General features: G+C 31.6%; 10 protein-coding genes across 19 annotated transcripts; 3 read left to right on the plus strand and 7 right to left on the minus strand.

Annotated features, from left to right (window-relative positions):
• Positions 1 to 14,776: 14,776 nt before the first annotated feature.
• On the minus strand, positions 14,777 to 21,176 carry LOC114406079 (protein trichome birefringence-like 35). 2 transcript variants are annotated; one of them, XM_028368654.1, is made up of 7 exons: positions 20,956 to 21,174; positions 20,577 to 20,863; positions 20,150 to 20,429; positions 19,346 to 19,517; positions 18,951 to 19,147; positions 18,709 to 18,861; positions 14,777 to 15,367 (listed from the first exon to the last, which is right to left on the minus strand). In XM_028368654.1, exons 2-7 carry the CDS (start codon positions 20,785 to 20,787, stop codon positions 15,037 to 15,039), a joined length of 1,344 nt encoding a protein of 447 aa, XP_028224455.1. In that variant the 5' UTR covers positions 20,788 to 20,863; positions 20,956 to 21,174; the 3' UTR covers positions 14,777 to 15,036. The 2 variants fall into 2 exon arrangements, with proteins under 2 accessions (XP_028224455.1, XP_028224454.1); XM_028368653.1 differs by having other exon boundaries at positions 15,037 to 15,367; positions 20,983 to 21,176.
• Positions 21,177 to 25,415: 4,239 nt separating this feature from the next.
• Positions 25,416 to 28,800, plus strand: LOC114406080 (proteasome subunit alpha type-4). 2 transcript variants are annotated; one of them, XM_028368656.1, is made up of 2 exons: positions 25,416 to 25,570; positions 27,818 to 28,800. In XM_028368656.1, exon 2 carries the CDS (start codon positions 27,833 to 27,835, stop codon positions 28,583 to 28,585), a length of 753 nt encoding a protein of 250 aa, XP_028224457.1. In that variant the 5' UTR covers positions 25,416 to 25,570; positions 27,818 to 27,832; the 3' UTR covers positions 28,586 to 28,800. The 2 variants fall into 2 exon arrangements, with proteins under 2 accessions (XP_028224457.1, XP_028224456.1); XM_028368655.1 differs by having other exon boundaries at positions 25,417 to 25,570; positions 27,813 to 28,800.
• Positions 28,801 to 30,236: 1,436 nt separating this feature from the next.
• LOC114406081 (protein trichome birefringence-like 34) lies at positions 30,237 to 33,939 on the minus strand. The gene is made up of 5 exons (XM_028368657.1): positions 33,563 to 33,939; positions 32,825 to 33,002; positions 31,915 to 32,111; positions 31,092 to 31,250; positions 30,237 to 30,857 (listed from the first exon to the last, which is right to left on the minus strand). Exons 1-5 carry the CDS (start codon positions 33,895 to 33,897, stop codon positions 30,509 to 30,511), a joined length of 1,218 nt encoding a protein of 405 aa, XP_028224458.1. The 5' UTR covers positions 33,898 to 33,939; the 3' UTR covers positions 30,237 to 30,508.
• Positions 33,940 to 54,382: 20,443 nt separating this feature from the next.
• LOC114406082 (probable 60S ribosomal protein L14) lies at positions 54,383 to 57,665 on the minus strand. Of its 7 annotated transcripts, none has more exons than XR_003665367.1 (5): positions 56,988 to 57,661; positions 56,541 to 56,653; positions 56,319 to 56,398; positions 56,143 to 56,234; positions 54,383 to 54,721 (listed from the first exon to the last, which is right to left on the minus strand). XR_003665367.1 is itself a non-coding variant. In XM_028368659.1 (3 exons), the coding sequence occupies exons 1-3, from the start codon at positions 57,222 to 57,224 to the stop codon at positions 56,687 to 56,689; spliced, it is 297 nt and encodes a 98-aa protein (XP_028224460.1). In that variant the 5' UTR covers positions 57,225 to 57,663; the 3' UTR covers positions 56,660 to 56,686. The 7 variants fall into 7 exon arrangements, 2 of the variants coding, with proteins under 2 accessions (XP_028224460.1, XP_028224459.1); XR_003665366.1 differs by having other exon boundaries at positions 56,143 to 56,398; positions 56,988 to 57,089; positions 57,219 to 57,660; XR_003665368.1 differs by lacking the exon at positions 56,319 to 56,398 and having other exon boundaries at positions 56,143 to 56,269; positions 56,988 to 57,662.
• A 4,586-nt stretch (positions 57,666 to 62,251) lies between these two features.
• LOC114406083 (uncharacterized protein At5g01610-like) lies at positions 62,252 to 65,151 on the plus strand. The gene is made up of 3 exons (XM_028368660.1): positions 62,252 to 62,465; positions 63,477 to 63,531; positions 64,518 to 65,151. The coding sequence occupies exons 1-3, from the start codon at positions 62,379 to 62,381 to the stop codon at positions 64,886 to 64,888; spliced, it is 513 nt and encodes a 170-aa protein (XP_028224461.1). The 5' UTR covers positions 62,252 to 62,378; the 3' UTR covers positions 64,889 to 65,151.
• Positions 65,152 to 67,095: 1,944 nt separating this feature from the next.
• LOC114404890 lies at positions 67,096 to 72,120 on the minus strand. Its single transcript, XM_028367624.1, has 4 exons — positions 72,050 to 72,120; positions 71,757 to 71,959; positions 71,293 to 71,448; positions 67,096 to 67,213 (listed from the first exon to the last, which is right to left on the minus strand). The coding sequence occupies exons 1-4, from the start codon at positions 72,116 to 72,118 to the stop codon at positions 67,096 to 67,098; spliced, it is 546 nt and encodes a 181-aa protein (XP_028223425.1). The 5' UTR covers positions 72,119 to 72,120.
• An 891-nt stretch (positions 72,121 to 73,011) lies between these two features.
• LOC114404891 (uncharacterized protein At2g29880-like) lies at positions 73,012 to 74,201 on the minus strand. Its single transcript, XM_028367625.1, has 2 exons — positions 73,663 to 74,201; positions 73,012 to 73,569 (listed from the first exon to the last, which is right to left on the minus strand). Exons 1-2 carry the CDS (start codon positions 74,017 to 74,019, stop codon positions 73,012 to 73,014), a joined length of 915 nt encoding a protein of 304 aa, XP_028223426.1. The 5' UTR covers positions 74,020 to 74,201.
• A 4,203-nt stretch (positions 74,202 to 78,404) lies between these two features.
• LOC114406084 (ferritin-2, chloroplastic-like) lies at positions 78,405 to 81,880 on the plus strand. The gene is made up of 8 exons (XM_028368661.1): positions 78,405 to 78,805; positions 79,398 to 79,481; positions 79,578 to 79,638; positions 80,291 to 80,378; positions 80,565 to 80,626; positions 80,793 to 80,858; positions 81,388 to 81,451; positions 81,545 to 81,880. The coding sequence occupies exons 1-8, from the start codon at positions 78,498 to 78,500 to the stop codon at positions 81,589 to 81,591; spliced, it is 780 nt and encodes a 259-aa protein (XP_028224462.1). The 5' UTR covers positions 78,405 to 78,497; the 3' UTR covers positions 81,592 to 81,880.
• A 20,145-nt stretch (positions 81,881 to 102,025) lies between these two features.
• On the minus strand, positions 102,026 to 104,525 carry LOC114406085 (40S ribosomal protein S4-like). 2 transcript variants are annotated; one of them, XM_028368663.1, is made up of 5 exons: positions 104,283 to 104,525; positions 103,461 to 103,527; positions 103,181 to 103,361; positions 102,940 to 103,037; positions 102,026 to 102,689 (listed from the first exon to the last, which is right to left on the minus strand). In XM_028368663.1, the coding sequence occupies exons 2-5, from the start codon at positions 103,491 to 103,493 to the stop codon at positions 102,255 to 102,257; spliced, it is 747 nt and encodes a 248-aa protein (XP_028224464.1). In that variant the 5' UTR covers positions 103,494 to 103,527; positions 104,283 to 104,525; the 3' UTR covers positions 102,026 to 102,254. The 2 variants fall into 2 exon arrangements, with proteins under 2 accessions (XP_028224464.1, XP_028224463.1); XM_028368662.1 differs by having other exon boundaries at positions 103,450 to 103,527.
• Positions 104,526 to 105,592: 1,067 nt separating this feature from the next.
• Positions 105,593 to 112,856, minus strand: LOC114406086 (protein TIC 56, chloroplastic-like). The gene is made up of 6 exons (XM_028368664.1): positions 112,018 to 112,856; positions 108,839 to 109,036; positions 107,753 to 108,035; positions 107,450 to 107,612; positions 106,597 to 106,846; positions 105,593 to 105,921 (listed from the first exon to the last, which is right to left on the minus strand). The coding sequence occupies exons 1-5, from the start codon at positions 112,745 to 112,747 to the stop codon at positions 106,631 to 106,633; spliced, it is 1,590 nt and encodes a 529-aa protein (XP_028224465.1). The 5' UTR covers positions 112,748 to 112,856; the 3' UTR covers positions 105,593 to 105,921; positions 106,597 to 106,630.
• Between the last annotated feature and the right edge of the window lie 14,591 nt (positions 112,857 to 127,447).

Here is a 127,447-nt window from a genome sequence, read left to right on the forward strand (position 1 = left end):
CTATATATCCTCAAATTATCGCTTTTTTTAAATCGTTTTAAATCTTCCTGACTAGTATTCCTTTTTAAATTCTCTTATTGAATTATGTAAAGTTAGTATACTTTAGACCGGTGTAAATTTGAGTGGTAATTATTTAAAAAAAAAAACTATGAGAACTGTAAATGTAAGTCATCATACAATCATATTAGGAATGATTATGATTACAATTGGTTAATTAGGTCACAACTATTTTAAAAAGTTACGAATTTTTTCTTTAATATTGATCATTCAGATCAGTGAGATATATATATATATATATATATATATATATATATTGAGAGAGAGAGAGAGAGAGAGTAAAATTCATGTTAATTACTGCTATTATTCTTCATTAAAGCTAGGGCAATATCGAGGTTTAGTATATATCCTCGTTTCTCCCTTGATTTTATCATACAAAACATAAGTGTATGAATGATATAAACCTAAAATTATAATAACTGTTGAAATATAAAAATAAATTAAACCATTTTAAAAGATTGGACACTAGTAGCAGTACACATGAGTTGATGGTTTCCTGCGATCCAGAAAATTGTAAACACGGAACTTGTCTTAAGAGCAAAGTTTATGATGGGACATAACGTTTGCATATCCTTGGACACAGGCATATCTAGTAACCTCAAAGAGTGGAATCAGTTTATTCTTCATTTTACCTTTTTTGGTTGAAAATAATTATACGGTCGTATGAGATACGAGGTTAACATATTTCTAGTGCATAAGGTAAAAGATTTTTTTTTTTTTCAAAAAAGAAAGATTAAGGATTTTTATGCACCATAACTTTTTTTTGGGGTCTTATGCACCTTAACTTAATCATAAATTAACTAGCAATAATAATTTATTTTTATATTACTCGATAATAATCTGGACATGGAATGTTGTTTTTCTGTGGCCTGGGTTTTCGGGGTTTTGCTTAATGATATTGGTGTTTATTATATATACTTTAGATTTCTCTTAAGAAAAAGTTCATCTTGTTTTGTATTTGTTGGCATTATGTGATATGTTGTATTTAAATAACATGTAACAATTTTATGTTTCATGATTCTTGAAATTTTTCAATGACATGTACATTTTCGACTTGATAAAAGTTAGATTGTAGATATGATTTAAGGTAATAGGTATAGATAGGCAATGGATTATTCTTTTTTGGACTTGTGTATTAATCCTATAATAGCTTGTTTTTATTTATCTTTTATTTATCACATAATGCCAGAAAAGAAGACTTGTTTTTATTTATCTCTTTAAAGTGACTTCATTGTAGATTAATGTATCCGGGTTAGCGTGCCCTTATATTCTCTTTTAATAAAGTTTTGCTTATTGAAAAAAGTGATGATAAGTTTTATTTATTTTGAATAAATTTTTGACATGTTCCTTTTAAAAAGATTTTATATTTGAGTTTTTAGATAAATAAAACATTAAAATTGTTATCTTTTTAGGTGAGTGCATAAAACTCAACTTCAGTGACACATAATTGAAATATTATTAAACAGTGTGATTCTACAAATAGTGTAATAATAAATAGGATCAATTAATTTTATTTTTTTTTGCTCCCAAAGTATTATAATGTCGCTGATTTTGTCCTCAATTTTTCTTAATAAATCCACTATCTAAAACATAAAAAGAAAGTTGTCCTTATGTAAGAAAATTATCACAATTAAGGCAATTTTGTGATAATTTTTCATCTGTTGTGGAGATCGATTTTCTTATTTGGGGATAAAGTTTGTAAAATTTTATAAGTTGAGGGACAAAATTCACAAAAAAAATTAAAGGAAAAAATTTGCAACATTATGAAATTTTAGGGGAGGAAAAAAATATAATTGAGTCTAATAAATATTATACAATAAATACGTCCCTAAGGCATATTTAAAAGTTAGAAAGACGAGAACAAAAATCATCAAAAAGTAAAAATAGAACAGGAAATCAAAGAGAATAAGGATGTTTACTTGTGTTTTTATTATCTATTTTAATTTTCCATTTTTAATTTTAAATACAAAATTATCACATTGTATTTAATTTGTTTCCTGTTTTCAAATATTTATATAGGAAACAGAGAAAAAAAATTATTTCTTGTATAAATCTTTGAATGTAGCTAGGAAATAGATCGAAAGCTATGTTTTGTAATTAAATAAAGAAAATATAAAATGAAAATAAGAAATAAAATCACAAGTAAACATCCCAAAGCGATTAATGATTATATGTCAAACTTTTAATTCCCCACATATTTTAAAACTCACATAAATGTCAATTAAAAAATATAGATAATTGCATAAATTAAATATCAGTTTTCTATAAAGTTTTATCACACTATGCACACATAGAGAACAATATTTAATTTATTCGTTGTGATATTTTATATCTATAAAACTAGCTACATACCGTTAGCTTATAGGTTGTATTCTCTTTTAGTTGCAGCAAGCATAACTATAGAAACTACGAGTACTCAATTATATTCTCTCTAATTTGTTACGCACCAAACAATTATTATATGAACTAAACCTATAGCTTACATTTTTGTCTTGGTTACAGTTGCAGCAAATAGGCTCTGGGTCTGCACAAAAACTATTAAATAGTAATCAATCTAACTTAATAATAACACTGATGAAAAATGAGCTTGTATAGTAGGTCATCAAAACTGAAATATTGATGAGATTTAATTATTTTAAGGGAGATCATAACTGTATCTAAAATTTTCTTGAATTAGACAGTTATATTTTACAAGTGAGATTATTTTTTGATCTAGGAGATTAAGGGATATACTCGTGAATCTTTGATTCAGGAAAACAAGATTTCTTTTTTATTTTTATTTAAAAACTTCATGTATTTAAGAAAAAGAAACACCTCCAATAAATCCACAAAGATTTTCAAATTATTGCAAAACAATCTCTGCATATAAACGACATAATCGTTTATTGGAGACATGAACAAATCAAAGTGTCGACGTGGGGTATGTTCTAAGTTCTATTCTGTAGCAAACTGTATGAAGAAGGGAGAGTCATGATCAAAGTGATAAAGTCAAGTCAAGGATCTGATATCAGTCACCTTATCCGTATAATTGTGATAATCAGTAACTTAGGGAATAGGGCTCCACATAGTGCCCCTCATATCTTTGGTGGGAGTTTTTCACTTCGATATTGCCTTGATCTGAATAATGCAGCCAACGTGAGACCCGGATCAAGCACCCTAGCTACTCTCACACTCGTAACAATTCTAAGGATAAAACATTTCCAATATAGTACTGTTTTTTACTATGAATAGTTAATTCAGTCTCTGAATTTATGTCTTATTATCATTTATATATGTTCCTGAAATTATAAAAAAAAATCAAATAAATTCCTATTTTTTTAAAGTTTTATTTAAGTCCTTGAAATTTATATCTTTTCTCATTTTATTCTTTAGTCCAAGAAGTTAAATAATAATAATAATAATAACATTAAGTTTAGGGACTAAGATGTGAAAAAATAGTTAATTGAGAGTTAAAATGAAATCCTAAAAATTTCAGAGACTTATTTAAATTTTTCTTATTTTTAAGGATTATTTTTAAGGACTAAAATGATAGTTAGATATAAATTTAGGTACTCAACCGGTCATTTACTTTTTTCTGTTGGTCCTTTATCATGACATGAACTGAATTTTGTGACTAAAAAATAAAAAAATTTATTATTAAAGGTTTTTCTTTATTATAGCAAAAGTCAATAGTCTTGTCCTCTCCTTGCGTATTTAGAAATTGCAAGAAGAGAGTAATGTTATATTTTTTATAATTTTTCTTATAAAACTTTTAATATTTTAAGAAAGAAGTATTTAATAGAAAATAAATATATTTAATATTTTAAAAACTTGAAAACCATTTTAAGTGCAATATTATTTATTTAATAAGACAATAAGCGGTAAATTTTAGTATTATTTTTTGTGTATTCTTTTGTTTTTCCTGATTGTCTTCTTCTCTTGGTCCGTGTTGTTTGTAGGATCCCACGTTCATTTAGTAGCAGCCACAATCTTTGTCTATGTATGATTCTTGCTTCTTTTTTTAAAACTATAATTTTAGTACACACAAAATAAATATTTATTTTATATAATTAAAATTTATAATGAATAAATATTTTTATTGAAAATAATAAATTTTAAAATGTAAGAAGTTAAAAAAAATACCTAAAAACATTAACGTTAAAGAAGATTTCCCAAAAAAAAAACGTTTTTATTGAAGAATGACATGTAAAAGTTCTCTGGTAGCTATTCACCTATTCTCATTTATATATTGAGAGGGTTTTAGATTTAGGATAAATATTTTATATTATAATACACTGTTATTTTTAATTCTAGTTAAAACTACGAATATTGAATATGATAAATTAAAAGAGATAAAAACTTAAGAATTTTATTTTAAAAACATTCTCGTTGTTGAAGAATGACAACTAAAGACATTTTTTGTTCAAGATAATTATTCTCATCATTTATACAGAGAGAGGGATTAATCTCATATAATTAGTCATTTTAAAATTATTAGTTAGTATTCAAAGGTTTAAATATGTTTAAGTATATTATAAATATATATATATATATATATATATATATATATATATATTGATTATTCTTTTAATATTATTCTTTCAAATTTGATACGAAATTACTAGAAATACATGATTTAAGTATTTTATTTTGAATGGGGCCCAAGGAAAAGGCCTAAACGTTGCAATATGCATGGTCCTGCCACTTGTATATATATGCAAAATAAACCATCTCAACATAGGAATAAAAATTAATCAAATATTAGGGATATATCGATGTAGTTCACTTTTTTTTCTGTGGGGCAAAGGAAACTAATTTTTTTTCATTCTGTCACTTCTCATATCAAATGCATTTGCATGTTGGATAATTATAAAACATGAAATAAGCAAACTACATATAAGCAAACATATTGTAACACCAAGTTATTCCACACACATTGAACAAATTAGAATATTTTCATTGACATGATTAAAGGAACTCTTGCAACACACATAAGTTGCTCCATATTCCTGAAAAACACAATACATATAAAATGAGTTTGAAAGTATGGGGGAAAATTATTTTGATGATTGATATTTTTATACTCATTGATTTTAGTTACACAGAAAGAATGTAACTAAATATTACAACTTTTATACTTATTATTGTATGATCAAGTATACACTTAACATTTAATAAGGTGAATGACAAGTGATAGTATAATATTATTTTTTTCATAGATTGTAATAAAATTTTTGTTTCAAGTATTTAATATAATTGCATACTTAAAATTCGAATCAAGAGATCTTAGATTCGAATTCTCAATTTAACCAGAGATCACATATTCGAGTCCTAACTTATTATCTGAATTAAAATTTCATGTTATTATTAATTTTAAAACTCATTGATTTTTTCTATATATATATATATATATATGCAAAAAAGGAATATAGAGTAGTTCTCTTAGTTTACTATGTAATAATTTTATATATATTTTAAAATTTTAAGGAATTTGAATTTGAATTCCCAAAAATGATACAAAAGGTGGGAGAAGAAGAGCAAACTTTGATCTCATCAAACCTAGTGAATCTTATCACTCATTTTAATATTCCTTTGTAGTTTGGAACACGTAAATAATGAAACAACATAATTCTTAAATGATTGAAAATAGGTTATAAACCATTGGTATTCCCCCTAAAAAATATTCATTTAATTGAGTGATTGAAGCACCGTAACGAAAGAAATATAGTGGGCAACATATTAAGATAAAAGATAAAAAAATTTGGTAAAGAAAAGACATAAAAAAAATTATTGAATGGGGTTTAGCTAAACTCTTACCTAAAGAGGGAAGTGAAAGATTGAAAAAAATATGACACGTGATAAAATGTTGATGTGGCAAGATCTATGTTAATTAAGCAAGTTCTTTAAAAAAATGTTAATAAAGTAAGTGAAATATCAACACCATAATTTTTTGCCTCAAATCTTTTATATATTATAAACAACCTAATAGATAAATATTTATTTTTCAAGATCATTTAACAAGTACATCCAAAACTAATAGTTAATTTAATAATATATATTGAATAAGTTTTCTTTGCTTATATAAAAAAATAACATCAATTTAATAGATGTCTTTTATGAATAGACAAAAATACTTTATCAAATAGTACTCATTAAAATATAATATAACATATTTGTAAAGTTCTAATTCCTATGTCTTGCGATATTTTTAAGTTTTTATTAAAATCAAAACAACTATTAAATTTAGAAAAGGGAACATGAAGAAAGATGATTGCACCATGACTTCTTTTACTTGAGCATTCATTGATAATCACTAATGTCACCACCTTAAAGTTGTGTATGTTTGTCCTCTTTGAGTTACATATTCAAGATATATATGAGGGAAAATCCAACAAAGAATCTTGTGCATAAATAGCCAATACCATATTCTCCATTTCTTCCCAATCAAGAGTGGACCAAAAACAATTCCATGGCCAAAAACCAATCCCAATTCAACACTAATAAAATTCCAATCAACTGTACAAGCTAACATTTCACATTCTTGTTGTGGCAGCACCCCCGACTCTTTCCCATCTATTTTTTCAATCAATGGAAGATCATATAGCTTGTCGTTGCCTTCAAATGAAGAAGCTAGAAACGACTGAATTTGGGTACCTATTGGGATCTTTCCCACCAAATGATTGAAGGAGAGGTTTAAATATGAAAGGAATGACAAACTTGCAAGTGACATAGGAATTTCTCCACTCAAAGAGTTTTGTGAAAGGTCTAAGGACTCCAATTGATTTAGGTTACCTATCGATGATGGGATTTCACCAGACAAAGCATTGTTTGACAAATTGAGGACATGTAGTGTTTTGAAATCCATTAAATCCTCTGGTATAGGTCCTTCAAAATGGTTAGATGAGAAATCAATAGATGTAAAGATTGTCAAAATTTTAACCTTCTCCGTCTCTAGACCTTTGCTGATAATTGTCACACTATCTTGATAATATACATCTGTGTATACTACAAATTTCTTCTCTATGAACTTTGATCCAACTTCATCTTTGTTAAGTGTTAATTTTTTTTTTCAAGTTGCGAAATATTTTTCTGGCAGTTTACCCCTAAAATTGTTGAAAGCGATGTCCACAATGTGAAGCATTTCCCAAGAATTATGGGCTTTCGAGCATCTTAGGGAGCCTTGAAATTTGTTGTTCCACAAAACCAGGATTCAAAGTGTGCATATTTCCTTCAAAAAGCATGGAAAATCACCAACGATTTGATTTGATCTAAGGTCCAAAACCCTAACTTCGAGCAATGGGCAAGAGATTTTGGAATAGGCCCAAAAGAAATAGCAATACACCACTGAATTGCTATCATTCCTTGCCACTTGCAAAAACACCTTGTCCTCAAGGTGATAGTTAGAACGAAGCTGGTCCCAGTCCTCCCAGGATGTGTCGTCTGGGGACAACCCAGCCCATTAGACCAGAACCTCCCATTTGGATGGAAGGGAGTCCATCACACGTCGTGAATCCAATATGGTCAGTGGCGTCACCAGGGGTTGATTGTCTATGGCGGTCTCGGGCAGAGGCAGTTGTGCCTCACTGGTCGGAGCTCTGTGAAATGGTATCAGTAAAGAACAGTGAAAGATGGGATGAATTCTTGCCCCCGCAGGTAATTTGAGCCTATATGCTACCGACCCAATCTTTTCCACAATTGGAAATGGACCATAAAACTTGGTTAATTTATAATGCGTCCCCTTCATCCCCGAGACCGTGGCCTGATGAGCGGGACGAAGTCGCACCATGACTTGACCCCCCACGTTGAACAAGACATCAGCTTCGAAAAGTAACTGCCACCACCCAACTCGTCCAGTAGCTCATCTATTGTGGGTATCGGAAAATGATCCTTGATCGTTATGGAGTTTAAGGCGTGATAATCTACGCAGAAATGCCAAAAGCCATCATGCTTCCGTACTAGAAGGACTAGAGACGAAAACGGGCTTGTATTGGGTCGAATGATTATGTTCTGTAACATAGAGGCCACCTGCAATTCAATTTCCTGCTTCTGATAGTGTGGATATTGATAGGGTCGGACATTAATAGGGCTTGAGTTGGGGTGGAGATGAATATGGTGATCAGTTGGTCAAGAGGGGAGCAGGGAGTGTGGTTCCTCAAAGAGGGTGGCGAATTGGGTCGGGAGGTGTTGAACTTGGGGCGGGAAGGAAGGTTCCTCATAATCATTTGAAGGTAACTTCAAAAGGGTGATGGCAAGGTGAAAACACACACTCGCTCCCTATTTTCGAGTCAAACGCCGAAGCTGGGGAGGGGTGAGGATAACAGAAGCAGGATCAGTCGTTCCTTGAAACTCAACCAGGTGCCCTTCATGAAAGAATGTCATGCTCAAGTTGCTATAGTCTGTCATGATGGGACCTAGGGTCTTCAGCCATTGCATACCCAGGACAATGTTGACACCGTACAAAGGTAGAACATGGAGGTCCACCCAAAAGGGAATGTGCTGGATGGTGATGGTAACAGCCTAACAAAGGAGGTCGCACTGAAGGTGTTTGCCATTTCCGAGCATGACACGCAACGGGGAAGTGGTACGAGTTGTGAGGACCAATTCACGCACCAATGGTTCCTGGATAAAGTTATGGGTGCTTCCCCCATCAACCAGGATTACCAGTTGGTGATTCTTAATTTGGCCTAACAGACGCAAGGTCTCAGGAGCCAAATGACCCTAGAGTTGTGGAAGCAATGTCTTCCAAGGTTATTTTAATGATGCCAAAGAATCAAGAGTTAAGCAAATTCCAAAGATTCAAGAATGAAGTTTTCAAGAATCAAGTTTCAAGGATCAAGATTCAAGAATAATCAAGATCAAGATTCAAGAATCAAGAGAAGAATCAATCAAAATAAGTATTAAAAAAGTTTTTCAAAACATTGAGTAGCACAAGAAGTTTTCACAAAATCATTACCAAAGAGTTTTATTCTCTGGTAATCGATTACCAGATTGTAGTAATCGATTACCAGCGTTTTTTTTCAAAAAACGTTAAGATTTTCAAAATTCAAAATGAAGAGTCACATCTGTTGATGTGTAATCGATTACACCTTAATAGTAATCGATTACCAGTGATTGTTTTCGAAAAATACATTTCCAAAAGTCATAATTCTTCAAGTGACTTGTTTTTGAAGATTCTTTCAAAAGTCACAACTTTTCTAAGTGACTAGTTTTAAAATAAATTGCCAAGAGTCATAAACTTTGACTTGAGTCATCAAGAAATTATAAATATGTGACCATGGCATGTATTATGAACAATCAAGAAATCTATCTTTCAATCTTCTCTCTTAACATCATTCAACTCTTTCAAACAGATTTTTTTTATCTTCTCTTCATCTTTCTAAAAGTTTTTGTTCAAAACTTTTTCTTTCAAGAAAAGTTCTTTGATAAAAAAACTTGTGCTATTCATCTTTTTCATTCTCTTCTCCCTTTGTCAAAAAGAATTCAACAAGGACTAATCGCCTGAATTCTTTTTGTGTCTCTTTTCTCCCTTTTCCAAAAGAACAAAGGACTAATCGTCTGAATTCTTTTGTGTCTCCCTTCTCCCTTTTCAAAGAATTCAAAAGGACACAGTCTGAGAATTCTTTTGATTCTTCCCTTTCCCTTAAACAAAAGATTTCAAAGGACTAACCGCCTGAGATATCTTTTGTTTCCCCTTTACAAAGATTCAAAGGACTAACTGCTTGAGAACTTTGTCTTAACACATTGGAGGGTACATCCACTTGGTTGTTCAAAGAGAACAAGAGAGGGTACATCCCTTGTGGATCTTTGCTTGTAAAGGTTTTTACAAGGTTGAAAGAAATCTCAAGGATCGCAGGTTGCTTGGAGACTGGATGTAGGCACGGGTTGTTATCGAACCAGTATAAAATTCTTGTGTTTGTCTTCTTCTTCCCTACACTCTTTAATTTTCCGCTGTGCACTTTAATTATCGCTTTTACTTTTGGTTAAGTTTCTATTTCTGTTCTTTACTTTCTTAACATTATAGTAAAAGCCTAATTGAATCTAGTAACATTAAGAAGGATAGATCTTTAATTAGTAAAAGTTCATTAATAATTAATTCAACCCTCATTTCTTAATTATTCCGAGGCCACTTGATCCAACAAGAGCGAGTGTAGTGTGACTTGCGCCAGTGCCGGGCTAGCTGTGTCAAGCGGGTCAGTCGGGCCCTCCAATTGTATAGGGTCATCCTCATCAACTATTAAGAGGAACATTCGAGAGGCACATTAGTGCCCTCGATGGAAGCGTTCATCACAGGTGAAACATAATCCCCATTCCCATCGTGACGCTAACTCTTCTGGGGATAATCGCTTCAGAGTTGCTAGTGGAAGAGTCTGCACTGGGGCTACGAGGAGTGGCGGTGTGACTGCCAACAAGGGCTGCGGGGGGGGGGGGGGGGGGGGGGGTCGTGACAAAAGGGGGGGGGCACGGGCGCAGCTCCCGAAACGGGCCTCCAGCAGCTTCTCCTCCTGCAGCTTCGCCTAGCCCACCGCCTGCACCAACATAAGGGGCTGGTGGGCTTGGACCTCCCTGCGTATCTCCAGCGTCAACCCCGAGATAAAACAGCTCAAGAGGAACAATGGTGGTAGACCAACAATACGATTCGCAAGATCTTCGAACTCGGAAAGGTATGTAGTGACTGTTGAACAATGTGTAAGTTTACAGAGGGCACCGGTGGGATCCTCGTACTGAGACGGGGCGAACCGAGTATGCAACGCCTAAAGGAAGACTGGCCAGGAGGTGAAATGACCATTACTGGTCATCCACTGGAACCCGGCCAGGGCGTGCCCATTCATGTAAAAAGAGGTGATCGGCAGGCGGTCCTTCTCGGGTGTGGCATTGTAATCAAAGAACTAGTTGATCTTGAAGATCCAACTAGTGGGTTCGGTTCCATCAAACGAGGAACATCGAGTTTCAAGCAGTACGGGTTGGAGGTAGGGATAGGAGAAAGGGTGTTGGAATTGGACGGAAATGGTGACGAGGTCTCATGTGGGGCTAATTTATGGATTAATTCATCGAGTTTCAGGGTCATGGTTTGGACTATTTCGGTGAGGGAGAAATGATGGGTAGTGAACTTGGCTAAGGCGTCTTCGAGTCGATCAGAAGAAGTTTTGGATCTTGTGGATTCAGCCATCGGAAAGAAAACAAGAGCACCAAAATGATAGCACAGCCTGGTTTAGAGGACCAGTGACCTCCCGAGAAGAAGAGATAAATAAGAAATAGAGGAAGAAAACTCAGAGTAATTTTCATTGCCCAGCCTTATTACACGGCTTGATTATTTATAATGCCTAAAAGACAACTAACTTTGTCTTTTTGTGCTAGCATAATCCTAACAGAATTACATCATCAAGGCAAAAAGGGAGACAGGCTAAAGCACTGTAGATTCTGGTGCTGGGAAGGAAGATTCGAATGCATACTCAGCAAAATCCTTCAGGTAAGCTGGTGTATTGTTGTTTCTTTTGGGCTTGCTTCTTACTATATGCACCTCCTGTTGGTTGACTTCTGACCGCACCCCTGAATTGCTATCAAATGTTAGGTGCTTCGTGCCAAGGATATCTGGTTTTTGAGGAATCAGTGCCTCCAAAGGTATAAGAGAGATCAGACCTGAAGAAGAAGAAGAACGAGGAAGGGAAGGCTTCAATATTTTTCATTGATTCTTTGCTGAATGATTACATGGTTATTTATAGTGCAAATCCTTTCTAACAGAATTTGATAATCTTGCTAGGGAATATTACAAATAACAAATTTAGTTATGCTTGCCCCCTAACAGTCGACAAGATCACTCAACAACATTCCTTCTGCCAGCTCAGCATATCCACAGCCTCAAATGTAATCACGCAAGTAAGCAGGTTTTGTGATTTTCCTTTTTCCTTCTTCTGCTATTTGCACCTCCTACTTGCACCTTTGCTTCCCTTGACTCTGTCGTCTTTTGCTGCATATGGCTCCTTATCAGATACCTTCTACCTATCACTCCCAGCCCCATCAAAAACACCTTGTCCTCAAGGTGTTGGGCTTCAACGCATGGCTTCAAAAAGTGATACCGGGATCCCAAGGTCTATTCCGGCTAATTGCACCTGGTTTAGCAATTGTGCATAATGCAAAGGCAACTAGTTGGAGCTTTTATGCAGCCATGGCAGTTCCATAAAGAGGAACAATGCTGAAGAACTTGTTGAAGGAAATGGTGGTGTGAACAAGACCAAGATTGGGCAGATGAAGAACAATTATATGAAGTGGACCCGACAATGGTGGAAGGAATGGTTGCACGGGTGCAGGACACGAAGGCGCAGTTGGCATGGGAAGCGGAGGCGGCATGGACGGCGGAGGTGGCATGGGCGGCGGAGTCGGCATGGGTGACGGAGTCAGCATGGGCGATGGAGGTAGCATGGGCGGCTAAGTCAGCATGAACCGCGGAGTTGACATGAGCGAAGTCGATATGATGGCGGCTGGTGCCTACATAGGGACGGAAGATGAAAATTATGGAGTGGGGTTACGAGGGTTCAGTCGCTGAAGAAAGTTGTCAATGGTGGTGGCCAATGTGTCGACGGCAGTGGCAAGGTTGAGTTGACTGAGGGTAATTTTTGCCATGGCAGTCCTCGCTAGCGGGAGAAAGTTCAAGGTGGTTTGGCGGGTGTTGTGGATTGCGGTGGTTTGGGTTGGAATGGCAGCCATGGAAGGCAACCACGGGAGCTCTGTTTAACAGGTGGTGTAGGTTGTGGTGAAAGCTGGTATGGCAGCCATGGAAGGCAACCATGGGCTCTCAATGAAAGCACCAAATGTTAGGTGTTGCGTGCCAAGGATATCTGGTTTTTGAGGAACCAGTGCCTCCAGAGGTATAAGAGAGAAGAGACTTGAAGAAAAGGAAGAATGAGGAAGGGAAGGCTTTAATATTTTTCATTGATTCTTTGCTGAATGATTACATGGTTATTTATAGTGCAAATCCTTTCTAACAGAATTGCATAATCTTGCTAGGGAATATTACAAATAACAAATTTAGTTATGCTTGCCCCCTAGCAGCCGACAAGATCACTCAACAACATTGCTTCTGCCAGCTCAGCATATCCACAGCCTCAAATGTAATCACGCAGGTAAGCAGGTTTTGTGATTTTCCTTTTTCCTCCTTCTGCTATTTGCACCTCCTACTTGCACCTCTGGTTCCCTTGACTTTGTCTTCTACTGCTGTATATGGTTCCTTATCAGATACCTTATACCTATCACTCGCTTTTCTTTTGTCAGGTTTAAATAGTCCCAGACTGTGGAACAAAAGAGTAACTCGAACCAACACGGAGGTATTGACAATGATTCTCAAATATCGCAAAACAGAATGAGATACGATGAGATAGAATGCAATAGAAGCAAAGACAAGGAAAATCGAGTTATCTACTCTTCTTAAAGGTTAAAACTTCTCTAAAGAAACGCTTTGCCCCGAGAATGGGATAGAAAAAAAAAGAAACAGAAAGAGAGTGTGTGAACGTAAATAAAATAATACGGTGGTAATTGAGATCTTTCCACTTTTGACAAGTATTCATATGATTTTCCAAGAGCCTTTCACACGTCCAAGAGGTAACGAGTGGAAAAGAAACTTTAGACATTTGGAATGATTTTCTTCTGTCAGGTTTAGAAATTTTTGAAGTTACAATTTTCAAAGGTTTGTCCAGGGAATGAGATGGAGAAGAAATCACAAGTCACCACACTTATACTTAGGGGTATTCGCATATTGGATTGGATCGATTTTGAAAATAAAAAAATTTAATTTAATCATTTCAGTTTTATTAATTTATCATCCAATCGGTTTAGTTTAAACTTTTAATCCAATATGATTCAATCCAATTTAAAGCAGTTTGGATTGAATCAATTTTAAAGAGAAAAATTATTTGATTCAACCATTTCGATTTTGTTTTGTTAATTTGTCATCGAATTGGTTTAATTTAAACTTTTAATCCTATCTTATCCATAATTTATGTTTATTTACTTTTGACTAAGCCTTTCTTTTGCAGGTTTAGAACTTCTCAAAGACTTTCCCTCCTTACAAGAGACAGAGAGAACTAAAGTCTTGGAATCATACCAACCCCATAAAGATATATATTGTTACTCAGTATTCGGGGCATAAAAATGTTACTAATCCACAGTCAAACTAAAGAAAAAAGAAAAAGGAAACTAAAATACCTCTTATGTTAATTGGCGTTACTTTCTGTACTTTATGTTTGGTTTACATTAAACAGTTCATTATCCTGAATACAAGTTCTAATTCCAAAATTATGACCAAGATTAATTTAAACACACATCTTAATCGCATTCAATCCTTCGAAAAACAATTCTGTCAAAATCAATTTTACTATAATTTAAATCCAATGATGAATGACTTCTGTAACCTCTTTAAAAAGGTGAAGGATCGTATAAACATTACCTGGTCCGTAGAATTTACTTAGAATATAATCTATTATTTGAGTTTCGTTTGGTGTTTTAATTTTTTCACTTCAGAAATGCCGTTAGATACATTCATCAATTATAAGGCCAATTGGCCACATATCTATAGCTTCTTTCACCTAAAAAATGTCGTTTAACTTATTGATTAGTTGGCGTGATGTGAAACTAATATATTAAGACCCAGCTAGATATGCCGGAACCCTGATGTTTTTATGTAAGCATGCTAGAATAACACAAGTATAATAGAGTTTAGTCAAACACTGAAAAAAGCATTTCATAGGTATGTGCAGAATGAGAGAATAGAATAAATCACATTTATAAGAAATCCAACAAATAACTACCTCAGTTTTTTTGTTCCTTTTCTGAGTGAAGCCAAGTTTTAAAGTGGCACATGAACGTTGAGATCTCTAAATTTTCAGCATTCACTTGTCAAAAACAGTCCACCCTTGCGTGCAAACAACTAATGTAAGCAGCTTTTGCCACTCTTTAAAAAATGCAGACATTGGCTGCTATATTCAATCAAGAAAATTGAATAAACAACTTCTACAAAAAATGGAATAGTAACTCATTCCACACATCAGGTACCCCAGGCAAGCACCAATGTATGCAATCAGAGTAAGATGGGGGATTTGACAATTGTTCCGGGCGAAGGGGCTCCCAAAATTTGCGAAAAATGGAAGGATGACCATCCTTTCTATACTCTGATAGTTGAGTAATGTTGATGACAGAAACTTTTGAGCTCAAATTGCTTAGGATCTTCTCCACAGTGCTCATTGTGGGCAAATCTGAGCCACTTCCCCAGTAGCCCTCATTGTCAATGGGGTCCTTCTCCCCATAACAGTTTCCCTCGCTTCCTGGTTTCCACTCTCGACTCCTGAATGAGAATAGTGTTCAATAAAGTGAGAAAATATAGAGCATGAGATGTTTGAATTTCATATATTAATGTTATGAGGGTATAAAAAGGTGCGTCAATCATATGAGAAGATTTCTAATCATTTGGATGAGTTGTATTTGGGAACTATATTGTATAACAACATTATACACCATTAGTAACAAATGAAATTATTTTTTTCCATATAATTTGTTTTCTTCAACACTCGTAGTGTATCAATAACAAGTTTTCTTGTCACATGCATTATACCTCTCAAGTTTTCTTAGTTAGATGGAATTCTAACTTCATATATTCAAAGCTATAGGAGAGTTCAAGATAAATAGTTATTTTCGTCCCTGAATGTGTAAAGTGTCGATAAATTTGTTTCCAAAAGATGAAAATTAAAATTTTAGTCTTCAAAAGTGAAAAAAGTGACAAATTCATCTATCCGTTAACTTCTGTCAATTACCGTTAATGAAAGAGACTACATGACATATTCAAGAACGAATTTGTCAGTGCTTTAGACATTTAGAGACAAAAATGATTATTAACCAAAAATATAATTTAATCTTCATCTTCCCTTTTTTAATTGTTGCAAATATAACATTACAATAAGCACTTACAAAAATAGGAAAGTAAGCATAAGTTAGAACAAATATAATAATAAGCATAATATTGATTAATAAACATAATATATTTGTTGCTTTGAAATTTTTATTGTGACAGTGATAAAATCAAATTGGGTCTCATTTTTTTTGTAAGGATTAACTTAATGGCTGTGCATTTTTGTTTGAATCTTTGTGTAAGGTGTTGTCACATTAGAAATTTCAGAACAATAAACATATTATGTTTATTAATCAATATTATGTTTATTATTTATTATGTTTGTTTCAACTTATGCTTATTTTTTTATTTTTTTAAGTGTTTATTATAATATTATGCTTCAACGATTAAAAAAAGGGAGAAGATAAAGATTAAATTATATTTTGGATAAATAATCATTTTCGTCCCTAAATGTGTAGGGCACTGACAAATTCGTCCTTGAATATGTCACACAAGCTCTTTCATTAACGATAACTGATAGAAGTTAACGGATGAATAGATTTGTCACATTTTTTTTACTTTCAAAGACTAAAGTTTGAATTATTATCTTTCACGGACGAATCTATCAACGCTCTATATGTTCAGGGACGAAAATGACTATTTATCCAAAGTTCAGCTACAAATGGTAAAAAAACAATCATAACAACTTGGCAATTTTTATTTATATTTTTTATGTTGAAATACTACTTTCAATGGCAAATATCATAAACTGAATTGTGTGATGCAGGCTCTGGTCTCAAAGTATTGCACTCACGACATCATTCACAAAGAATTGAAACCAGAGGTAGGAGTATTTTATATGTTTTTTTGGACAGAATTGAGGTTAGTACACTTTTAATAGTATTTTGTTTTCTAGTGTTCTCTTTGTAACATCTTTTAATTCTTTGAAGTTCAAATTAAATTAAGTCTACTTCAATTTGTAGGATGGAATTGAACGCAAACTATGTGATGGCCATTGTTACCTTTGTAGCATTTTATTTGTTGTGGCCATGGATACCTTTGTAGCATTTCATTTTTGGAGGTCATGGATATCTTTGTAAAGTTGGAACTCCTGATTCTAAGAAGCGAAAAGAAAAAATCCTGGTTTGCATCCTAAAAGAACTTGATGGACTGTTACATGCATAGCAAGACTAATTTTGGCAAATAATAAGCAATATGGGAATGACATTATGCCATATGCTCATTGGATATGAAGTGGCAATACCAATGGTAGTATTTCGGAACTACTATATTGTATAACAATATTATACACCATTAATAACAACTGAAAATATTTTTGTTCAAATAATGTATTGTTTTCTTCAACACTCGTAGAGTATCAATGACAAGTTTTCTTGTCACATGCATTATACCTCTCATGTACTTGGAATGTAGATTTGGCACCATTGGTATTGCCACATCAAATCCAACTTTAATACACAACTTCAGCAAAAATCGAAAACTTTATTTTCTTTTTTGGGGTTTGTGGAAGCCGCCCATATTGGAACCTAGAGAAAAGGGAAATGGTGAACAGAATCATATCATTTGTCCATTCTTACCCATTCCTTTTCTTTTCCCTCTAACTAAAAAGAGACACCTCAACAAAAAAGAAATTTAACAATTCAGAGAAAATGTTGCCATTTAAAACAGATTCTGTTTTTTTGCTGAGGTGTCATTTTTCAATTGGAGGGAGGAAGAAGGGGCCAGGCAAGGAGTGCAATGAATCAATGTTGAACCTGTATCATACCAGCAGGGGGCACTTGGTACACAACATTCAATCACTGGGTCAATGGCCAAGTGGCATCTAAAATTCCTTTTAGAGAGATTTCACTTCTGAGAGGGAGCTAATACAATTTTTCTTTTTGATGGATTGTAGTTAAAAGTTTAAGGGAGGCTACCCCATTGGCTAGGATAAGCCAAAGGTGACTAGTGACAAGTGACAAACCTCAGAAAATACGTACAGCGGTGGTACTTAACATAGTTACATATCACCTACCAAGGGAAATTGCTAACAAAGAGAATCAAATCAAGCCTTCCAAGCTCAGTGCCTTTGATTCATACCAACTGAACCAATCCAAGCTAATATATTTTAATTTTTAACACAGCAGAATCAGATGAAATGTTATCAAAAGAAAATCAAAATTCAAACCAGAAATAGTAATTCCTTTTACAGTGCCAAATTTGACAGAAGAGGATGTTTTCATGGAAGTGTGGGAAGCAGGAGCCAGGGAATCAATACTCGGGTTAAAACAGGCAAATGGCAGAGTTTCCATTGGATTATCCAAATAAAAACACAGTTAAGATGAATGATAATCCTTAACACAAGTATGCCGCAAGTCCTAAGAATGCACAACAAAATTAATCTAGACTAACCACCAATAAATGTTTTCCCCTCTAGCTATTACTCCCTCTGGTCTCAATTATAAGCAAAAGAAAATTGATTTCACACTTACTAAGGAAGTTAGTTAACTTCATTAAATTGTGTTAATTCACATTAAAAAAATGTTTTTTCCTAAACTACCCTTCATTGGAACTTGATATCAAGCATAAAAAAAGTCTGACCCTATTAAATGAAGGGTATTTTGAAGATAATCTCATTAAATAAGACAACGTTGTTAAATTTTGCTTTTATTTGAGACCATAAAACAAAGAAATTTTGTTGCTTATAATCGAGACTAGAGGGAGTATATCATAGCTTAGCCTGGGCATATCAGCAATATTTCATCCTAGCATATCATACAAAACTTTGATTGGGTGCTCACCAGAGATGAGTAGGTGACATGGTCACAAAAAAGACACGCTTCTTAAGGGGATCGACTTTAGAAGATACCCAATCTGCCCAGGCTCCCATGGCTAACTCCATGGCTCCATGCCCATCCAATTCTTCACAAGCTCCATTTTCTTCATGAGTCCATCTGCAAAATTACAAAATACAAGATCCATCACAATAGAGAAGACAATTTTCCTAAAGAAACCACGTGTACATTGATGAACTGATACAAACAATAGCTTGACTGGGCCTTGTCTCCACCACAAGTATGTATTAAAAACTAGTATATCAGCATTTTCCCACAGTGATGCATGTCTAAGAACCGTATCAGGACGAATTATCCGTTCATCTAGTCTGTGATTTACTGGATCATCAGAATTAGATTCAGCAAGAAGAGGAGCCCAGAGAAATTCCACAGTCGCATTGTACTCCTGAAAATTGGCACAAAAATAGCAGTGTGCAGGAAATGAGACTTTAAGACGATGATACTCGTGAACCAAACCCCATCAACACAATGTCTTAGAACATCCAATGTGTATAAAGAAGTTCAGTGGAATAATGGAAGAAGGCACATATAGTATAGGGGACTACCTAACATCATAAAATTGTTTTTGGTATAGGCTACTTACCTCTGCTCTGAAAATGGTGAGATGGGCATTTGGTGACATTGATCTCTTATCAGCAGGAATTACTGATTGTAACAAACATACCATAGATATCCATTGCCCTCTATTTAGTGAATCTCCAACAAACATTAGCCTTTTACCTCTCAACTTCTCCCACATTTCTTTCACGTTCCACCTGTTGTATACGAGAAATCAGTGAAGCTTAGCAGAAAGAACCTACTCTTTCACAGAAATAAAGAGTTAAATATTTTTTAGTCCCTATAAATAGAGAAATGTTAACTTGTAGACCCTAAAAATACCATCTTTCAGTTCCCCATTTATGAAGAAGTGTTGAGTGTGGTGTGGTTCGGTTCATGTCCTTTCCTTCCACTCCAGTCAATAGTATTAGTAATAGGGACTGCACTTGACATATTTTCATAAATTGGGGATCCAAAAGGAAATGATTTGTTTAGGGACTAAATACAAACATTTTCTAATTTATAGGGATTAAAAACATATTTAATCCATTAGTTTTTTTAGAAGGTATTTAATCCATTAGTTAACTACCACTTATACAATCCATATCTGATGCTACTTTTAGAAACAAGAAAAGATTAAATTTTTTTCAACTCTAACTCCCAAAGGAACAACTGAACAAATGTATTCTACTTGGACCTTTACAAAACTCAATCTTGATCGTACATAAACTTACAAAACAATAATAACCTTAAAACCATTGAATTGAATCATTCCAATTTATGCCACCACTAAAACCATAACCTGACAATGTTCACAGGGATAAGAAACAAAGCTCAGAGAGAGAACCACCTCTTCAAATTGCAGTTATGTGGCTGCCATCTCCAATACTGGTACCCCAAATCAGACCTCCCATGCTTGTGACAGGCCAATTGGTCAGACATGTAAGGGCAATCTGACTCATTGTAAAGTGGATGTGAAACATTATCAAACACCCATTTGCCTGAAAAAACATCACAACTCTCCGGCCTCGCACTCCAGTGACCGGAATGCCGAGAATCGCCGAGCCAAGCAATTTTCCGGCCACTATACTCCACAGTGGAGTTGCATCTACTGAATCTATCCAAAACCTCTAAAATCCAACAACCCCATTTCAGCAAGTCAGACAAAACACAAACTAAACACACAAAACATAAAAAGTTGTCCAAAAAACACATCAAGTTTTCAGTTTTCAGTCTCCAATGAAGCACAAAGCAAGCTATGAAGAGAAAGTCCATACCTGGTGCTTGCTTTAGGTGACCAGAGAGGTTTGGTTTGACAAAGGTGGCTGAAGAAACTTCTTGGTGGTTGTGAACATGATCTGGATTTTCATGGATTCGTTGTATGGTGTGTTCACTCTGGAGGGTTGAGAAGGCTATGAAAAACAATAAAATAAGCACAAGCAAAGGGAAAATGGGGGGTTTCTTTCTGTTCCACTTCCACCTCTGCATGGTGGTGTTGGTGGGTTGTAGTTGATTATGATTTTGACTTTTGATCCTCTATAAGGAAACCAAATCAAGGGTGAGCCTGAAATTTGAAAAAGCAAATACATCACTTAAAAGTTAAAACAAGAAGGGAAACAAAAAATAAATAAAAAAATCAGCTTCAGATTCATTAACTGGTATGTAATAAAGACTAGTCAGTACTCGGAAATAGACAGAATCAGAAACTTCGATTTCGAAGTTTGAAGTTTGAAGTTTGAACAATAATCAGTCGGTGCTGCATTTGCAAGTTGCAACCTCTCTCTGAGCCAAGATTGATGTTGTAAAATTAGAGAAGCAGTTGATTACTTATTTTCCCGTCAACATTAACTGTAGAATGATTGTTGGTAAATGTAGAATCATCCTTTGACCATTTTAACTCCACTGGTCACGCTATTATTACGCTATGTCCTCGAAGTGAATCTTCTAGAGTTTAGAATTGAATTGCACATTCAGAAAGTTATGATCCGATGGTACACAAATTTTGAAAAAGCGTTCATGTTTTGTTTGGGACTAAAAACAGAATTTTTTTTTATTAAGATGTAGAAAATTACGTTGATGAATTTTTTTTTATAATTTTTATAATAAATATTTTTTCTTGTTAATTTCTTAATTAATGTGCTTAAAATACCGATTAGAAAGATTTTTTGTTTTAAAAGTAAATTAAACTGTTTAATATTATTGACACAAGTGGTTTAACACTTGAGTTTTTTAATTAAGGCATGAGATTCGATCTCTAATTTGAAAATAAGATTGTAATTGTAGTTATCCTAAAATGAATAGACTCGATGAAAAGAATGTCAAACAAGAAATTTTATATCTCTTGATTTTAAAAAATAAAAAATCACATATTGTAAAAATCTGTTGATTGATTAGCTGTCATGTCAGCTTATTCCCAACGAGTGATTCCTTTTAGCCAACTGACTCAAGGAGGAAATTGTGTTCCTTGTTTGGGTTTTTAGTCTCCTCCAACGAGCTTTCTAGTAGTTGTTGCACTAAAGTCTCTATCTATGTCACACTACTCCTATGGAAATGGGGTAAATGAACGCGGTAAACGACCCGAAACAGTAAAGAAAAACATAAAGAAAGTTATAAACAAAGTGATAAATAAAGGATAAACAACTTGAAAAGATAATCTAGTTGATTTTTGGTCGAGGACCTATTTTACATCTTACTTTCTTCTATTTATAATGATAATAGCAAGCATTCGTACTAAACACGTTAATTGTTTTCTAATAACTATCCACAATCCTAGATTTTAGGGAGATCATGGGTTACATGATCTTAACTTCTTGCATTATTGACTTGTGTTGATGAGTGGTCTCAAGTTTCATAAAACTATTGCAAAGAAACAACTATTATTTTTTCGCTAACCATTTCTCCTACCTTTTAGAAAATCATAGATCAATATGCATTTAGCCTTGGAAAAATTGTTTGCAAGTGTCTTCCACATTCAAATATTCCTTCAAACTTGGTCTTTCCCAAAATAGGTCTGATTCAACTTTGTTGTGCTAGACGACAAAAATTAGTCATTAATAGTCAATCAACATAGATAGTTGTTAGCAATCAGAAAATGTTTCTTTTAGGTGTTAGCCAATATAAACAATTATTTTAGTTATCAATCATCTTTAGCAGTGGGCAAACTATAATCCATTAAGATTGGGCCGCATTAGTCCACAATCGTAGACTGAATTAGCCACCTAAATTATTCTTTAGCCAATGATAAACAACTAGCCTTAATAGCAAATATGTTTTGCGCCAACAACTCCTTACAATTTTTTAGATTATATATGATATTTCTATTTTTTTTAATACTTATAATAACATTTTATTTTATAGGGATACACTATAGTATTTTTCAAATAATTAAAAGAAGTTTGTATGATGTAAAAAGTTTGTGATGTAATATTTTCAAATAATTAAGTTAGTTTGTGGGGAGAAAACAAATAGTGTACAATTTGGAAAAAAAATGTTAGGAATATTAGTATAATTCACACTTTATTTTAATGGGAAAGAGTGATATTTTAACTGGCTCGAATCTTTTCAATTAAAAGTTAGTTGTAAATGTGGTTTTGGTGGGTTGATGTGGTTTCGATGGATAGGGTGCAAGTTGACCTTGGTAGGAACTAGGAACCAAAATTAGGATATGCTTAATGTTTACATTTCAAAAGATGATTATGACAATAATGGTCTGTTTGATTGGATGGAAGAAAAATAAGAAAGGAAACAAAAGTTTAAACTTTGAATTGGAAAGAAAATGAAAGGAAGAAAAAAAATTAATTTTTGTCTTTAGAGGTTAACTTTTCCTTCCATTTTCTCTCTAACCAAGTAGAAAAAATATTATATAAATTGTGTTTTTTTTCTTTTCTATTGTCTTTCCTCTCACTTTCTCTTCTACCAAATGGATCATAAATTCCAAATGTACCGTTGGTCTTCATGGCTATGATGTTCATTGTATTCTTTCAAAAACAAATAATTCTAATTCTTGTTTATAAAACTTCTTAAGAAAAAAACAAGAAGTGTAGTAAATTTTGCGTAAATCAAAAACCCTTTTTATGTACATCTCAAATCCCATTCTCCTCTTCAAAATATAAATAACATATTCGTGGCAAAACATTTTGTAATTAAAACCACGAGTCGGTGTATGAAAGTGAATAAACTACAAAATAATTAAACCAAACATTCATGCGAGATAAAATATAGATAAACGAGTGAGCCTTTGTAGTCACCAATATACATAAATAAGTATCAAAGTCATAAAAGTGTCAAGGTGGAACATGAATAAATAAGTACAAACCCAAAGCATCCAAAGACAAGTGGTGAAAGTAGATGACTGAATAAATACATAGTAATCCAAAATCCTAGGTTGGCCCAAAGTAAATACATAAAAAAGGGGAAAAACCTATGTCTGAAAGTAGTTATCTAAACCCAACTTAGTATCAACTATACCATCCAAAAAAAGTATGAGTCTAATAGAAAGAAAGCTCCTAAAAAGAACCATGTGAAGAACTCCAATAAGGACCCTCCTTAGAATCCTCTTCCATTGGCTCCAGCTCCTTAACAGAAAACTTTACAAGCATCTTAGGGTCTTCTTTAGTTTATGTATCTTTCTCCGGATCTCTTACTTCCGGCTCTGACTCCATATCATCCAAGTCTATCACTAGAGGTGCCACCTTACGAGCATCCGCTCACGTCAAACAACAAGGTGCTAATGATGGTACGCGAGACTCAGGAAACATTGATCGAGGTTAGATAAGGACAAATGTTGTAGCTTCCGAGTCGTTAAAAGTAGAGTTGAATCCCTCAGAAGGCACCAAAGAAGTGAACGGTAGAGAAGAGTCCAAGAATGAGAGTTCCATTAAAGAAACAAGCTCCACATGACGATAGTAAGATGGTGTTGGCTAAGTCCACAATGCATAGAAGTCCAAGGTATGAGAGCACTTTCTATATGTCCACCCACACTAAGTGACATTGAATGTGGTTGGAAAAAGTGTCAGTAAGACACTGGGTTGTGCAACCACACGAACTCGCATACACTAATCCATAATAGGTTATTTGTCTTGACGTTCACCATTAGAACCTAAAAAATGATAACAATGGAGTGAGTCCTCCATCCCCTCAAAAGCCATAAGCAACGAACATCAAGTCCCAAGCATAACCTACACAATGAATACATGTGGTCCACTAGCAAACACCACTCACAATATCATATTTCGCATATCTATCTCACGCATTTCACATCTTGGGTCCAACACTACTATTAAGCCTCCCAAGCTTAAGGGTCTCAGTACATATGACATAACGCTCTCACCAACCATGGTTATAGCTTTGTTCTAGTTAGGAATGTTAAGTGAGACCCATGAGTCCCTTGAACTAACCGAAAATACCCTTAGCTAAGCTATCACAACTCAACATCTCCCACAGGTTCCTTTGAACTGTTCAGACCATCCCCAAGTGTACCAATTGTATGTCATCTACTTCTCTTCAAATGATTCCTCACCCATCCTTCTTGATGAGAACCATCAATCTTCGAACAACGGTTGCATAGTACACGAGCATAGACATCAAAGAATAAATTTTCCACTGAATATGGCCTAACCCCAACTCCAGACATAACCGTCTCTCTAACTCCATTACACCTTTATCATTGTTTGTTTATTTCTTTCATTTTCTTTGTAATGCGTGTTGATCCACATGACGCTCCCGACCGTGTAGTCTCCTTCGTCAAACACACACAAAATCAAGTTTGATTTAAATATCTTAAAGATAAAATGACTTGAACAAAAATTAGATAAATTTTATTTTATCTTTATCATTAAATTATCAAATCAAATGATAATATATCTACCATTTGTGTCTTTCAATCCAAAGCCCAACAAAGTAGAGATATAAAAAAAAAATTAATCCGCATGCACTAACATTATAAAAGAGTTTTATATTATTACTCAATCACACATAATTGTTTTAATTATTTTAAAAATTAATAAATTTATTATATATAATAAATTATGATTGAATGATTATATAAATTTTTAGTTCATTGATAATCTTTTTTCTCTGGAAAAAACTCTGATGTAAAATTAAAAAGAAAAAAAAAGAGAGAAAAGGAAAAGGATTCATAATCATAAGTTTTCGTGTCCAAAGGGCAATTCGAGTCTTTGAAATCTCCCTTTCAAACCTTACACTCCTCATTTCGTTTCCGTAGCAGTTTTCTCACACTTCACCGCTGCTTCCCCTTCACCTCCGATTTCGTGTAAGTTATTTTTTTTTTTCTTCTTTCGATTTCAGTTTCAGTTTCTATGTCTCTGGTTTTTAATATTCGGTGATGGTTCTCAAATAGGTCGAATAATTGGTTTTCTTTTATATTAGTTAAATCCGAGACTTTTATGTTACTCTGCACGGTAGATTTGCTTGTGGGTGGTTTAAAAGTTCGATCTTTGTGGTTTATGGAGATAGTTACATGTACCCTTTTTTTTCCCATGTCAAATTGACTTGCATAATTTTCTGAAGCAGTTAATTTATTACCTAATGTTGATATCAATTACTGTATTTTTTTCTTCTTCAAAAATTAAGACTAGGGCAAAACAGATCAACCTCACAAAATTGTTTTGGGTTGAAAGATTTTTTTTCTTTTCAAATCAAACCCTGACCTTGCTGTGAGTTATGTTGAGCATTCAAACTATAATAAAAGTTGAATGTTGAAATTTGATGTGTGATGTGTTCTTGCTTAGTTGCAATGCTAGTGAAACCTGATATGATGATTCGTTCAGAAGATGATGGTTATTCACACTGTTCATTTTGTACCTGTATTCTACTATCTATGTGCTGTTACATCTGAGTCATAATTTTGATCCTGAATTGAAGTTCAATGCTCCATCGGTTGCTTTCGATGGGCACGGAAGATTCATTAGGGTTACTATTGTTGCTTGGTATGGCTAAATTGCTAAGGCCTTTGTTTAAGAGCTTCATCTTTATGACTACCAAGCAATTCAGCAAAAAAGTTGCTTTAAATTCAAGCTATTGTGTGTGGGATACCGACTCAACAACCAGAACCAGTTCCACTGGTGCCGGTCTTTGGAAGCTTATCTCCTAGGGATATGAAGATCTTAGTTCATTAGTCTCTTTAAACTTCCGTGATGGTTTGTTTATCTGCATCAGGTTTTGGAGCATGTTAGGGTGGGAAATGTTCCTTCTTTTGATGACTTTTCATTGCCCTCACCATATCCCTAACTTGCATAACTTGTTGATTAAAATTTCTCAAGGTTCTTACTATTGTTCTGTTTCCATGTTCAAACTTCTAATTGATCTTGGGTTTCCATTTTCAAGGTTCTCATTGATCTTGGATTTCCTTTTTTAAAGAGGACATATTCAACAATGTCATAAAGTCAAGTGAACAGGAAATTTGGTCTGATTGAAGGTTCTTTAGTTGATTAGATTTTTAACAATTAAACAAGTTTCCAGGGTTGTCCACTAAATGAGTTTCCTGGGTTGTTCCTTTCATATCTATAGGAAATTTATGCACACTAATATGATGCTGGAGGCTTCACTCTGCTTAGCATGCCCTTGTAATTTTGCTATGCTCAGCTTGTCCATATTGTGTAGAGGGTTGGCTTGCTTTGTAGCTAAGTTGTCCCTGTAGCATCTGTTAAGAAGGGCAGAAGCTGATTCTTAGTCCTTGTAACCCTGAGTATCTGCAATAGTGGCATATTCTGAACGATTGTAATGTGCTGCATTAACATCTGGAGATATGGCCTTATTTAGTATTATCAGATGAAAAGTATTAATTCTCTTCAGTATCATTTTTTCGACAAAAGCCATGACCCTGGACCTTTAACCTTTCAGAAAGTAACAGCTTATTATGTATGAAAGAATTCTGGAATCCACTAATATAACTTAGTTTAAATGTATTCAGCATGATCCTGTTCTCAACCACCACATGAGAATCATGAACCATCCATATTTTAATAATTTTGTAAGCTCAAATTATGGAGCCAAGGATTAGTATTCCAATTGTATTCTTCACTCCCATGGGTACTCAGCTGAATAATATTTTCCTTCGGTCTTTAACCCCTGTATTAAAGTCGAGCAATTTACAAATCCCTGGCCAGGAGTATAAAGGATATCTTGGTGGATACTGCTATTCATATGAAATCATTTAAACAGACACACCGGCAGTATCGTCAAAATTTTCCTAAACATTTTTTAAAACAAGAGAAGACAATTACAAGGTAAACAGGAGTGTATGTCAGAACAGACCCATTTGGTAGGATGGTGAGAATTGATTTTTGCTGAAAGAGCGAAAGGGTTGGGGGTAGCTCAGGAGAATTTAGATCATTCCATTGTTTTACTATCTTTTAAAATTTATAATATTCTGCTGAGCTTGTAAGTATATAGAGAAAAAAGTATTAGAATTTTAATTCTTTCTCTCCTTTTTGCATCAAAGTAGGAAATACCTGTTTAATTTCTTTCATTTCCATTTTTGCTACTTTTCATAGATCAGTAGTCAGAGATCAAAATGTCTCGAAGATATGACAGCCGTACAACAATCTTCTCCCCTGAAGGACGTCTTTACCAAGTGGAATATGCAATGGAGGCTATTGGTAACGCTGGTACCGCAATAGGGATCTTATCAAAAGATGGGGTTGTGCTGGTTGGTGAAAAGAAAGTCACATCCAAGCTGCTCCAAACTTCAACTTCCACCGAGAAAATGTACAAGATTGACGATCATGTTGCATGTGCTGTGGCTGGGATAATGTCTGATGCGAACATCCTAATCAATACCGCTAGGGTCCAAGCACAACGCTACACATACGCCTATCAAGAGCCCATGCCAGTTGAGCAGTTAGTTCAGTCTCTCTGTGATACCAAGCAAGGTTACACCCAATTCGGTGGTCTTCGGCCATTCGGAGTCTCGTTTCTGTTTGCGGGATGGGACAAAAACTTTGGCTTTCAACTTTACATGAGTGACCCTAGTGGAAATTACGGTGGCTGGAAAGCTGGAGCCATTGGGGCAAATAACCAGGCAGCACAATCAATACTAAAACAGGATTACAAGGATGATATCACAAGAGAAGAAGCAGTGCAACTTGCATTGAAGGTTTTGAGTAAAACCATGGACAGCACAAGTCTAACCTCGGAAAAGCTTGAACTTGCAGAGGTTTTCCTTTCACCCTCTGGAAAAGTCAAGTATGAAGTTTGCTCCCCAGAGGCCCTGACTAAGATGTTGGTGAAGTCTGGTGTAACCCAACCTGCAACAGACACTGCCTAGTTTGCTATTCCATGCTTATTGCACTTTGATTATGCCTATCTTATTCATTTGTGGTGCTTTTGGCATTAGATGGCAGATATTGGCTCAAACATTTTTCAAGTTAAAACACATTGCATGTTGGTAATGCTAATGGCTTTGTATTAGAGATATTGATGGTATGTGCGTTCCATTTGATTAACCACCGAATTTCCATGATTTGGTACTTATTATTTGAATTAAGGCTATAGGATCAGCATGTCAGCTTGGAAGCATTTTTCTAGGTGCTTGTTTAGTTAAGATTAATTTCGGGAAAATAATAGCCTATTTTTCAAAAACTTTTTCATGAAGCTGACAAACTAGTGATTACTTTTTCTAAAATAAAGTAAAGCTCATACATGTGATTTAAGAAAATGTTTAATTTTATTTTGATTAATTATAAAGTATTGTATTATTTATACTATATTTCGTAGAGATTTGTAAAATAAATGTTAAAAATATTCATTTTCTACGTTTAACATATATATAACAGATGTTGAAAACAATAAAATATCTTATCATTTTAAAGTAAAAAGTAAAATGAAAATATTTTTATAATTATAAAATATGAAAAGTACTATCTTAAATTAACTAGGCTGTCATGCTTTTTTGTTAGTATCTTAGTGATATGCCTGGGGCAACTCTTTCTTATCTCGAATTAACAAGAATATGATATAAATATGTTGGGACTTATGCGGTTTGCTATATGTCCCAAACGGGTTCAAACATCAAATGTCACTCACTAAAATTGATCTATTTTTAAATTTTCTTAAAAATATTAATGAATAATGAAAATTAGTTGTAATACTACCCAGTATAAAATTTGAAATATCATGCATGCTTCACTTGTGCCGTTTAAAGCTAAAGATTAACAGACAAATGAACTTGTTCTAGACTAGTGTCGGGCCCAGGCCCAAAATATCCGAAATTGTGGCCTCAGATTAACTCTCCACCCCTTCAAAAATTTCACTGAACAGAAGACTCAAAGATTCAACACAACCAGAACAAACAGAAAACTCATGGTTGTTTTTTATTCGGTTTAAATTTTTTTATTCATGTTTTACAGGTTTCTCTATTTGATTTTTTTATAAGGTTATGGTATGGTGCTCTCTTTTTTTTGTCCATATTAAATGTATCCTCCACCGGTTGACCTTAGACTTAATTAAACTGAAACAATCATATGTGAATTGATATACTTATATGATGATTTCATGATATGTGGTTTAACTAGTTGAATCTTTTACAATCAATTTTTCTAAAATTTAGTTTTTGGGGATATTGATTTGTCCGAAATAATTGATATTTCCTTCTAAAAGTCAACAATTATTATTTATTACGCTACTAACGTATGTGTGTGTTTGTTTTTTAAATTGTTTGCATTGATGTTTACCGAACTCTTTCTTCATTCATGTAGTTGGCATCTTGTATTACTACTATTCTTTTCACTAAATGTTATCCTTCGAGAATCTTTCATAAACATAACAAAGACGGAGCAACTAAATTCAAAGCTTATTGACCCAATTACTGTCACCACAATCATATATTTTGATTTCATCAAAGTCTGAAACTCGGATTGTTTTTAACTTTGTATGACAAATGAGAGATCAAGTCATTCCCATGAAAAAAAACTACTACATGACCAAACTAACAACAACAAAATTTTATTTCACTAAATAAAATTGACTACATTGATTACAAATGACAAAATAGACATTAAGAAAATATACTAGCATATATGAGAGGCAACTTTTTTTACACTTTAACTCCCCTCACACACCAATTAAGTGAAAAATAAGATAACAACGCTCAAAGCAAAAGAAAAAAGAAAAAAACACAGGATAAACAAAATGAACAACTTGGCATGCAAAATACTACATTCCAAACTTAATTTTTCTAGTCAAATGTTAGTCATCGATGAAAAATATAGGCATAGAGTAGCTCATTCCACGCATCAGGCACACCAGGGAGGCACCAATGTATGCAATCAGCATAAGTTTTTGGATTTGATAATTGTTCTTCAGTTAGAGGGTCCCATTGCTTTCTATAGATTGATGGGTGCCCTTCTTTCCTATACTCTGAGAGCTGTGTGATGTTAAGCAATTGAACATTCAAACCTCTTCCATTCAAATTTTCAATCACATTTTCCACAACTCGCATCATACTTGGAATTGAACCATTCCCCCAATACCCTTCTTCTGTAATTTGATCTGTTTCTTTGTAACAATTGTCACCCTTAGTGCCTCCCCATTCATGAGCCCTGCCATTTTTTTTTGTAATGTTACAAATCTAATTAGTGCATTGATTAGATCATAGTGTAATTATATAACAATCAATATGTAACGTACTTTTGTAATATTCATGACATATAATTTGTGTATGTTACATATTGATTGCTCTATAATTAAACTATGATCTAATCTTATATCTTATATTTTTAAGATAGGTTGTAAGCTATTTATAATGATGGGAAACGAGGAGTTGTCACACATACTTTTGGTGAGTTGGTGACATAGAAACGAAGAACAACTTGGTCTTGTTAGGTTTAATATGGACTTCCAACCAATCTGACCAGGTCCTCAAGGCCATCTCATAGACTCGCACCATACCTACCCTTTTGCTTATCCCATTTGGATCTCCAAATGAACCCCACCTGCTCGCAGGTTACACTGTCACTATAAACATTAAGACAGTACTGACAAAAAAAACAAAAGAATTAGGACTAATGCAAGTTGTATCTTCTTAAGAGTTAAGTTATCTTATTAGCTTACTAATCTTTAATTTTATAAAAAAAAATGTTAAAAAATATACATACAAATGTAATATTTTAGGAGTTTAATTTTTATATAGTATAAAGATTTATGCAATATAAACTAATTAGAAATCACCTATGATTTTCAGAGTAATTATGACAAAAAGTTAATATATTTTTATCATATATAATAATCTCTCATTGAATGTTAATATATTTTTTTTTTGAAAAAAAAATATTTTTATCTCTAAATATATAAATTGGTGGCAATTTAATTCTTGAAATAATAAAATTCTGATTTAGTATGTGATTGTGTAAAAAAATAAAATTAAAACTAATAAATGAGAAGAAAATCAAACGTACCCTATAGCTAACTCTTATACTTAAGTTTTGTCCTTAAATGAGAGGCATAGGATTATTCATTTATGGTGGAAACATCACAACACAATCGCATGTAGTGATGTACATGGTGGTTGAGAATTGGATTGTTGAAAGGCATGAAGTTGATGAAATTAAGAAAGTGATGATGGGGTTTTCATTTTGGTGAGTTGTTGTTTGTACTTACAGCACATTCATTGCGCGCCTTCTCCACCAGAGGAAAGTGTTGAAGACCAGAATGTCTGCATCAGTCCAGTACCTAGCATGCTTCTCTATGGCCTGCACCCTCACAGTCCTTTCTGCTACCCTATGGTTCACAGGGTCATCCGAGTTTGATTCTACCAGCAATGGGGCCCAATAGAACTCGATTGTTGCATTGTATTCCTTCATTAAATTAATTAACTTGTCAATTCAGCAACTAGTTAAATCTCATTGTTTTTTTGGTATACAATGAAAGATACTGAAAATTAAACCTAAGATTTTATATATATATTATCCAAACTTTTTATTACTAAGCCGTTTTTTTTTTGGTATACATGCAATGAAAACATTTATGATCAAACCTAAGATTTCTTGCATATTGTTCAAACACTACCACCAAGCTGACTTTAGTGGTTAATCTCGTAATGAGATACTTAATTACAAAAATCTTATCTGATTATGAGTTAATACGATACATAGTCTCTTTTTTCTTTTTCATTTGAAATATGATGAGAAAGGATATTAATTCATGAAACTTGTGTATACATACATTATGTTTATATATGTTCATACAATATATCGTCAAAGAAAGCATATATACTCAAATCATGCTTAATCATGTGTACCTTCACATTCTTATCATGTAATTTTGATTAATTCAGTCATTTTAAGTGATTTATATATACTGAACAGCTTAATTTCTTTATATCCATTTACAATTTTTTGTCATACATAATTCCTTTCAAATTAATTTGTGCTCAAGTATATGTAGGTAAATTAAAACAGCTTTTGAAATAAAAACAAAAGTCAGTAAGAATAGTTTTGAAATGTAAGGAGTGAAAAGTAAGTAGGACACTAGGAGTAAGGTTATTCTTTCTATACTCCTATAGACTTACTTCGGCCTTAAAAATGTTGAGTGACCCATTTGCAATAGTCCGCATGGATTTGAGAGTTGGGGGAACAGAAGATTCAACAAGGCAAACCATTGAAACCCACTGGCCTCGGTTGAGAGAATCCCCCACAAACACCATCCTCTTGTTCCTTAGCCTTTCAAGCAATGCTGTGGCATTGAACCTTATTAACAAAGAAGGAGCCACATTTCACAAAGCTCAAAAAACATTACCAAAATCAAAATATTGAAGAATGCCATACATCTAGCTAGATACAAAAGAATGAGTCTTTAAAAAAGAAAAATGCTAACAACTACCCTTATTAGAACAGTATTTAATTAATCAGTCATAGAAATAGAAATTTTTCATGAAAATTGTTATTAATACATTTTCACCATGATTTCTAAAACAAATATAATTTTCTTTTGTTGATTCCTTAACTATGTACCCTTATGACACTGGTAAACAACATTGTTAGGGTATATTTGGAAGTTATTAGGTTTTGAAAGGAAAAAGAAAGAAGGACATGCAAATTCGTTTCGTTTCCAATAAATAATTTTTAAAATAGAAGAAATAAAATGATAGATTAGGACAATCATCTCTTAATCGTTTGTTTATTTTTTGTAAACATTAATATTATATAACTTTCTTAATTTAAGAGTAATTTCTTTCCTCCCTTTTCTTCTTCTCAGTCTCATTTTTTAAACACATCCTTAAAATTTGTCATAGGATAGGGAGAAAGACCTGGGTAAGTCACATTGGTGGGGCTTCCACCTCCAATTCTGGTAGCTTAGATCCTTCCTTCCAAACTTCTCACAAGCCAATTGATCAGACATGAACGTGCACTGATGCTCCTTGTAGAGTGGATATGATTCATTATCAAAAACCCACTTGCCAGAAAACAAGTTACATTTTGATAATGAATGTAACTTGTTCCTTTCATTAGACCATTGTTCTCCCTCCTGTGTTAGATAAATGGCAGCGACAACTAGAATAGTGGTTAAGATGGCCACAAGAGACTGAAAAATGTTTCTGATCCCCCAATTGCTCCCTAGCACTATTTGATGTGCCTTTGCCATTTACATTCAGTTTGATCTTTTTTTCTCGTTGCATCTCTTCCTTACTCCCTTTTGAAGCTTCTTGAAACCGGTTGGTGAGCTAGAAAATACTTTTATCATCTCTAGTTAAGTTGTATGTAGTAGGTAGAGGATGATTCATATTGAAGCTTTTGTATGTTGTTGAAATATTTGCCAAAGATAAAAGACTCAAAATTATCACACCCACTTTTGACTTAGAGTTTGACTAATAAGGATTTATAAAATAAAAACAGAAATGAAAATTGAACTTTAATTCCAAAGTTAGAGATTGAAGGGTTAGATTCTATATAGGGAAGTAACTTTTTATAAAATAAAATAAAATAAGGCACCTATCAATAATACAATTAACTGATCATTAAAAATATATATGTTTAATAAGTTATGGACAGGTTAGAACTTGTTTCATTAATTTTGTCATCAATAGTGGAGAACTGTTATTTTTCTAAAATAAATAAATTAACACTTACTTAGAGCGGCCGATGTAAATATTAGATTTGTCAATTTTATCTTTGTTTGCATTATATTAGCGATGATAGGTTTTCTGATGTTTATTGGGAACACATGTTAAGAAACATCAAATATGCATATGAAATGTTTCTAATTACTTTTAAAAAGTAAATATTGAATGTGTAGAAGCAAAGCTTCATGATGAATCAAAGGTGATTCAAAGGTGTTTTGATGATAACAATAGTGACAACAAAAGATGATGACAAAGGTGATGAACAAAAAACTCAAAAAACAATCAAAGAACAACTCAAGTGAATCAAAGAACATCTCAAGTGAATCAAGAATAAGTCAAGAGTTCAAGATAAGAATCAAGAAGAATTTAAGACTCAAGAAGAAAGTCTAGAGTCAAGAATCAAGATTCAAGGTTCAAGATCTCAAGAATCAAGACTCAAAGATTCAAGAATAAAGAAAAGACTCAATCAAGATAAGTATTAAAAAGTTTTTCAAAACTTTGAATAGCACATGAGTTTTTGACAAAACCTTTTACCAGAGTTTTTACTCTCTGGTAATCGATTACCATATTGTTGTAATCGGTTACCAGTAGCAAAATGAGTTTGAAAAAGTTTTCAAACTGAATTTACAATGTTCCAATTATTTTCAAAAAGCTATAATCGATTACAATGTTTTGGTAATCGATTACCAGTGCCCTTGAACGTTGAAATTCAAATTCAAATGTGAAGAGTCACATCCTTTCACTTAAAAGTTTTGTGTAATCGATTATACTTATTTGATAATCGATTACCAGTGACTGTTTCTGAATAAATCAAAAGATGTAACTCTTCAAAAAGGTTTTGACTTTTTCAAATTGGTTTTAAGTTTTTTTAAAAGTTATAACTCTTCTGAATGGTCTTCTTGACCAGACATGGAGAGTCTATAAAAGCAAAACTTTGTTTTGCATTTCAATAATCTTGAACACATATTCATACAATCCTTTACAAGCCTTGAATCTCTTTGAACTTCTTCTTCTTTGTACCAAAAGCTTTATGAAGTTTTCTGGTTTTCTAAACCTTGAAAACTTGTGTTATTCATCCTTTTCATTCTCTTCTCCCTTTGCCAAAAAGAATTCGCCAAGGACTAACCGCCTGAATTCTTTTTGTGTCTCTCTTCTCCCTTTTCCAAAAGAACAAAGGACTAACCGCCTGAATTCTTTTGTGTCTCCCTTCTCCCTTGTCAAAGAATTCAAAACGACACAGTCTGAGAATTTTTTTGATTCTTCCCTTTCCCTTATACAAAAGTGTTCAAAGGACTAACCATCTGAGAATTCTTTTGTATCCCCATTCACAAAGTATCAAAGGTTTAACAGCCTGAGATCTTTGTCTTAACACATTGGAGGGTACATCCTTTGTGGTACAAGTAGAGGGTACATCTACTTGGGTTTGACTGAGAACAAGAGAGGGTACATTTCTTGTGGATCAGTTATAGTGGAGGGTACATCCACTAGGTTCAAAGAGAACAAGGGAGGGTACATCCCTTGTGGATCTTTGCTTGTAAAAGGATTTTTACAAGGTTGAAAGAAATCTCAAGGACCGCAGGTCGCTTGGGGACTGGATGTAGACACAGATTGTTGTCGAACCAGTATAAAAACTCTTGTGTGTTTGTTTCCTTCTTCCCTACTCTTTTACTTTCCGCTGTGTATTTAATTTCCGCTTTTACTTTCTGTTAAGTTTCTCTTCTACTCCTCATTCTCTTAACAATTTAGTAAAAGCCTTAAAAGAGTAATTTTATAATTAGTAAAGGTTTAGGAATAATTAATTCAACCCCCCTTCTTAATTATTCTGAGATCACTCAATCCAACATAATGAAATTTGTATTTTTTAAATGAATTTGTTTGAATAACTTTTTATTTAATTTTTAACATGTACTCACATTAATGGAATATTTTGTACATTGTATAGGATTTTATAATTAAAGTATAATTAGTTTAAAGAGAATTTATATTAAAAATTAACATATATCAATCACTGATGTCATTTTTTAAGCAAAATAGACTTAATTATCATTACAATAACTTAGTGTATAATGACAAATTTTTTATTATTAATAATAATGTCATTAATACTAACACCACAGAAAGTTTAGCGACCAATTTTAAAAATAATAAGAAATTAATTAACTCACCCTTTTATATATATATATATATATATATATATATATATATATATATAATTTCATATTAATTTAAAATTATTTATAATATTTTTCTTATAAATTAAAAATAATGTAATATAAATATTTTAAAATATGAATTATTTGATTATTTTTTTGTTGTTCACTTGTTACACAAACAGTCTTTTTAATACGTAGATATAATTTAACAGTTTGATCGATTAATAGAAATTATATTTTGTATTAAATTATAAAAATAATATAATAATTACCGAAAACTATATGAGTATAATTTGATTCTCATATATATATATAGTACAAGTGAAATTAATACTTTTGTCACTAGTTAATTTGAAACATTAGTTAGAGAGTGTTTTTCGCTGCATTTGCACTTTACCAGCACTACTTCATATTCGATATTGATTGTTTCAAAGTTTATTTTGACATATAATATGGAGACCAATTAAACGATATACCATTAGGTTGTGTTGTTGACGTTTTCACAACCAAGAACATTGCTTAAAGAAAGATCGAGGCCTATATATTGTCCTTTTCACTTCCTTCCCCAGTTCTTCCCTAAACAAAAGGGGATAATAATAACCAACAGATTTTTGTTGCAGGGTATATCCCATACATTACATAAAGAGCAAAGTATGTATGCGAAAATGCGCGAAACTATTGTTTTTTCCCAAATGTTTTCGAGTGAATTTTACTAAGCGTGAATTATCTATTTATATTTATAAGTAATACCTAATAAGTAATGAAAAGATAATCCATGTAAAAAAAATGAAAAGATAATCAATGAAATACAATTCGCTAGAAAGCAATTTATTACTACTTCCTAAAATGCATTTTGTTGCATAAAAAAATATTTATTGAAAGATGTTAAAGATTAAACTTTAGCTTTCTGTAGAAGAATATATTGATTAAAATATGTATTTTATAGTTTACTCCTCCAAATTACTCGATTCCTTTTTAAAAAATGCAATATCTAGTATGGACTTCCTATAAGTCATTGACCCTGAATATTCAGCATCAATGTATGCCTTAAGAATTGCGTTATCATTCCTTTATATATAAATGTTATTCTTAGGGCTCCTTTACATTATTTTTGGTTTTGGGTAAACAAAGAGAGAAAATGAAACAGAAAAGGTGAAAAAAGAATAAAAATATAAAAATATAGTGAAAATAGGTTTATTTGATGGAGGTGAAATAAAGTAAAATATAAGAACAACATTTGAGGTTCAAATTGTTTGGTAGGAAAGAAAAAAAATAAAAAAAATTGGCTTTCAATAATGGAAATACTCATTTTACCCCTAAGTTAAAAATATGATATTTTGATTTTTTTTAATTTATGTGAATACGAAACTTATAGTCATATAATCGATTATGGTGTACCCATAATCTATTATATATATGGCTATAAATTAAAGAGTGTTAGTCAATGGATTGTGTAAATATTAAAAAATGAAACCTTTTTATTTGAAGCATATGATTGATTGTGTCTTCTCACTTAATCAAAATTTGTGTCTACTTAATCGATTATATGTCTAAGATTTATTTATTTTTATATTGAGACATATAATCAATTATGTCATATGGCGTAATCTAATATATGCCTCAAAGTTAAAAAAAAATGTTTTTGCCTATAAAACAAATGGTTTTTATAAGACATATAATTGATTTTACCAACCACAATTGATTATGCTAGTCACAAAGAGGAAATGTCAAAGAACTTAGGACCAAAGCTCTATGTTGGGTACTCAACACTAAAACGAAGAACTTGGGACTGGATTGAAGCAAAAATTGTTGATGTTTTTAAAGAAAGAGCACTTGAATGGGATGGAAGAGTCCAAGGCTCACCTAACAAGCATTTTTTTTTTCAATTACCAAAACTAGTAGATTGTCAATTTTGTTTGATTTTCACGATTTAAGACTGATTCACCAATTTTTTAAGCGATTTTTTACTGTCCAAATATAAATTAAACATTCAGTTAACAAAAGTCATGTGCAATTAACCCAATCATAAACATCATACATCAACCATCAAGCATCACCATAATGAGTCCATGAATTATCATCATTATGCGCATCAATCATAAACACCAACAATAAACTCTAGCTAAGCCATAAAGATTTCACCCTTTGAGCAATTAATTCAAGTGTATTACTTAACATAGTCATACCTTGATCATTTAGGGAGACTCGAATTAACCCTATAGAGGAATTGTGCTTATATCGAAAATAAATGAGTGTTTGTGATGACTTACCTTGGTAAGGCTTGTAAGAACCTTAACCTATCTAGGGATTTGTCTATCCATCCATTCTATAGGCCCACAATTTTAAAACCTCAACCGACTTGGCTGGTCGGACTGGTCCAACTGTGACCCGATGGTTTAAGCATGTTGGGTTAACCATGTAATTGGTTCAATGTAACTAGTGTGACCTGATCGGTTTACTGATTGGACCAGCGAACTGCTAACCCAATTCAGGTCAATTCTCTCCTTTTTTTATTAAAAAATATATTTTTTAAAAAGGACATGTGAAAAAGTTGGTTTGTCTGTCTCTCCCTCACAATAAAAAAAAGGAACCCTAAAGTCCTAAAATGCGAGAGAGAAGGTGTCATCAACCTTGGACAAGCGTCGTTCCACTGACGTTGTGACCTTGTACAAGCATCATTCCACCAACGTCATCGACCTTAATCTGCGCTCTATTTTTCTATCACACTCAGTCACGCTCTATCTCTTTCTTATACTCAAGCATCGCCGACCTTGATTTGTTGCATGCCATCATTGTCATAGGACATTATTGTCGAACGTCATCACCTGCTACTAGAGAAAACCTTTCAAGACGATTTTATAGCACTTTCTAAGACAGTTTTGAAATCGTCGTTGAAGCCCCCATCATGGAAAGTGAACACTTTTCACGACGATTTTTAAATCGTCTTAGAATGTTTTTTTCCTACATCGGTTGTCTTATAAACCATCTTAGATTGTAGTGTTTATTGTTTAAAAAATGTGAAAAATGATAAGATTCTAAGATGTTTTTCATCAAAACCATCTTTGAATCTATAGATTCTAATATGGTTTTTATAAAAATCGTCTTACAATCTATACATTCCAAGAAGATTTTAATAAAAATCGATATTGTTTTATATGTTTATTTAGTTTTACAGCAAATTAAACCCAACCTGCAATTTTAGAATATCAGTTTATATTATTATTATTATTATTGTTGTTGTTGTTGTTAAATGTCTGTATAGGAGAAAGTTTTATTATTATAAAACCATGTCAATTAAACACAAATTAAATCAACTAATAAAAGTATATTCATACTTCATTTTGTACTTTCAAAGAAAGCTATATCTAAGTTCACTATTGACCCAAATCCTTGATGCATGAGATGCATAATCCAATTTTCAATCTTATGTAAAGACACCAATAATGTTCGCAATTCATTCTTACACAACCAGGGCTTTGGTAACTGGTAATCCTTAATCAAGGTCATAGGCTTATAGTTACTAACACTACATTTATGCATACCTAGCAAAGGTGAAATTATAAATAGAATCCATGTCTAGAAAACCAAGATAAAATATATGGTTACCTTATATTAAATCCTTCCTTAAGTTGTCCTTAAATTGAATTAGCAAAAAAATTTCCCCCAACTTCCAACATTGCATCTATTTCATATAGGCACTAATCATCCGATGTCACAGACAAAACTCGATCGAGAGTTAAAAACAATGTTGTCAAACAAATTAGTTCAGCATTCACATCACTCTTAACTTGATAAACATAACCGATTGATAAAAAAAACTAGGCCAAATCATAATTATCAGTCAAATTGCTAACATGTGAAGATTTGGTTGGCTTACTTTCATGCCAAACTTTAAGTTTTCTTTTAATAGGCAAATGATAATGTATTAAAACACAACACAAGTAGTGCCATATACAAGTATCATGTTCTGCTTATGTTCATGGTTGAAAGCATATCAATCTGATTCTCCTTATCTTTTCAGCAGTAGCAAGTAATCCCTACAACTGTGCTAGCATAATTCTCGCTCTAGTTGTGTACTTCATAGCGCTTTGTAAGTTCTTATATCTTATCATATGTGGTTCTCACATGTATAGGCTATGATTCAAGGAATAGGAAAGGAATAAGGTAAAATAATCCCAATATCCTAGGGAGTAGGGATACTTCAAAATAGGCATCATATTCATGTTTAACATGTACCAATGTTAGACACTTCAAGGAAACTAAGGACACTCCTCTACTTACATTTTCAAATTTTTCCACTTTGAATTTTTTGAATTTTTATTTTTACACAAATACAAGTGGAAGTACTAAATAATTAAATAAATGATTGTATTTTATTCACTGGTGAAAATTTTAAATATTGATTCTCTTTTAATTTAAGTTTTGTGTTTTTATACTAATACTAATTGTATATATTGTACCATAACAAAGCCATGTCATGTCCCAAAGTCTGTAAAAAATTTCATGCCCTCATGTCAAAGTCATGTTGGTATCCATGTCTTGTGTCATATCCAAGTTTCCTACCACTATATCACCCTCCCTTCTCTTCATATATAATTCACACAAATTTTACATAAATAAGAGAAAATGAAGATCTACAATAGCAAAAGTTTAATGATCTATCCTGGCATATTTTATAGCTATCATTACTGGCTCACTTGCTTCCTATGTTTGAAAGATCAGTGAGGGGGAATTAAGAAAAAGAATACAACAAATAAGAGAATGTAGCATTAACAAAGAAAACTAAGCAGACAAAGAGACAACCTAAGTTTTATAAACAAATTAATAGGTGTCATTACTTGTAGTGTGTCACATAAACTTCTTTATTTATGAAATTGTATTCCTCATGTCCCAAAGCTGCATCAACATTCTCATATACGGTCAATACACACAACCCTTGAAATAAACATACAAATAATATGCAATGACTATGCTATACCCTCAAAGAATGAGAGTGTCTTCATCAGATGCAATGACAAGTTGTGTGGCAACATGAACATTCCAATGCATAACAGAACACTATCTGCTAACCAAATCTGCAAAACTGCTAGTTCTCAAATGATATATAAGGTTATAATAATTTTTTTTAGATAATAGAATACCAAACATTCTTCAAAAACAAAAAGCCAAAAGATGAGCAACTAAGTTACCTTATCATTGGATTTTGCTTCTTTAGGTCTCATATCACTGGAAAATAAACCCAAAATATGTGTATTAAGATATATAGTATTCCACCAAACATATAACATTGAGAAAAAACTATAAAGGATAGATTAAAATCCTTCCTCACATGTGGTGCCATTATATGAAGTAGATGCTAATATGTGTTGGACTTTAATGTTACAAGATAAGTGTTTTGCGATAGTACACCACATTTCAGTCCATATCTATTTGGTAAGTGTTATGCATATGTTATTTGTATACTAAAATCACATAGCAATTATCTCATTTTCTTCTCTTTTATTTCTTATTTTGTGTTAAAACAATAGGAACTTAGCTTCTTCTGAGTTTTTATCCAGAAGATGCTAAAGTTAATGATTTTTAGAGTAATTCTTGTTATATTTTGTGTAGAGTTGTAGCAGAGGCCTGGAAGAGGATTCATGAACTAAAGTGTCTTGCTCAGCGAGTCAGAACAACTTAGCCCAAGCAAGCCGCATAATGCAAGAAGCCACCTTGGAAGACAGCTATCACGAGTAATTGTGCTAAGCATGCATCTTGTGCTTAGCGCATGACCACTTGATTAAGCGGTACAAGCGCGCTCAGCACAAGTGTCGCACTAAGCGCACAAGAGAGTTTTGATTGGCCAATTAGTTGGTGAAGCATATAAAAAGGAAAGGAAACATTTATTTCCTACATGAGGAAGAAAAACCAAGAAGTAGAGGAAATCAAAGAAGCCAGTGCAAGGAAAATTTGTTTTCGGGGCTCTGACCAATCCGTTTCAATCCATTTCCTTCCCTTTCATCCCACTTTTATTTTTGTAAATCTCTCATGATATTGAAAGGCTAAAACCACTAGTTGTTGGGAGCTCTGTAAACTAAACTCTCTTTGATATAATGATTCTAAACTATCTTTTAATATAATGTTGTTATTATTATTCATCCATGTGTTGATTCACATACTTATGGTTTGATCATTCATCTTTATGTACTGTTTTATGATATAAATATTGGGAAATGTTTGTATGCTAAGAACTTGGGAAGCATATCTAAAGTGAGTCGTATCTAGGGATAGAGTGGTCTTCTTTAGCATGTTCATGGATCTCTGCTCTTAATGCAAATCATTTAGTATTCAATCACCAAGGGATTGAGAATGATATTAAGTGATTTAGGTTCTTTCACTCGATGTAGGTAATAATTATATTAATGTTAAAAGAGAAAAATCTATTAAGATTACATTAAGAGTAGTTTTGGCAAGCAGGCCCCCCAACACGTTCCTTAACTCATCACAGCACCATCTCACAATTTCGAGCGTTTGTTTTCTTAACCTTCATCTTCCTTGCTTTGTAGTTAATTCCTTTAAGTTTATACTTATATTTAATCAATGAACAAGATTCGATTAGAGTCACTAATTGCTTAATTGTTATATATATAACTAGGAGTACAAGCATAGTTCATGTGGAATTTGATATTCAGTCTTATCATTTTATACTACTTGTAGAAATTGGTACACTTGCCAAGGAGATAACACTATTCACCAAATCAATAATTATTTCATCCTTCTATTTGCATTCAGATTCAATAGATGAGTTCACATTAGATATGTAAACACAAAGTTTATACAATCTAATATTACATCAAAATAAATTCTAACGTGTAGAGATAAGATCAACATGGGCAAGAAATGGAAATTAGAGATTACCTCTTTAGACCATGGACCTTTGACGAGTTTTGGATTTAAGAATTTTTGCCACCTATGCAAGCATTGTACATTAATTCTATCCTTGAAACACTCTGCTACAAACAAATTTGGCAATCAGAACAGGTCACATAACAAAATATTGAATAATTAATTTGCGTAAATTAAAAGTGCTTAATGTATTTGTCTCTATCTATGAGAAATAAGTAGAATTACAAAATTGGGCAAGAAATTTCACCATCCTTAGCCCCAGATGCAAGAAGATTTGGTGCAATGACATAAAACTCAAGACCACCAACCTAAAACAAAGAAATATAAGATAGGATTTTAAATTAAGCAAACAATATATATGGTTAAGGACAATTAAAACTCAACAACAGCTTGGCTTATAAACGCAAAGCAGAACTTACCGGTCCTTTATGCCTTACAAGGTGTCCAACAAAAGGGATTAATTTTACTTCTTTTCAGCAAATGCTCCATAATTGAAGCTTGCTTTTGCAAACTACACTTCTTTTTTAATTCAACTTCTACTTTCTCTTTACGTTGTTGATCCTTTTATGCCTCATCTACATGTTTCTTTTGTTGTTTCTTCTTTTCAAAAGATTTGTCATCATTTATTGCCTCATCTTGTGACAATTTTAAGTTTGATTCCTAAAACAATCAAGCAGTTAAGAAAAAAAATCTTTAATAATCAAAAGATAAATCTATTTTCAATATTTCATCAGATGAGTTAAGTCAAAAAATTAAATTAAACTATATATATACAAACTACTGTAATATTCAATTTGAACATATGTATAACATGATTGCACTGCCAATGAGAACAACCACAAGGAAGAAGCAACTTCAGCTATACAGAACACAAAACTATATCAAAACAACAACATCCCTTACATTGAGCAGTGGCTCTCTTTGCAGTTCATTGTGCATGCTTTCTTTCTCTTTCTCTTTTTCATCCTCTTTTCTATTTCTCTCCAATTGCTTAATTAGCAATTTATGTTCTTGGCTTGCTCTTTTCTTTTCCCTACAATTATATTTTAGGAAAACAAATCAACACATAAATTTATATATTTGAGACAACAATCAAAACATGTCAGGACAGTGTTTAAGTACACATCTTCACTGTTTAAGTACATGTCAATTATGGCAAATGTCGATATAGTATCAGCCATGTGACCTTAACTGACGTCATATTAAAGCAAGAACTTTAATTCAATTATAAACCTTTTTTTTAAATAAAATAATTACATAAAGATATAGTTATAACATTTAATTGGTTGTCAAGTGAATAACAAAGTACATAACTCAATTCTTGAGATGATTAGTGTGAGCAAACTATACATTTACAATTTACGTGACACCCAGGCTTCATATAAGAACTACCTCGCCCTCTTCACTTCAAGAAGAGTATAAAGTGCTAACTCAGATGTTCAGGAAGGCAATGTATATGAATAAGCAATAATAGACCAACACATACTACAATGATGCAAAAATTAGAAACACAACCTTGGTTGAATTACAAACAAATTAAAAGCCACACTTCAACCAATAACAATGAAGAACATACACATTTTTCTTCCAAGAAAAAATTTAATTAATTAATCAAAATCAAAGTACATTGAACAACTAAAATTAGCTACATGAGTGACAGAACACAATTCCAAAGACAACCATAATCCTCTCATGGATCCTTCTCTGGCAAGTGCATCGAACATCGAGTTCTCCTTAAACAAATTTTGGCATCAATTTCAAATTATTAGTTTGCATCACCAATATAAAACTCAAATCCTTAGTCCATCAATAATAAACAAAAACTCTTAATCTATATTAGAATAACAATTCCTAATGCACACATTATAAAATTTAATAACTAATGTACCAAATATCAACATAATTCAAGAAAAACAAGAATCCACAATCACCTCCCAACTCCAGACACACAGCTCGACATGGTCCTTCAATACATCAGCATTAGCATTGGGCATGATGTAGGTCACTCTCTATCCCATAAACAACATGTTACTCTTTACCATTGCATAGGTCACAGACTCTGCCAGCACGATTGCACTGTTACTTACTTCTTCATTCAACTTGTCATTAATCTCGTCCATAAGCTTCAATAGTAGAAGGTTGCTCTCCTCCATCAGCACCGTGACGACAACGTTTCGTGAACCACCACACATGAAGAGGGGGTAACCTACAACAGGCCCTTCGACACTCAAGTCAGAGCTCAACGCTAAGAAATAAATGATTATTAAATGAGAAATGAACAATGTCTTTACCTTGGGAATCTCATTCCCTTTTACAATACCATGATGGATATTTAGCATTTTTTTCTCTCTTTTGGTCAGAGAGCTAAGGAGATGGAACATAATTTTGAAGTCAAGGTCATGATGGTGGGTTCATATAAGTTGACCTAAATTTACAATAGCATGTTAATATCAATAACTTATCCCAAAAATGGAACACATAATTTAGAATCTTTTGATTTACACTTAATAAATTTCTCCTAGAATGACATGTATTCTAACTTAAACTTTATTATTAAAGTTAATTTAAAGATGCATTTCAATTTCATTCTATTGAGCATTGGTTCATAGTCTGTATGAGTCAAACTTCAATATACTTACTTGATGCTTAAGCCAATGTAGATAAAAAGCAAAGTCAAATCCACATTTTGGTAATTTCTAAGTTTGGAAAGATTGCTCTCATAATTTCTTACTATGGTGCAAGACCAAAAACCTTAAATTTGAGAGAGTATACCTCAAGTCTATATAGCCTATTTTTATTATTCTTTCATTAATTATTGTGATATTTATTAAGTGACGATGAATGAAAAATACCATGTACTAAGTGCTAACATACTCTAAATTAGTAAGTTATGATCTAGTGCTTTGTAATTATATTGAGATCCACACTTTATTACAATTTCTTCATGCAAGTTGTCAGGGTGTGTATATTAGTTTAATTTGTAATATTGGGCTCAATCCTCCTAAAGAAGAGTTTAGGACACATTCAATAGCTAAAAATTAATTTTACCTCATTTTAATATAATTAAATAAATTTCTTAAATTATATTTATCTTTGTTGGTCAAATAATTGTATTTATCTTCATTTTATCAATCTAAATCTAGACAAATACACACATATTATATATATATATATATATATATATATATATATATATATATATATATATATATATATATATATATTACACGCCAATTTGTGCTTAATTAAGTCATATCATTTCATTATAATCATGCTTAATCAACACATACTAAAATGTATTTGATAGAAATTCAATTAATTATACTATCTAGTGCTTGCCCACACATATAAGTGATATGGGCAAAACTATTTAAGATTACCATACACAGTCGAATACATAGATCAATACTTGTTGACTATAATAAATGTTACATGTGCTTCTAAAAAAATAAATGTTACATATTGGTAATATTGTCTGATTTTATCTTGTGTTTATAGGAATGAAAAAGTTTATTGCATGTTATATAAATGTCACATGTTTTCCAATTTCAAGAAGTAGGTATAAATAGTGACAAGAAAGGATTCATATATTGTATGGAAAAAAATAAACATAGGGGCTTCTTTTAGAATAAGGACCACCTATTGCAACTTGGAAGTAAGTTTTAAGAATTTAAAGTCTATAATATCTTATACTATTCATGTCACATCTTAATTAAACCTTTGATCGGTGAGTCTATCTTAAATTCTAAAAGTGTCTAATAAAAAAATAATTTTAACATAATTTTTTGTTACAAAAAAGTTAGAAAAATATAAATTATTATTGAAGAGATTATATCCAGATGAGGGTTTCAGACCATGTTACTTGCAACTATACATCTATGACACAGAGCACGAGTTACAAAATAGGATGCTTGAAAATCCTGAACTTCATGAAACCATGCCTAGTTTGCAAGTTGCAGCAAATACTTCATCGATGCAATCCTTTTGTGGATATGCTTAGACAACTCGCTCTATGTTCAAATGTCCATGAATGTAGTCTACTTATTAAAGAGTGTCCTTCCAATTAACAACAATAACATCTCTCAATTACTTCATGTGACATCCTCTACCCCGACATACATATAAATAAATAAAACATATAAAAATATTGATCAACAAATTCACGTGGATAAAAGGTTCACATTCACTTCACTATTACCAAATAAGGCTTATTAAAAACATATTCAACTCAAAACAAGGTCGTCAAAGTTTACAAAAAAAAAGTTTTGTTAAATCAATGAGGTAAAATAAAATAGAATAACACCATGCAATTAAAATAAAAACTCATCCCCAATGTCACATCCTATCATAGCATTGTGTCCCAACGTCTTCTGCCACGAGATTCTTTAAAGTCATCCACCTAGTCATCTGCTCCCGTGAATACAAGGTTCGAGATCATCACAGGATCCAAACACAAATAACACACAGGGATTGAGTTATCACATAAAAAAAATAACAAAACAAATAAACAAGACGTAATCAAAATAAATTAGGAAAATATTTATAACATAGCTCAACTTAATACAACCCACATCACTTCGCCACTTTATCTTTAAAATTCATTTTCAATCACTAATCACATTACACATGAATCACACCCTCGAGTCAAGACACAATAACACTCATCAATTTCATAATAAACAATTAGCAAGTGTTATGAAACAAGACTCAAGCCTACATGCAATGTGGTACCATGTCAGTGAAAAATCACCCTGGGACGCTTAAGAGTACATAACAAGACACACCACACAATAGGTACGTCAAGACACAATCACACACTTGAGTTAACACACAATAACACTCATCAATTTCATAATAAATAATTAGCAAGCATTATGAAACAATTATACTAAGACTCAAGCCTACATGCAATGTGGTACCATGTAAGTGAAAAAACACCCTGGAACACTTAGGAGTACATAACAAGACACACCACACAATGGGTATGTCAAGTCACTCTCACTAAGTAAAATCGTAAGGTGACCAGTTAGGGTCACTTTATTTTTCAAGAATGCTCCAATCATATGGAATCAACATAGGCTTAAAGGAGCACTCAAACCGAGTGTCTTTTCTCCCAAGGCCTAGACTTCGAAGAATCCGTTAGGGCCTCACCTTCCTAATTCAAGTCCAACCCCTAAAACAATTTTTGCAAGCAGACATTGATCATGAATTATACAATACACATGACCTCACACTCGTGTTTAAAACACATTTTACACATTGCGCTACAATTTAACATTAGTTCCTAACTAGGAACCTACACTTTCTCTTTAACACTGCACATAAATATTTTTCCCAATATAAACACTAGTCGGATTATTGTATAATTCACAGCTCACAACACAATTATTGTCACATCAAGTGTTAAACACACACACTTATTCACAACCAAATATCATGCCCACAATTTAACATCTCATAATGTCACAATCCACCACCACAGGTTTACATGTATCCCACAAATTAGCACATGTTCAACTTTCTACTTATACTCGATTTCAACAATAATATTATAAGCAAGCGTTGCTCATGAATTATATAATATCCACGACCTCACACTCGTGTTTCAAACACATTTAACACATTGTGCTACAATTTAACACTAGTTCCTAACTAGGAAACCTACATTTTCCATTTAACACCGCATCAATATTTTTCTTAAGATAAACACTGGTCTGGTTATTGTATAATTCACAGCTCACAACACAAGTAATGTCACATCAAATGTTAACCACACACTTATTCATAACTAAAACTCATGTTCACAACTTCACATCTCATTATGTCACAATCAACCATCTTATGTTTATGTGTATCTCACAATTTAATATATTCAACTTTGCACTTATACTCAATCTCCATAACAATATCATAATCTCAAAGTAATATATTATTCTACAATTCATCATATATTCAATTTATCACTTATATAGAATTTCAATCACAATTTCATAATCTCAATATAACTATTTATTACGCTAATCTTATTCAAAACACAAACAAATTATACAAAATATTTCTCAATCCACAGTGAGTAAAACCCCTCAATCAATTTCACATAATCGTACAAGAAGAATTTTAATATAATTAACATTCCAAAATAAACCCCAATTTGATCCTTTAAGAACCCCTACACATGTTCATTCTAACCCCAATTGCGATAAACTCATCCCTTACCTCTAAACGGGCTCACATGTGTATTCTGATAGCGATAGCGGCATCTCTAATAGTTTCCAGAGATTCCTCAAGGTTTTCCTCTGATTGTTCTAATAGGGTTTCTAAGCGTTAGAGAGAGAAGGGATTCAAGCCTTCATTCCATTGTCTACATGCGAAGAGTATTTCTCCATCCAGAGACATTATTTTGAAAATTCCAACGGTAAAAAAGTGCGGAAATAAATCACTAACTACATATCAAAATTTCATGACAATCCAACGGTTAAAGAGTCTGGGATCATAGTTTTATGGAGACAATTTTGAGTTTTTGCGGGAAAAGAAAAAGCTACAATGCAAAGGGTATTTCTCTCAGTTCAGACATTTTTTCATAATTCCCAATGGTGAGAATGTTAGGAAATGAGTTCCAAACCTGGTGCTCAAATTTCACGATGATCCAACGCTGAATGAATTCGAGATCATTATTTTTTTAAGACAGGTTTGGTGGTATGCGGAAAAAAGAGTGTTTTGGGAGGAAGAGAAGGAAAAGGAGATTGAGAGAAAGAGGAGGCGTGAAAAGCATCGTCAGTCTGAAAAATGACCTAAGATGCCTCTATTTATAGTTATGATACTCACAACCTATTATTTACTCTATTTTTTCTTTGTTTATTATTTTATAAACAAATACTCTATTTTATTTTCTATCAAATGAATAATAAAATATCATTTTTATTTTCCTTCAAATCATTATTTTAATAAAGTTATTTCTTCTTTTTTATTTATTTATAAAAATCTCAATATTTTTCTAAAACTCTATTTATTTTTAAATAAAAGTTATTTTAATTTATATACGAAAAAAATGGAATGTTACACTTCACAAGTTGTGGGAATTATTGTTGGTGAAGATGCAGAATCAATGGCACATGGACGGGATATCAACGTAGTCAAACATGATCGAAATCTGATGAGGATTCATGAAATAGAAGGATATTATGATCCCTTACAATATTCTTTATTATTACCTTTTGGGACGTAGGATTGGGACCTTAATACCAATAATCACAATGGAAAAACCATCTCATGTCGTGAATATTAAAGTTACATGCTTGAACTACATGACTTTCTTTTGTATAATATTGTAACAATATAATTGTCAAAATATAATATAAAGTGTACTAAGTGATAATTTGATTGACTACTACAGATTCGTCCCAATGATTGATCCGCATTATTAAAAGTTGATTGACTTTTACAACAATATGTTGTGAATAATTATGTCAAGATTAAAGCATGAAGGTTAAGGTGGATAAGAAGTCACCATAATAACATTTGTGTTGAAGTGTATCAAGGGTTGTAAGATGCTTTGAATGTAGGACAAACTACTACAGGTAACAACTCTAATATATATATATATATATATATATATATATATATATATATATATATATATATATATATATATATATGAATGCCATTATAGACCAAACACATAGAGCAACACCAATACATTTATTTTGTTATTGTCTAAAATGTTGGACAAAAAACAATATTACCATCGTCGTTTATTGGTAGTCGTCGAGACTTGACACAACGTTATGAAGATGGTATGGTTATTGTTCTTAATGACGACAAACCTCATATTTTCCTTACAATGACATGTAATCCATCTTGGAGCGATATATCAATCCAACTTGCCACTCATCAAACACAACAAGATCGTCCTGACTTGTTGATAAAAATCATTCGAGCAAAATTTGAGTAGTTGAAAGATGACATCATTAATAAAAGGGTCCTAGGAAAGGTTAAGAGTTACATGTATGTGATAGAATTTCAAAAACGAGGACTACCACATGTACACATGCTATTGATCTTAGAAAGTAATGAAAAATTACAAGATCCATAAGAGTATGATAGTTTGGTGAGGGTAGAAATACCAAAAATTGAAAAGGAGCCATAATTGCATAAGGTCGTACTAAAGCATATGATACATGGACCTTGCAGAACACTCAATCCAAAATCCCCATGTATGAAGAATAGCCTGTTCAAAAAAAAAAGTATCCCAACTAATTCTTAGAAGAGACACGCCAAGGTAATGACTCATATCTGGAGTATAAAAGACAATTTGACCAACCAATACATGTAAATAGAAATATGAATATTGATAACAGATGGGTGGTTCCTTATAACTCTTGGTTGTTGTTAAAGTATGACTATCACATAAATGTTGAAGTATGAAGTAGCATCCAGAGCATTAAATATTTGCATAAATATGTCTACAAAGGCCCAGATCGAGTAACAATGGAAGTTCATAGAGGATCAAATGTAGATGAGGTTCAACAGTATATTGATACAAGATTGGTTTGTGCCCTGGAAGCTTTATGGAAAATCTTTAGATTCACCCTTTATCGGTTATATCTGTCTGTTGAAAGATTATAAATCCACTTGCCAAATTGTTATCAAGTGTGATTCTATAGACATCAAAGAATCACTGATGTAAGGGTGATGACCATAACTCCAAAACTATGTTGACACAATTCCTTGCTCAAAATTGCAAAGATCCATATGCTAGGAATTATTTGTCTAGAGAGATATCAGAGCATTATTGTTGGCATAACAGGTATAAGGAATGGTTCCAAAGAAGATTGATTAGGAAAGTTGTTGGTAGGATCTATACAGTATCCCCTTCATAAGGAGACAAATTCTACTTGTGTGTTTTGTTATCTCATTTTAGAGGTCTAATCAATTGGGAATACCTACTTTCACCGAACGACACATTTTTGCCCACATTCAAGAAAGCAATTGAGCATTGGGGACTTCTAAAAAGTGACAATAGTATTTATGAGTGCTTAGTTGAAGCATCAAGTCTACAAATGTCTTATGCTTTAAGGAGATTTTTTGTTACTATATTATTTTTTTGTGAACCAACTAATGTTAGAAGCCTTTGGGATCAGTTTTACATTCACATGGTAGAAGATTATCCTTCAACAAGCACTACTATGGGATCAAGCTTGACTAATATGTTATTAAGAGATTTGAATGATCATCTACTTACTACTATAAAAAAACTTTTTTACGACAACTCTTCTACGACGATCGCGAGAAAATCGTCTTAGTTAATAAGGCGGTGGCATTATCGTAAATATAGCGCTTTTGGAACAAAGACAGTTACGTTAAAGACCGTTTTGAAATGGACTCTACGATGATAGTTACGTTAAAGACCGTCTTAGAAACCACTGTATAAAAAATCAGTGGCATTTTTAAATTAAGTGGAAGTTAATTTAAGACAATTTTGTAATAAAACCATCTTAAAAACAATGTAGACAAAGACGGTGTTTACTCGCGCTCGCTCTCATCCTAAAATCCCTCACGTCCATTGTGTTTTGTGTACCTGGGTTATCCATCACTCGCGTAGCACCCTAGACTCAATCTCGCATTGTGGCCTCACTATCGCCCCTTGGCCTTATGCTAATGTCGTCGACATCACCTGTTCCCCCACTCACATCATAATTTAAATTATTTATACTACTGCAATACACAGTACGATAAAATGCAAAAAAAAAAAGTGATGATTTTAACGCAAAAAATACGATAGCACTAGAAATATAGACACACAAACGCAACAATGCTTATGTTTCTGCTAGTTATATATAATGAGTAATATAGAAATTCCATACATACATACATACATACATACATACATACATACATATATATATATATATATATATTAACATGGTGTGACACAATTCTCAAATAACTTAGTTCTTTATAAGGTTAGGATTTGATAACAAGTATGTCCGTATCAAAAAAACATTTATTAGGAATGTTAGTCCCTTAAATGAATCTCAATATCTTCTGTTAAAAAATAGAAATTAAATATTTTTTCTAAATAAATAGATATCAAAAGATCGATTCCATGTGTTTGATTGGTTAAATATTAAATAAAAAAGAGATTTGAGGAAATCATAGAAAACCATTTGATTGAAGTTTTTGTGCATGATATCTTTCATACCATCAAACAATTCCAAAAAATAAATAATAAAATAGAAAAAAAATGATAATACAATAATGATAAAGATAGAATATTGAAATTATCTTATCAAATTAAGAAATCATACAAATCAATATTAAAAATTGTAAAGTAATATTGAATTTATAAGGCATCCACTAGTTCTCATGATGACTCAGAAAATATCATAGGGGTCAAAAATATATCAAGGAAGAAAGCAAAGGAACAAACACTACTACAAAACGCAGTTTCTACATCGGTGGTTGACCGATGTAGAATAAGATGTCGTTGAAAGTTAAAAAAATTTAACATCAGTCCTAAAACGACCGTTGTAGAAAGACAATGTTTTCTACATCGTGCCTAACATACCAACCGTTTTTTATAAGTAATTATTACAACGGTGTTATACTAACCACCGATGTAGAAATTAGACCTTCTACATCGGTGTTATATTCGTGAACAATGTAAGAAAAGGGATTTTCCACATCGGTGCTCACTTAAGCATCAATGTAAAAATCTGTTATTTCTAAGACGGTGCTGACATGTAAAAATATGTTATTTCTAAGACGGTGCTAACGTCAGCACCGTCTTAGAAATAACGGATTTCTACGTCAGTGCTTATGTCACCACCGATGTTAAATATCGAATAACTTGCAATTAAAATTTAGGTTAATAATTTTTATATTTTCAATATTATCAATATTGCTAATAATCAATAAATATTATTATATAATATGAAAATCAATATTTATAATTACAATATTATCAATATTGCTAATAATCAATAAATATTATTATATAATATGAAAATCAATTTATAATAACAATATTACAATATTATCTACATTAGTACTAATAAAGAAATACTGTCTTTTCAGGCTCAATATATTCTCTCCACCACATCATCAATTCCCCTGCACCTCAACAATACATGAAAACCTTAAAACACCTAACCCGAAACTAGTATGCGAGTCAGCAACATGATAAGCAGAAGTTCATTAGGTTTAGAGTTGCAGCAACATGATAGGATTTTTCCAAATAGCTAATCATCTGCTATTGAGGTAAGCCATTGGAGTGAGTGCTTACACAAGGTCATTCTTGAACCTTATTCTGCGAACGATTAATTCGATGCTCATGAGTTAATGCATATCATGTTGGAAAAATAAAACTTCCACTAGTAGTAGCAATTAGCAAAGAGAATGTTTTAGTACGTTCGTGAGAGACAAATTGACTCTTGGTAAATCTCTGAGACTTGCGCATGAAATAATGATCCAATTTTAGTGCAAATAGATAAATATGTTAGCTGGATTTCTCCACACACTAACATGTTAGCATGTGCGGAGACATGCCATTGATGAATGCCTACATTTATCTCAAAGAATTTCATTTTGAGTAATGCTATATTTTTTTATATAATTTATACTATAAACTTTTCTAATACTTTAAAAAAAAGAATTAAATGAAAAAGTAAAAATATTTAACATATTAGAAACATAAAAAATTCTATATTTAACAACTAGAAAAATTAATGATATTATAAAAAAAATAGAATTACTCATTCATTATTTGTTAAGGTAGTATTTGATGGCAGAGTATCATTTAAATAGTAGCATGCTTTTTATTGGTAGAGAACAGTATCATCCACTATATTAAGCTATATATATCTTTTTACTCTATCTTAGTAATCGCATAAAGAATTCAACTAATTCTCAAAATACAAACCAATGTACCGTGTACGGAGGAGTATAAGAAGGTGTCATTGTTGCAGTCTATTTATTTATTGAAAAAAAAACTCACTTATTTTAGTAAATCCTTTTTCTTAAAATAATTAACTATATTTTGTTAATAATATAACTAACATAGATTGCCACTCTCAAAAAAATATATATCCTGTGCAAAGCTCAGGCTAAAATATTACTTTCAAAAGCAATTGAAACCTTTAATTAGATAGGAAAAAAAAGAAATTATATGTAATAAATCAATCTAGAATTTAATGATTCGTATGAACGGATTTAAACACCATCTTTTGATTTTGATAACAAAAGATAAAATAAAAACAATATAGAATAGGGGAAAAATGAATGGTCAAATCATGTATCAACTGCCAAGCAAAACCCATCTGAATCAATTTAAAAAATACATGCAGCCTTTAACTAACTGCAGGAAAAAAAAAGTTTGCCAATTGCCCTTGAAAAAGATAATGCTTGGGGAGTTTCAATTATTTCAAGGAACGGTTTTATCATTTATTACTTGCTCAATTTTCTAAGAGCGTTGAGGCATAAGGTTTCATGTTCTTATAAATATCTAACCAGAGTCAACATGATTAAGCAAATAAAAGTTTCTGCTATGAAACTCATAGTTTAGTATCATAAAAAGGTATGGCAGATGACATATCCATCAATGTTAATTTAAAACTGAAAGCTAATATGTAATGCTAACATGACCAGGACAAGAAACATTCAATAGATTCTATCTTTCACTAGAATCATAACAGGCCTTGCATGAAAGCTCATTTAAGATTAGAAAAATACCTAGTGTATGCTGAAATTATTTCATATTTTGTGAAACTATCCTCTTAATAGTCAATCTCATGAAGATATAGACAATCGGGATTGCTGCAAGGCTGGTCATCAAGATCTATCCCCAATCAAGCTTTAACTAATGAAAGAACAAATTATAATTCATAAGGAATTAGTAATTTTCAAACCATGTTTATGAGCCATGCATGACAATATTTAGTGGTTCCAAAACAAGCCCTGCAAATGCTTAAATTAAAACCTCTGTCCTCTGCACAAATTAAAAAAATCCAAAAATTACAATTGAATAAAACCAAGACACACATTGACATAACAATACATTTTAGTTTCAGCATGTGCAACAAGGTCATTAATTAATAAAAACTACAATCAAATAAGAGAGAAAATTATACCTTGATCTTGGCCAACATTATCTTGAACCTATCAAAATCATTGAGGGATGTCCTTCTCTTTCTGACAATGAGTTTCATGCCCCATGAACTCTTCTCTCACTTGGTCTTAACATCTGTTCATTAACAAGTAACATAAACAAATATTTTCAATTATAACCTAATGATAAAATTAACAATAACAATAATCGATAGAAAAGCAACGAAACAACATCCTCCATGGCTTTAACAAGATCTTTCTTCTTAGGGACCCTCTTAATGTCAATCTTAATGTCAGTTAGGGAAAGCCTTTTGAAATTGACTTGGGACCTCACCATATCAGGGGCATCGACAAGAGCCTAATATTATTAGGATTATCAACAAAGCAAGAACTAATTCTAAGAAAGCATGCAAATGGATGTGTGTAAATGTGAATAAAGGTAAGAACTTGGGTGGTGGTGGGGGAGTTACTTTGTTCTGGTCAATGACATCGACAATGACGACGAGCCTGCCATATTTCTTGCCGTAGTTGATTTGGGCAACCCTCCCGATCTCAACATACCTCTTGAAAGGCTGAACAAGAAACAGAGAAAACGCAGTTAAAATACGACAATATGAAAGAGAAGAAGTAGCGTAGAGTGAAAAAGAGAGGGAGAGGAATCGCCATTTTGGCTGTAGATTGCAGAGAGGCAGACACGGTACATGCATCTAGGCGAAGCCACCTTCTTCGAGCTGGCGCACGATACGGAAGCGGTTCTCGTTGATCCAAACATCACCTCCGCCGTTCACGGAGTCGTAAAGTGCGTTCAACCCAAACTTCGAGCTGACATGTGAGGGGTGGAGCATCTCAGAGGCGAGGTTGCGGCATAGGGCGCGCGATGTGGTGTCGTAGGGGGCGAAGTTGATGTTGTGTTGGTTGCTGTTGACGATTTTTCCGATTGTTGGTATAGATTTGAGAAGAATGCAGTGTAAATGATGGATTAGGGTGAGTGTTTTAGGGATTTTGAAATTGTGAGGAGTGAAGGAGCGTGTGACATGTGAGAGAGGGTGACCAGTCAAAGAATTCGACAAAGTGAGTGCGCTGCCCAACAAGAGAGAGAAAGTGAAAAGGTTGCACTGCCCAATGAACGAATGAGAAAGTGTAAACGTTTAAAGACGATTTTTTTACAAAATCGCCTTTGTATATAACTCAATTACTACGGTTTTTGAATAACCGTACTTAAACTCATAATATTAATGTGTTTAATTACAATATTACCATTATCTTATTTTCAAAGACGTCTATGGCTGACCGTAGTTATTTGCGCGTCGTAATAAACCATTATTTTAATAGTGAAATTTAAGTGAGTCATGCTGAAACTTAGTAAGATTAAAGAGTATGTTAAAATGGTTAGGGAAAACAATTCAGGTATGATTGAAAATTTACAAGTTGAAAGGGGGAACATGGATAACAACCTGTATTCAACGGGATTTTCTTGTGTCTACATGCCATGAAAAGGGTGAAGACCATTTATTGGCAACAAGGGCATATTACGTGTTGCATTGCCATAGTTGAAGTGGAGAACAGAGACAGGTGGACTTTCTTTCTTCCACTTGTATATACAGACAATACAATGATTGGGGATGTAATGGAGGGCAAAAGGTTTGTCATAAATGATACACATGCAAAAGGTCTAGCCATTTATTGTTCAATTCTATTTTTCTAGTTCTTAATGCTTTGTGCTGAGTAACTTGAATTCTATCTTTCTTTAGGAACTTAACCAAAGCAATTGCTGATGTGTTTCGTAGAGCTCAGCACAGGTGTTGTTGGAGAGACCTAAGTAATAACTTCAGGGTCAAGTTCCCAGGAATGTTGCTATGAACCTTGTTTTGTTAGGCTGCAAGATCTTATAGCCAATGGGAGTACTAGAAATGGATAAAATAAAAGAGATTGATGTGAATTCTTATAAATGGTTGGCCAAGATACTTGTATCAATGTGGTTTAGGCATCAATTTGATCCACTTACAAAGTCAGACCACACAAAAAACAACATGACAGAAAGCTTCAACTATTGGATTGGACAACTCAGAGGCAAGCAAGCCCGTTCTGATTTTAATTGAAGCACTTATGAAGAAAACCATGGGGAAAATACACAAAAGGTACTCTGAAGAAGTTGTTTGGGAGAACAACATTTCTATAAATGCTTTAAAAAAACTGAATTCAGGAAGTGTAAAACTAATAGATATAGTTTAGTCTCTAGTAGTGAAATTGAATTTGTTATTCTCACCATTCTTAATTATAACATCATTTTAACTAATTGGTGTTCTTTAAGAAAAATAATTAGTTTAGTTAATCATATTAAATTTGTTAATTATTTGTAATATTATTCTAAAATTATCGTTTTTTATCTCTCTCTATTTGATTGTTTCTCATTAATATTTTGAGAGAGAATAATTAAGGGTATGTAAAGAAAAAAAAATCATTAATACATTTAGAAATTAAAAAAGAGACTAATAAAAAGGGATAAATAAATTTTTGAAAGAATCTTATAATTAAAGACGAAAAAAGTATTAATTTTGATGGAAAATGATTTATAGGGAACTTGAAAAAGAGCAACTATCAATGCAAATATTGAGAGACGGTAATTGATTAGTATCCATCCTATTATTAGTATGGAATTAATGTTTAAGACTGCCACTTGAACAACCCTATGAATCATGTTTTTACGACAGAAGTTGCTTTTAATTGGCTTATGCTGAGATAATTTACCCCGTTATTGATCTTAGAATGGCTGAAACTAATGAAATACTAGAGGATGTTGTGCTTCCTCCCCACCTTAAAAAAACTACCAAGATGACCAAGAAAAAATAGGAGAAGACATGCAGGAAAAGGGACTCGAAGAGCTGGTATTGCCAAAAGATCTGCTAGCTACTGTGACTGTGAGGTGTGATTTTATAAGCAATTTGGATACAACAAAAGAACTTGTTAGAGGACACAATTGCAGGCGGCAGAACAAGATCTGCAACAAATGAAAAAAGGTTAATTTCATTCCACACTCCCCATCACCAGGTTACACCATTTTATACTTGTTACAACCCTTAGTTGTTACATTATCGAGTATCATTTTTAATCTATTAATTATTTTATACGCTTGTGTTCATCATGTGATTTTCATTCCATAAAACAAACAACATTACAACCAGTAATCACCATACAATTTAGTCCATCAAGCCCTGGACATAACAGGCAACAACCACAAAGCATGAAAAATATCTACACAAACACCACATTGGTCACTGTCGCAAAAATACACAATTTTTCAATCTTTCAACCACCCTTTGTTTCAGACCTTCAACCTCAAATGTACGTGTTACATAACATAGTTTTTCAAAGGTCACAGTCCTCATCTCTAATAAAGCTTCATGCACATCTACCACCTTTTTAGCATAAATTCCATGCTTAATGCTTTCCTTTTTCATTCTCCTCCATTGGCTTGGCCTATTCAATGAACTTGCACAACCTTTCTCCGCATTTTTGTTGGGGCATCGAGCACCCGTGGTGACTCATAAGAATTGTCCTTCACTTTTTCACACTTTTTCATGGATCGCTGATGACTCATAAGATTTTTTTTTTATTTTTTCATAAATATAATTTACGATTTAATTTAAAATTAATAGTCTAAGAAGGAATGGAACTTGTGTCACCTGTTATGTTATAAACAAATAGTGTCGTTATATATAACACTAAAAATTTTAATTTATATTTAATGTATATGTAAATTTACATAATAAATTTTGTGATGATTATTTTTTATATAATAATTAATTTATTTACATATATAAATTATAAATAAAAATGATAGGTTTAATAAGTATTTACATATGTAAAAAAATATCAAATTTAAGATTAGATTGGTGAAACAATTAATTTTTAATATTGTTATAAAAAATATAGAAACCAAAATTTAAGATATAATCTAAGTGTAAGTTTAAGATAATGATTTAGTAGTTATTAAAAATATTGAAACCAAAATTGTTATATATTTGATTTAGAAGTTATAAAAAATATTGAAACCAAAATTTTAAATTTAAGATATGATAAGGTTGTTAGTTTAAGATAATGATTGAAATCAAATTTAAAAATATATTACTTATTACTAAGATTATATTAGATTGATAAAATTAAGATTAGATTGGTGAAACAATTCTTTATCAATCTTGTTATAAAAATATGGAAACTAAAATTTAAGATATAATCATATTGTTAGTTTAAGATAATGATTTAGTAGTTATACAAAATATATTAAAAAATATTGAAACCAAAATTTAAGATTTAAAACTTATTTATGAATCCATATGTTTTAATTATTTAAAATTATTTTTTTAGATTTTTTTATTCATTTAATTTATTTACAAAATTTGATAATTAAACAAATTTGATATTTAATTGAATGATGTATTTAAATTTTTTTTATAATGATTAAAAATTAAATAAATATGATATTTAATTGAATGATGTATTTAGATGTTTTTTATAGCAATTGATAATTAAATAAATTTGATATTTTTTACATATGTAAATACTTATTAAACCTATCATTTTTATTTATAATTTATATATGAAAACAAATTAATTATTATATAAAAAATAATCATCACAAAATTTATTATGTAAATTTATATATACATTAAATATAAATTAGAAATTTTAGTGTTATATATAGCGACATTATTTGTTTATAACAAAATGTGTATATTAACTCAGTTGGTTTGAGTTTCTATTAATAATGCAAGTGGCACAAGTTTGATTCTTTCTTGGACCATTAATTTTAAATTAAATCGTAAATTATATTTTTGAAAAAAAAAATAAAATAAAAATCTTATGAACCACGTACAGATTGACAATCCATCGTCCTTAATAGAAACAACTTACACTAAGTTATGAAAAATTTGCGAAAAAAAATGACACTGTACAAATGAAAAAATATAGCTGCTATTTGTAACCGAAAATACCATAAGGGTATTTTTGGCATTTTGATAAGTTGCTGGGTGCCCCCAAGCAACTCCCAACCAGTAAAGATAGTGCCTTAGGCTCTGTTTGGTAATAAGAAAAAAAAATAGAATGAATAAAAATAATAAAATAGGTAAAATAAAAATGAAGGTGTTTAGTATTTTAGTATCTTCTGCGAGAGATAATATCATTTAAACCAAGTAGCATGTGGTAGTGAAGATTTTGATATTATTCTATAATAAGAATGTTTAAGAATTACCATAAAAAAATAGGAAAAAAGTAGGTAAGTTATTACTTCTTTTATCATAATAACTTATATAATTAATAGTTTAGAATTTAGATAAAACCAAAAGTGGATGTAAATAACAAATAAAAAATATATAAATAACTTAGTAGAAAGAGAGTTATATACAAGTAAATTTTTATACAATAATAATAATCTAAAATTATTTTAGATTGTAATTATCAATAAATAAATATTAAACTCATAACTTATATAATTAATAATTTTCTCAAAAAAACTAATATATTAATATAAAGATTTTTATATTACCAATTAATTAGAAATCACTTTAAATATTATTTTTAAACTAATTATTACATGAATTTAATTAAAGGGCATAAATAAAAAATATATTCAAAAGGGACAAATTAAATAAGAGAAAAGGAATAAATAAATAATGTAAGAATAATAAAACCAAAAGAGGTGATAAATAATGAATAAATAAAGAATTATGAGCGTGACGAAAAACTCCAGCTAAGAAGCACCGTTGTTCTCCATCACATCACGTTTGTGTTTGTTTTTTTCTTTCTCTTCTCTTTATCTGAACGAAGGAGAGTGAAAGATCCTTTTTTGCGTTATTGGATCGAAAATGGATCAGATATTCAATAAGGTCGGATCCTATTGGTTCAACCAGAAAGCCTCTAGCCAGCTCAATTCCGTTGGTGATGACATCAATGTAAGTACCCAATTCCACCCATTTGTTTTCCTTTTTCTTTCAAATTTCACTCTTTTTTTCATCATGGGAAATTGGGAATTTTTCAAATTGAAGTATAATAAGAACTATTTTTTATTGTTGTTAATTCTTTATGTGAATGAATGAAAAATGGGGATGAATACGGTTTGTGATCCTTCCAGGATCTGATAAAATAATGTGAAGATTATTAGCTTTTTAGATAGGTGCATGAAAAATCCTATGGAAATTGGAACCAAGCTGTTATGTAACTTATGTTACGTTTGATCGAATTTTGGTTGGGTATAAATTTTGGATTCTACAATGGAAAATTGAAGCTATGAGGTATTGGTATGTTAAATGAGGATTGGATTATTTCAGCAAAAATATGTTAGGAGGGATAATAGAGTTTGAAGGTCTAGTAAGGGAAGGAGGAGAAGCTTTGTAACTTGGTTGTATAAGGCAATACAATTTTGTGTGAGAACATATTTCGAGGATCAATTTAAGATGCAGAAAGATGAAGCCTAAGAAGCTATGCTCTTACTTTTTTTAAGCAAGTTAGATGTAGTGCCACACACTATGCCCTAAAGTCCAATGAATGTATAAATTATTTGAGTATATGCTTAAAATTAGTTTTAAGTTTAACTGTCAGGTGCTTGAAAGATTTTAACTAAATAAAGGCAAATGTGTTGGCTGGTTAATACCTTAATGGTTGTTGACTTAGCATCAAGTTTTTGTGCTTTTGGTATTGGAGATGTCTTTGATATTATGAATAGTGGGAAGAAGAGGTGCAACGGGTAAGAGTTTAAACTTGATTTTCCCCCTTGCTGATAAATTGAAAGCAATTAGATAATCCATCACTATCTTTGTTCTTGCTGTTAGATATAATGAATCATATCATGTGTTCAATTGTGAATGTTAATGTTTCTGCTAGTCTACAACAAATGTTCGTGAAGAATTATGATTGCTGGAGTAATTTCTATATTCTGTATTGACACCTTTTCTTTTGATGATCAGTCGATGACAAACAGTATTGAAGGGGGAACCAAATGGTTGGTCAACAAAATAAAAGGTACCTGTGCAATATTTAGGATTTCATTTTATTTATCTGCATAATTCCAAGTAAATGAATTGATAGAAACTAGATCAAAACACACTTACACACTCAGTTATGGTGAATCTACTTTGTTATAATGTGTATGCGGGTACTGACATCAATGTGGTATCAGTAGTTCGGTGCCTGTGTGGTAGATTTGCAATGGAAGTCCAAGAACTGATAAAGGTAATAGGTAACACAGGGTATCCAAAAGACTCTGCACTGTCCCTCACTCTTCACTCTCTTTTTCCTTAACCTCTTATCATTTCCCCTTTCCTTTATATATCCATACTGGTCATCAATCTTTACCGTCCAGTTCTGTTGACTGCCTTACAATATGCTGCATTAATCATTCCCTTCCTTGTATCTCGTTTTCTCTTGATTACCTCTTGCAACCTGCTGCATTAACCTTTCCTTATATAATTTTTCTTATATGGTCTGTTATCTTTACTTCTATGATTTGATAACCGAAATGATCTAAAGCTGTTTGACATTAATGATATGATGTAAAACCACCAATGCTCTGCTTTATTTCTCCACTTCCTGAAATGTCCATTGCTCAAGCACGTGATTTAAAATCACATGGTTCTATTTGACATATCACTGTTAGTATTTGTAGAATATCACATCTTTCTTTGTTGAAGGGCACATAAAATTATTGTCATTGTAGCTGTAGAATTTCAATTTGGAATTTTCACACGATAAAAAAGTGGAATTTGTGTTTGAAATCAGTAATTCAGTTTGCTCATAATCCTTGTATCTAATCGTTGTTTCATGAGTTAAAACTTGAAAATTTGTATGCTTGTTGACTCAGTGAATTAACAATTTTATTTTTATCAACAAGCATACAAATTTTTATCACACTTGGGGTCAGCAAATTAAATGAGAATGCCATTCCTCAATTTCCCGGTTTGTATTTTAATTAACATTACTTTTGAACTCTCACAAAAACCACTTTACAGGCAAAATGCAAAAGGCATTGCCAGAGTTACTAAAGGAGTACGATCTACCAATAGGAATCTTTCCTCGTGATGCAACAAACTATGAGTTCAATGAAGAGACAGGAAAGCTCGTTGTTTTCATTCCTCAAGTATGTGAAGTAGGCTACAAGGATTCATCAGTCTTGCGTTTCTTCACCACCGTGACCGGTTATATGGAGAAAGGAAAGTTAGCAGACATAGAAGGAATGAAGACCAAAGTGTTGATCTGGGTGAATGTGACAACAATTTTGTCAGAGGGATCGAAGCTCTATGTGACAGCTGGCATGAAGAAAAGAAGGAGTAGGGAAGCTTATGAGGTTACAAGAGATGGTGTATGTGTAGATAAGTTCTAAAACTAATAGTTTTATAATCTGTAAAACCCCTCTGTCTGTTATTTTGATCTCCTTTTTCATGATTGTTTATTGCAAGTAGTGTTCAAATATGTACTTCAAATATTGCCCTTGTATTCGAATCTTGCAATTTGGCAAAAGTCCTTGTCGATGATCTAGGCTATGCTTGTATTTTAATTGGGAGACCTCCAGCATCTGTTCAAAAAGTAAAACTGAAAAAATCTCGATTGGTGTTGAGTTTGATTGTAAACTGAGTTTTGTCTTAATTTTGCCTTGAACCTCAGCTTAAAATGATGTTCGTTAACTTAAGTTTGCAAACTTCAATTCGAGCATACAGTTAGTAGTTACATTTTTTGCTGTTTGGGTTTCACACTCTCAATGTTCTTTGGTATTAGAAGCTTATTTTCTTAACAACAGAAGATCAACTTGTAAACAAAAATAGTAGTATTATTTGGGTTAATCAATTGACTCATAGTGTGATTCAGTTAGCAAAACGTGAGGGTGCTGTTAAGTAAATACTCAACAAAAACAGTATCAGTTGTATTTTTTATAATTGTCTATAATTTTAGTAATTACAATAACAACCGTGACTTTCACTTTGATGACATCCTCAATTTTAAATCACGGTGTATAAGTAAGAATTTTGCTAGTTACGTGCAATCCACAAGCCCCTATGACCTATCTTCACACCTGTCCGCAAGCAAGCAATGTCACAACACTTGTTATCAATTTCCAAATTTGACCATTGCCCATTGGTGTAGAAAACTTGATGATTTTGTTTTTCCCAACATCATGTGGTCCTAGGCACATGGTGTCCACACAGCAGTTCCAAACTTCCTAAAGCCAGAAAGGCTCGTCCTAGCATTACCCAATTGCATTGAAATGACAATGAGCTGATTTGATATCTATAAGGAAACACATGTTTCAAGTGCATGAACCAAACCGAAGGCTGTTTAAATATGTTTGATCCTATCAGTTATAAAAGTCAACCCTGATTGCCATGTTGATTATTTCATTTTTTGAAGACCGTGTGTTAAATTCTACCTTATCCAAATCCTTTCATATTATTATTAGACATACCTCCGCTAGTCTTCCATAGAATAGGCAGCAAATTCAGTTGTTTATATTTTTTTATCACATTATACATATAAAATATTCATCGACTTTATCAACTAAACTCATAAAATATTCACCAACTTTATCGACAGAATTTAGTTGGCATTTAGTAGGAGGTTTTCTCCTAACTATAATTTTTTAAAATTATCAATAGATCTAAACACAAATCTAAAATTATGCTTAAAAAATTCTAACTCAATTTTACTCAAAACGAACTAAATCATCCTACTAATTCTTGTACTTCTTTTATATGAAATTCTTGTACTTCTTTTATATGAAAAGTATTGAAGTATTGTTTGTGGTTTATATTTTTAGGATATTAACTATATTTATTTTTCATTCAATACTTTTTATATAAGATAGTAAGGAGATTCGTAAAAAAATATCATTAATTCATTTAATAAGAAGATACATCACATTATCCTATTAATTAACCAATAAATAGGATGAATTGATCCTCATCTTTTTTCTAATACACTGTAATTTTTTTATACCGTGATATTGGTGCAGAGTATTGATAATTAATCTCTGTTAGAAAATTTGAATGGTCATCTTTAGTGAGTCTTTCCTCTCATTCATGTTAAATCGATATCTTATTTAAAGAAATTGAATCCAGAACAATTCGAATTAACGACTTATTGATATACACCTAATTTATTTGAAACAACTAATTAGGAAATTCGAAGTTCGAGATGGATTTATATGAAGTTTGAGATGAATTTATATTAATTGAGGCTCAACACTGATAGTAGCTATTACGGCCAAGCCCAAGTTCCAATTAGGATAAGACAATGAGATTTATAGTGCAAACAATAAGAGTAAGGAGATTTCTTTTTGCACCCTTCTTTTTTAACTACACCCGTCACTTTTTTTATCACTTTCCCTCCCTTAAAAATACTCTTATTTTAGAAGTATCTAAAATTTTCATATTTTTAAATTTTAATTCCCAAAATGTAATGAAAATGTCGAAAAGTAAAAGATAAATCTGAAAAACATGTAAAAAAAAATTAACTTCTAAAAGAAAACAATATTTGGGAAGCCTTTCCTGTCACGTTACAAAATACTCGCTGCCAAACTAAATTGTGATACATATTTTATTTCAAAAAGTGCAACCCAAACCCATTTGCAACAACTAGAAATGCTTCTGAGCATGTAGAAGTGAGTGGGCTTGAGCCTTTTAAGACTTGTGCTGCCAAGATTGAATTGTGCCAGCTTTTCAACTATTTTTTTTATAGTTAATCTTCTAGGATTATCAATAATAAAAAATTAAGATGATGAAATGTATGATTCTCACAATTAATAAAAGAGAATATGTATGTGTACCTTTTTTCATTAGTGAGACTTTTCTTCAATGTTTTTTGATTCCTTGATAGAGGAAGAAAACAATATTTTATTTCCTTTGACTCTTCTTTCTATTTTCTCTATCTTTTGGAATGGTGGTTAGGGTTAAAAGAATATTTTAATATCTAAAAGTTGACTTATTTTATATTAGTGGATATTAATTCCTTAAAATCACTACTTTTATCAAATAGTAATTATCTTTAAAAATTGTTCCACTTAAACTCATTAACAATTTAGTCTATAATTATTAATTATTTATTTATTAGACCTTAATAAGTCACATATCTCTATCATGAGACATTAAATCTTATATTTTTTACCTAAGAATTTAAGATAGTCTTTATTTATTGTAACATAAAATCTTAAAAAATGTTAATAGTGTATTTCTTTTAATGTATTAGTTACAAAATTATATAAAATATAGTTCTATGTTCCTATTTATAATACCTATGATTGAAATGATTTTTGTTCCTTTTTATAAGACTCAATTTATAATGTTGTTTACATTAATTTTATTTTTGCATTGAAATCATCATAATTTTTTTATCCATAGAAATTAAACACCATATTAGAAGATTTATAATAGTTTACACATCATATTCAACCAATTAAATTATACTCCTTTTATATTGAAATCAATATATAAATTCGGTATCTCGTGTTAATTTGCATACTTAATTTATTTTATCAAAGACTAATCGGTGATTTAGACCTAATTAATCTGCAATAGGAAACAGGTCAATTGAGTTAGACCCGTTGGATTGGATTAATAAAATTTCATTTTTAATTTTTTTAAACAGATTAATCAGCCGATCTATTAATTCATCTTTAAGCAAAGTGGAATGTTGTTTAAACCCATTTTAAAAAAATGAAATGCGTTAAACCTGATTTGTTTTTCACAAGTTATTTGCAAAGCAAGAAGAATTGACCTGCATTGTTGTCCCTATTTTTGTATTACTTTATTTTATTTGTGATTGTTGTCCTATTTTTGTATTACTTTTTTTATTTGTGACTGTGTATTCATTTTCTTGTCAAAGAAGGAATAGAAATAACAATATGACAAATATCTTTATTCAATGTCACTTTCCAACCTTATCTCTGACTTGACTCTTAGGGAACTTAATTAAGCTTACAGTTCTCCAAGAATATGTAGAACATCCTACTCTCTTCACTTTTGTCTTGTGAACGTACAGGAGGGATTTTGAAATGGTCAATGAATCCCATGAAAAAAATTGTCATTTCTGTTTCGAGAAATATTTTTGTTGCTTTTATCTTCTTTTTTTCACTAACATTGTTTCATTTTCTTTTTATCTTAAAAATAACATAAAATGTACTAATGGGGTTTTATTCGGCCAAAAGGTTAATCGCTAGTCACATGATAAATTAAGGTTTGAATTACTGTTAAAAAATATATTCATATTTAGTATTTTAGTCTCAAACAAAATTATCTCTAATAAAAAAGAAAACCAAAAAATATAATAATGGAAAGGGTATAATGTGATTAATTTAATGTTTTAATGGGTAAATTATGGTTTAAAAAACGGGTAATTTCTACCATGCCTTTGTATTTAATGGGTACTGATACTTTTTATGAATAAATTAATAAATAATAAACATGTGTACTTTTGAGTTTCATGTTATAGGTAATATAGAATAGATAATATGACTTATTATTTAATGTTTTGATTTTGAAAATTGAAATGATTTTTCAAATGTGATTAAAGTAACGTATCATTAAGCGTGTAGATCAATTTAAATTTCAGGTATGTAATTGCATTTAATATTTAAAGACCTAACAATTTTATCTGATTCAGACATTGTTGCTCTCAGACTTTCAATAAAAAATATAAGTGATCTATGAAAAAAAGTTGAATATTCAAATATTTTATTCAAACATTTCTAGTGCATTATACTCCTTTTGCCACAAGGGCATTTTTCTCCTAGAATGAAATTGAAGGGTACCCTACCTTCATAGGCCCTAATGAGATCATTATATTTAGGGGCAAGCAAACATATCTGACCCAACTCAAAATCAAGAAAATAAAAAAAATGGCATTTGGGTGGGTTCAGATAGGTTTAAAAAAGGTTTTACATAGGTTTTTTTGGTCGGTAACGGATTCAACATACTTGACCCATTAGAACCTGAAATTGATTGAATCATTAGGTCTAATAAGAGGATGTTTAAAAACCAAGGTATAAAAGCTTTGTTAACCAGATTCATCCTTCATTTTTCATCTAGTGTTGCACTGTTCCCTTTTCATATCCAAACCCTAAAATTGTTCTCTCCCAAATAACACACGGAACTCCCTTCGCTCCCTTCTCATGAATCTCCTTTTTTTTACTAAAGTTGATTAGTTAAAATTTTGAAAAAAAAAATAAAACTGATAAAAAAAAATTTAAAGCTAGCATAAAAATGATCTAAAATAGTTTTAACTTAAAATCAAATTATTAACAAAACTAAACATACAGGACCCTTGTTAAAAGGTATGATACTGCTATTGTCAATAATCACATTCATGAGAATATTATTATTAAAAATGTTATTTAAGGAAATATTTAAAAATTTGGTTGGTTAGATATTAACATTTCTAGGAATATTTTTAAATTTTAAAATAATTGAAATAAAAAAAATTATTAGTGGGTTATAAAATAACTTCCCTCGTTCTCGTGGGAAAGCAATTTACCCATCCCTAACTGTGGAAATAAAAAAAGAATCAAAATGTGTTGTAACTACATTCCCGGGAATGAACAATACTTGAATTTTATTTTCTTAATTTTAAATTTAGTCTTTCTATTTATCTTAAATTTTAAATTTATTTTTTTTATAATTTAATTCATCAATTCAGTTTTTAATTTTTTTTATAATCCTGATATTTTAATACTTAATTCTGGAATTAGATGTTAACTATTATTTGTGAGTCTTGCCGTCACCTGATGGGACGTTATTTGGGTGCACTATTAAAAAAATAAAAAGCTCTTTTCTCTCTCCTTTGCGTTGCCCTCTGCAACTCATTTCTCTCTCCTTTGCGTTGCCCTCTGCAACTCATTTCTCTCTCTTCTCTCATGTGTATATCGCAGAAGAAAAATGGAGATGTCAATGGAGCAAAAGAAAGCAAATGAACTGGTTGAAAGGAAAAAAATGTGGTTTCAGAGTCATGCCATTACATACGTCAAATATATAAACCCCTTTCAAAGCATTTTTCTGTTCATTCATATATTAAAAATCATGGTCTTTTAATTTCCTTAGGCGCAATGTTGTGAGTTACTGTTAGTGAAGTATGTACAAGAAATTATAACCGGCTCATTTGTTTTGTTTCGTTTTTTTCTGCTTTTAGCAAACAAGACCTTTGAAAAAGTTGCAACGTGGGGCTTCATGTGAGCATGATTTTGTACCTGCTGCAAGAGTATCATTTTGACCCTGCAACTGCCGCTATTGTAATATTCCTGTGGAACTAAATAAGTGCAGAGGGCAACACGTGAGAGAAAAGAGAGAAATGAGTTGCAGAGGACAAGGTAGAGGAGAGAGAAAAGAGCTTTGTATTGGATTGAGATTTTGATAGAATATTTTGACAAAAATAATCTTAAAGATTTTAAAAGATTATGTGGGATTGTATTGATTTTGTGGGATTTTAAAAGATTTTTTTTAAAAGACTTTTTACAATCAGGATTCTTAACCTAAGATTTTAATGGATTTCTAACACAGATTTTTAAGATTTCAAAATACTTTATGGATTTTTAAGATTTTGAAAGATTAATACATTTTAAACAAAAAAATAACGGAAGTTACAAAAGTGAATGAAAAAGATGATAAATAAATTATAATGTTTGAATAAAGAAAATAAAAACGATAGAAATTTTAAACCTTTTAATAACAAAGTCATTATTGCCTAAAAAAATAATAACAAAGTGATTCTCACTTCATGTTCGCCTAATTATTAGCATTTCTCTACATATCTGAACCTATATTAGTCCTCCATATATTAGCATCTTCTCGTTCCTGCTCTTGTGTTTGAACAATGGGTTCATGATCATTATCTTCGTAATTTGGTAACACTGAAGATGAAGATGAAGACTCGTCAGTAAGTTTCACTGGAAATTCATCAGAACGACATTCTTTGCGAAGAAAATTATGAAGTGCTGCACATGCCAACACAAGCTCTGCTTGTGTTTTAAATAAAAATGGAGGTGCTGACTTAAAAATTGTGACCAAATATCAAATATCCTCTCAATCACATTCCTTAAGGATGCATGCCGAAGATTAAATAATTCCTTTTCATTTTCAGGGTCATTACCGTGACCTGCAAAATCTTGTAGATGATATCGTACACCTCGATATGGGGCTAAAAATTTGCGTCGATTAGGAAATCCACAATCCACTAGATAATACTTACCTTGGAGCACTTTAAGTCCATTCTTCCTTGCCAAAGCATCACTTAACACCTTGGAATCATGTGCTGAACCCTCCCACCCGCTAAGAACGTACATGAATTCCAAATCAAAGTTACAAGCAGCTAATACATTTTGTGATATATTTCCATGACGATCACGATAACTGCTTACATCTCGTCCTTTTACTGATGCGGGAATATGTGTACCATCAATAGCTCCAATGCAATCCTAAAGTGTGTGTATCAATAATCATAAATATTATTATAATAATCACAATTATAATTATAATCTTGTTATAATTAGATAATGATCACATACCTTAAAATAAGGATAAAACCTTGTGCTTTCCCTTATTTTTGCAGGCATAGTTGAGCCTGGTCTAACCATTAAATCAGGTGCTAATGAGTTCAGAGCTTTCAAAATCTTGTGAAAATTTTCACTTGTAGCAAATTGTAATCGGCCAAATGTATTGCGGATTACACAATATCGAGTGTTCTGGCCGACAATCTGTAGGAATGATGCAAGCATTTCTTCAACGCAAATAAATCTTGTATCCTCCAAAGGTGTTTTTTCTCTTATAATCGTGCACAACTTTCGAAATACATCAGGATACATCCTATATACTTGTCGAAAGATTGCAGGATCATCATTTAATGCTTTGTGTATATAGTCATATCCCCGACTAGTAATTTGTCGTCGAGTTAATGGACGTTCAATATGTTCACCATGCATCATATTCAAAAACTGATTTAATATATCTATTAAAGCATAAATTGCCATCACATATGTGTATGTGGCTTCATAAAATTCTTCATTTGTTTCCTCGTCATCTATATCTTCATCATTTGTATCTTCATTATATATATCTCCATCCATTTCTTCGTTCTTTATGTCATGGTCATGGTTATAAGTCAATATCAAAGTTAATATCAAAGTTAATACAAATTCATATATAAAATAAATATAACTAAAGTTTAACCACAACAATTTCACAAAATATATAACCTAAATACTTCAACCATAATAGTTCGACCAAAAAACAAACCAAATATTTCAACCAAAATACAACCATAATAGTTCGACCAAAAAACAAACCAAATACTTCAACCAAAATAGAGACCCAAAAGATATAGTTCAACAAACTCACGATGTTTAAAATAATATGTTAATAATAGATGATCAAAATATTAATTATTCCCTAACTTAAAGTTTATCCAAGATGAGCGTTCTTCCGGTGACATCTTCAAGAAAAAATCCTTTTTTGCTTTAGTATTTAACAATTAAGCTGTCTTGAAACGCGTTATGTCATCCAAATTTGGAATTTCTTTTATAACATCCCAAATAATACCCTCGAGCTCTCTATCTCTATCTCTATCTTTTTCTCTTTTCTCCATCATGTTGGATATTTTTTCAAAATTCACAGCAATAGTCCCAATGCCAACAGAAAGATTTTCCAGAACGTTGCCTTGATTGTTGATCCCAACAGCGCTTGAACTCCCTCCATACTCGGATCTCCTTCGCTTGTGACAGTTTTGTTTTTCTATGGGAACCTCTGAATCTAAAGGGGGGTGGGATGGTGGACTTGGTTGGTTTGGTGATGGAGGCTGATATGCTGGTTCATAGTTATTTGGTGTTATGAATGTATCACTATTAGGATCATATGAAAATTCTTCTATCCCAACAGTTCTATTTTCTGGCTCAAAAGTTGTTGCATCAGTATCATCTGGATCGACTGATATAGAATTATTCCCGCTAGAAACTCCACCCCCAACAACGATCTTCAAATACTCATAATCAACCATACTTTTTCCTCGAAGTTTGCTGTGACTTGGGTGGGACTAAAAAAAAATCATTGTTAATATACTACAAATATTATAATTTACTAAATTTATAACTATTGATATATTTAAAAGATTATGAACTTAGCTCACCTTTAAGTAATCTTTCCATACATCCTCATGAGCAGTGAAAGTTTTTCCAATTGGGTCCCATCCAAAGCCAGAGTTGTTGCGCATAAGGGTTGACATCATGTTATACTGGTTTCGAAACCACTTCATCCGACTCAAATAATGACTATAAGTTTTAGGGAATTTAGTTTTTGCATTGAGTTGAGGAAGTATTATTCGTTCTACATTTTGTTTGCTAAGTGACCCATTGGCATCACGCAATCCCCTATTCATAGCATCCACCAAGAGGTGCAACAACTCATTGGTATCCTCCATAGTCCAAGATACATAATTATCTTTGTCTCTACTCTTTCCTTTGTTATTTTCTTGTGAATCCCCCATTTGATCGCTAATATATATATAAGAAACTAGTTATTTGACAAAAATAGTTATTGTTTCCTAATTGTCAAAAGTATAGTGACTATATCCCGAATAATATACAATTCAATAGAAAAACCAATAAAAAACTACCTAATAATAAAATAAGGGTCATGCTAACATGCGCACTTAGGGCACATGTTAAGGATACTTTCAATAGTAACTATGTCTTAAAAACAACAATTTTTGACTTTTAAAAAAGTAAATTGCACAACTTTCAATGCAAAATTTCTATACATAATACACTAACAAGTGTCTTAAGGGCACATGTTAGCATTTTCCATAAAAATAATACTCATATATCATAAAATCATTTAAAAAAAAACTATTAACAAAATAACAATAATAATAACACAATAACAATTAAAAAATTATTAACACAATAATAATAATAATAACACGCTGTCAAAAAAATAATAATAACACATTAATAATTAACATTTTAATAATAACACAAGAAAATAATAATAATAATAATGGACGTTGTAAAAAAACAAGTTGAAGAAACAGAAAAAAAAAGAGTTTTTTATTTTGATTTGCATATACAGTACTAAAAAAAAAGCAATATGAAATCTTGATGCATATCAATTGTCATTCTTTTGATGCATATTCATTGCCTGGACGTTGAAAACAATATGAATACGAAATCTTGAAGCATATACAGCACCCTTTTCTTTTGATTTGCGTAATATACATATAGTATGAACAATATTGACTATCGATTGCCATTAAAAAAATAGGTAAAATTGATTGAAAAGTTGTAAGAGAATGAACCTGGTAGTGGTTTGTGTCTTGTTCGGCAGGAGAAGAAAAAGTCTTTGGAAGATTATGAAAAGTCTCAAGGGTTTGGGTGAGATTGTTAGAGGAGTATTTTATGTGTATTTCTAACTAAAAAGTCTCTCAAAATCCATTCCACAAAAGAATCCATCAAAATCTATTTACTTTTGAATACCAAAAGACATTTTAAAAGTGGTAAGAAATCTCAATTGAACACCAACAAATTTTGTTGCCCTGAAAAAAAAATCTTTATTGTCTTAATTGAATACCACAAGATTTGCTTATATTTTATAAAAGTCTTGATTGAATACCACAAGACTTTTTAATCATAAAAAAGTCTTTTAAAATCCTTTGAAATCTTAATCCAATTTAATTTTAGGATTGAAAATCAAATTAACGGGGATTAAAAAAATAAAATATTCAATTGATAAATTAAATTATATGATGATTAAATTTAAAATTGAAACAAATAAAAAGATTAAATTTATAATTAAATATTTTTTGTAAGAGAGGAAGCCTAGGGTGATTCACTTCTACAAGTGATTTATTGTGAACTAAATGTATTTAAATCATTAAATTCCTGTCACACATATAAGCATGTGAGAAATTGACTTTTTTGTTATCTTTTTTAGACTATCTTTGTCTTTCGAAATTATACTGTTTTTATAAAATAGATTCACGATTACTTGTTAACACAGTTGTTATGTGACGTATTTTAGATGAACATTACAGAAATAAAGCAGCTTGAAAAGAGACAAAAGAAATCAAATCTATATATGATATATCCTTCATATTAGATCTTTTTTCTTTCTCCCTCTACCTCTGACCATCCTCCTCCACCGATGTCAAAGAGCAACATAGGCATCAAAATCAAATGCATCGATGTGTTGCAAGTTACTCATCAAAATTGAAATCAGCCTTCTAAAAATAAGGCAACGATCTGTTTGTGTGGAAGGAAAAATTCATACCCATAGAATTTAGAAAAAAAATGTCTAACTCAAATGCACACAAAATGTTCAACTAAATATCACAACCAAAAAACTAGTTTAAAGAGGGAAAGTTCCTAAGTTTGAAAGTAGGTACAAACCATGTGGTGGGAGAATTAGGAGAGGAAAGGCGATGAGGAGAAGAGAGACGATCGTTCACTAGAGAGGAGGGAGACGCCGCCAAAAATTTCCACCAGCGACGAATGATGAGAGTGATTTCCTAAATGGGGTTGGGAGAATCTAGTGTAAGAAACATGAAATTAATGGTCCACGATGCACCACTTATTAAGGGTATTCACTTTGGACTTCATCTTTTAAAAAACTTTGAACTATATTTTCAACGTCACATTCTTCGGAATAAGATTTTAGTCCCAAAGTTCTGTTATATTATTTCAATTTAAATATTTCTTATTTTTATTCTTATTATATTTCATTTCCTTTCACTTTATAAATACACCCGTAGTTACTAAGAACTCAACATTACATCTTAACATTACATAAGACAATAATTATAACATCATATTGAGTATATGTTTGAATAGTTGTTGATAAAATTAATTTTAAATGAAAATAATTTTATAAAATTGATTTTAATTAAATAAATTCTAAATTTTTTAAATTTTAAATCAGACCTATAAAAATATATTGGAAATTAATTTTTAACGAAAATCAATTACTTAAGATGAAATTAATTCAAACTGAAACCAAACACTGAGAATGAATATGGAATAATGGGAAGACATACACATGAGAAGTGATGAGAAAATTATAAAGCTTTTGAAGAAAAAAGGTTTAGCTGTCACAACTGAAACGCTAAAGACAAAACAGTTGTCAGCCCCACTTTTTGTCGTTTTTGCTTCGTTCGCATCCTCACTCGCTTCCCTGTGTCGGTCTCATCCAACTCAGCATGGATTTTTCTTTTACTCATTTATTTTTTGCCTTTTGTGTGGCTGTTTTATTCCTCGTTACAAAATTATTTGTCGTTATTTAGTAATTTCCACGAGACTATTTTTTTTTATCTTTCTTAAGAGTGAATTTAGAAAAATTAATTAATTAAATATGTATTATATAAGTATTTTATGTATGAATTATTTTTATAATTAAAACTAAAATCAATTACCATTATATAAACAGTAAATCATTTTTTTATAACTTATCTTAAATAATTTATTGAAATAAATTTAAAATCACTTAAAACCATTTCATAAAATAAGTTATAAATAAAATAATCTAAACATACCATAAAAAGGAAACAATTATAGAGATGATAAATTATTTTGTTGTGTCTACATAAATTTATCTTTTGAAAATATTTTTGTCATTATTATTAATAACATGACATATATTTAAATATAACATGTTAAAAATATTTTTTTATTGAGTAAGCATGACATTGGTGTAAAATATCTTAATTAATATTTAATATTATTGATAATTACTTATCACTAAACAATCTAATTGATTATTTTAATGATTAGATAATTCTCTTTTGATATTTTTTATTCTATAACAAACAATCTTAAGACTCTTATTCAAATGTTTAAGTTCAATTTTAGGTGGATTAACAATATGTTGGTTGTTAATCACTTCGAAATGACATATGATCTAATATACTCCTATACATGCATGTCATGTTTTGGTAAATAGTAACAAAACATATTTTTATTTTTGAGAATATATAAAGATAAAAATTAGTTACTTTAAAATCAATTAAAGTTTAATTAATCATTTGCTTCATGTATTCATTCTAATTTTTTTGTTTCAGTTCTTATAGCTTAAAATTCGACTTTTAAGTTCCTATTTTTTTTATTTACAGAGACGTTTAAGTTCCTCTACACATATTTTTGTTATATTTTGTTTTATGTAGGTTTAAATTATAAAACTGCTACAAAACAGAGACACGAAAACTAAAATATAAAAAAATTGCTCGTATAAGAATAGATAACAAGATCAGTGATTAATTAAATCAATAATTAAAATAAAATTTATAATATTTATAGATATTAAAAATAAACTAATTAAAAAATTTCCATGCTTTATACACACATTAAAAATACTCCAATCATTAATTAAAAAAATAACAATTTAGCTGATGAAAAAGTTTTTTTGTTTTGTAAATTTAATATAGAAGTTTAAAAAGCGTGCTGCAAAAACAATAATTAAGTAAGTGAGAACAAAAATAGGTACTTGCATAGTCACATTTATCATTTATTTATTTATTATAGTAAAATAGAAAAGTAAAAGGCGAATGATACAGAGAAAAACAACACAAGATTTCTCAATATATGAAATTAAATATTATTACTAATTGATTGAACCGTTCTAAGCGCGAGTAGCGCAGGTTGACGCAGTCGAGCGAGTGAGCACATTTCTCGTTCGATTCCCGATGGTGACGTGGACGGGATATTTCCACAGATTCCACTTTCACACTGGATAAGGCACGAGCTCGCCACACGCCCGTACCCAAGTTAAGTCTCATCCATCCACGTGTCTCTCCATCCAACGGCCCAAAACAAATCCTCTCCCCCAAAATCCCCAAATTACCCTTCTCCGCTATTATTTATATCATCCTTGCCCCTTCCCCTTTTGCTTCACACACAATCTCAGCCTCCATAGCAGCCCTTGCAATCTCAATCTTCTCTTCTTTTTTCAGGATACCCATTTCGTTTTTCTTCTCAAATGGCCCTTTCTTGTTCCAAAGTTTCAAGCTTTTCTCTCTCACCCGTTGTGGGTGGTGGTGATGTTTTTAAAAATCTCACTTTTTCTTCCTTTTCTTTGAGTTTTTCTAATAAGCGTGTTGGTGGAATCAAGAACTTGAGGGTGCGTGCTGCTGCTTCAAACGCACCAGCTCCACTCGCTGGGGTCATATTTGAACCCTTTCAAGAGCTAAAGAAGGATTATCTTGCTGTCCCAATTGCACACAATGTTTCCTTGGCTCGTCAGAACTATGCTGATGAGTCCGAATCTGCAATCAACGAGCAGATCAAGTATGGTTCTTTTCATTCTTCAACGTTTCATTAGTTTTTGTTCTATGGTTTCTTGGTTGGAATTTTCTAAAGAGCTAAAGATCCATTTTTTAACAGCTGAAAATGAGAATAGCACATGCTTTGTGCGCCTTTTTTAATGTTTTTTTTTATACCAAACTTAAATGAAGTCTTTGATGTGTTTTATGATGCTGTTTAGAATTAAAATTAGAGCTTTATCTTAATATTTGTTTTTGTGTAATAAATCTTTACATTAAAGATCAACATAGAAATCTCTGGGTACAACTCATTTTAATATCACAAAAGCACATAAAGAACTGCATATTCATTTTTTTAGCTTTAATTTAATGCTTCAGGTATTACTTTCATTTTTATATTTACTTATTTACGTTTAATTTTTTAATTGAAAGTCATTTTGCTAAGATTAATTAATTGCACAAAAACTCCTAGAGAACTGCATGCTCATTTTTTTTGGCTTTAATGCTTGTTGGCATACTTTATTCCTATCTATTTATTTAGGGTTAATTGTTTGCTTTTTATTTTTATAAAAAAAATAAAGTAAAAGTTTTTTTTTGTCTCTCAAATCTGGTTGCAGTGTGGAATACAACGTTTCCTATGTGTACCATTCCTTGTTTGCGTACTTCGACAGAGACAACATAGCTCTCAAGGGACTTGCCAAGTAACTAACTCCTAACCTTTTGCTTCTTCTATTTTTGTTATTTTATCAAATTCTCGAAAGGGTTATTAATTTCATGTGCTGTCTTGTGGAGAACAGGTTCTTCAAGGAATCAAGTGAAGAAGAGAGAGAGCATGCTGAGAAGCTTATAAAGTATCAGGTTTGTGTGTTACTCTTGAACTCTCTTTCAAGTTGCAAGCCTTTAAAGTTATTAAAACTAAGTTTAATTTCGATGCGGGATAAAGATTGTGTTTATACGGTTAACTAACTAGAAATTAGTTATATATAAGTTTTAAAACAATTGTTACAATAGTAAGTACTTTCAAAATAATCATTACAATAATCAATTTTAACATGCATGGAACTTTAATTTATAATTTGATAATACTTTAAATGAAAGTTTATACTATTAACACATTCTAATTAAAGTTTACACTGCTTCGGGGAAACTCTAGTTTAATAGTTTAAGGCTTTGAGTTTTTAGAGATAATTACTCTTTGTTGGTAGAGCTAGTCCTTGTGTATCATCTAGATCACAATATGACGACGCACAGTTAATAGATAATTGAGTTTTTTAAAAAGCATATTTGAGTTTGATTCCTGTATGTGTATGAGAAAGCCTTTCTTAGAAAATTAATTTATCCACTTTAGTGATCTTTATGTTTCGAAAATAAATTAGTCTTTAACTATATTTGGGAGATTTCTTTAGTGAAAAAAAAATGATCTAGTGCTTGTCAATATTCCAAATTTCAGTAGGATTGTCTTTTTACAAGTTGAGACTTATTGACATGCATATAACTTTTGTTTGTATAGAACATTCGTGGTGGACGAGTGGTGCTGCACCCTATCACAAGTCCTCCCTCAGAATTTGAGCATTCGGAAAAAGGGGATGCCTTGTATGGTGAGTTTTCCGTTTTCGTTACTCAAAAACTTCTATCTTTTTAGTTATATTGATGTTTTTTGTTTGCAGCTTGACAAAGTAGTCTTGTCAAGTTGTGCTAGACATTTTCATTTATCATATTTCACATGTTCAAACCATTATCTATGCTGACTTGTTTTTCTGTTTTCCTACTTTGTCTTGATTCAGCCATGGAACTAGCTCTTTCTTTGGAGAAGTTGACAAATGAGAAACTTCTGCATGTTCACAGTGTAATGCCTCTAACCTTGGAATGAATTTGTTTTCTAACAAAAATCACAAATTATTATACCTATAGTTCGTAAGGCTAAATGGTCAAATCTAAGTTTTGTGCTTATTTGTTTGTTGCTTAGCTAGTGTCTAGTTAAGTAATCTCCCTTGTTTTTTCTTGAACAATAGGTGGCAGATCGTAACAATGATCCTCAACTAGCAGACTTCATTGAGAGCGAGTTCTTGTATGAGCAGGTAAAACTTGGCTAAATGTTGTCCAGTTGAATTCATAGTATGGTTGGATTTCATTAAGATATAAGACACCTTGACAAATGCATGTAATACAATACTATATACTATATACCACTTTTTTAAATCTTTTTTGTGTGCATGCGTCTTAAAAATATATTTAAAGTTAAAGAGGACAAGTTCTTGTTCACAAATCACAGACCTATTACCTAATTTTAATATGGATCATAAATTTATTTTTTCATTGTAGATCATAATTATTTTTTTGCTTTAGTTGTCTTGAATGTTGTGGTTGTGGCACATTTTTGTACTCATTTATAATGTGGGTATATGACATGACAAGAGAAATCTCTTGAGCATTTTCCTTCAAAAGGTCAGTATAAGCTTTTGTTAAGGCCAGCTTTCAATAAGACCATGTTATTATTTTGAAAATATTTCTGAGAAACAGCAACAAACTACTAATTAACCAAACTAAAGTTAAGGAGTTATATTTACGTCATTTACATAGAGTAACATCGTGGTTTCCTTTGTACAGGTTAAATCAATTAAAAAGATTGCAGAGTATGTGACTCAACTGAGATTAGTTGGAAAGGGTCATGGTATGCAAATATCCTCTTCATCTAGCCAAAAAGTAAACAAGATTTAGTTTTTATTGTGTTCTAAACTCTAATAGAATTTGTTGTTACTTGCAGGTGTGTGGCACTTTGATCAAAGGCTTCTTCATGATGAAGATCTATAATCTTTGAACAGCCTCTGTTTTCTATACATATGGTCCTATGTGAAGTTATCACCGTGTTGTTCTGTTTGTAGTAATAGTGAATAAGTGTGTTGTTCTGTTTGTAGTAATAGTGAATAGTGAATAAGTGTTCCTCTCCTAGGTGATAAAAATGTAGGGAACTTTGTGCTTGTATTATAGTTGTTGGTAGAATGGTAGTAGTAGTATTATTATGTGCAATCTCATATATGTTTGTACCATGTAATCATTTTATTAGAAATAAAAAATGACGTTCGGTTACTTGGGTTCTCAAGTGCAAATCCGTTGGTTTGAATTTTTTTATAAAAAAAATTAGGAAAATGCCCCTTTAAATGATGATTAATGAATCTGGATATAGAATTGGACCGGATAACTTGCATAAATTTTGACTTAACTACTTATAAAAGTACTTCCTTTTTTGAAATATAAGTAAACTATATCAATGATAGTTCCTCTTGTTTTAAATATAAGTAAAATATATCATGTTCTAATTAAAATTGAAGTTCAGCTTATAATTTGAAACAAGAGGAACTATCATTGATATATTTTACTTATATTTGAAAAAAAGGGAGTACTTATATTTTGGTTCATAATAATTTTACCATATTTTTCTTAGAACAATCAAATGATAGTCTAGATCAATTTAACAAGTAAACTCAAGTTTAAATTTTGATATGTGGTTGTCTTAAATTTTTTAAGATAAGACATTTTTCGTTAATAATAATTTTATATGGTAAATTTTTTAAGGCATAGTTTTTATTTATAATAATTTTATTTAATTTGAATATGATTTTTTTTCTTAGTTTTAATGAAGAATATGTGATCTATGAAAAAAAAAATATTCTAATATTTTATTCAAACCTTTCTATCACATTATACTTCCTTTGTCACATGGGCCTTTTTCTAATAAAATGAAATTGAAGGATATATTATATTTATAGGCCTTAACAAGATTATTATATTTAGGAGAGAGCAAACATGCCTAACCTAATCAAATCAAATTTTACAGGAATAAATTCTAAATATTTTGATATTTATATGAACAAAAAATATATTTTAACTTATGATTTAAGTTTTAAAAAATATCGCGTAGGTTTAGATTCATCCAAGCTTGAATTTGGGAAAAAATAACATATTTTAATTTTACGAGAATAAAAACATACAAAAAAAATTTGCAATGATGGATTTTAAACTTTTTGATATTTATAAAGACAAAAAAATATATTTTAATCATTTTATGTTCTTACGTGCACACCATAATCATCTCATCATTTATCATCACTATGCCATCCCTTAAGGTTGGAAATTCTTTTGAATTATATCAACTTTACAATTATTTGTTCAATTATTTTTCTAAAATTATATGACCTAATTTGTTTCCATGCATGATTTTTATTTTATTGATTTAATTTGTAAAAGCCAAAATTTCCTTTTTTGTTAACTAAACCCTACACACAATTGAATATGTCTTTTTATATCATTTGACATTTTTCATAAACTTATCAACTAGTCTTATCAAACACTTTCAATTAATCAACTAGTTTATAATTTTTCAACTAACTTCCAACTTTTCAAATCCTAACTTGTAACTTATAAGCTAGTTATGCCAAAGATAGTCTTAATGACGTTTTGGCTGCATTGGTAAGTTTCTACAATGAAGCATGTCCAAAACCAAAAGTGCTTAATATTTTCTGCTTGAAACTAGGCTATTTTTATTCTATTTTTCGTGGCAATTAATTTGAATAACCTAATTTTTTTAAGTTTTCTAAATTGATTGCAAATATAGAAAGCATTCGCTAAGTTATATATTTGGTAGTAAATATTGAAAACTAGGACAATTAATTACATATTCTAGGTAACTAAGTAATTTCAAATTTTGTGCAACGAATTAAAATAACTAATTACTGAATATGATTACATGACTAATTACAAAAAGTAATCAAATGATTTGATTCAGATATGAACAATAAATTCAGATTTTGATTTTTTTTAAAAGATTTGTTTCTAACTTGATTGATTGAGCTCTTTTTCTATGTTGATTGGTTTTCCATGCGGCACACTAATCTATATGTGAATCTATCTTCTTATTAATTTACAGTTTATAAATGTGTGATCATGGCTTGTTCTAATTATTCTTCTCCAAACTCTTATTTTTCAATAAAATTTTTATTGAAGATTTCCATTATGAGGGCTACTACAATATTATGAAGGTGTACTTATCTACAACATTATCCTAATGGAGGCTAGTGGAAATGACAAAGGTCCTAGTGGGACTCTAGAAAAGTTTCAAAATGCATTAGATGCTCCTGAAAAATGAAAGTATCATTCTCTACCTAATTTGTTCTCTTCTTTATCAATGAAAATTGACCCTCTAATTGGTTTAGTATGTTGGTATGAAATTCTTTCACTATGCCACTAATAATTTGTTTTTATTCATTTATTTAGTTTTCTCCTTAATTAATCGGCTCGTCATCAAGTTATTGATATAAAAACACATATGGATGGGGTATATACTAACTAGTATAGGTAAATTTGTTGTGGGATGACAACACTAGTTTATAGAACAAAACTCAAATATAATTTGTTATTAAAGGTATTATTAGAGAATTATATGCATTACCTATATGAAACTTTAATCCTAATTGAAGAATGACACTAAAAATCTTCATATAATTTTTATCCTTTTTGATAGATTGGTTATGGTATTTTTTTATAAAAAAAATTGGATTCAAGCTTTGAGTGCTACGTTTTGTCGTGAAGTTTTTGGAGAAGTGTGATACAATTTCTCTTGAATCTCCAGAAGCTTCATTTAATCATGGACATGGGACTTTTTTTTTAATCCATAAGATATTGTCATGTTTATGAAGCATTGCCCACACTTGGAGAAATTATTCATCTGTGTGAGTATATTATTAATTAATCCTTAACTAATTCACAATAACTACTCATTTGATTGTAAAATCCTATCAATCAACAATTAGTAGTTACGATTATACTCACACCGATAAACAGTTTCTCCAAGAGTAGACAACTCTTCATAAACATGACAACATCATATGGATTGCAAAAAAGTCTCTTGTCCATGATCTAGTGAAACTCTTGAAGATTCAAAAAGTTGTAGCATGTTTTTCCAAAAACTCCAAGACAAAACTTAGCCATCAAAGCTTGAATCCATTTATTTAAAAAAATCTCGTCTTTAATCTTGAGTTCATTCTACTTCTAGCCTTATGATAGGGATATCTTTGTTTGTGATGATATGCCAAATATGGTATTAAGTGAACTTTATGTGCATTTCCTTAAAATCTCTCCAGGATGGATAGTCTTCACTCATAAAGGTGGGAGGCTTAAAGAGGAAAGGCTCCCTCTGAAATGAATTGACCTTGTGAATCTTGGTTTTGTTTGATGAACATGATGATATGAAGAACTATTGTAATTTTGATCTTTATATAATTTTGGTGCCCTTTCAATTGTATTCTTTATGGCATTTTGTATTTATTGTTCTAGACTTAGGCTTCTATGATCTTAGTTTTTTTTATTCATAAGAAGTCCTAAGTGATGTTAAGCTAGTAACTAAACCAAAGTCCTAGTATGCTAAATTAATGGATTACAAAGCAATTGTAACACATTACATGTGTTCAAAATGAACTGGGAAGCATATGAACATGCAGTTTAATTGATTACCCTTTGGGTTAACTGGATACACCAAGTGAATGTTGGTTCAATCTTGAAGAGAAGCATAACCAATCATATTAACTTATTACATGGATCTTGTAATCGATTACATACATACTACTCTGTTTCCTCCAAAATTAATGGCTAGGTTTTAATCGATTGCATGCTACTTGTAATTGATTAAAACATATCAAGATAAGAATTGCTAAGTCATAAGACTATTGAGTCATAAGATGAATCAAGACCCTCAAATAATATTGGTTAGATGTAAGTAAATACAAAAGTTAAAAGTTGCATCTTATATGTGGGCAAACAAAAATATTGCATCCGCATCTAGAACATGAGACAGAAGTTGACAAATGTTAAGCTCTAATGAAGCATTTAATACTTTGAGTCTGAGATTTGTTTTGCAGGAGCTATCTTAAAAACACTTTTCCTAGGATCTATCAGAGTCTTAAGAAGTAAGAGAACATTTAACACTTTTAAGTTAAAACATCCTTAAACACACACTTTGTTGCACCGGCTAACAAACTTGCTATGACAAAAAACATATGATTTTATGTTGAAGTATGCTTTAAGAAAGCTAAAGAGATTGGTTTCGCAGCCTAGAGAAAACATACATTTAATGCAAGCATTAAATGTTTCAATGGACACTTCTTTAGACGCAAGCTTATAGTGAAGAAATCCAACCGTTTAATACAACAAATACTAGTTGAAGAATGATCAATAAATACGAGAAGCTTTGAAGAGTTGAAGTTATGAACCTACACACAAAGAACTAAAATCTCTAGTTCCCTATTCTTAAACTCTATCTCTGTATATTCGACAAGTTTTGAAAGCTCTCAAAACACTGAGTCCTCAGAGAGATAAGACCGAGTGCTTAAGCTATAAATTCATCTATAAAGACGATAAGAACTAGTTAGTATGCAAACAAAATCAATAATAAATTTTCTTATTTGTTTAGAGTTAATAGTGGCTTGATAGAACAAAAAAACTAGGTTGTTTCAATCTTGGTGGAAATCTTGGGTTGTAAGAGTTAGAGGTGACAATGAACAATACTTGTAATTTTGTTAAAGGTAGTGGAACTAAATGAGTTTTCAAGAACCAGATGTAGTCTCAATGGTAGAGACGAAATATTATAAAATTATGTCTTATATCTCTTTATCTTTTGTGTTAACTGACTTAGGATTTGAATTTTATTTTGTTATGAAAAGAAATATTTTTTCAAAATTTGTTGTCATCATTTGATAGTGTTTGTTTGCGAAAACACGTTATCTTCTTTTAAAGCGGCATCAAACGATAGCTTTGTTTTTTGAAAAAGGTTTAGAAATTTTCTAAAATCACAATTATACCCCCTTATGATATTTTCCCTTACAAGAACCAATAATTGCTTAAGAATGCATTAACCAATTACAATGGTTATATAATTGATCATTATTCTTGTTACATTTTGAAAATTATAAATAGCTTCACTCCTTCTCAAGTCAATAAGCACTATTTTCAAAAACCCAATATATTAGACTTTGAGAGGAGACCTCTAAAGCTTGTTTGAACAAGAGTGACTACTACATTACATGGATTGAATCCTTCCCTTGAAGATTATGAAGCTTAGTGACTTTCTAGGTTGAACCTTGTGTTATTCTTTGGTTATCTACACATAAGATAACTTTGTTTCATGATAATAGTTAAATATAAGCTATTTTTTATAATAAAAATATATTGAAAATATCTTTTAAATATTTATTTAGCTGTTATTTTTGGCTAAAATGATAGGAATTGATATTTTCTTATTTATGATTTGCAAATATGAAAAAGAGGGTTTAAAAGTGAAAAAGATCCAGAAAATATAAAAAAATATGAATAAGGAAGATTTTTGGCATCAAGTCCAAGTCCACTCCAACAACTATAAAAATAGAGTCAAGGTAAGGAGAAAACACACCACCCCAGAGACTCTCAGAGCTCTCTAATGAATACATTATAAGTTTGAGTATCTCAAATAGAGGAAATCTTTTTTTATGTCCTTTTTCCATCCCTTCTCTTCCATCAGTTTCTAAACCCCATTTTCAAGTGTAAGACCTCTTATGACTATGAGAGACTAAACCTTTAGCTAGGGCCTGACAGGCCTAAAAAGTCAAAAGATGTATTGTACACTTCATATTTATCAATGCAAACAGGTGTTTTCTTTCCTATTATCCTTTCTTGCTTTAAATTTCATGCATTGTTCATCCTTGCATCATATTTAGAGGTTAGATGCTCGACAAAGGATAATCCTTAATAGAAATACAAGGAAGGTCTTGCATGCATCTGTTTTAGGAATTAGTCGCTCGACAGAGGATAATTTCTAATAGAACTAAAGCAAAGGGGTATCTTAATAAAATCATTACTAGACATAGAGTGATTGCATTATACTCATGCCTCAAAGCAAGCATCTAGAATTAAAATTTCATGCATCTTATCTATTGATTCTTTGCAAAGACATTTGGGAGATAGGTAGGTAAGATAGATTTGTTATCATGAGACATCAGAGACAAGTATTATAACAAATGTGGGTAGGAAGAATTCACCAAGTTGATAGAGAAAAATCTAAAATAATACATCTTAGGCAAATAAGGTAGGCTAGGTCCCGACATCATCACATTCTGCACTCATCTTTTTTTTATCATTATCTCTATCTTTTAATTTTCTTATCTTTTACATTAAATTTTATTATCTATTTTATCTTCTACCCTTTTTTTCTTTATCATCTTTTAATTTAAATATTTTATCTTTTCTTCTAAATCTTTAATTATATCCTATCTTTCTTTATCTATTATTTTGTTTCCTTATCTCTTACTTGTAAATTGGGTTTGCATTAATCTAAGTACAAATAAAGTACCTGTGGAAATCGACACACGGACTTCCGAGTGCTTTACTACTTGTGAAAATTTTGGTGCACTTGCCAACGAGTTAACATTCCATAACTTGATGATCCAAAGAGGGGATTTATGAGATAAGTCTTCTCATAGTTTCTTTATGCTAGTGTTCTACAAAGAGTGATATGGATTTCACGACAATGAGTTGTTCCAAACTCTCCTAAATTGCTTCCACTTTACCTGTTGGACCTCAAAAGCTCTTGACTACACTCCTTGATGTGTTCTAATGTGTAACTTGAATTTTTCTAAGCTCAAAACACCTATGCTAACAACATAAGACACAAAACATGTAACAAATCCTAAAAAAGGGGAAAGTAAAGAAAACAAGCTAAGCCTAAGGCCTATATGCAAACTATGTGATGTAAATACTTATCAAATGCTATGTAATGATGAGAATAAATTTAACGCATCATGGAACAAAACTCAAATACAATTCCTTAGAACTTGATATTATGCTCTAATTAAAATTGAAGTTTCAATTTTGTAATGTGTATCAAATGTATTATTAGAGAATTATATGAATTAACTACAAGAAAATTTAATCATGATTGAAGAACAACGCTCAAAATCTGTATATAAATTTTATCATTTTTTATAAATTGATGATGACAATTTTTATTAAATAATTGGATTCACGCATGACCTGTTAAATTTTGTTGTGGAGTTTTTGGAGAAACATGCTACAATTTATTGAATCTCCATGAGTTTCACTTGATCATGGATCAGAGATTTTTTTGCAATTCATATGATATTGTCATGGTTATGAAGCATTGTCCACTTTCATAGAAATTATTCATCGATGTAAGTATACTACTAGTTAATGATTAACTATTTAACAATATCTACTAATTGTTGATTGATATGATTTCACAATCTAATGAGTAGTTACTATTAATTAATAGCATACTCACATCGATGAACAATTTTTCTAGGAGTGGGCAATGCTTCATAAAAATGAGAATATTATATGGATTGCGAAAAATTTCTCCCACCTCCATGATTAAGTGAAGCTCCAGGAGATTCAAGAAGTTGTAGGACGCTTCTCCTAAATCTCCACAATGAAACTTAACCGTGAAAGCCTAAATCCAATTATTTTAAAAAAATATCATAATCAACTTATCAAAAATGATAAAGTTTATGTGTAGATTCTTAGTATCGTTCTTCATTCAGGATTAAAATTTCATGAAGGCCATTCATATAGTTCTCTTATAATACCTTTAATACACATTATAGAAGTGAAACTTCAATTTCAATTAGAGCATAATATAAATAACTTCTAAGGAATTACATTTGAGTTTTGTTCCACAACCTGTTGTGGTCATGCCACAACAATTCCAGATTATGTTGTAGTCATACCACCCATGCTAGTTAGTATATTCCATCCAATTGTGCTCTTATATCAAGAACTTGACGACTGGCTTGTTAATTAAAGAGAAAACAAAAAAAAAAGATCAATAGCATAATATAAGAATTTCATAATAGCAAAACCAATCAGAGGGCTAATTTTCATTGATAAAGAAAATAACAAATAAGGAATCCAAAGTGATTGATACTTCCATTTTTTAGAACTTGTGCATCCAATGTATTTAGAATTCATGAAAAAATTGTAACTTTTGCAAAGTCCCACTAGGATATTGGTCGATTTTAGAGATTATAGTGAGTTTCATTAGAAAAATATTATAGATAGATCATAATATTGTAAACTCCCCATTACTAATAACATGAATTGAGAAAAAGAATAATTAAAATAAGTCATAACCACACATTTATAAACTATAAATTACTAAAAAGATAGATTCACATATGAGAGATTAGAAAGCCACATAGAAAATCAATCATCATAGAGACAAAGCTCAATCAACCAAGTTAAAAAATTCTAGAAATTATTCTAAAAACAAGTCTTTTGAAAAAAGAAGCAAAAATCTAGAATTTGTTGTTGCATATATGAATCATATCATGTGATTACTTTCTATAATTAGTCATGTAATCATATTCAATAATTTATTACTATAATTAAATGTATAAAATATGAAATTACTTAGTTTCCTAGTTTCCAATATACACTATCATATATCTAACTTTGCAAGGGTTTTTCATATGTGCATTCAATTTAGAAACTTCAAAAACTTAAGTTCTTCAAATTAATTAATTGCCACAAAAAAATAGAATTAGAATAGTGTGGTTTCAAGCACTTTTTGGTTTTAAACATGCATTAATTTGACGAAACATACTAGTGCATACACAACACCATTAGCTTTTTGTAACCTTGTCCTCCAATATAAGAGAGTGATCAAAGGGCTTTCCAACACCCAATCATTAAAACAATTGCCATTTTTTTTTTTGAAAACAATTGAGAAAAAATAACCTTTGTAAATGCACTTGGAAGACTATGAAACAAAGAAAGTCTAACAAATCGAAGACACATTGGCTTTATGAAAAATCAATATCTGATGGTAAACAACATTGATACTCGCATACACACAATAAAATCGATTATTCATACAAAATAGACAAAAAGTATTGAAAAGATAAACTTTTTAAGACATAAGATGAGAGGGAGATAGGGAAAAGAGTGGGGCTACCGATGACTTTGTTGAGTTTCATGTCGGCATGTATGTTGTAGGTGCGAAGTTTGACTTTGTGAACAAACTCGGTGAGATAGATTTCACAACTATTAGATGTTCCCGACTCTCCTAAATTGCTGCCACATTACCCATTGGTCCTTAAAAGCTCTTGTCTACTGTACGTCCTTGATGTGTTCCAATGTGTAACTTGAATTTTTCCAAACCTAAAACACCTATGCTAACAACAAAAGACACAAAAGGTGCAATAAATTCTAAAAGGGGGGGGGGGGATATAATTAAAACAAGCTAAGACTAAGGCCTAAATGCAAAATATGCAATGTAGATACTTATCAAAATGCTATGTAATAATGAGAATAAATGCATCGCATCATGAAACAAAGCTCAAATACAATTCCTTAGAATTTGATATCATGCTTTGATTAAAATTGAAGTTTCACTTTTGTAATGTGTATCGAATGTATTATTAGAGAATTAAGTACAAGAAACTTTAATCTTGATTGAAGAGTGACAATAAAATTTTTTTATATAAATTTGATCATTCTTGATAGATTAATGATGCCAATTTTATTAAATAATTAGATTCACGATATGACTACTAAGTTTTGTCGTGGAGTTATTGGAGAAACATGCTACAATTTCTTGAATCTCCATGAGTTTCACTTGATCATGGATGAAAGACTTTTTTACAATCCATATGATATTGTCATGTTTATGAAGCATTGCCCACTTCTAGAGAAACTATTCATCAATGTAAGTATACTATTGAATAATCCTTAACTAATTAACAATAACTATTTTTTATAGATGAACTATTTTTCTAGGAGTGGGCAATGCTTCATAAACATGAGAATATTATATGGATTGCAAAAAATTCGTCCTACCTCTATGATTAAGTGAAGTTCCATGAGATTCAGGAAGTTTTAGCATGCTTCTCTAAAAATTCCACGATGAAACTTAATACTCAAAGCCTAAATCCAATTATTTTAAAAAATAATATCATAATCAATTTATAAAAAATGACAAAATTTATGTGCAGATTCTTAATATCATTCTTCAATCAGAATTAAAGTTTCATGTAGTTCAAAGGGCCTGCCAACACCCAATCATTAAAATATGTGCCACTTTTATTTTCTAGAAAATAATTGAGGAAAATATCCTCTCTAAACGCACTTGGAAGACAATGAAACAAAAAAAGTCTAGCAAATTGAAGACAAATTGGCTTTAGGGAGAATCAATATTTGATAGTAAACAACATTGACACTCAGAAGCACATAATAAAACTGCCTATTCATACAAAATAGGCAAAAGGAATTGAAAAACACAAACTTTTCAAGATATAAAAAGGGGGAGAGATAGGGAAAAGAGTGAGGCTATCAGTAACTTTGTTGAGTTTGATGTTGGCTTGTATGTGGCAGGTGCGAAGTTCAATTTTGTGGGTTCATGATGAACAACTTAGTGAGAAGGTCCACTATGAATTTGAAATGGTCTTTCTCGAAGGCCTTTCTTGCTTTTGCTTTGAGACTAGTAGCCATAAAAGAGACAGGGAGAGGAAAAGAGGATTTAGAACAAGGAGATTCATGAGAATGGAGCAAAGGGAGTTTTGTGCGTGATTTAGGAGGGATGATTTTAAGGGTTGGATGTGAAAAAGGGAATTACGCTAGATGAAAAATGAATGGGGAAACTAGTTAGCGAAGCTTATATGCCTAGGGTTTTTAAACACTCTCTTATTAATAAAGAATGATTCGGTCGGTTTCGGGTTCTGATGGGTCAAGAATGTTGAATCCATTACTAACCAAATAAATCCATTTGAAACCATTTACCAATTCACCCTACCTGCCCAAGTCCACCCAAATGCCAAATTTTTTTCCTGTTTTCTTGATTTTGGGTCGAGCCAGATATATTTGCTCAACTCTACTAGTTATATTGGAACTTCTATCATCCAAGTAAAGGAAAATATAATTAGAAAAGAAGGAACCACAAAGAAAAAAAGTGGAAAAAAGTTCTTGCCTCTATTTAGGCTTCATTGTGACAAGAGTATGTGTTTTATGGTTTAACTTAAATGTACTTTTGGTTTCCAAACAAATGTGACATTGACAAATAATATGGTGTTGATGAGTGTCATTGACAAGATGACATGTCATTTATGTGATATATGAGAAAATATTGATGTGTTGGTGACATAATATGATGATGTGACATGTAAACATGAGAAAATAAATTATCAAGATGACAAAAATGATATTAGAACCTCAAACCCTAAAATCTAACAACACTTAACCGATAAACTAATGAATTTCTCTGATATGTTAATGAAAGTTATAGTATATATACCTTTAATGACAACCAAAATTACACATATATTTATTGCCACTAAATAAAAAATTATATATATATATATATATATATATATATATATATATATACACACACACACTATTAGTAGTAGTAATAATAATAATAATAATATTACTATTAATTTATCAATAATATTTATTATTAATACAAGTAATATATATAATATTATTGATAAAATAATAGTAACAATATTGTTAACATTTTATAATTATACAATAACTTAAATAAAAATTTAGTCCCTATAAAATAACCTATTTTTTGTTTTAGTGTCTTAAAAGTATTTTTTGTTGGGTTTTAGAACCAATAAGTTTTTTTTTTGTTTTAATCTCTATTGAGTAATAATGTTAATAACCTATTGACTTATTACATCATCAAAGAATATGAGATTAAAGTCATGTGTAATTGTTTTTTGAAAAATTGTGTTTCTAAAGTATATGTTTAGAACATTTGACACATATTGACGAGGAATTAAAAATATTAGTTTATAAAAAAATAGTTGTGATTATCTCGTAAAACTCTTGATGATATGGCAAGTTAACAAATTATCGATATCATTGATATGTCATCAGTTAACGTGATTATTTGAGAACAAGAATTATAATAATTTTTTATTGTAACTAAAAAAAACTTTAAAACACTAAAATCAAAGTTAGGATAATTTATAGGGATCAAATTTTTATTTAAGACTTTTATAATTGTTGACTTATTTAATTTACATATATAGTTTTCATTTTTATAGAGAAGAATATATATATTTACCACTACTAAATAAATATATTTATATCTATTATTAGTATTAATAATTTTATTGATATTGTTAATACATTAATAGATAAATTAACAAATATAAAATTTATTAGAAATATTTATTAAACTATCAGTTTATTATAGTAGTACTTGCATTTGGTAAAAGTAAATACATATTATACTAATATATATATATTTGTCTTTGTATAGAGAGATAGATACAATAATGTATATTATAATATTTTTATTTAATACTTCCTTGAGTTCAGATATAAGAAAATTTTAGTTAACTTTATTTTATTTAATGTTATTATCTATAAAATCTATTTATTTAATTGAGGTTTTAATTTTAATGATTTTTTTATTTCCGATAACAAGTTCTAATGAATGGTAAATTAAAAAAATAATGTTTTTTAATTAAGATTGATGAAATTAAATATTATTAACTAACTTTTTAATTAACATAAAATATTTTTTTCTTATATTTAAGAACGAAGGAAATAATAATAAATATGAACAATTTCAATTTCCATATATATTATAATTTTTATTCACATATCATAGAAATCCTTTATCCGAGAGGTTAAGTATTATTGTTGGATTTGCAGTATAAAAAAATAGAAGCATTATTGTTGGAGTTTAGGTTTGAGGTTCTACTCTCATCTTTATTATTTTGAGTCCATCCGAAAAAAAAATATGGATTTGATAATTTATTTTCTTATTCTTACATATCATATCATCATGTTATATTATTGAAATATCATTTGATGGAGGAATCAAAATTTCACAATCATACTTGAGGGGTCAAAATTACTTAATTGAAATTTGGGGATAAAAATAATAATCGATCTGCAATACTTGAAAAATTAGAAGTGTATTTAGACCTGGTGGTTTTTGAGTTTGTAATTGCACGATTATTACTTTGTTAATTTTGTTATTGGAGTGTGCATGCTTAGTTGATGTTTTATTTACTAGTGTAACACTATTATTGTATATATAATTATGCAAGTGCTGCAGCGTGCAGGACATTTCTGATGAATCACTATTGACCAAAAGAATGGAAAATACTTTGTTTTTTTAAAAAAATAGGACGTTTGAAGAAAAAAAAACTTAACTATAAATTTTACCATCAAATTTTTATTATTTTACTAATTTTATCATTTAAGATTTATTTTTACGAATTTTATCAACTAACTTTCTTATTTTTGTGGATTTTACCTTTCGAATTTTATTTCATAAATTTTACCATCTAATTTTTAACATTTCAGAAATTTTATCATCTAGATTTTCAATTTTTTTATTTTATCATCACGTTAATATCAAAACAATGTAAAAAATTACTTTTTTATTTTTATATATCAATTCTAATTATATTTAATGTAGTAAAGTGAATTTGTATATCAATGGTGATTGTAATTGATATAAAAAATTATTTTTCTACATCAATTATAATTATAACTTATATTAAAAGTCAAAATCATTTATCTTTAGTCAGCAATGATAAAATACATAAAATGAAAACTTTTAGTTATAAAATTTGTGAAAATAAAACTTAGATGATAAATATTTGTAAAATAATAAAAATTGAGAGATAAAATTTACCATTAAAAAAGAGGAGAAAAGCTGCAGTGCACAAGTTTCCTCAAAAGCATCAACTTCATTGTGTATGCTGCTTGCGTTCTCAATCAAAATGTTCGTAGTTTATGTAGTTTTATTTGCTTGGTTCATCTTGGAACTCTCCTTGAGATAAATTCAATAAGAAATGCACATGCAAATATAAAAATACGCATAACACATTCAAAATAAAGTTTATTTCCTTTTAATAAGAAATGCACATGCAAATATGAAAATATACATAACACATGCAAAATAAAGTTTGTTTACTTTTAATAGGAAATTCGGACCAAAAATATAAGCTGAACAGTACTAACACATTCACTTTGTCTTGTGATAAAAAAACTAGAAAGGAGGATTAGAAATAGAAAAAAAAAAGAAAGGAAATTGACAATTTGTTGAGTATAGAGTCTATAAACATGATTGAGGTTATGCTACATTGCCAATTTTATTCAGGGTAAATAATTATTTTTGTCCCTAAATGTGTAATTCGTTGACAAATGTATTCTTAAAACATAAAAATATAAAATTTAGTCTCCAAAAATGTAAAAAGTGCGACAAATATATCCAGTCGTTAACTTTCGTTCGTCACCATTAATAAAATGACTTATGTGATACAGAGAGACAAAATTGTCACTGAAATGGTTGCCAACGTGGTCATGTTGACTAGCTTAGATGAAAATGTTAATAAGATACAATTTTTGGACATAAATGTCAATAATTTTTTTTATGAACGAAAATGTTAATAGTTTTTTTATTGGAAGAAAATGTCATTAATTTATTTTGAACATAACTTTTAATAAATTATTATTATTGGATCAAAAATTTTAATAATTTTTTATTGAACCTAAATATCAATATGTTTCTATTAGACTAATTTATTAGATCCGAAATTTCGTTTTATTTAAGTGTAAAATATAACTTTAGGATAAATTTTTGTCATTTTTTAGCGTTACAAACATAACATTACAATAATCAATTAAAAAATATATTAACAAATATAATTTAAAAAAATATAATAATAATGATAATATTGATTATCAACTATAATTTTTTTGTCATAATAGAAATTATCCAAAATAAACATTGTACCAATTTATCAAAATAAACATTATAACAATCTACCAATCATTATAAAAAATTTCAAATTATAATAATTAGTCCCAATCTAATACAAATAAAAAATAACTGTATCTCATATTTTACTTCAAATCTTGACTATTTTATTAATGGTGACGGATGAAAGTTAACATCCGGATATATTTATCGCATTTCTTACACGTTCGAAGACTAAATTTTATATTTTCATCTTTTAGGGATGCATTTGTCAGCGTGGTGAGGAGAAGAAAAACCAAGAAAATATTATATGACAAATATGTCCCTATGTTGAAAATTAGAGATGACACATTGATAATCATTTCCGTGAACAATCTATTTATCACACTTTTTACACTTTCACGAATTAAATTTTATATTTTCATCTTTTAAGGACATATTTATCAACAACGAACTACAAATTTAAAGACAAAAATAACTATTTATCCTTTTATTTATTTTTTAACCATTTCCATAGTCACTCTTACTTTGCACGCTCTAATGTGAGACTAGTTCATCTAGAAACTTTAGAACCACTCGCCACGATGGTTTTAAAATTTCAAGTCGGTTGAAAACATAGTTTCCAATAAACACCTATTGGTCCTTTTGACGGTGCAGGTACATTGAGGAGTTGATGATTGAACTTGAATCATTTTCCACATAACTTGTATATCATCATTTTCTTCAAAAGGCTCCATATCCTTGTAAAGATTAACAAGCCCATTTCTGTGCCCTGCGGTCAACACCACAATGAAACAAGCTATAAGGACATTTGTTTGAAAGTATAACATTGAATTTTTAAGAATCACATTCACGGAAATATTACTACGTACAAAAAATGTTATTACTTAAAAGAGTTTGGTAGCTTTTAATATTCTTATGTTTAAATTTTCAAAAATAAATTTTTAATTTGTGAAATAAACACACTTTAAAGGATAAGATCAGAAATAAATTACAACAACAATAAAACTTATCTCATTAGATTTAATCGACTACATGAATCACACGAAATTATTCAATTAAATTAAAAAAATGAAAGTTTAAGAGATGTTATTTACCATAAGAAACAAACTAATTAATTACATATTCTAACTAAGCAAACCATTAAGGATTTGTGTACTAAGCATAAAATTCACACAACTTAGTTAACAATAATCTGAAACTGCCTACTACTTTACCTTCACGTCTGAACCTCAAGAGTGAATTGAGTTTCCTAAAGATACTCTTGATTGAATAGATAGACAAATCCTTGAGGTAGAAGCAGTCCTTCCACTTTCCCATTTTTCAAAGTAGATAAACAACTCTTCAACTCGATCCCTTCCTTGCAGCTTCCATGTTTTATATGCATCATTTCCTTCAAAAAAATAGTAAACAAAACCGTAGGTGAATCCTGCCACAACAGAAAAAACAACTGAAGAGCCAAGACCTTCGTGTAATTCCTGATTTTCAGCCTTTTAAGTTCAGAAACAAACTTTGACTCCTAAAATATAAGGATTTCGCTTCCTATTCCCAATCCTATCTTCAAAAGCCCTTTTGACCCTTTGATAAAGTGAAAATGAATATTTTGGTTGAATTTATTTAAAATACACTTATAATGTAATCTAATAATGATTTTTTTATGTATGATAAAATTAGTGGTTTTAATAATAATAATTTTAAAAAGTATATATAACATAATTTTAAATTGGTTAATAAAATAAAATATTTATATTAATCATATACATGAAAATTAAACTCTATTTTTTCATGTACATAGTGGCAGGCCTATGTTAAAGTGAGAGTGTGCAAATGTAAGTATACATCTGGAGTTATTATATATTTGAACCCATTGTCTCCAATCTTTCACTTAGCTAGCTAGCTTCTTTATTACTTTCTCAAGTTTCATTCCATTCTTATCTATTTGGATACTTGACATTTTATTTAATTGGACATTTCATTACATCTCATATTTCATTTCATGATATTATTTTTTACTTTTTAAAAAATAAATTGCCCTCATCGACTCATGTTTTTTAACCCATCACTGTACCAAGACGTTATCACTTGTTAAGGAAGAACATAATTACAACCTGGAATAGAATGCAAAATCACGTTTGGTAACATTTGTGCGTGTGAAACCATTGGTTAGGTAGTGTTATAGATATTCACGTGTCCATGCCATATGAATATATAATGCAGGATACAGTAAATAAATTGTGAGTAGGGGGAATTGTTTTGGATTTTGCTTCTACTACCTTATCATTGTTACCAAATATTCTCATCAATTTGATGGTATCAACACGAGAGTGGTGATGGGGGCCCTGGTCAACAAGTTGGTTGATTTATCTTCTGTGTCTTTGTGTAGTATAAGCGCTTTTTCTAGTGTTTTTCGGTGCAACTATAATATCATATCATATAATTATGTATGTATGTATGTATAATGAATTGGATCGGAAGAGTCGCTGCAACTTGCAATCACTTTCTATGCTAACAAAATCGATGAGGTCAATACGATTTTAAAAAACATGTATTTTGGTTCAACAATTTTAAAATCATAGGTTGCATGTGATGGTGAACTATTTTTGGCAATGGTCTTCTCAACTGCTCTGTGATCATTTTGGGAAGATAAAAATATAAAATTTAATTTCTAAAAGTATAAAAAATACGATAAATATATCTGGTCATTAACTTTTATATGTCACTGTTAATAAAATAATTTACATGACATATGAAGATAAATTTATTATTGAAATGAATGATTGCCAATATGATCATACTGACTAGATTAGATGAAAATATCAATGAAATTTTTATGAACCTAAATGTTAGTACTTTTTTGTTGAAAGAAAAATGTTAATATTTTTTATTGGAGGAAAATATCAATAATTTGTTTTGAACCTGAACCTAAATGTCCGTACATTTTATTGGATTAAAATGTCAATAAGTTATCATTATTCGAAGAAAATCTTAGTAATTTTTTTTATTTGACCTAAATATCAATATGTTTCTATTGAACTAATTTGTTAGACCTGAAATTTCATTTCATTTAAGGATAAAATATAATTTTAGGGTAAATTTTTGTCATTTTTTATCATTACAAACATAACATTACAATAATCACTTAAAAAAATAGATTAACAAACATAATAATAACAATAGTATTGATTATCAACCATAATTTATCTGTCACAATAGAAATTATTCAAAATAAACATTGTAACAATGTATCAATCATTACAAATTTTTCAAAATTGTAATAATTAGTCACAATCTACTATAAATAAAAGATAAATATATCCCATATTTTACTTCTAATTTCAATTATTTTATTAACGGCAACAGACGAAAGTTAACGTCCGCATATATTTATCACTCTTTTTACATTTTTAGAAACTAAATTTTGTATTTTTTATCTTTCCGGACACATTTGTCAGTGAGATAGATGTTCATTTTCAAGATTGAATAACTTAAATAAACGTCCTTTCAAAAAATTAAAAACTTAAATAAACTTTTTACAAATTTAGAAACAAAATCCACACACATACTATAATTTGAAGGGAAAACTTAACAAAAAAATATTTCAAAAACTTTATTTAGGTTTTATGCTTTTTAACCCTTGTCACACTAAAAGAAAATATTCCAACAAAGTAAATTCTAGAATGAAATGATATTTATCTAAAGAGATGTTCTTTACAACAAGGGATCGGAATTCTTTCATACCTTTGTTGCATTTTATCATGTTAGATTATAGGATCTTGGTAGAAGTGATAGCAAGATGGTGTATTTATCGCAATGGAAATAATAATAGGAGTGACAATGGTGGTAACAATAATCACTATAGTGATAAAGATTGTTATTATAGTAATATTGAACTCATAATAGTCTAATAATAATGATAATATTATTATAACAACTAGTGGTGGTGATGGGATAACAATGACATAGATTATGATCATGACAATGATAATTATTGTGACAACAGTCATGATAATGGTCATTGGTTGATGGTGGTGAAATAAGAGATACAACGATGATAATAGTGAACAATGAAAATATGATGATGGTGAAAATACTAATAACAATGGTACATGATGATGGTTGTAATCAAGATAATAGTATTGACATTGATAATAGTAATGATTATTAATGTTAAATAAAATAGTGTTGGTGGTGACTTAAGGTCAAGACAACCACAATAATAATATAACAAAAATAATAGTAAATAATTGTGATAAAGACAATAACAAAGATGTCATTAGTTTGTGGTAATGATGACAATAATTGATCAATAATAATAATAGTGATAATGATAATAATAATAATTGTATATTGTGGACCTTTTGATGAGAAATAAAGTAATTGAACAATTGATTTTACAACTAAAAATAAAAAACTCAAGTTACTTTTTTTTTGTTTTAAAAATCAAGTTAATTTTTTTTATCTCCTTCTTAACGAACTTAATGTTTTGTAATTTACATTTAAAATCCAATTTATGAAAACTCCTAAGTCACAATCACCTAAAATTTGCCAATTCGTCAAGCTATAGTGTGTTTAATTTCTGTGGATAAAAAAAATCAGGCTATAACGAACACGAACTTAGTATAGCTCCAAGCCTCCAACAAGCAAATTGTAGACCAAATCCTTCGAAGACTATTCAAATTGACCGATTCATTGACCTGTATTTTATGCCTATCTATTCACTATTTATAATTTTATATAAATTCTTTTATAATTTATTTGAAATTAATAATTCTTTCCAAAATTAAAAAAAAATGTTAATTTCAAATAAATTTCTTAGTAAAGCTAAACCAAAATAAATAAAAAATAATATTAAAAAATTTAAAAATAATGTATCACATTAAAAATCTAAGCTTTTTTTTTAAAAAAATTTGTAGAAAGTAAACTCAATTATTAAGAGTTACAACATTTCAGAAACATTGTTCAACCGACCTCCTTAAAAAAAAAAACTGATTTAGACCCATTGCAAGGGTTAAGCAGTGAAGGTCATCATTTAGTATTCACATTAATAAAACAGTATAAAAGGAATTACATACATCAAAATGGGTTAGGTCATAATCATAATTATTTACTGTAATTATTGAATTTCTCCTCTTCAAATATATCATTGATATTCGAAAATAAAAATGAATTATTTTAAATGATAATAAATTGCAGATCTTTTGGTTTAACTTAATATATATTTGTATAATTTAATTTAATTAAATAAAGTTATTTAAGCTTATATTTCTGGATTCTAATTACAGGCCAAATAAACTAAAAACTAAAGCTAGCATTGGATTAAGATACACCAGTAATTTTTTTTAACTTGAATTATACCTGTTATACAAATAATTTTCATTTGGGTTTGATATAAAGTTGGAGTGATGAGTAAAGAAAGTCCCATATAGGTAGAAATATAAATGAGAAAATATACTGAATTTAATATATGAAGAGGTAAAATTGCAACTAAAGTAAAAGATTAGGGAAGTAAAGTAATTTTTACCCCCTAAAAAAATCAATGTCACCATAATATTAATAATCATAAGGTAATGAAAACTGAAATCAACAGCTCAAAATTGTAATATTATGTTTGACACAACTATGCTCAGTCATTTCACCAAAAATCCTATGCTCAGACAGCCGAAGAGATAAAATAGCTAAACTTTACCACCAAATCATTTAATCAAATTTAGGCAACAGTTTCCTTTTGTGCAGCAAGCCTCTTTCTAGCCTCCTCAATGATAGACAACTTGATACCCTTGCCTTTGGGAAGAGACACCCAAGGCTTTGTTCCTTTGCCAATAATGAAGACATTACCCATACGAGTTGCAAACTCATGACCAGTTGCATCCTGGACATGGATGGTCTCAAAGCTTCCCTTGTGCTTTTCTCTGTTCTTGATGACACCGACCCGGCCTCTGTTCCTTCCGCCCGTGACCATAACAACATTCCCCACATCGAATTTAATGAAATCAGTGATCTTGTTGCTTTCAAGGTCCAGCTTGATGGTGTCATTGGCCTTGATTAGTGGGTCAGGATAGCGGATGGTACGGCCGTCATATGTGTTCAAATAAGGGATGCCCTTTTGCCCAAATTGAACAGATCGAACCTTGCAGAGCTTAAACTGAAACAAGGCAAAAATTAGAGTGAAATCACTAGAAAGAAAATCTACAGAAAAACATTGAAATAAGATACAACAAAACAAATTTATAGTGCTCAAAAGCATCAAGTAGCACTAATCTAAGATATGCCTAAACAAGTTTCCAATTTACTAATTTAAGAAGTCCTAAATTTTAGTATTTGACCATCCAACGATACACCTTCAGCAGCGAGTGAGTATAGACATTAGAGAGATTATGCATGAATAGACAAACCTTTGACTCTTCGTCCCTTACAGAGTGGAGACGGAATCGACCTTTTGTGTCATACAGTAGACGGAAATTTTCGTTTGTTTTGGGAATAGAAACAACATCTGGTCAAAATTGTCCAAAACTCAATTAAAATATCTTGACATGAATATGCAAAAGTGACAATATTGTCCAGATATCCAAACGAACAATAATTTGGTCATAACAAGCAACACTATATGGCAACCAAGTTTAAAAATGTACATACCCATGAAACCAGCAGGGTATGTCTTGTCTGTCCTAACCTTGCCATCAACAAGAACATGGCGCTGCATCAAGATGGCAATAACTTCTCTATATGTTAGAGCATACTTTAGCCTGTTCCGTAGGATGAGGATCAAAGGAAGACACTCCCTGGACTTGTGGGGTCCAGATGATGGCTTCGGTGCCTACACAGCCAGGCAAAATGAGTTCAAATGAAAATTACAAATAAAAATGACAAATAATATCATCAACAACTGTGAGTACTGTACATACAAAGGCCCCACCAAGCTTGTCAAGCATCCAGTGTTTTGGAGCATTGAGCCTCTTCAAGTGTTTCTTCAACCCTCTCGCCTGAAATACACGAGAAAAGCTACAAATTAGAATTTGAGGTCACAACTTAAGATACCATATATTCCTAACAAATACACCACACAACGAATCATTGTAAGCCAGTGTTTTAAAAACTAGACTGAACTGGCCAGTCTGACAAATTCAACCATTAATCATAGCATTAGCCAACCTAGTCAGTGGTCAGGTCATATAAACTGTTAAATCCAAAAAATCCTAGAGATTGACAATGCAGCAGCCGAACACGACCCCTAGATTTACACACACACACACACACACACACACACCAGTTCAACCACAGTTGAGTAGTATGAAACTGTAAACAGTTCTCAAAGTATTAAATTGAGTAGTGGAAAAACAAATACAGGTAACGCAATAACAAGAGATCTCAACAACCTTGACATTGTGGGCACAATCACTGTCAGGAATTGTTCTTTAAAACCTTAGTAGTATTTACACCAGTTCGACAATTAAATAAGCATTGACGGGAATAAAATCCCAAAAAATAAAAATAAAAAATCATCACAAAACTTGTCAAGGTGCATCCCATCAAAAACCAAAAAACCACAAACAAAAAAATAATCAACATGCCATGCTGTAAGAATTTCAACACATCCAAACCAATTATATAAACTGAGGGGGATGTAGGTTCAGCTATGGTGGACTCAATTTTCATCAATAATAAAAAACAAATAATTGAATTGTGCAAACAGAGAACAACTCAGAAAGTAACCCAACAACAGCAAGAGACAACATACCATAATTCTAACGAGCAACGACAGAACGGAAGACAAAAACTTTGGCTTGAGGAATGGTAAGCGAAAATAAACTCAATTTCTTTCACTCTTTCATTTCCATTTAATTATAAAAACGAAAGCAAGGAAAAAAAAGTAAAAAGAAAATGATAAGTTGAATGCAATTAGTTTCAAGACGAAGAGCCAAGGCTTAGGCTTCTGCTCCTCTGCGTGCTGAGCTGGTGAAGAATGAGAGAGACACAAAACCAAAACCCTAGCATGGTTCTATTTGTTTGAATATATACACACGGAGCCCCATGACCCGTTTCGTAACCAAAGTCCAAAATTAAGTGTCTTTTTTAATGCTAAAATACATCTTAAAATTACTAAGTGAACATTTTAATTGATAATATATATATATATATATATATATATATATATATATATATATATATTGATTCAAATTAATTCATAATAACACTAATATATATTTTTATTTAAATTTTTAAAAAATTGTACGACTATTTTTATTTTTGTCACAAGCTAATATCACGGCAACATCTCATAAATTTATACATATTAATTTCATAACAGCCATGGTCTTGACTGCAATTAGCAACGTTTATTATTTGAACATTCAAACTTTTCTTTTTAAATTTTATATTATTATTATTATTTTACTGAATAGCAGACCTTATGATAGTTTGTTGTTCCATCATACATGACTTTCAATTTTGACTTCATTATAGACCAATGTTAAAAATCTGCTCTGACCAGTGACCAACGGTTTGTAACCTCTGGGCCCACAAAATAGATGATTGAGTATTTAGCTCTCTTAAAGTAGTTATTGTTATTAGTTATCAGTATAATACTTAAATTATTGCTATAATTATCTTTATCAAAGAAAATATTTTTTTCTAACCATGCAATCCAAAGATTTTCCATATCCTTTTGAAGTGAATTATCAAACTTATTATCAATTTGCAATAGATAAAATCAACTTATAATTCTTATCATTTTTCGAGTTCTAGATTCTATTATTTACTTATATTTTATTTGCTTTTCTCTTGCTAAATTTATTCTACCTTTCAAATAGTGTAAGATGGGGTTGACCAGATGGTTGCAAGCTAATACGGAGCACAAGTACAAAAATAAGGCTAAATGAGCAATGCAATATTCTTTTTGCCATCACTATGTGACTCATATATGGAAGGACCGAAACAATTTTGGTTTTACCAATAAATCAGAAATGCCAGGGAATTAACTTCTCCATGCCCTAAGCTCTCATTCAAGTGGTTACCAACAGCTTAGTGTATGTTGTTTTCAGCAGTGAGTTGAAAAATAATCGTGTCAAAATACAGTGAGTGCAAAGCTACATTGGATGAGACAAGGTTTTCACGTTTTTTACGTGAATTTTGGCTCCCAGAACGGAACAAACACACCATAAATCAAGCTGTTAAATGTTGGGGTTGTGAGAGAATTCCAAAATAAGATTAAGAGGCTAGAGAATATTTTCATTCATTACTCATTGATGTATACATGCCAATATTTAACAATAGAGACGTTCTAACCAACTCCAAGAAAGACAAAAATTGCTACAGCCAATCTCACCCTCGCTACACTTCTCACCATCTAACAACCTCGCCCTGTAATGAAAAAGATCCTGTTGCAATAGTGTTTAATGAATCAATAAGATATTGGCTCAAGAAAAATATTTGAGAACACATTAGAGATGTAACAGCCAGAAGCAACCTTGAGACAACATGACTCAACCACACGTGCGTAAGATAAGATGTTGGAAACCTATCAGGATTGAAATCTCTAGATTTTTTTTTTTTTTTTAATTTCTTCCATACAACAAAAGGTAATACACATGAAGATGAACTAACCAGATATATGTAACTTACCAAAGGCAACACACCTAATGCATGCCCTCATGTCAGTAACCAAATTAGTGTCGAGAAATGCCTAGCAATATGCTTTCTAATGCACTCATTACTATAGGCTGAGGTTCATTGAAAATCACACTTGCTCCTTTTTTTTAATGAATCTCAATATCTCATGATTCTATAGTTTGCATCAAATTTTATTAGTTGAGAATGTGTTATTAGCACTCCTTGTAGCATGTTTATATCACTAATATGTCAACCATGTACCTCAAATATCTGGTGGAAAAAAACCTTACCCTCACTCCCCACCCCCTACCCCCTCTAAATTCCGTTTTTATCATTTGTCAAATGTGAGTAAATAAATTGTTTTTTATAATAATTTTACATTGGTCAGTTCAAACTAAATTAAATTAGTTTTTTTTAATTGCTCACTCACAATAGAGTCTTACCATATGATCTGCAGAAATCACGTAGGAAATGACGCTAAGGAACATATGGTTTTTCAGGCCATTGATACTCAGGCAACCCAGCTTTCTTGCGAGCTTCTCTTTTCTCTTTGTCTTTCTTCTCCAACAGTTTATCAGTTCTTGCAATAAAATCATCCCTGATCTTCTCCATAATTTTATCAAAACCAGCAATTGAATTCTCCATATGTTCGTACAGCTCATTGTTAAGATCATCGAATATCTTATACAATCTCTGTAAACAATACAAGAATGAAAATTCATGTTACATAAACCATAATAAGCAAGTTATGGCAAGAGTCGGGGGGGGGGGGGAGGGGGGGGGGATATTTTGTTTTTAAATTAAGAGAGATATATTAGAATTGAAAGATTTTTTCTTGCTTTCCTTCCCCTCCAAAACCTATGTCCTAAAATACCCTTTTATGTACTAGCACTCCAGCAGTGTGTTTACAGTTTAGGGTATTTGCAAAAATCTCGTGCACATGCAACACATCATCTGAATATCTTTGTATACATAAAAAGCAATAACATGTTTTAGGTCTTGTTGAGGAAGGAAGGGTTTCTAGAAAATGGGAATTGGGACATCAGAGAGAGGCTGGTGCTGTGGCAGTATGCCAGGAGATAAAAGTATACAACATTCCAAATGATGACAAGGGAAGGGAAAGTTATACAAATACAAATTTACTCTTTACCAAGGAAAGAAATAAAACCGAAAAGTAGTAATTGGTAAGGCAGGTCATAACTATAACCCTATAAAAGAAAAGGAGAAACACAAAAACAGAAATTAACTTCAATAAATGCAATAAAGAATCGAAAATGCTCTGATGAAAAGGCATACCATAACATCTCTATTCCAGTGCTCGAGGTATGGGGGACCGGTGGTGAATGAACCAAGTGGTTCACGGTACCATTCACCGTTAAATGTTAATCGATCCATTGCTTGCTCTACACTCAGAACTTCCCATGGCCTCAAACCTGGAATAATTTCAGCCAACTTCTTTCTGTCTCACACAACCATCCACCCCAATCGAAAGAAAATAAATAAATAAATGAAGTGAGGGGGAAACATAACAAATTGCTGAATATAGTAAAGCAATCACAATTCACTGCTATTCTAGTAACAGTCCCAGTGAGTACATACCTAAGATATTTGGGAATGTATTTGTTGGGCATGTGATCCTGTTCCAATATAGTGGTCAATTCAGAGCCACTAGCCCAAAGAAATAGGGCATGACTTGGAATTTTAGCTCCAGGCCAAAGACCATCATTAGCTTCCAATACTGCTAAATCACGTCTCTTGCTTTCTATAGCCTCTTCTTGAAGTTGCTTATAAGTCTTCTTTTCGAATCCCTTCAGAGGAACCCACGGTGGTATACCTTTTTGTAGTTTGTGAAGCAATGCTGTTGCTGAAGCAGCGAGTCTAACTAAAAAAGATTGCATAACCAAGAATCAGTTTTAATCAAATACTAAAGCATAGTGGCCTGCCAACTTGGTTTCATATTCTGTATTCTTTAATACTGAGTGAAAAGTTTTATTGAGGTTCAGTTAAGAATGTATGGAAACTTATGCAAATGAATTGACTTCAAAACATTGCTTTATTTGAACTAAGTAGAAAGAACCCCCAGCCAGAAAACAAAATATCAAGTAAGACGACATACAAAAATAGCATTCAATATTATGTTGTTCTACTGTTTTTGCCGTGAAGTATTAAAGAAACAGTTATCAAGATTTTCATCAAAAACTGGTTTAAGTAATATTCCAATTTTAGGATGTTGTAACAGAACATGTCAAAAAAACGGTTGAAGATAGCCTCATATTTGCCCTTAGACTGATCTAACTGAGAGTAAAAGACCACAAATTTGGAAAATTACTGAGAATAATTCCTCCCATCTCAAATTTTTCACAGGGTATGATGTTCAGAGAAAAAAGCTATCATTGATCTGCAGGGCAGAGGAAAATACAATCAGGTCCACCATTTTGACTGTAAGTGGAAAATAGTCCATTAGTCTGATATCTTTCCACCTCACAGGCTCGTACAAAAACAAAGGTTCAAATGCTTTATATGTTCTACTTTCCAACTCTATATTCATCAATCATCATAAAGAACAGTGCCAGAATGGTCAAAATACATACATAAATGTTTCTTCATAGACTCTGCTCAGATCTAAACAATAAATTATCAAAGAATAAAATATTAGAGAAAGAAAAAGGATGGAATTCAACAGACCTTCCCAAGTAGCGATTGCACGCTCCATTCCGTAAATCATGTGGATGGGTGCCCATTCATCCATATCCTCTCCCCAAATGAAAGTGTTCTTATCAATAATCCCAGCACCCCATGCAGTTTTAAGCGTAATCAATTCTAATGGTCCTCGAGTGCGACCCAGCCGATCCTTATAGTACCATCCCCCACTCCTCATGATAACTAAATCAGTTCAAAAACAGAAACAACATCATACAACAAACAACCAAAACTAAATCAATGAACAGACACATCAATTAATGGATTATTAAAATCAAGTGATTGATATTTTAATATCGCAAAACCTTCAACAAACAAAGATAATCTTGATTGGATATCTCACATTCAACTCCCATGTATAACCACAAAATGTTCACAACTATCCATTATAATTTATCAATATTTCTTGGCTTGATGTCACTTTTGGTCTATAATGTTTCGTAGTTGTTTCACTTTGGTATATTAAGTTTTAAAAGTTTCATTCTGGTCCTTTAAGTTTTCAAAATATATTGTTTTGGTTCCTTTTTTAATTTTTTGTCAGGAAAGTTAGTGTTCGTCAATATTTTAAATTTCAAAATATTTAATTTAACATAGTGACGGCTAAAAATCCCTACTATCATTTTTATTTAAAAAATAAAAAACCACTAAGTAAATGAAGAAAAAATGGATCTGAAATCACGAACAACAACCTACATGATTCGTGTTGACATCATTTGACCTGTGTGGTGGTGCATTTTTTACCTTTTCAGATCTGAAAGAGGTTGGACAAGTTGATGATTTTTAGTTGTTTATTTTTTTAAAATAAAATAAAGATAGTGTTGGTTTTTAACCGCTACTATGTTAAGTAAGTTATTTTAAAAGGCTTAAAGTCACTTTTGGTCCATTGTGTTTCGTAGTTATTTTACTTTGATACATTAAGTTTTAAAAGTTTCAATCTGATCCTTTAAAAATTTAAAAGTTAACATAACACTAACGTTTCTAATGGAAAATTGAGAAAATGACCAAAACAATACATTTTGAATATATAAAGGACCAAAATGAAACTTTTAAACCTTAATATACTAAAGCAAAACATAATGAACCAAAAGTGACATTAAGCCATATTTCTTTTTTTTTCCCCAGCAAATTAAAACTTAGAGATGGATAGCTTTTTCCAAGTTCCACATTCCACAACCAAGAAGAGAGCACCCCAATTGGTGAATGCATGCCTACCAATGAGGGATAACAAACAAGAATCAATATATTTTAATTAATGGTATTCGTTCCTACCAATTAACCCCATCAACAATGTAGATCAAATATTTCAACAAGAGTCAAACTCAAGACCTTATAGAACCTAAACACCTTTTTTGCCAATGCCATCAGCCTACCAATTGAATTAACCCACATTGGCAAGCTATTTGGATTAGCTTATGTTCAAAACAACTTAAAATCAAATGTTCTTGAGAAAGCTTTTCCAAAAATAAAATAAGATAAATAAATAAAAAGTTCAAAAGTAAACATGCACTTAAACATGGTTGGTCGCAATAGAAGCATACTATGATCCTAGATGAACTTTACACACAACTGCAGCTTGAATCATAGAGTCACCATGTTAGAAAAAGATTTTTCTAACCACACAACAATGTTGAAATTCTAACTCACTCTTTAAAAGTCTTTTCAACAACTGTTCTGCTTTTCTAACACTTCTCGCTATTGTCGCACTTGACTTTAAACTCGCACTCAACATTCTTAACTAAAAAAAACTTCGTACCCCATTGTCCAGAGGCTCTTCGCTATGCGAAGGTATGGGGGAGGGATGTTGTACGCAGCCTTACCCTTGCATATGCAAAGAGGCTGTTTCCGGATTCGAACCCATGACCAACAAGTCACCAAGGCACAACTTTACCGCTGCACCAGGGCTCGCCCTCTGTCACTCAACATTCTTAACTATGTTCATTTAATGTTCTTAACCCCACCTCTAACTCTTTCAAAGTCTTTTCAACTATGGAACTCAACAATGCAATCTGCAAGAGTTATATATAATTTTTTTTTATCTGCAACAATTACACATGAAATTCAAAGAACCATATAATTCAAAGTAAATTGATGAAGAAATTATCAAGTATTAACAGTTAGTATTTTTCCATTTAGCTCTCAGAATTAAGAATTTGCCTCTTCTAAAGTAAGCAACTCACTTTAGAGGATCAAGTAAGTAATCTCAGTCATTAATGAAAAATCGATAGTTGGTATTATGTGCACAGGCATAACAAATCATGCATGTATCGGAATATCAGCTGTTGATTTTCCTATCCACAACATAGATAACTTACTTTAACGTTACTTTAGAAGAACCAAATCTAAGAATTAAATGTTTTCTAAGTTTGATAAACTAAGCTACATAACATCTAAAATTCCACTTTATGCTTTATTAATATCCTTAAGAATTTGGCTTTTAACAAAGTTAATGGCATTGCGTAATCCATGTAGCAAACTTCCCCTAATAGGATGAAGCTATTGCTCTTAGAATTTGAACTTAGTTAGGACCAAACTCAACCCCCACAAAACCAGCTTGTAAGATGAGAAGACTGCCCAAGATTTATAAAGACTACATTGTCCAATGTCCATATTTCTAGTTGACGTAGGATCTCAACACACCCCGTCAAGCCCAAGCTGAAGACTGGACATTTGTGGACAACTCCAGCCTCCAGGCGACAAATTAACAACCCCCCCTAACGCCTACACATAAACAAATATAGACCAATAACAAATCTAGGATAAGCTTCAATACCATCTTAGAATTTTGGCTTAGTTCTAACTCATACACACAAAACCAACCTGTAAGGTGAAGAGTGTCCAATACTTGTAAACACTATACTAGACATATCTCTAGTAGATGAGACATATCAACAATTGTCATAATTGTTCAAAACGTGAGTCTGGTTATAATTCAAATATAACAAAAACAAGACAGTAATATGATAATACCAATTATAATTTTCATATATTCCACAAATCATCTGCCTATAGTTTTATCCTTAGATGAAAGATTACTAGAGACCTTTCTACATGTTGAAAAATCATCTATCTAACTATCTTCTACAATTCTATGACACCAGTGTTATATACCTAGCTACTCTTACAGCAACAAAATACAACATGATTGGAAAGTCAATGCAACTCACAGTCATAGTAGCGCCTATCAAGGTTCTTATACCCAATAGACTGGGCTGCATCAATGGGCTTCCCGGGAGGATAGGGCCTCTGTCTAAAATTCCAAAGCCCAAAAAAGAACTGTCTAGCAAAATCCCAAAACTTATCATCAGCCTCCTCGCGGGTCTTCTGGGCTTTTCTGGGCATGGGCCTCCCATCAAGCCCAATAACATTCGGCACATTCTTCCACACCTCCCAATCCTCCTTGTGGTAGGGCCTCTCGTTCTCCTTGAGCTCCATCTCGTTCATCTTGTCCAGAATCTCCTCGGCGCGTGCCATGAACTGCACCACGGGGCTGCTGCGGAGCCGCTCCACGAGCTCCGCGTTCTCGCGGACTTCTTCTTCCGTGGCGTCCTCGCGGAGGACGAAGACGGAGTCGTCGTTGTTGCCGCCGAAGGCGGCGTCGTTGTCAGCGAGGATCTTGTCGACCTCCGGGGTGTGGCGGTGGTCCGGGAGGTTCTCGCACTCCCAGAGGACCTGCCGGGCGAGTTGTTCGTAGTGCCCGGGCTCAACGGGCTCTTCGGGCTTGGGCTTGGGCTTGGGCCTGCGGCGGAAGGGGTTTGGGAGGGAGATTGCGGCGAAGTTGGGAGGAAGGGAGGAGGGTGCGTCGGTGAGGTTGTTGGGGAGGGAAGGGACAGAGAGGGGATTGGGGGGTTTTGAGAACCAGTTTCCACCGAAGGGGTTGAAGTTGATGGAAGCCATTGGAAGAAGAAGTGGGGGGTTTAGTAAAGAAAATGGAGAATGAAGATTGAAGGAGGGGAATAGTAGAGAGTGGAGTGTAGTGAGAGAGTGTTTCGGTTGAGAAGAGGATAAAGGAACGGGCCGAATTGTACTATAATAGATGGGCCCACAAAATGTTATCAAAAATACCCTTAGGGTTAGATCCCTCGGATCAACAACCAAACCATGATTTTGTTGTATATTGTACAACAACTAAATCATATTTTTGTTGTTAGCTCAACATCCCTAATCATCAATAAACAACCACCTGGCACCACACACTCCAATCATCATCCTAAACCCATTGACAATCACAAATCCAACAACACAAATTCAAACACCCAAACCTATAAAATCCTCAACAAAATCCTAAAACGATAAATAGACAAGGGGCATGTAGTGTTGATCGATCTTGACCGGGCAAGGAGCACGTGATGCTAATCGGATCTTGATGGCGTAAGGTGGTGTTTGTGGATCTCAAAGATTTAGGATGGCGTGGCGTGAAAAAAAAATTATCAGTGTCCCTCGCTTCTACAATCTTAGATCTAGACATTGACCCAGGTGGATGCTCAAATCTAGACCAAGAAGGGTGGTGTTGTGTCGTGATTCTCAAACGACGGGGAAAGTACCCGTTGGTGGAGTTGTTTGGGTGAGAAAATGCAAATGGAAAGTAGGGATGGGATGAAAGTCTCTAAACTAATGTTTTCAAAATCAAACTAGACCAGTTGATTTAACCAAGAACTTGTCCAGATACTCTTAAAAATCGAAACATTTCAGAACTATTTGGAAACTGGTAAAGAACCAATCAAACCGACTAAAAATTGGAGTTGAGCTAACACAAATAACCAATACCGAATTGGTCTTCTTAAATTTTTTTTATTTTCTATTTTAGTTTTTAAGTTTTAATTTAATCTAATTTTCTAAGATAAATAAAATACATATTTAAATATTTCACATATGTATCAATTAATTTTCTACTATTATTATTTTTTATTATTAAAACATATATTTTAGTCATTTATACTAGTTTATAATTTTTTAAATCTAATATGTTACAAGTCTAATTTTTTTATTACTTAAAATATTATATAATATTAAAAAAAATATAAAAACAGTTGAATCACGATTCAATTACGATTGAACCATTGAAACTTGAATTAATGTCTACACTAGTTAAGTCACCGGTCCGATTTTAAAAACCTTGCTCTAAAGAAGAGAAGAGAAGGAAGAGGGGGGTGTGGGGATAAATAGACAGGGGTAGGAATGTCTTTTTGACAATGCTGGTTGTTAAAATAGCAAAAGTGGTAGTGGGAATAGTAGCCTTCCACAGAGCCCCCCCCCCCTTTTGGCCCAAATTAGTTTACTAGTTCGGCGCGGTTAAAAAAACAAGTTGTTTTCCTTTTGTTTTAAAAATTTCTCTTTCGTTGCTCTCTTTCTCTACCTTAAGCTTTTCATTCCTACCCCTTCATCTCCTATCCATTGTTGCAGGGCAGAGAAAGAATCTTACTCTACTAAATTCAGGTTTGCGATTTCTCCATCTGCATCTACCTCTATTCTTTATTCTATGATTGATTTCTTGAGATATTTTCATCGTAAATCTATATGCTTATATGTGAATGTGTGAACTTGTCCGTCAAATTAGTGAATGGTGTGTTTGCGAGTATATTCAATTGTGCAAACCTATTTTGTCAAATTTGGGGTGTTTTGGGGTGGTAACGTTGATTAATAACTTGTTGCATGATCATGGTCAGGGTATGTTTTGTCATGGGTATAGGGCGTTTGAAGGTGTTCGATCATGCATATATGTCTTACATACAAGGTTTTAAAAAATGATCTGCCATTGTGTTTTGGGCCGCAACATCAAGGTATTTTAATTGCTCGCAACCACAATTGGGACCCACCTTTGTTTGTGATATCAATAAATGTGATGAAACTACAACCACAATGGATATTTAAAACCTTGTTGACCATGATTTGAATAGAAATATCAAGATTTTTTAATTGTCTGTTGATCGAGGCCGTACCCGAATCAAATAAACATTAAAATGTAGTAACTAGGAAGTGATCCTAGGTCGTTTCCCAACGAGCAGTGACAAGCCAAATGTTCATAATATACTTGCAGTAACAGTAACAGTAACGATGGGGGGGGGGGGGGTTGTTTGCTTTTGTAAATTAAACAGCGAATATATGTGAATTAGAAAATATCAGAATTAAAACACGTTGCTTCCCCTTGATTCACAAGCAAGTCTCTTATCCTAGGTTACGAGAGTTTATCCTTTATCAGTTTAACCACTTAATCCAACCCTAAATTAAATTACTAAGCGAAATTCAACATAAGGCATTCATTATGTGATTAAGCATCACATACACCAATTACTCATAAACGATCATTAAGCATGAACGTAAATTAAGCGCAGAGACAATTAATCAAGCACTAAGCATGCATGAATTAAAAGCAACAAATTCAAAGTAATTAGTGAAGAGGAAAAACTAAACAGAATTTAACAGTAATAATAGAACCTCAAAGAGAACTGTGCTTGATCCTCAAGGGAAAACAACGCTGCGGACTTAGCCTTCCATTAATCAAATAGAGAATGAAATTTTATTGATAAAACTAAAAGTCTGAACTGGAATTGAAAAAAACGAAAATAAAAGAGACAGAGAAGAGAGACTAAAACTAAAAACGAAAAATAGAAGAGAGAGAGAGAGTCTCCCGCGAGGGAGAGAGGGGGGCTCCTAAACTAGAACCTTGGTGCTGTTATATAGTTTTTTTCAGCCCCAAAGCTTACAAATATGTTTTAAATCCAAGCCCATAAGTAAAATCAAATCAAATCTAGATAAGATAAGATAAGATAAGATCTAGATGAAATAATATCTAGATGAGATCAAATCTAAATAATATCTAGATAAGATAAGATTTAATTTTATAGAATAAATTAGTCTGCCCTCTTCAAGTCCAAGCCCAATTCTAGATTCAAGCCCAATGCTAGATTCAAGCCCAATGCTTCATTAATTCCTGAAATTAGATTAAAAACATCAAATTAGCTGAATGGGCCCAAATAATAAAACTGCCTAATTAATTGACAATTAAGACCAATCAATAATTAAAATGGTGCAAAAAGGGTTTAGAAAATAGAAGAAAATGATGGCACATCAAAACCCCCCATACTTAGCCTTTTGCACTCCTGGGCAAAATGAAACAAAGAACAAAATCCAAGGATATCAGAGGGAGACAAACAAAAACATTCACATATTTCTCAATGAACATCAAGGAATAAAAGGAATGGGTAACATCTAACATAAGGAGATCCAAAAAGTCAAGACATTCATGAAAATCATCCAAGCAACCCAATCATGGCAAAATAGTTAATCAGCTCAAGAATGAAAAGTGATAAAGCCTCACAAGATATACACTCTATCTCTCAAGTGTCTAGGCTACTATTTACCCTCAAAGCACCCATGAAAGCAAACACCACATAAACTTGGCAAGATTCTAAAATTGACAATCAACCCATAAACACAAGCACATGAGGATCAAAAGGTCTTTTAAGGTTGTAAAGGGGCCAAGGACAAGGTATGGAGAAATATGGAATAAGTGGCTAAATCCCAAAGGAATAGAGGAGTAAAGGGGAATAAGTGCATATTAAGAAAAAAAATAAGAAAATAAAAAGAAGTAAAGATAAAAATTAAACATGAAGAGTAGAACCAAGAGTTTCATCATTCTTGTGCCATTAAAGATCTTATTCACTCAACTTTATTGCTTTTTTTTTTTTTTCGAAATTTTTTTTTTTTTTCGATTTTTTTTTTTTTTTTTTTTTGCCTTTGAGAAACAACATTTCATTCAGCATGTCCAACATTTAACCAATATACAATGTACATCAAGTATGGCCCAAAATACATCATGAAGCATAGTCAACAAAACAAGTTGTCCAATGAAACAAAAACCCCCCACACTTATTCCCAAAACAATTCCAAAGCTCCAAAATTCCTTAAGGATATGGTAATATCATGGTTTTTCACTTAAGGCTTGTAGTGAGCTTCAAAACAAGGAAAGGGAAACAAGGCTCAAAAGGGCTATCAAAGGAATTAATTCAAGGTAAGTCCATTTGGCTAGAAGCTTATAAGAACAAAATTGCCTTAATCATTTCCAAATATGCATGTGAATTAGGACGCATCAACAAGAATCAAGCCAAGGCTATTGTGCTAGCAATCAATGGGGCAAAACACACCAAATGATTATAATGATGGATGGCTCAAATTCTCACAAAGGTAAAATCATCACTTTCAAATTGAGCTTTCAAAACTATCATGACATGTAGAGAAGAATCAAGGATTTCAAGTCACAAAATGTCAAGAACTTTTATTGTCAAAACAATCACCCATTTCTTGAACATATCCTATAATTCAAAGAAAAACATGCAAAGTCGTACGTGCACATGAAATTGACCCAAAATATTAAACTGAAAATCCGACGAAACTAACAACATTAACAAATTAACACAACTAACAAATTAACAAAACCAACAAAACTAGCAAAACCAAAGAACACTCCCCCCCCCCCCATACTTAAACAACACATTGTCCTCAATGTAGCACAATTAAAAGATTAAAAACAATTAAATCATCAAAGAGAATCGGACAAGTGTAATAAAAGCAAAGAAGGAGATAGGAAAAGAAAAACTCCCTAAGTCATGGTGGAGGAAGAGTAGGGTGGAGTAAGGAAGTCTCTTCCACCACTACGTCCACTAAAGAAGGGTTCGTGAGGAATGGCTTAAGTCGATGTCCGTTGACCTTGAAGCTCTTGTTTGTGGAGTCGCTTTTGATCTCAACTGTACCATAAGGAAAAACATTAGTAACAACAAAAGGACCAATCCACTTAGACCTCAACTTACCACTCATGAGTCCAAGCCTAGAATTATACAATAACACTTTTTGCCCAACCACAAAGTCTTTTTTAACTATCATGCTATCATGGAACTTCTTGGTCTTTTCTTTGTAGAACTTGGCATTCTCGTAGGCGTCTAGGCGGATTTAGATTAATGCAAACCCAATTTAAAAGCAAGAGATAAGAATTTAAAATAGAAGATAAGGTAAAGAAAAGATAAGATATTTAAAGATAAAATTAGAAGATAAAAGAAAAGATAAGATATTTAAAGATAAAATTCGAAGATAAAAGATAAAGATAATAGATAAGATAAGATAAAAAATTTAAAGATAAGATATGATAAAATATTTAAATTGCGATAAAGATAACTACTTCTAAGAAATTCAAATAAATAAGATCTAAATCTACTAAATCTAAATACTTACTCCTAAAACCCAACAGTAAAAAAATAAGGACTAACTACTTCTAAGGAAGACCGACAATGAAAATAAAGACTAAAATCTATATATTAAAATCGCTAAAACCTGATAAGTCTAATTAGCCTAGATATATGGATTCTGGATTTGTCTGTTATCAATACCAGTGAACTAATCAACACTAACACACATACTAACACAATACTAACAATTAAACATAAAACACGAAAGGATTAAACACACAACAATAGCTAGCTATTATGAACCTTTGGACACTGCTCCCCGGCAACGGTGCCAAATTTGATCGAGGCCGTACCCGAATCAAATAAACATTAAAATGTAGTAACTAGGAAGTGATCCTAGGTCGTTTCCCAACGAGCAGTGACAAGCCAAATGTTCATAATATACTTGCAGTAACAGTAACAGTAACGATGGGGGGGGGGTTGTTTGCTTTTGTAAATTAAACAGCGAATATATGTGAATTAGAAAATATCAGAATTAAAACACGTTGCTTCCCCTTGATTCACAAGCAAGTCTCTTATCCTAGGTTACGAGAGTTTATCCTTTATCAGTTTAACCACTTAATCCAACCCTAAATTAAATTACTAAGCGAAATTCAACATAAGGCATTCATTATGTGATTAAGCATCACATACACCAATTACTCATAAACGATCATTAAGCATGAACGTAAATTAAGCGCAGAGACAATTAATCAAGCACTAAGCATGCATGAATTAAAAGCAACAAATTCAAAGTAATTAGTGAAGAGGAAAAACTAAACAGAATTTAACAGTAATAATAGAACCTCAAAGAGAACTGTGCTTGATCCTCAAGGGAAAACAACGCTGCGGACTTAGCCTTCCATTAATCAAATAGAGAATGAAATTTTATTGATAAAACTAAAAGTCTGAACTGGAATTGAAAAAAACGAAAATAAAAGAGACAGAGAAGAGAGACTAAAACTAAAAACGAAAAATAGAAGAGAGAGAGAGAGTCTCCCGCGAGGGAGAGAGCGGGGCTCCTAAACTAGAACCTTGGTGCTGTTATATAGTTTTTTTCAGCCCCAAAGCTTACAAATATGTTTTAAATCCAAGCCCATAAGTAAAATCAAATCAAATCTAGATAAGATAAGATAAGATAAGATCTAGATGAAATAATATCTAGATGAGATCAAATCTAAATAATATCTAGATAAGATAAGATTTAATTTTATAGAATAAATTAGTCTGCCCTCTTCAAGTCCAAGCCCAATTCTAGATTCAAGCCCAATGCTAGATTCAAGCCCAATGCTTCATTAATTCCTGAAATTAGATTAAAAACATCAAATTAGCTGAATGGGCCCAAATAATAAAACTGCCTAATTAATTGACAATTAAGACCAATCAATAATTAAAATGGTGCAAAAAGGGTTTAGAAAATATAAGAAAATGATGGCACATCATCTGTGACTGTAATTGGGATTGCATTTGTCTGGGACTTCAATAAACGCGATGAAACTAAAACCCAACCGCGACCAATATATATATTCATTTATGCTAGCATACTTTCACCATATTTAGCTAGAAAGTATACATCAATTAATGTTAGGTGATAGCAATTAGGGGGTGCAAGCAGTAACAAGAAACAGACCCAAGAGGAACACTACATTAGCAACATACTGTAGAAGCAAAGCTTCCAAGAGTATTTTGATGATGATGCAAGAGATTCTTAAAAATTCATTCAAACAAGATTAAAGAATCAAGAAGATTCAAGTGAAGATTCAAGAGAAGACTCAAGATATGCAAGAACCTCAAGAAAAGCATTAAGATAAGTTTTAAAAAAAAGAAATTTTCAAAGAAAAGAATGAACAACACAAAATTATCCAAGAGAATTTTTCAAGAAATATTTTTTTACCAAAGTTTTTACTCTCTAGTAATCGATTACCATAAGGTAGTAATCGATTACCAGAAGCACAAAACAATTTTATAACTGATTTACAAAGTAGTAATCGATTACCATGGGCATGTAATCGATTACCATTGTCTTGTAACGTTCAAAAATATTTTCAAAATATTGTAATCAATTACACAATATTTGTAATCGATTACCAGTGATTCTGAATGTTAGATTTCAAACCTCAACATGAAGAGTCACAACCTTTAATAAAATAAACTGTGTAATCGATTACACCATTATGGTAATCGATTACCAATGACTGGTTTTGAAGAAATTGCCAAAAGTCACAACTTTTAACAAGGTTTCTTCAAGAGCCATCAAATGGCTATAAATATGTGACCATGGCACGAATTTAAAGGATGATTTTGAACATCTTTCTAAGAGTTTTTTCTTCAACTTTTGCTTTGTCAAGAAAAGTTCATTGGGCAAAAACTTGTGTTATTCTATTTTCTTCCTCTCCTCTATTCTTACAAAAAGCTTTTCAAGAGACCGACTCTTGGTTATAAAAGATTTTCAAGAGACGGTCTACTTGTTCAAGGAACAAGTTTGTTCCTTGGTTGAATCACTGGACACAAAGGAGTAACGTCATTTGGGGTTCATTGCAAGAGGTGGGATTGCCTCTTGGTGTAATCACTGAACACAAAGGAGGAAGATCCTTTGGGGTTCATTGCAAGAAGTGGAATTTGCTTCTTGGTGTAAACACTGAACACAAAGGAGGGAAGTCCTTTGTGGTTCATTGCTTGTAAAGGGTTTTTACAAGGTTAGTGAAAATGCTCAAGTGGAATTTGCTTGAGGATTGAACGTGGGCACGAATTGTGGCTGAACTAGTATAAATCCGATTTTGCATTCTCTCTTTCCTTAATCTCTTTTACTTTCTGTTTTGTTTATATTTCTTTAAGTTTAATTCTCTTTATTTGTTATTCGAGTAACTTACAATTAAAGAAATAATTGAATCTAGGTAATATCTAAGTAAGGGAAAAATTTCAATTAGGAATAGTCAATGAAATCTTAATTTAACTCCCCTCTTCTTAAAATTTCTGAGGCCACTTGTCCAACAAGTGGTATCAGAGCAGGTTTCTTGTAGAAAGTTTAGAAACTTCAAGAAAAATGGCCTTAGCAAATTTCTTATTCCCAGAAGGAAATTCCATCAATAGGCCTCCTATCTTTAATGGAGAGGGTTACCACTACTAGAAAACCCATATGCAAATCTTCATTGAAGCAATAGATTTAAACATTTGAGAAGCCATAGAAATAGGACCTTATGTACCCACCATAGAAGATGGAAGCACAACAATAGAAAAACCTAGAGATCAATGGTCCTAAGAAGATAGAAGAAGAGTTCAATATAATCTTAAAGCCAAAAACATCATTACTTCTACCCTAGGAATGGATGAATATTTTAGAGTCTCAAATTGTATAAATGCCAAGGAGATGTGGGACACACTTCAACTCACACATGAGGGCACAACTGATGTTAAGAGGTATAAGATTAATACTCTAACCCATGAATATGAACTTTTTAGGATGAAAACAAATGAAAACATACAAGATATGCAGAAAAGATTCACTCACGTAGTTAATCATCTTGCATCACTAGGAAAAACATTTCCAAATGAGGATTTGATAAATAAAGTACTAAGATGCCTAAGTAGAGAATGGTAGCCAAAGGTAATTGTCATTACTGAATCTAAAAATCTATCTAGTATGTCTCTTGCCACATTATTTGGAAAGTTGTAGGAACATGAGATGGAATTGCAAAGACTCAATCAAAATGAAGAAAGTGACAAAAGAAAAAGGGGAATAGCACTCAAAGTCCCATCTTCCATCCAAGAAGATAGCGACAACGAGGACTCGGATGATGAAGAAGATTTCTCTCTGTTTGTGAAAAGATTTCACAAATTCATTAAAACAAGAGGAAATGAAAGACGTCAAAATTTCAAACCGAAAAAGAAATCAGAAGAAACATCTAAAGATTCTGAGAAAGAACAAGCAAACGTATGCCTAATGACCAAGAATCATGAAAGCGATGAGGAGGAGTCCTTGAAGAAAAAGTGGTACACAGACAGCGGGTGCTCTAAACACATGACGGGAGATTCCTTAAATTTCACAACTATCTCTCCTAAGAAAAGCGGGCATGTAACCTATGGCGACAACAACAGAGGTAAAATTCTTGGAGTCGGAAAAATAGGAAAATGTTTTACTTGTTGAAGGGCTTAAACATAGTTTGCTTAGTGTTAGTCAATTATGTGATAGAGGTTATAGGGTATCATTTGATTCTAAAAAATGTGTCATTAAACATGAACATGATAAGGACATAGAGCATATAGGATTTAGAGAAAACAATGTTTACATGATAGATTTAAAACAAAAACCAGATGATAATCAATGTTTTCTTAGCAAAGACAATGATCCTTGGCTATGGCATAAAAGGATTGGTCACATACATATGGAACATTTAAACAAATTAATTTCAAAAGATTTGGTTGTTGGCTTGCCAAGGTTAAAATTTGAAAAAGATAAACTATGTGATGCATGTCAAAAGGGAAAACAAACTAGAGCATCATTTAAATCCAAAAACATTGTTTCAACTACTCAACCTTTACAATTACTACATATGGATTTGTTTGGTCCATCTAGAGTCATGAGTTTTGGTGGAAGTTATTATGCACTTGTCATAGTTGATGATTATTCTATATATACTTGGACATTGTTCATCACTCATAAAAATGATGCATTTCAGGCTTTTAGGAAACTTGCAAAAGTTATTCAAAATAAGAAAAATCTCAAAATTATTTCTATAAGGAGTGATCATGGGGGATAATTTGAAAATAAAGAATTTGAAATGTTTTGTGATGATTATGGCATTGAACATAATTTCTCTGCACCTAGAACTCCTCAACAAAATGGTGTTGTTGAAAGGAAAAATAAATCCTTAGAAGAAATAGCAAGAACCCTATTAAATGATACTCCTTTTTCAAAATACTTTTGGGCTGAAGCCGTTAAAACTACATGCTACATCCTAAATAGGGCTTTAATAAGACTCATCTTAAAGAAAACTCCTTATGAATTATTCAATGGTAGAAAACCAAACATTTCACATCTGCATGTCTTTGGCTGCAAATGTTTTGTATTAAATAATGGAAAAGAAAACTTAGGAAAGTTTGATGCCAAGTCGGATGAAGGAATCTTCCTTGGTTATTCCTTGCATAGTAAATCATATAGAATATACAATAAGAGAACTATGACTATTGAAGAATCCATTCATGTTTCCTTTGATAAGTCTAATGTTATTTCTCCAAGAAAGGATGTGTTAGATGATGTTTCAGATTTCTTAGAAGAGATGCATACTCATGAAAGGGATTCTAAAAGGAAAAGAGATGAAAGCAATGAGAATTCTCAAGACTCTGAAACTAAAGAAAACAATGATCTTCCAAAGGAGTGGAAAACTTCCAAAAATCATCCTCTTGACAACATTATTGGTGATATCTCTAAAGAGGTAACAACTAGACACTCTCTCAAAGATTTATGCAATAACATGACATTTGTTTCTATGATAGAACACAAAAACTTAAAAGAAGCCATAATAGATGATCAATGGATAGTTGCTATGCAAGAAGAATTAAATCAATTTGAGAGAAATAATGTTTGGGAACTAGTTGAGAAACCACATAACTACCTCATTATAGGAACAAAATGGGTATTTAGGAATAAGTTAGATGAACATGGCGTAGTTATTAGAAATAAGGCTAGGTTAGTTGCAAAAGGATATGATCAAGAAGAAGAAATAAATTATGAAGAAACATATGCTCCTGTTGCAAGACTAGAAGCCATTAGAATGCTCTTAGCTTATGCATCCATTATGAATTTTAAACTTTATCAAATGGATGTTAAAAGTGCCTTTTTAAATTGTCTAATTCAAGAAGAAGTATATGTAGAACAACCCCCAGGTCTTGAAAATTCAGATAAGCCAAGTCATGTTTATAGATTGAAAAAGGCACTATATGGTTTAAAACAAACCCTTAAGGCATGGTATGAACGACTAAGCAAATTTCTCATAGAGAAAAACTTTTCTAGAGGAAAAGTGGATACCACTCTGTTCATAAAGAAAAAGGATGATGATATTCTATTAGTTCAAATATATGTTGATGATATTATTTTTGGATCCACTAATGATTCTCTGTGCAAGGAATTTTCTCTTTGTAGAAGCAAAGTTTCCAAGATTATTTTGATGATGCCAAAGATTATTAAAGATCCATTCAAACAAGATTAAAGAATCAAGAAGATTCAAGAGAAGACTCAATATATGCAAGAACCTCAAGAAAAGCATCAAAGTAAGTTAAAAAGAATTTTTCAAAGAAAATATTGAATAGCACAAAAATTGTTCAAGAGAATTTTTCAAGAAATATCTTTACCAGAGTTTTTACTCTCTGGTAATCGATTACCATAAGGCAATAATCGATTACCAGAAGCCCAAAATAGTTTTATAACTTATTTACAAAGTAGTAATCGATTACCATGGGCATGTAATCAATTACCAATGTTTTTGAACGTTGAATTTCAAATTTCAAGAGTCATAACTTGTGGTAAAATATTTTCAAAATAGTGTAATCGATTACACAATATTTGTGATCGATTACCAGTGATTTTGAATGTTGGATTTCAAACTTCAACATGAAGAGTCACAACCTTTGATAAAATAAATTGTGTAATCGATTACACCATAATGGTAATCGATTACCAGCGACTGGTTTTGAAGAATAAATTGCCAAGAGTCACAATTTTTAAAGTGATTGGTTTTTGAAGAATTTGCCAAGAGTCACAACTTTTAAAGTGACTAGTTTTGAAGAGAGTCACAACTTTTAAAGTGACTAGCTTTGAAGAAATTTCCAAAAGTCACAACGTTTAACATGGTTTCTTCAAGAGCCATCAAATGGCTATAAATATGTGACCATGGCATGAATTTCAAAAAATGATTTTTACTGAATCATTACCAACATCTTTCTAAAAGTTTTTGTTCAATACTTGCTTTGTCAAGAAAAGTTCATTGTGAAAAAACTTGTGCTATTCTATTTTCCTCTCCTCCTCCATTCTTACAAAAAGCTTTTCAAGAGACCTACTCTTGGTGACTATTTTCAAGAGAAGGTCTTCTTGGTTGAACACTGAACACAAGGGACCAACATTCCTTGGGTTCATTGCAAGAAGCAGGATTTGCTTCTTGGTTGATCACTGGACACAAAAGACCAACGTCTTTTGGGTTCATTGCAAGAAGTGGGTACAACTTCATGGTTATTATCATTGGATACAAGAAACCAACGTTTCTTGGGGTTCATTACAAGAAGTGGGTATAACTTCTTGGTTGTAATCACTGAACACAAAGGATGGGATTCCTTTGTGGTTCATTACTTGTAAAGGATTTTACAAGGATAGTGGAAATCTCAAGCGGGTTACTTGGGGACTAGACGTAGGCACGGGTTGTGGCCGAACCAGTATAAATCCGGTTTTGCATTCTCTCTTCCCTTATCTCTTTTACTTTCTGTTGTCTTTACTTTTTCGTAAGTTATTTCCCTTCATATATTATTTTAGTAACTTGTTAACAAAGAAATAATTGAATCTAAGGAATAATTAAGAAAGGAAAAATTTCAATTAGGAATAGTCAACGAAATCTTGATTCACCCCCCCTTCTTAAAATTTCTGAGGCCACTTGTCCAACACTCTTGATATGCAAAGCGAATTTGAGATGTCAATGATGGGAGATTTAAACTACTTTCTTGGGTTACAAATTAAGCAAACCAACGAAGGAGTATTTGTCAACCAAGCCAAGAATTGCAAAGAACTGATCAAAAGATTTGGGATGGAAAATTCAAAGCACATGGCCACACCCATGAGCACTGGATGTTACTTAGATAAAGATGAATCTGGTCAGTCTATAGACATAAAACAATATTAAGGTATGATTGGATCTCTTCTGTATTTATCTGTTAGTAGACCAAACATCATGTTTAGTGTATGCATGTGTGCTAGATTCCAATCCAATCCCAAACAATCACACTTGAGTGCTGTAAAAAGGATTATTAGATATCTCTTAGGAACTATTAACCTAGGATTATGGTATCCTAAAAACTCTACATGCAACTTAATAGGTTATTCTGATTCAGATTTTGCCGGATCCAAAATCGATAGAAAAAGCACTAGTGGAACTTGCCAATTTATAGGATCTACTATTGTCTCATGACACAACAAGAAGCAAAATAATGTTACTTTATCCACTGCCGAAGCAGAATATATTTCTGCTGGCAGTTGTTGTGCATGGCCTTTTAGATGTTAGTGACTTAAATAAATAGGTGTTCATTGAGTTTTTTGTCTTGTTGCTATGTCTGTTAGCATATGATATATGTTTATTATTTTATTTCATTTCCGCGCACTTTGGCTTTTTGATGTTGCCAAAAGGGGAGAGAAAATGGGTATTTTAGAAATCAAGACATAAAATTATTTACTGAGTTTTAAATTAAGCACAAATTCAAAAAGAAAAGGGGAGAAAGGGATGAATGAACGATAGATCAAATATTACATATATTCTCTTGATTTCAGGATTTGTCATCATAAAAAAGAGGGAGATTGTAGAAGCAAAGCTTCCAAGAGTATTTTGATGATACCAAAGATTATTAAAGATTCATTCAAACAAGATTAAAGAATCAAGAAGATTCAAGTGAAGATTCAAGAGAAGACTCAAGATATGCAAGAACCTCTAGAAAAGCATCAAGATAAGTTTTTAAAAAAAAGAATTTTTCAAAGAAAAGAATGAACAACACAAAATTGTCCAAGAGAATTTTTCAAGAAATATTTTTTTACCAGAGTTTTTACTCTCTGGTAATCAATTACCATAAGGTAGTAATCGATTACCAGAAACCCAAAATAGTTTTATAACTGATTTACAAAGTAGTAATCGATTACCATGGCCATGTAATTGATTACCATTGTCTTGTAACGTTCAAAAATATTTTCAAAATATTGTAATCGATTACATAATATTTGTAATCAATTAACAGTGATTCTAAGCGTTAGATTTCAAACCTCAACATGAAGAGTCACAACCTTTGATAAAATAAACTGTGTAATCGATTACCAGTGACTGGTTTTGAAGAAATTGCTAAAAGTCACAACATTTGACAAGGTTTCTTTAAGAGCAATCAAATGGCTATAAATATGTGACCATGACACGAATTTAAAGGATGATTTTGAACATATTTCTAAGAGTTTTTTGTTCAACTTTTGCTTTGTTAAGAAAAGTTCACTGGGCAAAAACTTGTGCTATTCTATTTTCTTCCTCTCCTTCATTCTTACAAAAAGCTTTTCAAGAGACCGACTCTTGGTTATAAAAGTTTTTCAAGAGACGGTCTTCTTGTTCAAGGAACAAGTTTGTTCCTTGGTTGAATCCCTGGACAC

Source organism: Glycine soja, chromosome 3 (assembly GCF_004193775.1).
Source record: "Glycine soja cultivar W05 chromosome 3, ASM419377v2, whole genome shotgun sequence".
NCBI lineage: Eukaryota > Viridiplantae > Streptophyta > Magnoliopsida > Fabales > Fabaceae > Glycine > Glycine soja.

What these genes read in the sequence shown, in the direction of transcription:
- LOC114406079 (XM_028368654.1), bottom strand. Translation starts at nt 20,787, where the DNA reads ATGCAGAGGTGGAAGTGGAACAGAAAGAAACCCCCCATTTTCCCTTTG. An exon ending in CATAACTGCAATTTGAAGAG is followed by an intron (nt 19,518 to 20,149) that starts GTGGTTCTCTCT and finishes CGTATACAACAG; the next exon opens with GTGGAACGTGAAAGAAATGT. An exon ending in ATGTCACCTACTCATCTCTG is followed by an intron (nt 15,368 to 18,708) that starts GTGAGCACCCAA and finishes ATTCTCATTCAG; the next exon opens with GAGTCGAGAGTGGAAACCAG.
- LOC114406083 (XM_028368660.1), top strand. Translation starts at nt 62,379, where the DNA reads ATGGATCAGATATTCAATAAGGTCGGATCCTATTGGTTCAACCAGAAA. An exon ending in CCGTTGGTGATGACATCAAT is followed by an intron (nt 62,466 to 63,476) that starts GTAAGTACCCAA and finishes TTTGATGATCAG; the next exon opens with TCGATGACAAACAGTATTGA. An exon ending in GTTGGTCAACAAAATAAAAG is followed by an intron (nt 63,532 to 64,517) that starts GTACCTGTGCAA and finishes ACCACTTTACAG; the next exon opens with GCAAAATGCAAAAGGCATTG.
- LOC114406084 (XM_028368661.1), top strand. Translation starts at nt 78,498, where the DNA reads ATGGCCCTTTCTTGTTCCAAAGTTTCAAGCTTTTCTCTCTCACCCGTT. An exon ending in GCTCTCAAGGGACTTGCCAA is followed by an intron (nt 79,482 to 79,577) that starts GTAACTAACTCC and finishes TGTGGAGAACAG; the next exon opens with GTTCTTCAAGGAATCAAGTG. An exon ending in GCGAGTTCTTGTATGAGCAG is followed by an intron (nt 80,859 to 81,387) that starts GTAAAACTTGGC and finishes TCCTTTGTACAG; the next exon opens with GTTAAATCAATTAAAAAGAT.
- LOC114404891 (XM_028367625.1), bottom strand. Translation starts at nt 74,019, where the DNA reads ATGGGGGATTCACAAGAAAATAACAAAGGAAAGAGTAGAGACAAAGAT. An exon ending in TATGGAAAGATTACTTAAAG is followed by an intron (nt 73,570 to 73,662) that starts GTGAGCTAAGTT and finishes ATTTTTTTTTAG; the next exon opens with TCCCACCCAAGTCACAGCAA.
- LOC114406085 (XM_028368662.1), bottom strand. An exon ending in ACAAGCTTGGTGGGGCCTTT is followed by an intron (nt 103,362 to 103,449) that starts GTATGTACAGTA and finishes CTGGCTGTGTAG; the next exon opens with GCACCGAAGCCATCATCTGG. An exon ending in ATACCCTGCTGGTTTCATGG is followed by an intron (nt 103,038 to 103,180) that starts GTATGTACATTT and finishes AATTTTGACCAG; the next exon opens with ATGTTGTTTCTATTCCCAAA.
- LOC114406081 (XM_028368657.1), bottom strand. Translation starts at nt 33,897, where the DNA reads ATGGCAAAGGCACATCAAATAGTGCTAGGGAGCAATTGGGGGATCAGA. An exon ending in CACCAATGTGACTTACCCAG is followed by an intron (nt 33,003 to 33,562) that starts GTCTTTCTCCCT and finishes TTTGTTAATAAG; the next exon opens with GTTCAATGCCACAGCATTGC. An exon ending in ATGTCACCAACTCACCAAAA is followed by an intron (nt 30,858 to 31,091) that starts GTATGTGTGACA and finishes AAAAAATGGCAG; the next exon opens with GGCTCATGAATGGGGAGGCA.
- LOC114406086 (XM_028368664.1), bottom strand. Translation starts at nt 112,747, where the DNA reads ATGGCTTCCATCAACTTCAACCCCTTCGGTGGAAACTGGTTCTCAAAA. An exon ending in TGATAGGCGCTACTATGACT is followed by an intron (nt 109,037 to 112,017) that starts GTGAGTTGCATT and finishes GAACTGATTTAG; the next exon opens with TTATCATGAGGAGTGGGGGA. An exon ending in TGCAATCGCTACTTGGGAAG is followed by an intron (nt 108,036 to 108,838) that starts GTCTGTTGAATT and finishes AATCTTTTTTAG; the next exon opens with TTAGACTCGCTGCTTCAGCA.
- LOC114406080 (XM_028368656.1), top strand. Translation starts at nt 27,833, where the DNA reads ATGTCTCGAAGATATGACAGCCGTACAACAATCTTCTCCCCTGAAGGA.
- LOC114406082 (XM_028368658.1), bottom strand. Translation starts at nt 57,224, where the DNA reads ATGCATGTACCGTGTCTGCCTCTCTGCAATCTACAGCCAAAATGGCGA. An exon ending in ATGTCATTGACCAGAACAAA is followed by an intron (nt 56,876 to 56,987) that starts GTAACTCCCCCA and finishes TAATAATATTAG; the next exon opens with GCTCTTGTCGATGCCCCTGA.
- LOC114404890 (XM_028367624.1), bottom strand. Translation starts at nt 72,118, where the DNA reads ATGGTTAGACCAGGCTCAACTATGCCTGCAAAAATAAGGGAAAGCACA. An exon ending in AGTGATGCTTTGGCAAGGAA is followed by an intron (nt 71,449 to 71,756) that starts GAATGGACTTAA and finishes CAAAGAATGTCG; the next exon opens with TTCTGATGAATTTCCAGTGA. An exon ending in ACTAATATAGGTTCAGATAT is followed by an intron (nt 67,214 to 71,292) that starts GTAGAGAAATGC and finishes ATAGTTGAAAAG; the next exon opens with CTGGCACAATTCAATCTTGG.